Raw genomic sequence first — 140,383 nt, forward strand, 5'->3', positions numbered from 1 at the left:
TTTGTTCATAATAAACTTTGTTCTTGGATAAAATATATATAACAACAAAATTGGTGACCAACAGACAAGACAAACTGATTCAAGCAAGATAGTCAAACTAATTCATAGAGCAAGCCATTCATGATCGGTCACCGATTATTTGTGAAAATGTATTGGTCTTTGTTGTGAAAAATCCCCCTCAATATCAACCTGCAACTTCAATGGCAAAGCAAAATGAAACAGGCAAACACATGAAGACACAAACATTTACGTGGTTCGGCAGAAAGCCTATATGTGAAAGTCCAATATGAGAACTGGAGATTACAAGAGAAAATCAGTATCTCTCACCAATCCCACCTCGAAACCCTTGTACACCCTTCTTCTCCTTTTAACCTCTCAACCCTCTTCTCAAAAAACAAGAACATGAAATAAACCCAAAAACCATATAGGTCCCGAGCCGGGCCGAACTCACTTAAATAACAGGCAAGCCGAGTGGAGACGGGCTGCTTCCGGGTCGCAAACATTTCTTCAGACCTAACAGGGTTGAATTCAAGACAACCAATTCAACAGTATTATGTCGGTTGAGCAAGGAGAGCAACCCACACCACTATAAAAGCACGGTCCATTTAATCAATCCCGCCTCCATCTTCTCCACCAGTTTCTAGTCCACACAAGGAGGGGGAGAGAAGATATTGAAATCTAAGCTTAGTCCTAAAATTTAAAATACCCTTCCTCTTCAATTCTCACGATATCTCTCTACACCCTCCTCGCATGACTATCAAATTTGCTACCCCCGTGTCGAACAGGCCCACTCATGACAAATATAATGCACGTTATTAAGAGAAAAATAGTGTTGGGAACCGAGTAGAACTCGCACTTAAAGCTAGCCAATAAGAGGATATATGTACATGGTGCATGGCTACCTTTTCATGTTAGTAACCATGGGTCCCCACTATTGATAAGACATATAGTCTCCGCCCCAGGATGATGACCCTCGTTTCTAGACCATTATTTACTTGCACCAAGGTCTGAAAGTGGGACCCGCTTAAAACATTCCTTTTGCCAGACTTTCGAAGGATAGTCATGGTGATTGGAAGGGAGAATTTACATGCTGGGTGGCCGTGAAAACACTTGAAGTCTAAAAAAGTAGGTACAGCCCACTCCATATGATGATCCAAACCGTTCATCTGTTTGGGCACAACATAGATAGGTTGTGCCCCAAGAATCATTTCCATAGGATGATCCTAACCCTCCGATCAGTAGAAGATTCCATAAATGATTTTTGGGGCAGTACATATATATATATATTCAGATCAGTTCAGAGGGTTAGGATCATCCTATGGAAATGATTTTTGGGGCACAACCTATTTACGTTGTGCCAAAACAGATGAACGGTTTGGATCATCATATGGAGTGGGCCGTACCTACTTTTTTAGACTTCATGTGTTTTTATGGCCCCCATCATATAAATTCTCGATTGGAAGGAGGTTTTGGAATTATATGTATATACGATAAATAGACAGTATAACCATTATGGCATGGTATTAAATAAAATATCTCAAATACGTACGTAGGCCCTTTTCTAAGCAACAAATCTCTTAAGAAAGCAACAAATTTCTAAAAATTGAATACAAGAAGAAGATGGAAGAGGCCAAAAGCAAAGCAAAACAAGGAAAAAAAAACAAGCAAAACAGAAGAAAGAAGCAACCCATCTCTTTTAACTATAATCAGATCCATCTTCGTCAAGAAACTCTTGTTGGCAATTCGAGCAGGTAGAGGGGCTTTAGAGTAAGGCCCTGTAACATGTAACATTCTATAAGAGATAGTAATCTTACATGATTATGAATTAGATTGTCTACAAGTTCGACCTAATTGATGGTCCGCTAGGCTCCATGTTGTTGAAAGTGATGGGACCCTTACAATATCAAGGTGGGGTCTCTCGGCCTTTAATCCGATGGATTTTTTAAAAGCAAAAAATGTTTACTTTCTTAATGTATTATATTCTTAATTAGGGATTTGCTAGCATCCAAAATCTGCTGAAAAGTGAGCCTCTGTGGCTGCTGTCAGATGCAACAGACCACCCGCAAATCCCCCTTAGTTAATTTCCATAATGCATAGTTTTTTCTATTTTATTAGGATAATGCTAGATTCACAGGCGCCCTTGCAAAAAAGAAGGGGCGCCTACATTGGTGGGTTTCTATTTAAGATGGCACAGACAAGTACGATCATAACTGCCATAAATGTAAACCGACCAATGGAGGCTCCCTTCACTCCCTTTTTTGCAAGGGTGCCTTTGAATCTAGCATTCCTCTTTTTGTTATGGTATTGCATTAGAGAAAATAAGATTGTTTTGCCAATGTGCCGCCATTCCAATACAGTCTGTATTTTCGTGTGATCGACTGAAATAAAGTCACTCAAGGCAACATAGCTTATAAAAAAGCCACCCCATGAATGATATGAGCACATTGTTCATGATCCTCATAAACGTGTTGATACTCCAACTCATCTAATTTGGAATGGGAAATGATACTCCATTGTCATCTCATTTATTGTTTTGCTATCCTCTCACACTATCCATTTGCCATGTTGCTTCAACATCAACAGGGTGAGACTACACAAAGGCTAAGTCTCATCCGTATATACCCCCTATCCAACAGTGAATTCACCTCTTGAGTTTTTTATGCTCACATTGTTTAAGCCCTATGGGTAAGCCCAAATCAATCTAATGTTGAATATTTCACGTAGGATGTAAACTATTTGTAAATTTCTCCATTAACTCCTAGTAAAGGCCTCCTTTTCAAAAAAAAACTCCTAGTAAAGGCCTCACTAGCTACCTCTGAAACTTCACCACCAGTTAGCTTCTTCCGAATTGAACCAAAACCACTCCTGATTCGTTCATGTCAATTTGAAGAAATAGAGTCTTTCTTCCATCATGCACAAGACTCGTATCATACTGCCATGGTCGCCCCACAGATACACAATCATCATGCTCCTATCACATATCCAATTTCAAAGACTAATTATAATCCAATCGATGAGTCTGATAAACTTTTGTTAATGCTGATTCATAGAAGATATGTAGGTTGATATAGACATTAGATGATATCATTCAAAAAAAATATAGACATCAGATGATTTATCTACTTCCAAAGTTGTTACAGTTAATTCATGACTTGACGAACTCCTCTTAATCTAACCAGCTTTTAAGCTTTCCAACAAAGAATATTTTGAATGAAAATCTCAAATTAGAAAACAATTTTGCAATGACCTACTACTCGAATGGATGGTAATTATTAGATCAAGAAAGTGTCAGTTAGTTTATGAGGCATGTTGTCCAACCACATGAAAATCTAGTAGTCAGCTTGAACAAGACAGATATTTTCAGCTTCCTAGGATATCTATCATTCCACAAAATAATAATAATAATAATAAGAGGAAAGTGTTCCTAAGCTATAGCTTATCTAAGCTATAGGTCAAAAACACATGTGGCCCCACATTTTTTGGGGGATCCAAAGCATTCATTTGGAAGGCCCTTCCATGGATAAGGTGTGTACCAAAAATCAGCCCTTATAGGATCATCCTAACCCAATCAAAGGTGGAGTGGAAAATGGACAAACAATGTGTGTCCATGTTTCTACCCAAACAATAGGATGATCTTATAGGGCTGATTTTTGAAACACACCCTATCCATGGAATGGCCTTCCAAATGAATGCTTTGGATCCCCCAAAAAATATGGGGCCACTTGTCTTTTTGAGCTATAGCTTAGGAACACTTTCCTCTAATAATAATAATAAATAAATAAAAATCAGCTTCCTATGCTAAGTTATGAAAAGAAGCACAATCAAAGGGATTGCTTTGTCTCATATAAAGACAATATGTACATTTCCCAATTTCCCTTCCATGTGAACATAGCTTGGGCTTAACCACAAAAGTGACAAGAACTTATTCGACAGATCTTGTCTTGTGCTCATTTGCAGCCTTTACCAAAGAAAAGCTACCCTATTTTGTCATGGCTCTTCCCTTGGACCACAAAGTACTTCAACCCCCTAAAAAGTTCATTTACTTTACATTTTACACCCTAGAAAGTAGAAACCACTCCCTTTTATTCATCAATCCTACTAGGGATCCAAGTTGTGGCAAAGACTGAGTTATGACCTTTCCATGTAAGCACCAGCATATCATCTTCCCTCTTCATTCCCCAGCCACTAGCATGTTCATCCAGTAAGAACTTCACTTCCCCAACAGTTTCATCACAAAAAGGGACACTAATGAAATTTGCTTTCTTCATGCGTTGCACCAACCTAACACCAGATTCCAACCTCTCTATCCTTTGCAATCCTTCAAAACCTATTATGTTCTCAATCTTGTGCCCAACATCAGCTTCATATTCCATCCTCTGGTAACTATCCTTGGGCAAGAAAGTTTCCAATGCATCAAAAGGTATCCATAGATAATTCAAACATGAAGTAATTCTTGAAGAGAGACTCGAAGAATCCAGATCCGAATCCTCATCGACCATGACAACAATATGAGGATTAAGAGCCCTAATCATCTCTAAGAACCCATCTCTAAAAGATGGGTCTTGAGTGTTCCCTCCTTGTTCATCAGGCAAGTAACGAAGCCAATTCTGGCAATTGACAACCAACACCTCATCATCTTTGAGGTCTAGCAAAGAAGGATTCAACATTTCCATGAGCAACTCGTAGTGGTAACAAGGGGAGTCCACTGAAACATTGCGAGATTTAGGCGAAGATCCCTCTATCACGCGAAATTCGAATGGAACATCCCTCGACTTAGCGAAATTCGCCAAACATAGACCCACTTCTTCACTAGACACATTGAGGAAGGGAGGGACTTGTGGCCTAGTGGAGGGTACCGTGATTCGAAGCGCCGGAGCACCTCCCGGCCTCTTGGCTATGGCATCAATGAGGGTAGGCCATTGCATACAATGTGTGATGCTAAAATCCAAGATATGGACTCTGGGTTCCCCTTCAATTGCCTTGTAGATGGCTCCATTTGATGCACAAAATCCAAATCTATGCCAAGGCAGGAGGTCTACATACCCCGCTAGCTCCGTGGCTGTCATCGACCTAGTCCTACTCCTTTGAAGAGTGTTGGTGCCATGAAAATTCATGGCACTAGGGAAAACCCTAGAAGTCCTTGAGATGAGTGCCCTTAAGAACCATGAGGTGAGCCTTTGGTTAGGGTCACCTTGAGAAGAAGCAACGTTGTTGAGTACCCACATGACCTGTTGAGCTAGAGTCACATCGTTTCTCTCTAGGGCACTTGCACAGTGTAGAAGAAGCTTCTCTATGCAAGCTCCATCAAGGCTTCCAAGGGATCCCTTGAGTGCACCGGATAGAGAACTTTGAGGGGTGTTGAAGATGTTAGGATTTGGGAGGGAGATGGGTTTTTGGGTGCCTCTAAGTTCAGCCTTCATTTAGTTGAGAGAGAGGGAGAATTGAATTAGGGTTTTCTTTTACGTGCATGGAGGGATTGATTAAAGGGGATTGTATGTTGGTATTGGTGATGGCGGTGCTTCTTTGACACGCAGCTGATAATTATTGGAGAGATGGGGATTGAGGAGCAATGGTTTTATCTTGAGGAAGATATGGAGTTGCAGATTGTCTGTGGTGATGGGTATGAAGAATCTCTACATGACTGGAGTTTTAAATGTGAACGAGAGAGAGAGAGAGAGAGAGAGAGAGAGAGAGAGAGAGAGAGAGAGGGGTTGGGCTCTTAGTTTACTCTGTTCTAGGTGCTATATATTTATACACCAGGAAATTTCTCGTGTTATATCATATCATAATAAAAAGGCCAAAAATACAGTTGATTAGAACCTTCGGTTTATGCGGAAATGACAAGCATGCCAAGGTTTTTATTCTTGGCCTGTTTTTCTTTATTTACTTAATTTAATCACTAGGAACATGGGTAAGTTCAAGAAGGGAAACCAAAAGTAATGTTTTCTATTTCTTACAAACTCATTTTAACAAAATGATTGTTGGGATATGACAAAATGAAAGCAGATGATTAGAGCCTTCATCATCATCAAATTCTTCCTCTCTTCTTATTATTAGGGGTGCAACACGGGTCATTTTTGGGGAATTCAGGTTGAGCTTTTACCATAAAATCAGGTCGAAGGCTCGCTGATTCCGATTCATTTTTAGCAAAAGCTCAACCCGACCCTACCCAAGTTGCACCCCTACTTATTATTATTCAGTAAAATTGATATAATAGAAACCTCTGGTAAAATGCCCGCCCGTAACCTAGCTTTGGTTATTTTGGTCATTTTCTCTCTTACTTCTTATATTTCTATTTTTTTTGTAGAGTTGTAACAGTTTTCTTTGGTGAATAGAAGGTAGAGAGTAGGTTAAATGGGCTGCCCTGGCCGTCCACTCTTTTGTCGAATGCAAGCTCAAGAAATGCCATTAAATGACAAACCCAACTTGTTATTTTAACTAATTACTTTTTTTTCTTTGAGCTTAGGGATTGATGGTTACCTCTCATTGCTATGCTTTCACATACGTCACAATAGAATCAAAATATAGAAATAAATTTGGTTTCTTGTGCATGAAAATCCAGCACACGAGACAACAAGACCAGTTTCCATAAGGACACCTGATAATTCATGAAAACAAATAACTTCAGACTCATTGGAAGGTAGTGACTATATAGGATATATAAAAAGGCTACCAAATTGAAGATTTCTAATAGAATGATCCTGACCCAATTTTCACAAATGCTGTTAATTAACTTCCCATCCATAATTTCTTCCTGTTCAAACATTAATGACAAACATGGTAATAGAAATTGTTTTTAATTAAGGTGAAATTCAGTTCACCACTCAATAAGACCAGTCTCTTTCGTCCTACTAAGAGTATTGCCCAAATAGATCATGTGATCTTACATTCTATCATATACACAAGGTCTAAAATTTCAATGCTTATGGGTAATTTGGTTTCTACAAGATTTTCAACTTTCATGGACCCAAGCATCCAAAAGTTTTATGAGCACTTAATCATGATTAGTCAGGTCTTAAATGTAACCGAGTTACGCAATTACCTTGAAACTAGTCAGGATCGCATCAATTTGACTTTGGAAGGGAAATAATAAGATTAGTGGACAAAGTTTCACAACATAGATTATCCATAAATTGCAGTTTTTTCAATTTTTAACATATATTCTATCAGCCTTCACAGTTTCATCTCATTAATATAAGGTTTTGGAATAGTGAAAAAGTACAAAGTTGACTGAAGATTTTGTTTTTTCAAAAAAAAGAAAAAAAAGGCTTCATCCAAGAATATTATTGACATTAGGGTTTATTTGGATTCAGGAAAAACATCTCTTGCAGGGAAACAAAAAATCTTAGGCTCTTTTTCTTTCGACGTAAAACAAATTTTATGCCCGTTTTTTTAACGTTGTAGCTTATTCCATGTTACCCTTTTTTTTTTTTCATGTGCAATCAAATAATAGAAAGACAGGAAATTCTAGAATAAAATTTCTTTTACAAACTTTTCTTGAAAATTCCTGCAATCCAAGCAGGGCCTTGCTCTGTTTGGTTGCTTGTGGATGGGTGGGAGATTAGGAGAAGACAACGGGAGATCAAAAGAAGATCTGTCAACGGGGAGATTAGGAGAGGATGTAGGGAAGGTTGTTTGGTTGCTTAAGATTTTCTCCTCAAATTTCTACATTTTGGTAAAATTTGGGGAGCGACTTTAGAGGGCGCCACATCACCGACAACCCCGGTGGTCAAAGACCCCAAAATTGCTAAAATGGCGACCAAACAACCTTCAGCGGATAAGGAGAAGGTCATTCCCCCATATTTTTCTCAAAAATAAGTAACCAAAGTAAAGGGCTCTTTGTCATTTATATATGGTTTAGTCGTTTGTGTAGTACCACAATAAGCAATGCTACTAGGTTTTAAAAAGAGGGAAGTAATAAAAATTATAAAATATCATATGTATATTAATGACAAGGAATTACTTTTTCAACCGATGTCTCATCCGTATCCAATCATTCCTAATGGATTGAAACTAAAAATAAACACACACACAAAACACAAGAGGGCTTTTATTCTGGGTTACATTGACGTATAGGGCATATGCTTGCAAAAACTAGAGAAATAATTGAGATTAGCATAACGCAGAGGGGAAAGTGACAAGATCACAATCAAAATGAACCAATGGGAGCTCCAAGGTCCAAAGCTTGCTTATCATAGATAATTGTTTAAGATATGCATAGTAATTTTCACCCCCAACACCAGTTTGAACATTTTATAACCTTCTGTTGTCCTATATTTGGTATTAAAGTGGAAGAAAACAGACTAGTAATGTCACCACGCCACAACAAATTGTAGGAAATCGAAGTGACTTGTAATATTATTAAAATTAGACGGTATATTGATGGGAATGAAGAAGGAGACAAGGGGGATTGCTAATAACCTCATATAAGCTAAACGACTCTGACATGGTTTGGAATTGAAAAAATTCTGAATGTTCATCAAGGATTTCTCTCATTTTTGCCTTGCATAGAATGGGAAAGGATAAAAAAATCAGGAAGCTAACGGAACAAGGGTGAGTTATCAATATCAACTGATTTTAAAAAGCAACTCATAATTGACTCGGGTGACTCTCATTCCCTTTATTTTAAGTTTGAGGATGTTAGCCCTAGTCCCCCAACTGAAGTAATACAGGGACCCTTCATAGAAATACACGATAAGGAATCAAGACATTAATTTACCCGCCGATGTTATTAGATATTGTAACGACCCTTCATTTTGAATTTTGAGTCCGAAACTAATTCAAATTTGGGTTTAATTTAGTCCAACACAAGCTCAAAATTGCATTTAATTTTGGACTCAAAGCTGATTTAATTTTGAGTCCAATTATCAGTTTTGGACTCAAATCATTTCCCAAAACCCAAAAGGAACGAGGCCCAAGTAAGTGAATGCTTGTTTTAAAAGTTTTACCCCCCTAAAAAGCAACTGTAAATTACTTGGTGCAACAATGCTGAAGAGCCGTTAGTGAATTCTCTACAATCTTAGATCGAACTCTAATACAATCATAAGAACCAGATGACAGCAATGCCAATTCCCAACTGAAAATAAATTACCCACCTAAATTTCATTTCAGTGTAGTGACCCAGAAGAAAAAACTGCCCATCAGTAACCGTTGATCTGCCTGGGGCCAGCGCCCGAATAAAACTCACGGGTACCAGTCAGCCGGGAGAATCGCGCCTGATTCCGGCCGGGCAGGTTACTCTGAGTGGTAAACCGGTCTACCGCGATTCGGGTGTCCGAAATCGACCTTGAGAATGCTTGTGCAAGTTCCAGGGCAGAGGCTGCCCTGCCATGACGAGACCCAGGGGCGTCAGATGATGGGTGCAGTTTTGGCGGCTCCTCGATGGGCTTGCGCCAGCTATCAGGCTCTTGCCGCCGTTGCTGTTCCTGATGCTTCTCAGTCTCCTTACCATTTCTCCGGGGATTATCATTCCGCCGAGAAATCCTCTGCACATCTGTTTTCTCGGCGTCAGGGCGGTGATCTTTTCTCTCGGCTTCCCTTCCAATTCTCTGGTCTGGTGGGAAATTCTCAGGCCTTTCGCCCTGTCGAGCAGTTGGAATAGTGGGCTCTGCCTTTGCATCAGCCTTGGGAACATCATGTTTCACCCTACACCAAGGAATAGCTATGAGAATCGAAGAGCAAATACACTAGAGGGTCGTGGCCCGGGGAAGAAAAGGGAGCGAATATATCATTTCCTATGGAAAAGCTACATGCTTGGGTGACAGGTCTTGAGCTTAAAAATGTTCTAAATGTGAATTAGTCATGAGACGAAAACTGGAAAGATTTTAGACAAAGTTAGCAAAGTCTCTTTCCACAGATTGACAGGGATATGGAACAGTGAGTTTCCCGCACAAACATCTAGTTTCCACAAATGTACAGGACACATGAAGGCATTTGGCAGACGGATCCCTGGTGAGGCTTTTAAGTAAGCAATGGCAACAATTTGATCATTCATATTTTTCATGAAAAGTAGAGAGGTTTTGCTAATTCTAAAAGCAAATTGAGAAGAGAAGATTTAACAAGGATTGGAGTACCTGTTCGAATCAACGTTGTTGATGACAGTATCATCAACCCCACGGTCTTTCAGTACCTGCAATGAACGCAACACCACCCACGTGACGTAAAATAAGAGGCCTAGGAGAAAATGAAGCAGATAATAGCAGGAAATAAATGGATATGCCACAATTCTAAGCAAATGAACCTCAAACTCCAGAAATTAAAAAAAAAGTTACTGGACCAAAATCACCCTTGGGGAAGATGAATATCATAAACTGTCGCCAAGAATATCAGAGCTAGTTTGCTCGATTTCAAGGGAGCAGCATTTTTCATCGATTTCCGAAATGTGGGATGACCGAATTTATGTTGCCAAATGGAATAGGCATTGAAAATATCAATAATAACGAAAGGAAGAACAGTTACCAGTTCTCGTGGTCGTGCACCCCCAAACAATGTTTTCCTACAGCAACAAAAAGATGGCAGAAAACAGTTAATTAAATGATAACAGGAGAAAGAGCACATTTCTCATCAAAATACTGATAGATACGTGATAAGCGATCATAAAATCTAACACCATTTTACACATTTTAAATTCAAGAATGAATAGTCAAATGGTTGAGTAAAGTAATACATTTCTCACTATCGTAAATAGCCACAAGGTTCAATCCCAGAATGTTTTATTAGTGTTTTATGCTTCATTGTTTTACAGAAAACAAAAAATAGTGCAGCTAACAAGGGAATATCCTTACCAATCACTAGAAAGAAAAAAAAAATGTACATAAAATCTGCTTGATTTCAAAATACAAGGATCGGTTGACCTCTTCATCTAATTGATGTTGGATCTTTCTACACCCTTTCAAGTTAGACTTAGAATGAAGATCCAAATGGTTTGAATACAATCTCAATCTTTCAGCATTGTAAACATTCAGAAGGTTGATATCCAGCATGAACTAATCAAGAGATAGAGAGGAAGAAGTAGAGGAAGAAGCAAGGTAGAGAAAGAAGATAAGGTGTTCAAGTGGATGGAAAATCAAACACAGAGACTTTTACTATTTGTGCAGTTCAAGAAAACCAAGAGGACCCAAACAAACAAGTCGCACAGTTAAAGTGACTTACGGTTACTGGGAAAAGATAAAAAATACTAAACTACCTCTCCTTTATAAAACCCAAAAGTCCTTGCTATCTTGCGGCCTCATCCTATCCATTCTTTATTCTTCTATACTCCCTCAAGCTCGAGTATAGATATCACACATTTCCAACTTGTCAATAATTCATGAAGTGTAGACTTGGTAAATATATAAACCAACAGCGAAACTAGCTAAACATATGGAGGATTTCAGTTTGATTGGTGTTCCAATGTTCCGCTTAAAAATCTTTTCCCGATCTGTTCCAATGTTCCTCTTAAAAATCTTTTTCTTGATCTGTTTGCTATGGCTGTATCAAAGGACGCTTTTGTGAAGGATTACATGGAAAGAAGAGACAATAGAATGGTATGGAGACAGATTTTCAGGAGAAATTTCTGAGAGGGAGATGCCATCCATATTTAGACTTTTAGAAATGCTTGAAGAGGGATACGTGAAGAAGTCGGGGGAGGATAAAGGGATATGGATATGGAACTCGTCTGGGACTTTTCTGTGAAATCCTATTTTTTCATCTTGCTTCCAGTCCTGCTTCCTCCAGTGTAGCTAGGGATACATTAAGCAGTCTGGGAAAGATAGAAGGATATGAATAGAGTTAGTTATAGCTCAATGGAACCAAATCAATACAAACTTTCAAGAAGTAATACAACAATTATGCAATGAATTGAGTTAGTTATAGCTCATTCCTATTGAATACTCCTAATCCCTAACCTTCCAGTTAATCATCTAAATTGTGACATTTCTCCAACCATTGATTTTAGAAAGGCAACATTTCGGTCAGACCACTAATCACTCTTGGTAAAATGTAAACACCCATGGTAGAATACCTATTGCACTTTGCGTAGCCTTCACATAAGTGATCAACTTATGATCTCTATAGCATAATCATGGAACAAAGAATGGCGGAGATAGTCATACAAGCCAATGCAAGAAGAGAAAGAAACACGAAGGCCAATGAACCTAAACAATCTATCAAAGAAGTTGATGGATGCTCACAACCACCTCATTAATTAACTATCCCTTGGCTAGTGAATCCGCCCTCCCAATTGGCCTTTCTAAGAACATGTTGAAACAACACATAAAAAGAGACACACCCAAAATTTAATCAATAAGATCCTCCAACCTCAACTATAAACCAGACCGTTTGTGCTACTCACATTCAAGAACTCCCTTAATTACAAAAGGGCCTAGGAAATCGGTTACTACGATTCTAATCCTTGCTTAATGTGCACAGCTCCGTTCCAACAAATCCCTAATGCCTAAAAGATCCCAAAAGGGCAATATTACAACCCCCAAATGATCTCATGTGAAACCACAGACTTCGTCCGGCCTAGATTTCCAATAGACAAGCCATCAAAATTCAGCTAAGACAATCTTGTGTAGGACTTAGGAAGGCTTCTATCTCACCAAAACTTTATATTCGTTCTCTAGGCTCCAATAAGACTTCCTCCCAACATTGCCTAAAATCATCCCAACAGAATTGGGGAACTTCTCACTCAATAACCGTGAGATGAGAGGTGTTTTCTTATATAAAATAATAATTCTATCATTCGAAAAAAAAAAAATTCTATTACGAGTGTGTGTACAACTCAACTACAACTCAACAAATTTAACAAAAAAGGAGAGTCCATATGGCAACTCAGCTAACAATGAAACATATAATTACACATCTAAATATATAATACAAGTATACAAGTACGCTTGCCAATACCATACACTACAAATATGGTAATTTTATACTGCATGGGATTTTAATTTTAATTTTATATTAATATGCAATATGGTAATTTTATATTGCATGGGATTCTAGAAGTATAAAAGCAGGTGTACAAGAGTGCTGGTCTATTCCATATTCTACATGCAGCCTGAGAATCATCACGATCGGATGGACCTGAAGTGTCTTCAACACTAGCAATCAGCATGTAGACCAATGTAACAAAATTTATCTGCATTACAAACCAATTAAAGAAGATAGCCAAATGAAAAGAGAACACCCTTGTTGCGTTGTGAAGGGTGATACACAATGATAAGTAATATTCAGGAAGATGCACAAGCTCCTAAAGTTCACCCATCAAAGCAAGAGTTGGAAACCATTCATGCCTACGACAAAAATTTGAGCCTAAAAACAGCCCCAGAGTTCATTTTTTCTTATTTACATGGATTACACATGCATAAATGCAACTTCAACACACTGCATTTGTTGGAAATAATGTCCACATCGATCAAATCATCTATTAACCTTGAATCACAGTTGAGAGGCGTGATGAATGTGCCACTTGCTGGAGATAGGTGGAGCCCCCAACGTACATGGGATTTTGGAAACTCTACCTCCTGGATTCAACCAAGCCAGTCTAGATCTGATCTTAAGATGTGACTGCACTACCAATTTCAGACGGTTGTACTTGAGTATACTTTTTTTTTTTTTTAAGAATTAACAGTTTCATTCCCGAGCCAAAATGGCAGAAGTACTCGGAAAAAAAAAAACGATGTCCCAAAGAATGCCCAAAACACAAGTTGGAAGTCCCACAAAGGTTTAAGGTTTCAGTATGTGTTACGGTTGTGATGGAAATGGGAAAATATCGGTTTTGGATAGAAATTTCAGTGGAAATCCCATAAAACTAAAAAATGTATGAAAACGTATGCAAATATGGACATTTAAGATGAAACTTTAGAAATACAGTGTAGGCAGAGGAAGAGGTTACGGGTAGGAGGGAGGTGGTTGTGGAAGATGGGGTGGGCCGTCGGGGGCGGAGAAAAGATATGACTTCACCCAAAAAGTCATTTAAGATGAATTTTTATTGGGTGGAAATAATGTCCACCCAAAAAGTCAGAATAAAAGGAAAAAACTTACAAATCAGATGGAGAAAAGATGGCCAAAATTTACCTTGATTTCTCTGGAGAAAAGATAGCCAAAGATCACCTCGATTTCTCTGGGCTCGGCGATTTCCATAGGAGGAGAAGAAGAAGAAGCCTTGATAACCGACGGTGAAAATTTCCGGCGAGAACACCGGAGAGAGGGGTAACAAAGCAAAGAAGAAGGCTTTGAAGTTGAGGAGGGGAGTTTAAATGAAGAGGAAAAGAGGGTGTCTAATCTTAGGGCTACGACCATTGTAGCTTTTTTTTTGTCTCTGTTTGAAAAAATTCTTTGATTTGAGATTGGAAAAAGGGAAACTGAAGAGAGGACAGAGATGAAGAGGGAGTGTATGTAACATTGAGAAATGAAGAAGAGATGCCACGTGTCAGAATAGTCTATCTGTTTCACGTGGTACAGAGTACTTTGAGTCCAACTAAGTGGACTCTCACCGTCGGGGTCAATTCTAACGATCATTTTTCTGGGGTCCCACGTTATTGTAAAAATTAACGGTTTAGGTCTTCTTGTTTGAACCCTCTTTAATCTTGTGGCTAGGAGAATCGGATCAAGGTAAAATTGACGGTAATGAGCGGGGACTTATGGAGCCATATTGGGTCAAAGGACACATGAGGCCCACAAAGTGGGGCCGCATCTTTTAGCATAGTTCGGGGGAAGTGAGGCCCCCCTTTTTTTTACTCGGGACATGCCCCTTTACTGTATTTATTTAAATCTTAATGAATCATATCAATGAATTTTTCTTTGGGGGTAGGCAGAGGACGAGGTTACGGGTGGGAGGGAGGTGGTTGTGGAAGATGGGGTGGGCCGTCGGGGGTTGAGTTAGGGTTAGGTGAAGGGGAAGGGCGGAGTTAGGGTTAGGGTTAGGGTTTTGGTGAAGGGTAAGAAGGAGAAGTTAGGGTTTCGGTGAAGGGGAAGGGTGGAGGCCAATGGTGGTCCCTAGGGGTCACAACCCTAGGGCTCTGGTACCATGTTAATAGAGAGAGGAGAAGAGAATTGTGTGAGTTGGAGAGAACTCCCCCTCACTTATGTATTTATATATTGAGAGAGAACATTACACATGACCATTATGCCCTTAGGCATATACATACATCTAACAGGTTCTATACATACATCTAACAGGTTCTATACATACATCTAACATGTTCAAAGGAACACACTACCAAGGCTGCAGCCGACAGCCTTGCACACTACGTCCACCCCTTGTTTCCTTCTCTCCCTTCCCTTTCTCTCTATCCCGTATCTCCCCCACAGCTAGCAACACATGGTTGGTTTGCAGCCCCTATTCCCTTCTCTTCTTTCCTTCTCCCTTATCCCTAACCTTCCCCTCTTCTTTTGACAGTTCCTGCTGTTATAGCAGCAGTCATCTCTGCTCTTTTTTGTTTTTTTTTTGCTACAAACACTTTTGTGATCTGATTTTTTTATGAGTTGGTTTGATTGATTATGGATCTATCATATGGAACTTTGATTGGATTAATTATAATTTTGTTGGTGATTGAACTCAACAATTATGCATTTTCTATGAATGTTCCAGTTGTGAAAGATTACCATGTTGTGTTTAAATTGATTGAGAATGTATGCTTGCTGCACTTATTGAATTAGTAACATTATTGCTGATCCAAAAGTCTGCGAATCTGATTTACGAACCCTAGGTTTGCATCAATTTGGTTTTTGTGTGTGCAAAGCCTCTCATGCCTAGGCCTTAAATAGGCTTCTAAGAGGTTGAAGTTCTTCTCACTTTCTTGATGTGGGACAGAACATAAAAGTGAAAACAAAAGCCAACGTGAAATACCAAAATACCTTTGATGACACTATAGAAAACCAAACAAAAACAAAGGCATTTTGAAAGTTCTATTCTTCGCTTCTTAATTTAAAACACTTCTAATAGCAGTAACTTATGCATAGGTTTTTATCTTATTTTTATATTACCCAATCTTCGTTCTCTTATAGTTCTTAGTTTAGTAAATTCATACAACAGTTTTTTTCTCACCATTAACGCTTCTGCAAATCAAAATTGATTATTTCATATACAAAATTTCCAGTATTATAATTTCACCTAGATATGATATGATTTTTAACAATTACTTATTCAAGAATGTTGAGATCAGAGCCCACATAGCTCTTCAAAGTCAGTGAACAAAAGTTTTGTTGTCAAATTCCAAAGAAATTCCAAAAAAAGAAAACACAATTTAACAAGAAAAGAAAAGCAAAAGGTATTTGAAATAAGTAACATCCACAAAGAGTTCCCAAAAAGATTAGCAACCTTTCCCTTTGACCACTCCCGTCCATTTTGTCAATAGGCTGTGATCGGGGCTTCAAATTCAATTTGGGACGCTCCACTGCTTGATTTACTCCATCAGTACCAGTTGACCCTGGTCTTGAAGGATTCGAGTTCCCATATAATTCATTAACAATTTCAACTTGACACAATTCAGTAGGTTGATGATACCCCTAGAAAATGAAAAACAACAATCAATAAATATAAAACTTCAATATCATAAGATTCATCCATCAATAAATACAATACCTGCTTGTTGTCAATCACATGTGTTTCCGAGGGTTCCACCAGCTTTGTCCTAGGAAGAAGCTTCAACTTTGGTCTCTCTGATGCTTCTGCCGGTACCTTATATTGTGAATGCGATTGGGATTGGGATCCACTCAATTTACCTTCAGTAGAATCTGGACGATCCCCATCAGGGTAAAATGCCAAGTTCCTTTCCTTCGCTTCGGGACGAACCCCATCAGGGTAAAATGCCAAGTTCCTTTCCTTTGCTTCTGGGTACACCGGAGACCTCACCCTCTCATAAGGTGAGAACTCCTTCCCGCCACCCTGCCCCACATCTTCAACAATTCGATCCCTTTCGCCATACCTTCCCCTTGTCACATCAAAACCATGTCTATCATTCATTCGATCCACACTGTTGTAAGCATTATGATCCTTAAAATGAGCATCGCTCTCCCTCTCAGAGTATCTAATCACTTCAACATCGGGCTGATTGTAGGTTGAAGGCTTAGATTGCCATCTACCTGACTGAATCTTCTCAAGCGCGCTTGCTTGGGCAAACTTTGAGACAGCACTAGGCCCAGACCAGGTCATAGAAGAAGGCACTGGCTCAGCAACACCGACATCTTTCCTCGCCCCCCACGCATTTGGAGCTGAGCTGGCAACAGCCTGACCACTAATAGCCCCAGTAAATTGTGAACTCGCCACCGAAGGGGTAACGACCACAGGCAATTTTGTCGCTACTGCAGCACTCGATGAGTGGGATACAGGGTTAGAGGGTTTTGGATCAGGGCGACTCTGGGGCAGGGGATCTTCATTGATAAGGCGTCTAGGGATGGAAGCACCATCAAAGGGCTTGCGTTCGTCCTCGTCAAAATTACGGCCAATGTGCAGTGACTGCGAGAGGAAGGAAGACTTATCGTCGAAAGTACGCATTGATCCAGAAGATCCGGGCCGCAAACGGTGATCTGATCGACCAACAGGGTTGCCCCAAGCCATCGGATTCTGGCGATCTGAGGGCTTTACCATGCTGAAAATTGAAAATTGAAAAAATAAAATAAAATCAAGTCACAGACCTGCTGGCTGTTTGGATAGATGGATTTTATAAGCCCAGATTGTAAAATCCTGGATTTTCTGGATTTCGTAAGCTAAATCCTGGATTTTACAATCCTAATAATGTACAATCCAGTTTTTAACTTATAAAATCCAAGTTTTAGCTCATAAAATCCAGGTTCTGGCTTATAAAATCCAGGATTCTACAATCCATGATTATAAAATCCTCGTATCCTCCATTTCAAAAAAAAAAAAAATCCTCGTATCCAAGCTAGTGTTCCGAATTGCATCGAATTTATAAAAAAAAAAAAAAACAGAAAGAAAAGGAACAAAGTAGAAACTAGGGTTTCGAGTCTCTATCAGATCTAGGGTTTCATTACTCTTTTACATTTCAGTTTTTGTTTTCTAAGTGACGAAATTAAAGAAGATATTTTCCGCAGACCTAGCATTCCGATCAGCATCGCTCCAAATTCAAAAAAAAAATCTATAAAAACAGAAAGAAAAGGAACACAGTAGTTCGAATCTAATCAGATCTAGGGTTTCCTTACTCTTTGACATTTCAGTTTTTTTCTAAGTGAGAAAGTTAAATAAGATAATTTCCCTACAACTTTATTTAAGGCAAACCAAACGAGAGAAAAAATTAAAATAAAAAAGAGAAAAATAAAGAAATCAAAGAGATTTGGAAGCTTACATGCCAGGAGCTGAAGGAAGAGGGAGATCGGAAGGGATTGAGCCTCCATGAAAATCTTTCAGCGTCATGGTCGATCGGCTGAATGATTTCTTTTTCGACATTTCACTTTCTCTCGATTTTCTTTTCCTCCTTTCCCTTTTCCTTCTTTTTCTTTTGCTTTCTCTTCGTCCTCTCTCAGTTTACCGGGAGAGAGTCGGGAAAAGGAGGAGGTCGCTTAGCGTACGACAGTCCCTTTATATGAAGCTTAATGACGAAAATACCATCTTTTGAAATGACACTAGTACCCTTCATTTAAGAGCCCCGTTTTACGTAACTGCCATGGCCCACCAAGTATACACGTGGCAGTTTACAGGTGGGCTCCCATTAGCTTGAACCGTTGCCACTTGTTCGGCAATGATGGAATGATTCTACCTAATCCAATACCTAAGTATATCCTAAGCGTAAGAAACAGGACTACAAAAATGAATTTTCTTTTACGGAGTTTTTATATGATGAAAGGCCTTACAATCCATTATTTTTCAAAAAGTACCGTACGGCCCACACCATAGGATGATCCAAACCGTCCATAAGATGGGACAAAAATCATTTCCATAATGGACTACAAGGCCTTCCATTACTTTTTGAAAAATAATGGACTATAAGGCCTTTCATCATATAAATACTCTCCTTCTCCGATCATGTTAGTTGTTTCCACCATCGCCAACATGAATTTTCTTATGTTGGCGCACCTAATTAATGGTCCCCGCGGAGATGTATATATTTCCACCCCATTTACAACATTTCTATCCTCTTTTATTTGTATTTTCCTAAAAGTGGGAGCATTTAATTTCTAGGACTTTTTATACCATGTCTACCCACTTTTTTTTTAAATGATATAGTAGGGCCTACAATCTTCGATGATCCAAACCATTCATTTGTTGGGCCCCAATGTAAATAGCTTGTGCTCTGAAATAATTTTCATAGGATGATCCTAACCCCTCGTTCATTGTTCAGCAAAGGTTTCTATAAAATGTTGGAGAGGTAGGATCATCCCATGATGGTAATAAATTCATTCTAATCTCAAATTTCAAAGTACTCTAACTCATTTAGGCAATTGGACCTGGACAATATAATCTTGATGTTGTTAAATGGAGGTAGGAAAAAAGATTTCCCAAATTTTGTTATCAGATCATATTGATATCTCATATATATTTTATGTATTTAGAGAAATGTAACAGTGTGATTGAAGAGAAAAAAAAATAATGGAAGGTTATCTGCTTAGGAGGACAAAAATTTCTCCTATTCCAAAACAAAATCCTCTAAGCACTTTTGAGTAGGCGTGCAACTTGGGTCGGGCCCAAACCGATTTTGGCTTGGGTTGGGAAAAGCCAACCTGATTTAATTTCGGGTTGGGTTAGGGTTGAGGCCTTGGCAACCCGACTAGACCTGAACCCGACCTCCGTCCTCTAATTTTTTTCATGATGTTCTTAGGATTATGTTTTTCCTTATATTTTTCTGTTTGGCCCTAAATGAACCCGAACTCAACCCGTACCTAACCATCCTCAACCCGAACCCAACCCGACCCGATTTAGAAGCGGGTTGAATTAGGGTTGACCATCCTCAACTCGAGGCTCGGGTTGGGTCGGGTTAGGGTTGAGGGAATGCTATCTCGGGTTGGGTTAGGGTTGGCCTCAACCCGACCCAACCCGACCTGAATTGCACCCGTACTTTTGATTCTAACATCACTTCTTCTCTTTCTTCGTTGCAAATCTAAAAGGTTTCTACCCCTTTGTGGTTCATTGCAATGTATGGGTAGGTTTAGAGTGTGATTGGCATTGCTGAAATTTTTTTCCAAAAAAAAAAAAAAAAAAAATCATAGTTAGAGCTTGCTTGGGTCATTTTTTCAAGTTTTTTTGCGAAATTTTTTCTTTCCTAAAAAGTGGTTTTCCAAACATTGAAAAATAAATTTTACAATGAAAAAATTAAGAAAACCTTTTGAGTATTGTGCAACATGCCTGAGGACAAGATTGGCAGCCATGAAAAAACGTTCCATAGTGGGGTTAGTTGTGAAAGATGGCTGAAAGGGTGAGACCTAGGGTGGCACCGAGGGGAGCATGAAAAGCCCTTGAAAAACAGGAAAGAGAAAAATCAAAAATTTTCATTGCTTTGGACACGCGGATTTTAGAAACCAGGTTTTAGGTTGAAAACAGTGTACAAGAGCGTTTCTTGGATTTTAAGTAAGAAAACCAGGTTTTAGAAATCTCTCCCGCATCCTGAGAATTCTAAAACCTGGAAACATGGGGTGATATGCTGCTCTCTTGCTGCTGGAAAGACGGGCGAGAAATCAAAAAACGACGGTTGGTCTCTTTCTATTCTCGTCTCCTATGTACAATTTTGAGGAAATCCAGGTTTCTAAAATCCGCGTATTCAAACGGCCCCTTTTTCTCATGTTCTCTCCACGCTTGGCCTCTCAAGTGTCCTCCCCTCCCTTCTTATTCTTATCAGCGCATTTTTCACAATTGAATCCACTAATAATCGATGTAATAATTTTTCATGGTTGCCAAACATGCCCTTTGGTTCATCCTATCTCAAAGTTTGTCATGTTCTTAGATGTTTTCTTTCTTTTTCCACTCTCGGCAGTTTAATTGAAACCTAGGAAAGTGGTCATTCTCTCACTCCAGCAAATTTATCACCTTCTACAAGACCTCCATAATCACAAGATTCAATTCTTGTGAAAGTTACACATGTTTAAGCCTGTGTTCCATGCATAGCAGATACATCATTCCCCTAAGATAAATTAAACGAATAAGACAAACTCTGTTGAAAAGTGAACCTATGTGGCTTATCTCTCATGCAACAGCCAGTCCTCGAAATGCCTTATGTGGTCCCTAGAATATCCTTTTTGTGTGTTCGTGTACTATGGTAAAATTTCTATGGAACTTGAACTTAGGAACCCTTTTTTCCAATCCGACGAGGTTCAACCTGACCCGACCCGACCAGAGTTCAACCGGACCCAACCCGAGTTTTTAAGCTTTAAAAAAATAAAAAATCATAAAGACTGTCGGGTTTCACTTGGGTCGTGTTGCCTAACCCTCAGCCCGAACCTGAACCCGAACCCGACCTGACCTGACCTTTTTGGGGTTCAACCCGTCAGGTTGCACCCCTAAAACAAATGGTCTCTCTCTCTCTCTCTCTCTCTCTCTCTCTCTCTCACTAACTTTTTAGATAGAAATAGAAAACAAACTCACCTCTAAATCCCCACTCTCTTCCCAAAAATTTCCAATTCCTTGTGGTTTTCAAAGTTTAATACGGATCCTATCCATCGGTTGAATAGCTATTTCTGTCAAGATAGGAAAGTTTCTTATTTTTAATCTTTTCCCTTTTTTATTTATGTAAAAATTAAATAAAATTCTCCCTCAATGAAATTAGTCCCAATTGAGACACGCTTGCAATCTTTCAACCCTGAAGAAGGGTTATGATTTCCGGCTTCTATTTATAGCCTTTTTAAGTTTTCAACATCTCTTCCCTGCTTGATATAAATTTTCGATTGTTTGAGTCCTGTTCTTGGAGTCAGGGAGTTCAAAACTTCAAATCAGCAAATTCTTTTCGAGTTTGATTTTGTCTTATCAATAAGAAAGCAAGGCAATGGGTTTGTAGGTAACATTCAGATTATCAGATATTAGTTTTATGTTATGGGCTGAAGGTATATGACATGGGCTTGTAGGTAATATTCTATGGTCGAATTCTTTATATGAAGGTGCTTGAAAAATGTAGGGAAAATAGGAACAAAACCCAATAATTCTGGCTTGCCTTTGTGCTGTATTTATAGAGAATGTTACAAGTGGTTTTCATGAAACACATGAAAAACATGTGCATAGCTACCTAAACTACTAGTCTTTCAAATTCAAAATACAACAGTGGGGTTTTTTTATCATTAAAAAAAAAAAACCTTTTCTTAATGGCAATATAACTGATGATAACTAAAAAACAACTTTTAAGTAGCCTAATCTATCACACATGATCAAAAAGATCTGATCTAATACATTCTAACTCTTTCCAATGTATGAATGTTTCTGTTGTTCTTTGTTACTGCCCTGAATTGCCATTGAACCCCATCAACTGACTGAAATTCAGTACAACATGTTAGAAATTGATTTTTGATCTTCTTAAGATATAGACTGATCTGTATCTATCTGCAACACCTATAAATTTGTTTGGTCTGATTCGATTTTCAGATCACTCTGTGTTTTACTAGACACCTATAATATGGATGCGCTGATTCCATTTTTATTGTGTTATAGTCAGGGGAAGAAACAGCACAATGGATTTGGCAGACAGGGCAGTCGGGCTCTTGCTATCTTTTATTAGCTTATCAATATTCGCTTATTACACCATTTGGGTCATCATTTTGGTGAGTTCCTTGATTCGTTGTTTCTTTTAGAGGTTATATTCCAATTATTCTCTTGTAGTTCAAGTCATTCACTATTAATTTTTTTGTGATAATACAGTCATTTGTGGACAGTGATCACTTATACATAGCTACTTCCTGCCCCAAGAATTTGATATCATAATACCGGTTTTTGCTGGTGTTGGGCTTCTTAGTCTATTGTGCATGTTTATTGGGTATGTGATGCTCAAATCGAAAAAGAAATCTGCTTGAAGCAAGTTTGTAATATCTTCTACAATGATAATCAATGAGTTACAGGTAGTCCAGTTGTTACTCTTTCTAAAACATTATATGGTCTGGAATCAGCTCACTTTAGTCGTCATACTGCACCGCAGTAGTATTTTCCATTTACTTTGTTTGTTATGTTAATTTTGTGGGTTTCCTTAATTTAAAACAAGAAACGACAACTCAAAGAATCCCATGTGAAGAAAGGCTCCGGCTCCATGGTGCAGAGTAAAACTTTAAATAAAGTAGGTTAGATGATCAAGGTTCACAACTTCCTTGTTAACATAAACTTGCGAGGATTTGACAAACCATTTGTAATCCCTAATCATTTTTTCACTTTATGGATGATATGATCTACACAAAGTTGTTTCTCCAAACAGTTGCATGTAAGGTTAAATTATTCTGTCATGCCATTGCCAGCCTTTAGAGATGAATTTCTTTCGAGTTCACAAGCTATATCTTTTCTATGCTAGTTTGCCAAGCAATTTTAGTAATAGAGTCCTCAACATGGGTTTGTAGGTTATCCTGCAAAGTGGATTCTTGAACCCACGCTAGGAAAACATTGCTCAATAAAAAGTTTCCAACCTTGTGATACCATGGTTACTCCTAATTGCATTACCCTTGAGTGAATTCTCTATTTAGGCTGCACATATTACTTTTGACTTCTCGATTACTAGATGCTTTGGATCCTAAGGTTGCTTATTTTCTTCCTTCTATTGTTGTTCTTACTTCTGCATCTGCTGCTTTGCTTTGTGACTATGCTCTAGAGATTCCTTTGTCAAAACTAGATTAGATCATTGGTATAATTGGAACTTCAATATCTTTGTTGGAACTGAATAAGATTTTTTGTTTTCATACGCAAATAATGACTTCAGTTAACATGATCCTCGATTTTCAGTGCAAATTGTGGTTCTTAATCCAACCACGATTCTATTGTTTGTGTGTTGGATATGACAACTCCTTTTGCAGACACATTTATTTGTTTGTTTGAGGTTTTCGTAGAGCACATGCTTGAGTTGATAGTAATTCTCTATGCAACTGGTCCATGGGCTTATGTTTTTTCCTTTTAGTATGTGTATTTTCAATTTAGAATGTCCTATGAGGATCCAACAACCAAAGGATGCTCTGGTGTAAGCATTTTAAAGCATCCCAATACCATATGTTGTGTTGGTGGTAGCAACAGATGCTATTGTATTCTTTAAAGACTCGTACCCTCCCACCACAACAACCAAAAAAGAAAGAAGAGAGAGGGGGGGGGGGGGGGGGGGGGGGGGGGAGCTTTGCTTGGAATGTAGGTCTGGATAAAATTCTCACAGTGGATCACCTTTAGAATCGGCAGGGAAGAGAAATAATAGACCACATGTTCCTCCACTGCGGAACAACATGGTATGTGGGGCAAAATTCTATGTAGATTGGCATAGTGTGGGTGTTTCCGTCCAAGCTCTCTGGTTTGGATAATTGGTCATATTCTCCCTGGTGGAATCGAGGTAAAATCCTTTGGAATGTATCTTTCACTACAATATAGGTGCTATAATGCTATGGAAAGAGGGAAATACTAGGGTGTTCTGGGGGTTAGTAAAGTCTCCTCATTTTCTCCTCACCAGGTGCTTGCACTGACCTTCACATGGGTTAGGGCGCTTTCTAGCTTCAGATTCATCTTAGTGGAGGATTTATGGCGGGGATGGAAAGATGTTTGCTTCAGCAGTTAGCAGAGGCAGTGGCTCGGGCTTGGGACTCGCCTATGAAAGGTTTTTTCAAGCTAAACTTTGATGGCTCTAGCTTGGGTAACCGTAGGAGTAGGAGTAGGCGGTCTACTTCATGACCATAGAGGTTATACATGTTGAGCTTTCTCAAGTCCCATTGGGACAGCAAACTGCAATGAGACTGAGATTAGGGTTGTTCATCAAGTAATAAGGTTGATTGATCACAGCATCCTCAATCCGGTCATTGTGGAAGGGGATTCGTTCGATGTGAGAAAATGGTTGGAGGGGACTCTCCCTCATCCTTCTTGGTTTGCTCATTGGATAGACGAAATTTTGAAGAGAGTGGAAAGAAAAAATAAATTAGGCATTGTATGCCTAGTTTATGATGATGGGTCTAGAGGTGACTTTCTCTGCTTAAACGACATATTTTTTGGGATTGAACTTCCTCAGGGTTGAATATCATATGATCTTATCCTGACTAATGAAAACGATCGAGTGGAATATGGACTCGGTGATCCAGACCGTTGATTTGATAGGTCATCTTAGGGTAACCACCAACACTGTAATTCTATGGGGCTCGGAGGGCATGTTCGTAATATAGAGAGAAAACAAGTCTATGTTTTTCACTGTTGTCCCTGCTCTAAAAACTGCACGAAGCGCTCTCTTGCTTCTCCAGAAACGGAAATGTTTCTGCTCACCGAAAACTGCAACTGTAAATTATGTGTACGTAAACACGTGTACTCTTCTTATTACGCCTTTTGAAGCGCCGCTTAATCATTTGCAGCGATTGTCGTGCACGCGTTACGTATACCATACCATACCATACTACGTAGCTCTACGTTTAGTTTTGGGAGCACCAGTCACAATTAAACACGTACCAACCATAAGTAGAAAGAATAATTCAGAGCCACGCCACCAAAAGCAAAACTGATGTCGTTGTCTTACAGTTTCAGTTTGAGGGGAAAAAACAAAAGAAGCAAAAGGGGTGGAATTACTGAGAAATGGGGTGAAGATATATTATTTCACAAGATCTGTATCATTCATCTTGTGGGAGTGGGAGTGGGAGTGGGACCCTTAATAATCTGAAATTACTCCGTTTAAAAGTATGAAGGCTGCTGATATGGGAGCGGATCATAGATTATTTCTCCTAAGCTATTGATTGACGGTTGAGAATATTTTCCTCAAATGGACGGTCATCATTTCATCCTGTTAGTTATAAAGATAGTCTCCTTGTCTCTTCTTCCTCATTTTTAAAATAATAAATGACGAGAATTAAAAGAAGACGCAAAAAACTGTTTCTCAATTCAATTTTTCTCCCTTTCCATTCCATTCACCTTTTCAAATTCGAACGACCAAGATCAGAAAATGAAATATAAAAAAAGAAAACACACATAAAACTGAACAAACCTATTTCCACTCTCTAATCTGCTCATCACTACAACAACACACTCTCGTAAGCTCTTACACTGTTTCCCTAATCACATTAAAACCAAGAAACCTAATCTGCTCATCCCTACGTATAACAACATCACATAAGCAAAGAAAATAAAACCCGGCACCTGTACTGTGTATGAAGCAAAATCTCTCTCCCTATCTCTCACATGAAACCCTAACCTTCAAGAAGAAAGAGCAAAAAATCCAATTAGCCTTTCAAGAACAGAAGATCAATCAGCCAAAAAGTTTATTCTGCTGCACCAAAACATTCCTCTCCGCCATATTCTTCAACTCAAAAACCTGCTCTGCCGAGAAAACGCAAAACCCTTTCGAATAAAGCTGGTCTTGCACCACCGGAGAATTCACCATCACTTGAAGAAGCTGCTGCCTGTTGAGTTTCTCTAACCCTAAGAAATTCACATCAAGATGAGAAAAGAGATTGGACGACGATGATGATGATGATGATGATGATGCGAAGGAGATATTTGAATTGCACGGCATAGATCGAAGCGCGCTAACTTGCGCGTGAAGGAACTTGATGTATTTGTACGCCTCCTCGAGCATCAGAGCAGTATCCATCTTCCTATCCCACGGCATGAGTTTTTCTAAAGAACGCATTCGATCGCTGATCTTCTTGCGCCTTTGACGTGCTAACTTGTTCCGAAGTGCTGCAGCGGGAAGGAATGGTGGATCTGGAGTTTTAAGAGCGTGAGAGAATAAGGATCCGGATAAGCTCAGATCTGGAGTCGGAGGAGAAAATCGCTTTGAACTGGTCGCCGGAAAATTAGCGCCGGAGAAAGGCGGATGGAGAAGAGCGTGAAAAGCAGGAATGCTTTTGAGAGGCGGTTCTTCCACTAGTTCCGGCAAGGTTTCGAGACATCGGAGATCTGGTAAACGAAAATATCCGGTAGAACAGAGATTTAGGCTTGGATCTTTGATGTGTAATGGTTGAGTCGGAGAGACTTCATCCCGTTCATTGACGCTGATGAAATGCTCCTTGTCGACTGGTTCAGGTTTTGGAAGCTTGAGCATTTCGGAACGTTGATCTACGTTGTTTGTTCCTTGAATCATCTTTCCCGGAAAAATGGCCGTGAGATCGTCGGGGAAGTATCCGAATCTGGCAAGATCTGCCGGATGTCCGAGCTGAGAACTTCCGGCATCGGAAATCTGTCCATAATGCAACGTTTTCAGGAGATTCCCGGTCGGAAACGGCGGAAAACTCGCCGTTGAGAACATCGTCGGAAAATCTTGCTCCATTTCAACTTTTCACAAGTAGAAGAAAACCCTAACTGCCAAAGCTGAGAAAACCCTACCCGTAGAAGCAGAAAGAAAAAAGAAGAGTGAGAAGATATGTCTGTTTAGGGTAAGGCGGCGATTATATAACAAACGAGATGCTCTTCTACAATCGACCGAAACGTGGCGTTTAATTACCGGCTAAACAGGTAGAGGTTTTAAAAGCAGGAGTGGGGGGTTACGGAAAGGCGGCTGGAAGCTGTTGAGATGATTTGATCGTACGGAACACCAACAGGTGCCGGTTACTAGACCGCCCGTTTCCTACGATCTGCTCACGTGACCACAATGGTAGGCTCATTGCGATTCTCTCTGCCACATTAAACTGAGAAAACTATATGGAAGAGTTTTTATAAAACTGGCGTAATCTAGACCGTTCGATTTAAGAAATATAATAGTAGCACTTTAACTCATTGTTTCCCCCTAAATTATGGAAATAAAAGGATTTCGTGTGGAAAATACGACACCCTAAGTTTCTCTACGCATGAGCTTTCACCCGCGATCATGTCGGAAAGGGAAACCGACACTTTCTGCGGATTTGTTTTTCCGCGAATGATGAGAAAGAAGAAAAAAAAGGAGGGGGGTGGAAATACGAAAAAAGATGAGACAGAGAGCATAACGGAAGCAGTAGCAGCAGTACCCATTTTCAGGTTTTTGCGTTTTTCACGACGCGTGCGCTTTTCCACACACGATTGGGCAGGCCGTGCAAATGTCATGGAAATAACGGAAATACCCTCATGTGCGACAAAGCTACTCAGCTCTTTCATATTCTAAAAAGCTACTGATACGGCTCTACCATGTTTTGATAATTGCACTAACTCACCTTCTCTTTTATTATTGTTCGTGTATTTAGTTGATAATAAAGCTAATGTGTAGTTACTTGATTTGAGACTTCGTTTGTATTAGAGGTGACCATCTTCAGGGTTCATCGCGTTTCTTATGTAGGCTTTGAGCTCTACTTGTACTCTTCGTCCTTATCCTTTGGATTTATCTAATAAAATCATCGGGTCCATCCTGGGGCTTCAGTGTAAAATTCCGAGCTAAAAAAGTGGCATATCAGTATATCACAGCATGCACATGTGATTTTCTATGTATATACTAATAAAAATTATATGTTAAATTTTAATATATTAAACAATGAATAAACAAAGATATGTGATCAGTAAACTGAGTTTAATGTGTAGATGGATGAATTCGTAAGCATTTCATTCATGAAATCATTTCTATTATCCAAAATCAGATCGATTGGAACCAAAAAAGAAAATGTAGGGATATGTCCACATGCTCGGATGTTCCTACCACTCTCTTTTGCGAGGATGGGCCAAAGCCACGAGGGGTCTCTTTGAATGGCCGTAGAATTGAAGTCTCGTATTTTTCCTGCCCTCCAAAGGTAGCAGCTTTGCGTCAAAACAATGCTACTATAAATGCTACTTGTCTCGCAAGTCATTTGATTCGATTGGTCCCACCCAAGCATGGGTTTGGGTGGAGATGTGGGCCCGCTGCATCAAATCGTGAGGCGTAAAATAGTGGCCCCCACCAATTCATAGCATGAATTGGAAAATAGTGGGCCCCACAATATGAATGGCTTTTGGTAGAGGTGGTGGGCCAACTAGATTAAGGGTAAAACGGTGCCCCATCCATGCTATGCTTGAGTATAAACTGTTTGTGTCCCATCTAGAGGTGTAAATGGATATTCGAAAATTCGATTACCGTCCGCATCCGAATCCGTTTAAAGCGAATATTATCCGAATCTGTTTCAAGCGGATATTATCCGAATCCGTTTCAAGCGGATATTATCTGAATCCGTTTAGGAGATATCCGGTTCTTAACGATCCGAATCTGGTAAATGGTGCATCCGATCCGTTTAACATCCGAATCCGACAAGTACATCCGTGTATCCCGGATATCCGGATTCGCATGCAAATTCGGATATCCGGTTACGGATGTGGACATTCGCATTCGAATTCAACTTCAATTAGATAATTTTGGATATTTAACCAGTTAATTTAAAGTTATAGACATGAATCGAATTCGGACATTCGGATATGATTTATTCGAATTTGGATATTCGGATATGATTTGAATCTGGATAAACGGATACGGATAATCTCCGAATTCAAATAATATCCGTCGGATGCGAATTCGGTAACGAATAATAATTATCCGTCGGATACGGATACGGATATTGAATATTGTAATTGAATTCGAATTTGGATATAGCACTATCCGATTCGAATTCAATCCGTTTACACCCCTAGTCCCATCCTATCAAAACAAAACATGAGGTTTAGGGCGCGTCTAGCTGCCGGGAAATGTTTTTCCTGACAAGTTGCCATCTCCAAGTGGAGATTAGGGTGAAGGCTTCATTGAGAAGTTGCTAAAAAGCAGGAAATGATTGATTCGGTTTTGAGTAGAGATTGCAATTACTGGATTTTTTGCATCTTCCCTTCACTCGAGACGTCGTCTCCGGGATTTTTTTTTTCCTGATTTCTCTCCAATTTACACTTGGAGATGACGATTTGTCAGGAAAAAAATTTCCTGTCGACCGACCAGACGTGCCCTCAAAGGAAGGTTTTTCTAATAATTTTTTTTTCTAGAAAATAGAGCAAATGACCAGAAAGAGACATGCTGAGTTATATTATATAGAAGATTACAGATAGATGGATACTTTATACATAGATAGACGGCTATATTTATAAAAAGATTAATTAACGCCTTCTCCAATAGCTTAAGCTTTTGGAGTAATTGGTAGTTTCATACGGTATCGGAGCAAATGAGAAGCCTTAAAAAAAGGGGCTCACGTGAGGGGGAGTTTTAAAGTGTAAAAGATTAAATAACGTCTTCTCCAATAGCTTAAGCTTATGGGGTAACTGGTAGTTTCACAATATTATAGGCTAATTTTTTGCCATCTTAAGCCTTGATCCAATCCAATTGGCATCTCCCGCAAATTAGAAATGTTGGTAGTTGAATAATTGAGCCAGTAGACGTCGCCATGATGACTCATTGTGAAAGACCGAGCACATTCGGACAAACTGAATAAGGTTTTATGTCATGGGAAAAAAATTATAGTACCTCATGGGCCCACTGCCATGTGTGTCATTCATGGATGGTCTTGCCTTCCTTCACTACCATATTTCAATTCTTTCTTCGGTATCCCCGTCAAAAACAGTGGGCACCCATTCTTCTGTATGCGCGTTTTGCTGAAATGACTGTAATGCCCTCTGTAGACTTGTTCAGTGCTTTCTTTCTATATGAATCTACTTCTTATTTTTATATAAAATTTATTTTTTCTCATTTTTCAGGCTACTGATATTGGAACTACCATGTGTTGATAATGGGACAAACTCACCTTGTTTTTTTATTATTTAACCACCTCTCAAAAGCTATTACAAATTTACAATTCCCAAAATCCTCTCGGCAGCCATTTAAAAGAGACAGGACAAGGTGAGTTCGTCCCATTATCAAAACAGGTAGTGCAAATATCCTATGAATAAATTAAAATATACAACTTTTATGTACAAGACTTTTAAACTGTCAACAATTACAGTGGGCCTACATTATTAGGTGATCTAAACCTTTCATTTGTTGGGCCCTAACATAGAAGTCGTGCACATACAAAAAATCTTCCCCATAGGATGATCGTAACTCTACAATTTGTGGAGTTTTAAAATGGACGGCATGGTATAGAAACTCTACAAATCGGAGGGCTCCTATGGAGACGATTTTCAAGCAGAATAGGTCTATGTGGGAGCCCAACAAAAAATTTACAATGCGGCGACCCACATTATTGGGTCATCTAAAACTGTCATTTGTTGGGCCCAACATTGTATACAAATACAATTTGTGGAATGTGGCTTGTACTAAGTTATGAGACATGCACGACAGTACATGTCACTAGGTGATCGATTTTATTAAACTATTATGGATTTCTAATGTGTATTTGTGCTTATTATAACATTTTCTAAAGTTTCGTCTTAAAATTTCTATCATTCGTGCCATTCTAGAAAAAAAAATTCTATCACAATTGGATTGGCCCTCTAGGCACAGGTGGGCCCTCTTTTGGGTTGGCCCTCTCGGGACCTTTGCTCCGTTACCATGTGAAACAACTTGGGACCATGTTATTTAATCTTTTATACCTTAACGGCTTAACATGCAGACATAAGGCTTCTTACAGTGATTGATACCTGAAAAAGGGAATGATACGATGATAAGCTCTTAATATAAGAAGCACATACTTGCCACTAGGGCTGCAACTCGGGTCGGGCGGGTCGGGTTTTGGAGAACCCAACCCTACCCGAGAAATATCTCGGGTCGGGTCGGGTCGGGTTTTTTTTCGGAAAACCCATGATTCCCAAACCCGGCCCTACCCATGATAAATCTCGGGTCGGTTCGGGTCGGGTCGGGTTTTTTCACGTTGACGCAATTTTTTAAGGAAAATTCTTGTTTGGCAAGGCAACTCAACTCATAGAAGCAGAAATTACACTCACACTACACTTGAATCAAACAATGATGTAATTACACTCACATCACACTTGAATCAAACAATGCTGTAATCAAACAATGCTGTAATTACAATCAAACAATGCTGAATCAACTCAACTCATAGAAGCAGAAATTACACTCACATACAGTAACAGTGGGTGCGTGGGTTTTCACTTTTAACTTTGGGATAATTACATTTACACCCCCTCTAGTTTCTGACACATTCACTTCCAACCCTATAGTTTAAAACGTGACAAATACACCCCTGTAGTTTCAATTTGTTTAAGGTTTGCCCCCTCAGCTGAAGGTTCGTCCATAGATTGAAGGGTTAGGATGATCCGATGGAGCTGATTTTTTGGGCACACCATATCTATGTCAGGACCCATCAAATGAACGCTTTGGATCATCCAAATAATGTGGGCCCCTACCCGAATCCAAACACTACCAAAAAATCATCCAAATAATGTGGGCCCACATTGTTTGGATGATCCAAAGCGTTCATTTGATGGGTTCTGACATAGTTAGGGTGTGCCCAAAAAATCAGCTCCATCGGATCATCCTAACCCTTCAATCTATGGACGAACCTTCAGCTAAGGGGGCCTACCTTAAACAAATTGAAACTACAAGGGTGTATTTGTCACGTTTTAAACTATAGGGGTGGAAGTGGATGTGTCAGAAACTAGAGGGGGTGTAAATGTAATTATCCCTTTAACTTTTAACTAACAATAGAAAAAAATATACATACTATAACTTATGTAACTCGGGTCGGGTCGGGTCAGGCCCCTTCAAACCCGGCTCGACCCGAGATTCATGCGGGCTTTTGAATGCTGAACCCGGCTCGACCCGAAACCCATGAAACCTAAACCCGACCCAGGCTATTTCGGGTCGGGTCGATGCGGGTCGGGTTTTACCCGGCTCGAGTTGCAGCCCTACTTGCCACTCACATGATACACATGCGGACCCTAACTTGTAGGTGGCATAACACCAAATCACTTATTGTGGGCATCTCTAGAGCTCCGTTTGTTTTGGATTTTGAGAATCAACTGAACAAAATTGATTATTAGACTTACAATTGGACTTAATTTTGAGATTCAAATGCAAAATTGATTATTAATTTTGAGTCCAATAATCGGTTTTGGACTCAAAATCAATTCTTAAAATCCAAAACAAATTGGGCATAAACATTCAATCGTAGAACTTAAATGTGGATCTTCACTTAAATATGCTCATGCTGGGTGGGTAACTCGAACCTTATCCTCTATGAAGTCTGTTAAGCCAATTGGAATTGAATTTGCACTCATGTAAATAATGGACATGCTCGGTACAAGGATAGCTTTAACACCAGCCATCTCCTGTTCATTGATTGGTTCTTGGGTCGTAGAGGGAAAGGAAGGTAAGAGAAGGGAAATAAAAATCTTTAAGTTTTGAAATGTTGGGACCCGAGTGTGCATCGGGGTTATCGAGATCTTCCCCGAGGGACTTTCCTTCCTCGGAGGCACACCGAGATAACCACGCCCCGGCTCTTGTTGGGGGACCCGAGTAGAACTCACCCCTGCTAAAATGTTAAGGAGAGGGTGCCCAAGCCCATATAAGCCCATCCACATCCATTGACATTTCCGATGTCGGATTTTTGCTTTCACGTGGAACCCCCAACATGAAAACGGAAGAGAGGAGAAGAGTAGAGATGAGGAGGACAACTGGCGGAGAGACATGAAGGGAAGAGGGATTTTGAAATCCCAATTGTGAGTTAAGATTTCAAAATAAGGAACTGTAAACTTCTCTTTCTTTGGTAAATTGAAAGAGAAATAAACAATCTGAGAGAGAGAGAGAGAGAGAGAGAGAGAGAGAGAGAGAGAGAGAGAGAGAGAGAGAGAGAGAGAGAGAGAGAGAGAGAGAGAGAGAGAGTTACTTTGCAAAAACCAGAAGAAAAGAGATAAAAAATTCTTTTTGCTTCAGATAGCAAAAACCGTGAAACACACTCTGAAATTTCATTCACACGTCCAAATAGTTATATACATCTAGTAGTTTGATTGCATCAACCACTAAGTACCCTAGAGATACTAGATAGATAGACCCACTTTTACCTTATCCCTTTAACTAGATAGAAACGAACACTTATAGCTAAACTATAGAGCTAAACTATCTCCCAACTCAACATTCCCCATGCCTAATCAAGTGTTTCCAACATGCTAATAATTTGTTGGTAGGTCCTAATCAGGCTTCTCATACTCGTCTCATTCTAAGGCTTCTCATATTATCATCCCCTTTGTCTTAACTAGCAGTTCATACCCGCCTAAAATAGAAATCGACCAAGGTCATTTTCGTCACGTCGTAAAATCTGGGGCATTTTGGTAAACTCCATGAGGCGCGTTTTTATTTCACGAATTTAAAAGCGTTAAAAAGTCTACTGTCTACCGCAATTCAAGTTATAAGGGGTGCGAATTATCCTTAGTGGGTGCGAATTTACCATTGCCTTTCTTTTTTGTTTAATTTTTCTTCCTGCGAAACATCAGACACATTCTGATGTTATTGTTGAGCACCTTCATTCTCCCTTTTCTTCTCTCGGTCTCACGTCTTAAACACGATTTCACGAATTTCTCTGCAAATCCTATCATGTCATTTCTAAACCCTAACTTCTCCACGATCCATGATCTGTTGAATAGGTATCCGATTTTCTCTCTCAGTTTCCAGTAATTCTACTTTGTTTTTATTCCCGATTCTACTCAGATTAGATAGATCGGTTTGAGTATTATAGCTTGATCCGGAAGTTTCTAGTAACGGATTAGGGTTTTAGATTTATGAGATTTTTTAATTATTTTTGTGTGTGACTTTTTTTGAACTTGATCTGATTTTCTCCTATGGAGTAACGGATTTTTGTGCGTTCCATTTGTTTGATCTTGGATATGTAGAACGGAAGCGTTCAATTTGTTTGTTCTTGGATATGTGATATTATTTTGAGGATTTTATGTTTTTGTTCATATTTGAGTCAAAGGTTAAGATGAAAAGTGTTCTGATTAGTAGATGTAACTATCTGCTAATGGGTTAAAATAAGGTTTAGAACTTTAACAGAACGTTGTTTATTTCTAATTTTTCCTGTTCCATTTTTCGAACTCGGAAAGCTTCTAATTTGGAACCTATAATCATTATTCTTCTTTGCCTTTACTGTTCTGTTACCTCTTGAAAAGAAAGTTTCTTTTTTTAAAATGACTATAAGAGGGATAACACGGTCTGCTCTAATGGCTTCTGAAATTCTTGTAAGTTTTAATGCTAGAAGCTAGTTTAATGTTAGCAATTTATTTTCTTTTGCAACATGGAGCTTTGCTTATATATATTGTGGCGTTTAATAATTTTATACCAAAAATTCCCATCTCTGGGTGTAAAAATGTCTTCTTTGTTTTAAAATTTTAGATATTCTTCAATTTAGAGATTCTCAATTGTCTCAATTGCGTTTCAACTTTGCATATTGTTATGAATTTTTATTTAGCTAACATTTCAATCTTTTGTAGCAATCAAGTTTATTAACTGCTGATAAAAGAGAGAAAATCATGGTTGTGCACAAATTAAATTTGCTTGAAATTTGTCTTTTGCAGGTGTATTCATGGGCGCATACTTGAGTAGACTATAATCATATTGTTCTGGAGGATGAAAGGCGTGTCTTGGGGTTTGATAGTTGGAATTTCCATTGGGGTAATAATTGGAGTGCTTTTGGCTATTTCTGCTCTATTTTGCATTAGGTTTCGCAAGAGACGTGCACAGATAGGGAGTAGCAGTTCACAGAGGGCTGCAACCATCCCGATCCGTACCAATGGTGCTGATTCTTGTACGATATTGTCAGACTCAACCATTGGTCAGGACTCCCCAAAACAATCTGAAGCGAATGGCATGTCCTTATGGCTTGAAGGATCTAAGAGGAAGACTGTTGTCTCAGTATCTGGAATACCTAAATATTCTTACAAGTATGTTTATTTATGAGCTTGTTACTCATAATTACTTATGAATGCTGATGGCTGTTGATTTTCCCTATTTGTTTTTGAATACTTTTGTTATATTTCATCTGATTCCCTAGCAGTATCAGTCTGTTGGCATGGGTTTGTCTAGCTTTTTACTAATTTGAGGTTGCTCCACTGGCTTTCGATTTTCCACATTATGCCTGCTATATATAGATCTGACATGCTGGAGGTTTACACTAGGCTTTTGTGAGGAAAGTTTCATCCCTTTTATCTTTGCAAGAAGGTGATTCTGAACTTAGCATTTTTTGGAGTCAAATTTAAGTAGGATTGCTGAATGGAAATATGAAACAACTATTTTGGACAACAATGCTAGAACTCTTAAAACTAGAAGGCTGATTATTTGGAGGTTCCTGATGGTAATTGTTCTGAAGGGTGAAAATACATGATTTCATTCTCCTTGTTTAGAAACTCTTTAAGAGATAGATAGGGGACCAAGGATAGCCCTCCATTGTTGTAAACTTGTAATGGATACAAAATCTTCAGTGGGCCAAAATCAATCCTTTGGGAAAATAGGGATCAAGAATCAAAGGCGAAGGAGAGATTTCCATCAGAAGAAGGTAACAGAATTGGCTAAGGCCACCTCATAGTCATGAGTATTCTAACTATAACAGGCTAAGGCCACCTCATAGTCATGAGTATACAAAATCTCCAAAAGCTTAAGCTTTTGGAGAAAGGGGTTATTTATCTTTTATACTTTAACACTCCCCGCACGTATGGCCCATTTGGCAAACACGTGGCACATGTGGTCCCGCTTTGGGTCGACCATCACATGTGGATTCTTTCTATCCGGGAGGTTTGAACTCGAGACCTTTGGCTTTGATACCATGTTAACTTACCAACTTCTCCAAAAGCTTAGGATTTTGAAGAAAGGTGTTATTTATCTTTTATACTTTAACACCAATGATCAGTTTTTGACTTTTGACAATCATACGATTCTAGAAAATGACCCAGAATTGGGTTAATCACGTTATTAGAAGCAAACAATAGAATGATTATAGAACTAACCAAAACTCATCTTATGTATGATGATTGTTGCCCCTGCTGATGTACCTCATTGTTAGGCTGTACCTTTCTCAAGTGTCAAGTGTGATCAATATTCACATTAGAATATTTAGTGTTTGAAGTATCATGCAGAAAGCAAGGTGCATAATTCTGTCATTGACCCAGAAAACGGCTTATTAGGGTAATCATGCTTTAGATTACCACAGCGCTTGGCTTAAGGCAGCTGGGACAAACGGAAAGAGGACTACAATCAAGGGGAATACTTCTCCCTTTATATTGCTTTAAATGACTGGGTCCTGCAATTGTGCGGTCACTTATTTAGCCTTTTCAGCTCGACCTCTGTCTTCATTTTGTTGACATGTGATGGTTGCATTTGAAGGGAAAGTCTGGAAGCCAGATAACAGAAAGGAAATTATATAAGAGGTATTGGGACAAGTTGATGTTCATTTCATCATGGTATTCATTGAAAAGAACAATTTTAAGTCGTAACTCTTCAAATTTGGGGTTGTTATTGTGAAGAACATGAGTGTATGTCCATGCTACTCCTTCAACTAAGGATTTGAAGTTATGTGAGCTATAAATAAAAGTGCCCCTGTAGCTTTCCCCTATAGGTGCCAAAAAATGGATAAGTGCGTCGAAGTGAAGTGCCCATGTGACATGAGTCGGAAGGAAAGAACAATCACATCTTTTTAGAGTTTAGAGGTATCAAAAAACGAGCCAAATCGTCTGGGGTTGTTTTGCATTTTTTTGTTGAGATAAATTTTGCTTATCTAGCTTTTTGATTGTGAAGCAATCCCAATCTCAAGCATGTTTAATCATTAAGGGTTTCTTGTGTTTTTCTTTTTGGTCATGATTAAGGGTGTCTTTGCCTGTGAAATAATTGTCAATTTTAGCTTTTTATTGCTGCATTCATTAACAAATGAGCTGCTTTGTTATTTATCGAGATTGTTTGATGGATCCTTCTTTTAACAGATTCTCTCTTTTTGGCATTTTACTTTAGACTTTAGACTTTAGGTAATACTTTGAGCTTTCACTATATTTTCCACGTGATTTCTTAGGTTTGGATTAGATTTTTCTAACACAGCCATTCATACATTAAAAGAGCAGTTGACAATTTCAGAAATAAAACTGTACCTCATACATTTTAGGCTTTCAATAATTGATTTGTTGAAGATTGTGCTAATGATTTCAAGCTTTGTCTGCAATCATTGGATGCCATTATGGTTCCCTGACCATTTGAAATGGAGAATACAAGCTTTATACACTCAGGACCTAGAGCTGTTAACTGTTTTATTTGAATAGTTGAAAGTAGTGCCACACTTTGATTTCCCTATGCAAGTAGGTAAATTGCTTAATTGGGGAACATCCTCATGACACTCAAATTATCTTCTCCTTTTTTCTTATTTCTTTGAACAGGTGGCGAGGCACTAAAAAATTGTATATATAATGGTTAGTATTGTTATTTAAACTGCTAAATACAACTAGTGTCGGGATTAGACGTAGTCAATTTGAGCCAGGTAGATCCTTTCACCTTCTTCATGAAAATTTTCTTAAGGATTCATTAGCCGACCCCAACTAGTTTGGGACAAAGGCTTAGTTGAGTTGAGCTGAGTTGAGTAATGTTATTTAAAACTGCTAAATACAATTGGAAAAAGAGAGATGAGAGATGAGACAATTTCTCTTACTTTTGATGCTAATAGTAGAATTAAAATATCCCTCAAATCTTTTATCTCAATGAAATCAAGGAAATTTCCTATTTAGGGCTTAAGCATGTGGTGTATTGGTGGTCTCATTCGTTTTGTAATCCTGTCATTTTCCGTCAGTTGATATGAAAACACATGCTTATTACCATACTTTTTGTTTCCCTTTTTAACTTCCACTAACCTCTTAGCCCTTTTGTTCAACTGCAGCTTTCTTTTTCCCTAACCTTTTTTTGTGATGACGTATTCACAGAGATCTGCAAAAGGCAACTTACAATTTTTCCACAGTGATAGGTCAAGGGGCATTTGGTCCCGTCTACAAAGCTCAAATGTCAACTGGTGAGACAGTTGCTGTTAAAGTGCTTGGTACTGATTCTAAGCAAGGAGAGAGGGAGTTCCAAGCAGAGGTAATGCTACTCAATATCCTAGGAATTTGAGTTTTCAGCTTTGATTAACTGTTGACTTTCTTTCTTTTTGATTGCAGGTTCTACTGCTTGGGAGATTACATCACAGAAACCTTGTGAATTTGGTGGGATATTGTGCAGAAAAAGGCCAGCACATTCTTGTATATGTTTACATGACTCATGGCAGCCTTGCTTCTCATTTGTACAGTAAGTTCATCATCTTATTTTTTGTTATGCAAGCAGAAAAGGCTAGACATTATTAGTATTAGTTTCTCTTAGCCATTTCAAACTTCATTTGATAAATAATGAATTGTTAATGGAACTCAATGTACCATTCTAGTCCTTGAGATGCTTCTCATAAATATGGAATGACTTTGTTCTGCACTGGATGGAGCATCTAATCAATGTGAGTGGAAAAATATCACTGCCTGCTTCTTGTAGGGTCAAACATTTTGTAATGAGCACATTACTTTAGGGGGATTTAGACTCACTTTTTCTGCTTTAGGTAATACATGCGTAGGGTAGACTTATGGAGATGGGGTGTTTCTTACTGGTCAGATGGAGATTTGATGCAGCTTTATCCATATATAAATTATGTAATAATTTAGGACTCACACCTCAGAAAGCTTCTTGAGTCTTATGATACTTGCATGACCATGTTCTGAATGCCTCTAGTATCAAGCATGTTAGTTGAGTCTGTTCAAGTGTTTTGCATAATCATGTGGCAGTGTGTGTAGTTAGTAAGTAGTGGTGTTAGTTGTATGAGAAAGTGGAGTTGTGTTGAGTGGTGTAATGTAAGTCAGTTCTGGTGGTTATTAGCATTTATTGAAGTGGTAGTTAGTTAGGGTGGTTTCTGCAGTAGTGTGCCAAGTGGCTTGTTTTTGTATATAAAATACTATTATCTAATGAAATGGAGGGAGAAGAGAATTTTACAGCAAAGGAAACTTTGTAGGAGAGTCATGGTTCCTCTCGATTTGAACCAATAGGAGGTCCGGTTGCCTTGAATCAACCATTCCCTCATCTCTTTCTATCTTTTTTCTTTGTTTAATTCTGTTACATGCCTGATACAAGAGGCCTTCAGAACATGGTCATGCACGTATCATCTTATCTCATATTCTCATTCCACAAGTACGCACTTATTAGGGTTGCAACTCATATTGTGAATATGACGTTGCTCACGACATGCATGCTTGTTTATTAACACATTAACATGCTGTTTCCTTCAATGATTGGATGTGTAGGTGAAAAGCATGAACCATTGAGCTGGGATTTGAGGGTTTATATAGCTTTAGATGTCGCAAGGGGTTTGGAGTATCTTCATGACGGCGTAAGTTCTCATCTTACTTTGAGGAACATATCATAATCGGTTACATAATTTTTTAAGGGAATTCTGATTAGCTGACGTCTGTGCCTTTTTCATTATTACTGCAGGCTGTTCCACCTGTAGTCCATCGGGACATCAAATCTTCCAACATACTATTGGATCGGTCCATGAGAGCTAGAGTATGGAATTCTTCCATTGCTCCTAATTTCTAGAATTTTTTTTTTTTTTTGAAATGATGATGATTTATTAATTAGAAAAAGAAAGGTACACAACCAAGGGGGTTGAGAGCACAAGCATAGCAAAAAATACAAAAATACAACAGAAGTCAGGGAAGCAACGAATCGAATAACTCCAACATCGATCTGTCAACTCCGCCCCGAGCAAGCCTATCTGTCTCCCTATTAGCCGACCTTCGAGTAAGCTGGAATCGGACTAAGCGACCCTCCACAAAATCGAATATCTCGTCTATTATCTCTAAAAATCTCCATGGGGGGAGTTTGCAAATTGCAACCCATCTAACCACCTGATTATGTTAAGTGAATCACCCTCCACAATAATGTTATCCATGGCTCCTCTAGTCAATAGTCTGATGCCTTGGAGAGCAGCCCTCATTTCCGCTTCATTGGAATCCTTGGTGCCAATAGGCCCAGAGTATGCCCACTTGATATCATCAGTCTCATCTCTGATGAGGCCTCTGCCGAAGGATGCAGCTGGTCCGAACATTTAAATGTTTAGTTTTTTTACGTGTAATATATACTTTTTTTTTTATACTGTAAAAGAGAGTTATTCTCGAATCATTCAAAAAAAAAGAAGAGAGAGTTATTCTTGATAATAAATGTGCTCTGTTGTGTTGTGCAGGTTGCTGATTTTGGGCTTTCAAGGGAAGAAATGGTCAACCCGCATGCATCAAATGTCAGGGGAACTTTTGGTTATCTTGATCCTGAGTACATATCAACGAGGGCCTTCACTAAGAAAAGCGATGTTTACAGCTTTGGAGTCTTGCTTTTTGAACTGATTGCAGGAAGGAATCCTCAACAGGGTCTTATGGAATATGTTGAGCTTGTAAGATTTCTGTCCTCATAATTTCCTCTTCATCAAATTCTACATAAGATTACGAATTGTTTTAAATGGCAATTATACTGCTCCACAACATCACTAAGTATTTGACTATTTTCTGATTTTTCTTCAAAGACATTTCATCACAGCTTGGATATCTGCAAAACGATTCATCACGAAATTCCAGTATCCTTTCTTCTTGTGTAGTTTCAACTGTTTAGACAATGTACAATAAACTATAAATTACCATACCCTATTCCGTGCATGATACCCACAAGTTTATGTAGGCTATAGTGCTATACATACTTCATGGAAGAACTAAATAATACTTACGCATAAATCCTAGTACTTGAGGAGAATGATCTGGTCCTGAAACACCCTAAGGGGATATCTGCTATGTATCAAGGTTTTAAATTTCGGTTTCGGAACCAATTTCGGTCTGGGCCGAAATTGTTTTACATTAGTATGTGATTGTTTTTATATTATTTTCCCATGAATAGGCAGCGATGAGTACAGAAGGGAAAGTTGGGTGGGAGGAAATTGTTGATTCCCGTCTTGATGGGAATTACAACTTGCTAGAACTCAATGAAATGGCAGCCCTCGCATACAAATGTATAAATCACAGCTCGAAAAAACGGGCCTCCATGAGAGATATTGTTCAAGCTCTCTCTCGGATCATGAAGTTGTGCCACAGTAGAAAGCATCATAAGCAAAGCTTACCTGTTACACCGGAGGAAGTTTCTGTCGACATAGATCGATGGGACATTCAGATTCCAATCACTGTGCTTCGGAGGAAAGAATCCGTTGATATAGATCAACTGGATGGTCAGATTCCGAACACTGTACATCGGAGGGAGGAATCAACAGATAGCACAAGTGATTTACCCGAAGTATGATAAAGGTTTTCCCATTTGATTCTTTGGTTCTTTTTTCTTTTTCATTTTGGTTTGATATCTGCATTTTAATTTTTTGAAAAATGAATGTCTGCATTTTAATGTAAAGTAACTAGAGGTTTTGAGAGCAAGTTGCAATGCTTTTCATGCTCTCATAGATTTTAATCTCATTGAAGTATAGCCATTTTTGTATAACTATATTTTATCTACACGATGGGAAATGAAAATTGGTGTTCTATTGTTCTTGCATAGTGTTTCTTTTTTGTAAGAGGATCTGAAGAGATTTATGATTATATTATCATTATTATTATTTTTTATGTAGTTAGGGTGTCAAAGATCTTACTTTATTTCTGATGCCCTGGTTTGTATTGTTATTAATAGAAAATAGCATAGGATTATTGGCACCATGCAAAACTTGGACAAAGTTTAAAACGCAGATGCGGGTCAAAATGCGGCCGAGAAAAATCCCGGTTGACTCAGCGCAGACGCAGCCAAGAACGTGGCTGAGTACTCAGTTAACTCGGTCCTAACTCGGGAGAGTCAATGGAGTTTTTAGTGACTCAGGAAAAACGTGGAATATGGCCAAAGGAAAAGGTAGTCATCTGAGGGAGTCCATGATGACGCAGAGTTGTTTTACAATCATACTCGGACTTGACCGAATCTAAGGTTGCCAATGACTTTTAATTTGTTGGCCCCTTTAAGACCCAAGGAGAGATAAATCCAAATTCGGTCTATTATCAGAACATTGAGGAAAATGTTTAGAACGAGTTTTAAACGTATTAAACATATTTTTTGGCCATCTTTTCAATTTTACTGCACTGTATTTTGTAAATAACATAAATTTAAATATATTAACTACGGTTAAAATCCATCTACCTCTAAGCGCACGACATGTGGCCCGGTGCGACCTTGGGGAACCAAACCTAATAATTATAAGGCAAGAACAAAGAAGGTTTTTCACACTCCCTTGAGTAGCAATTCCGCTCAATTAGAAAAGTGCCTAAAAGGGAACTCTGAGCCCTACATGGAAACTTCCCTAGAAGCAACGATATGTTTAGAACTACGTTTCAGAAGGAAACTTGAGTATCATAAGAATAAAAATGGAAACTGATTCCATGGGAAAGCCGGCCAATTGGAAAGACCGTAAAAAGGCAAGCTTCCTAAGGTGCTTAGGACTCCAACTACATAAAAGGACCTCACCCTCCAGGTAAGCACCAAGCTCTCACACTCCCCAATACTCTTCTCCTCTGTTACCCTGTTTCTCCTGTTGTGCCGATTTGTGGTGTCGAGGGTCATCCCGAAGTCCAGACTTCAGGACCTCTAACGTTGTGTTATTTGAGTGCTGGACGAGCACGATCCAAAGCACATCCGAAGTTCTCTTGATCAGATATGATTTTGGCACCAACAATATTAAATGCATTTTTTTCGTTTTCTGTTTATTTGAGTGTATTTTACTACATTTTTTTAACCAATACCGTATTAAACTAAAATTTTTCCGTCCCCTTTTTTTCTGCCTATTCGTATTTTGCTGATAAAAAAGGGTGGCCCAGTGCACGAGGCTCCCGGCATTGCGAGGTCTGGGGAGGGCTAGATGTAAGCTCCTGCCATCGTGTTTTGCTGACTACAAGCGGAAAAAGCATGGCTCCATAAATTCCTCCATTTATTCCGCCGCCATTTTAATTCTATCCCCATATTCGGTAAGCAAATGTCTGAATAGGGCGGAATCGGATTAGGATGCAGATTCCAATTCTAGATTTCACCAATCCAAACACACCCTGGACCCCACTGGAACAAATAAATCCAAGATCCAATGTGGGCCCCCACTTCACTACATTACAATTCATTGGATCAAATAAAGCTGGCCAATTGTAATGACTCCAAAAAGGCAAGCTTCCTAAGGTGCTTAGGAGTTAGGACTCTACATAAAAGGTTCTCACCCTCAAGGTATGCATCTAACTTCTCACACTCCTACCAATACTCTTGTCCATTGTTACCCAGTTTCTCTTGTTGTGCCGATTTCTGACTTAGTGTCGAGGGTCTTTCCGAAGTCCAGACTCCAGGAGCTCTAACGTTGTGTTTTCTGAGTGCAGGACGATCCGAAGCACATCCGTAGTTCTCTTGATCAAAGAGGATTTTGGCACCAACAATATTAAATGCATTGATTTTGCTTTCTGTTTATTTGAGTGTACTTTACTACATTTTTTTTGAACCAATACCGTATTAAATTTGAATTTTCCATCCCGTTTTTTCCCTACCAAATCATGTTTTGCTGACTAAAAAAGGGTGGCCCAATGCATGAGGCTCCCGCCATTGCGGGTTCTGGGGAGGGCTAGATGTACGCTCCCGCCATCGTGTTTTGCTGACTACGAGCGGGAAAAGCTTGGCGCCATAAATTCCTCCATTTATTCTGCTGCCATTTTAATTCTGTCCCCATATTTGGTAAGCAAATGTCCGAATAGGGTGGAATCGGATTAGGATGCAGATTCCGATTCTAGATTTCGCCAGTCCAAACACACCCTGGATGCCGAGTTCCACCCCACCGGATCAAATAAATCCAAGATCCAATGTGGGCCCCATTTACTACGTTACAATTCATTAGATCACTCTTCTATCAATTCTATTAGACTTGATATTGGGACTGCAATGTTTTGATGATAAGCCAAACCCACCTTGTCCTTTTTTTTATATTAGGAATTGCAATCATAGTTTTAAAACTCCCCTGCATCATTGTGGACTCGTAGGATCCTTTTTACATTGGCTGCATTCCAGATTTTCTTGCCGCTTTCTGCATTTTGCCCTGTAGAGTCGATAAAAACCTTTTGACTTTCCCGAATTATGACGGCGTCAATCGAGTACTTGACCGCGTTGTGCCGACTCGACTAGGATTTTCATCCGCATTTTTAAATACCGATTGTAATAGCTTTTGAGAGCTGGTTAATTAATAAAAGACAAGGTTAGTCCGGCCAATTATCAAAACATGGCAGTGCCAATATCAATAGCCATTTATCATTATACAATGAATTGGGCACAAAACCGTTGGGTGGGCTCCAGGGTCAGTTGCCAACCAGAGAGCGTCTGATGAGTCACCCTTGTGTCCGACAATACCATTCCATTTCAAAATCAACCAAACCAAACCTTTATGTAAAGGAACCACGATCGGAACGTCAATTTCATCTAAATCGAACGGTCATAATCCTCGATCCGCGTGATATAACGCGATTGGTGAATTATGAAACCGAAAACAGTATATATACATCCACAACAAACGTCAAATTCACTCATATCTGTCTTTCTTCCCTTTTCCTTCTCTGAATCTCTCTTCCTCTTCTCTTCTTTCTCTGAATCTCTCTTCCTCTTCTCTTCTTTCTCTGTTCTATTAATTATTATTATGGCAGGAAGGGGGAAAACTCTGGGATCGGGTTCTTCAAAGAAGGCCACGTCGAGGAGTAGTAAGGCCGGTCTACAATTCCCGGTCGGAAGAATCGCCCGGTTCTTGAAAGCCGGCAAATATGCCGAGCGTGTTGGTGCCGGAGCTCCGGTCTATCTCGCTGCTGTTCTCGAGTATCTCGCCGCAGAGGTAATCTACGGTTTTTATTTTATTTTTAATTTATTCCCTTTTCTTTTATTATTTCTAATTTTTCTTTGTGATTTCTTCTTGCAATTTGTTTTTCTAGAATTATTTTTTAGGGATCTGTGATTAGTTTCTTCTTCTTCTGTTGTTCCTTTTGTCGTGGATCTGCTATTTTTTTTTTTTTTTTCTCTTCTAGGGTTTTTTATGCGTTGATTTATATTATTTGGGAAAATTGCCAAAAGAATGACCCGATTTTTCATATGTAGAAGAACCCTTTCCTGATTCATATCATAGAGATTTGTTGAGGCATGATTACATCTGGGTTTTGTAAAGGTCGTTCCACTACCCTTTTTTGTTTTAAAGTTGTTTTCTTTCTTTCTTTCTATTTGGTTTAGGAAAAATTGGGGTGTTTTCTAATTTATTAATTCACCGGTGTATGCCCACAAGGATATTTTGGTCAATCCAAAAGAGATGGATTTTGTTCCAGATGATCCTGGCCATCCTTTCATGTGGGCCTACAATGAATTTTGACCGAGAAAAAAAAATAGTCCTTAATAAAATGAGATCCAGTCCGTCGATGGGATGGACTGTATGAATAAAAGAAATGATGATCTGGTGGGCCACGTGGATTGCATGATGGGTGAGTTGTGGATGAATAAAACTCAGGTATTGGAATTAGCGGGAAACGCTGCGAGGGACAACAAGAAGAGTCGGATCGTGCCACGACATATTCAATTGGCGGTGAGAAATGATGAGGAGTTGGGGAAATTGCTGGGGACTGTTACTATTGCCAATGGAGGGGTGATGCCCAACATTCACTCTCTTCTCCTTCCCAAGAAGGCCGCTGGCTCCGCGCCCAAGCCTCCTGCCGATGATTAGATCCTTGGATTCTGAAATTCATGCTACTTTCGCTTTAATTTTGGTTTTATTGTGAATATTGTCGAATCCGGAATGTGTAACCACCTTTCTTACTTACTTTGATACATAAATGTTGAAATTTCATTTTGTTTTTCTTTTTACTCGAATAGCAAGATGTTGATTTTGTGTTGTCATGCTCGTAGAAACACTGCTAAACTACAACTCTGTTGAGTGGGAGAGGCGATAGCTGTACTATGAGATTTTCCATATCCCTGTCCTCCACTAATCTAATACCTTGCCGTCTTAGGTCTATGACCTCCTCACTGTCTCTTCTAGAGCAAATTTCCTTTCAGCATCGTCTGAATACAAAGTGAAATTAGGGAGAACTTTAGTCCAGGTAAGGATTAAAGATATATAATCTTAGCATAGGAATAGGATGCACTTCTTGCTTGAAAGTGTGGGTATTCCTTTCTTTTCAAAGCACCCAGATAAAGGTCAACAGAGCGAGCTTGCATAGAATCCTTTCCTTGCTAGGTTACGGAACAAAAAACCAATTATGTAGGAGATCTTTGATAGGAGCTGGGAAAACCCTTGGAATCCCAAAAAGATCCTAAACTTTTGCCCATACCTCTAGCGTATCTGCAATGGATAAATAAATGGTCTACTAACTCGTCCTCTGCCACACATAGGGCACAATGATTGAATATGAGCATTCTTTATCCTGTCCACATTAACGGAATAATGTTTCTTATTACTTATCTAGTATGTTGTTACTTATAGTTTGTACTTTGAACACCATCAATATTCGTTCATATATACTTGCAAGTTGCAACATTACCTAAGAGTGCGCTCTCATGTTATGTTACCTTTTTTGTATTAAGTAGAACGAACAACTGATCATACAAATTACCGACGTAGAAATAATGTTTGTTTATGTTAAATCTTATATCACTGAATATATATCAAGTATTAGAAACTAGAGTATAAATTATCAACATAGAAACCGTGGTAGTTCCCAGTTTGAGCAATACGATATAAGAGAAAAAAAATTACAAACTACTGAAGCATTAATTATTAAAGAGCCAACATGATTAATGTATAAAACTATATCAAGAGAGATAGTACTGGAAGTCTTTTTTAGTGGCTTTTGGTAGACATATAACTTGGGTCGGGTCGGGTTGAGCTTTTGCTAAAAATGAATTGAAATCAATCCAAATCTGAGCTGATGTTATGGTAAAGGCTCAATATGAATTCCTAAAATTCGACCTGAGTTACATCCCTAACTGATTGTTTTTTAGAGTTACGCCCCTAGCATTTAGAGTGAATTTATGTTGATATTTTAGAATAGAGTGTCGCTCTGTACAATTGTGTTCCACCCGCCCTTAAAACCCCCAAACAAAAAGCATTTGAAGGCAACCTAAATTGTACATGCATTTCATACCCTTTCTTTCCCTAAGAGGCTAAGGCCACGTTTGAATACCAGCAAGATATAGATTTGGATTTGGATTTAGTTGATATTTTGAACTAGATCAGATCCTTAGAATTTCCAAATCAGTTACAATAGTGCAAAAAAATCTGATTTTCAAATCTTTTCTGTGAGACATTATTTGGAAAACAACGTTTGTGGCAACTTCCGTCACCATCGATGCTCCTCAACGTTGCTCCAGCAGCAGCGAGACATCCCTCCGTCCCTTACTCTCTCTCTCTCTCTCTCTCTCTCTCTTAAAACATGATCATGACGATGGTTGATGTGTTTTGTATCCAAAACTCAGATCCAAATCAAAATACAAATGAAAATGGAATGAAAACAATAGAATGAACTTTTTTTTTTACTATATATAGAGAGAGATCGACCCACACACACCATTACTGTTAAGAGAGAGACCTTTACATAAAATGTCATGTACAACTCAATCTAAACAAAATACAAAAAATAAATCTCTCGAGTGATGGATCGTGAGAAGAAAGTTTATTGAGCAAGAGAGGGAAAAAGAAAGGGTTTGAAAGATGTTTTTTCATAAAATTGTGTGATTATGTATGGTGCTTTTTTTTTTTTTTTTCAGATTTTCTTGTTTTATTTAGTACGATGTGTGTATGAATTTTGTTGTAAAATTGCAACACTCTATAGAGAATATTTGCTAATATCCCACTTGAGACAATCATTTATTTCCTTATATGGTTGAGGCTCTAATAGTTAACGGATTAATATGATTGGTGGCGACATTTTATCTAAGGTATTAGAGAGTATTAATTATGAAAAATAAAAATCAACCATAAATAATAGGTGCTTCATAAATCAATTGTCTTAATCATGGCCAGTGCTTGACTAAATATGACCGTGTGACACATTGTTGGTCTAAGTTCTCTTCGAGTTGCTTTAAGGCCTGAAGGAGTGTCAACTGTTAGTTAATATTGGTTGGTGCACTATTATAATTCTTAATTCATTTAAAGAAGCAAATCTGGTCAGGATGGCCGAGTGGTCTAAGGCGCCAGACTCAAGTTCTGGTCTTCGAGAGAGGGCGTGGGTTCAAATCCCACTTCTGACAAAATTTTAAGTTCCTTTTTCTAACATTATTGCGGTAATTGAGTTTCTGTACGCTGATCCCACAGGACATGAAAATATATTTTTTAAAAATATAGTGGGGCTACATGGTTCGATTATCCTAATCATTTATTTGTTTGCCCACCACTTAGATATCTCCAAAAGATGATCCTAACACTCCAATATCTGGAGAGGTTATAGAAATCTCTACAGATCGGAGGTTAGGATCATCCTATGGGAAAAATTATTTGAGCATGGCCTATCTAAGTTGGGACCCAACAAACCATATTTAACTTTGGGTCTCCCTATGCTTTTTTGGAATTTGCTAGGGAGACCATCGTAGAAGGTATTTCGCGGAGCGTCTGTTGCATGAGAGAGCAGCCACCTCAGATGAATTAAATGAATAAGATAAAATCTGAGCCCATGTGGGTGCTCTCTCATGCAACAGATGCTCTGGAAATGCCTTGTGTGATGGTCCCTAGCAAATCTCATTAATACTTAAAAGAGCGATACACTAGTTTTGAGAAACCACAGTTGGACAGTAGAGAAAAAAAATTCAAAAGAAAAACTATTGTCCTCACAATCTATCCTATCTGTTCGCTCCTGAGGAAGATCCCTCTGCCTGCAGATAAAATTTCATTTGGGTGATGCTAGCTAGTATCATCCGCGTTTGTGAAAGACATGCTTGCAGCCGTTCGATAATTAACGGGGCCCACTTGTGGAGTGATTATAACCACTAGAGGTGATATGGATCCCATCATCTACACCCTTCTTCCATAGACTTCCATAGAAATTGCTAAAAAGCAAGTCAATTTTCTGCTCCCCAATTCTGCATTGTTTGTTTGATCAGATCCATTGATCCCAACGGCAGCCATAATCTGGTCCAAATGCCGTCTAGAACACCTGGATCGGATGATCTAAGCCCTCAATCCATCACGCCACCTTATTTAGGAATCCACCAAGAAAAGCTTTAACCATTGATTTTTGTTAGGAAATAGGAAGATTTGGCTAATTTTACTCATGATTAATGGAAGAAAAGTTCATCCTGGGATCAACTTAAAGAAACAAACAACGCACATTTACATTCACATGGAGATGCCAATAGCATTCTAGGAACATTCAAGATCTCAAGGCAAGCACTTTAAATGCTAAAAATCACTAAATTTTCTCTAAACTAAGCAATGACTGAAAGTGAAATCATATGTAGGTATCAAAAGCACCTAATTGCTTTCCCTTTTGTTTCAAATGAATGAACAAAAAAAAAATAATTTCTAATTTTTTCATGCACAGGCTGGGGCATAGTCTATATTTCAAACGTAGTTCTAGCGGCTATTTGTCTCTCCATGTCCTTCATCTGATGGTAATGTTGAAAGCACTTTTCAGTTCAGCATTTTCTGTTCTTTCTGATTTCCAAACCGTTGATAAGCATGTAGTTTTGATCAAAAGATGCATATACAAATGGCGTCATTCCACCCAAACAGGCGAAATAATTAATTTTCCCCTACGAGAAACGGCGTCTACAGAAGACAAGGATGGGATTCAAAATTCAGCTTTCCTCCACCCGGACTTCGATTCACTAACATGTCTCTAAAGTCACCTGAACAAATGCCATGAGGTTTACGATCAATATACATGCAATAGAACAGACAAATTAGAGTTGATTGATTCTCTAAAGGAATCGGATTATTGCATACTTGTTGACAGACCCAATCTAAGCAAATTTTACAATTCCAAAGGCACCCAAAAAGAAAACCAGAACATGTAATTCAAAGCAAGTCAGCCATGTTGTGATCATGGTTTAAAAACTTCCTGCTCCAATCATCGACTCGCCTGAGTCACCTATCCTTTACTTGGCCGAGTTCTCGTCCGAGTCCGAGTTTTGCCCTATCAAGTCATTCGGAACTCCTTTGACTTTCCGGAATTAAGGAAAAGTTGACCGCATCAATCATTGAGTTGATTGAGTCGACACCCATTTGTCTTGGCTAAGTTCTCATTCGAGTTTTCGTCCGAGCCTTGAGTTTTGAAACACTGGTTGTGATTGAAACCGAGGCACACTTAAATCCACATCCTATTAGTAAGCAGAACATGAGTAGAGCAGTAAAGATGGACTCTGGTGATTTTCGATAACGATTGTGACGGTTGTAATGGGTCTTGAGCATTCAACAACTAATTGGAAGAATTATAATGGAGTTGGAAATTGGGATATCTAGGTGCAACAGGTTAATTTTTTTGGATGTAGCAACTAATAAAGTACCAAGTTTTAGAGTGGAGCCACGCTGGTCTCCTCACTTACCTAATTATATAAAGCTGGATTTTAATGGAAACTCTATGGGGCAATCCAGGTTGGCTGGGATCTTGGAAGTGGGGGGATTATGCCTAGGGTCATGGATACCAGTGAGTGCCCTTGTAGAAATGTATGGCATCGATCAGATTATCTATGTCCTGCCATATTTGAAGATCAGCCAATGATATGGTGGCTAGAAGAGTGGAACAAGTATCCCTGGTGATTGGAGATACGATAACTTTGTAATTGTTGGTGGTCTCTCAATCATCAGTGGGGCAATTCAATAGGTCAGCCAATGATATGGCATCGATCAGATTATCTATGTCCTGCCATATTTGAAGATCAGCCAATGATATGGCGGCTAGAAGAGTGGAACAAGCATCCCTAGCGATTGGAGATACGTTAACTTTGTATGGTGCCTTGTTTTTCCCTTCTTGAGTTTATGTTATGTTGTTCCATGCAGTAAACCTTGTATTAGACTGTTCATTTTTTTTTTTGAAACGTAACAAAAATTTTATTAGAAACTGTTATGTTCTTTCTTTTATTTCTTTGAAAGAGTAGATGTATTTTCTTATGTAGATCCTATGTAGCAACTGGGATAGCCCGTCCCATACTGTTGTATAGTTGTTATCATAAATTTATTAACAATAACACTAAAAACAATAAAAGAATGTTCTTCCACTAAGATGATATACTGTCTTTGAGTCACTTATAACCAGGAGACATGCTACTGTTTTCTTTTCCTGTAGCTTTGTTCATCACTTTGTCCATGTGGAAATGTAACGTGAGGGTAGTTTGATGATTTTTAGAAAGAATTTATTGATCACCTAAAAATATTCAAGAGAATACATTCATTTTTTTCTAATTAGAGAGCAACTGACCTTCCTGTAGTAACTTCTCCCTACCAATCACCATTCATGAAAAGGAAGAGTTGACTTCCAAAGCCAAGAAAAAAAATCGTACCTTTCCAAAGGATAGCTAAGGAGATTGGCTCTCCTCATCTGAACTGGAACTATCCATCCGCCGCTCCCTGATTGTTGGAAAAAGCAGCTGGCGTGGGTCTGGAAGCGGCACAGCTGGAGCTTCACTATTTTTCGGCGTCTTTGGTACCTTCTTTGTTGATTCTCTCACCTCTTTGCATGCCTTATCCACGATGCCCAAAAAATCCCGTACAATCACAAACAAACGTAATCCCTCATCCTTACTCGCATTCCCATGGAAATAATCAGTGGTACTCTTCACCAAAGACCTTATTCTTTTTTCTTCCTCCAGCAACCAAGTAACATCTATCTCCGCATGCCCTACAAAACTCTTGAGTGCGCGGTGAAAACCACTTTCCTCTTCCACACTCCTCATCTTCGAGTTTAGAAACTCTTTCGCTTTCACCAGCCCATGCCCAAAGTTAGCCACTGTTCCCTTTAAGTCATCGGCATCCAAAACTGCTGCCTTCTTAACATTCTTGAGCTCACCACTTAAACCCGAAACCACATGAAGACCAAGGCTACAATAATGGTCTCTTGTTTCATGGGGAGAATTGTCAACAAAATCTACTGAATTTATGCTAGAGATGCTCCCACTCTCTCTGGATGCACGTACAGCACGCATTCCTTCAGAACGAATTATCTCTTGAACGACAAAGTGCAAGAGTGTGGTCTTTCCATCGGTTCCTTTGACATCTGCTAACTTCAAGAGCGTGTCAAGCTTGAATGCCTGTGCACCTCCGCGGAAGGTACCATCATTCATGCGGTTTCCAGTCTTGAGAACAGCTTCTAAAAGTTTCAAGAAGAGTCGGCTACTTCTGAGTTCCTTGCATGCTACCTGTTACGCAGAAATGTGAAAGATAGGAATCAGAGGGTTAATCAACTTGAGAAATATGTTATTAATTAACAAAACTTCGGAAATACTGCCACCAGATATATAAAGGAAAGACATACACCAAACACATTGAAATATCCATGCAACAAAAAACAGGATTAATGTGTGTAGCTGCATAAATGCATTCGAACCACTATGACACCAAACACATTGAAATCTCCATGCAACAAAAAACAGGGTCAATATGTGTAGCTGCATAAATGCATTCGAACCACTATGACACCAAACACATTGAAATCTCCATGCAACAAAAAACAGGATTAATATGTGTAGCTGCATAAATGCATTCGAACCACTATGACTTCTTCTTCTTCTTTTTTTTTGCAAAATTGATGCACTCAAATATACAACTACTATGAATCGACCAAAAGTAGATATCTTTCTAGAGAAAGGAATTGTATTGCCTTGATTTATCTCCTAGTGATGTTTGGAATTTATGCCGTCAGACCCTCGATGATGAAACTCACACCTATATAAAACAACTCAGGTTATGCGGCTTATTATGAGGCGAGATCAAATGGGAGCGCTTAAAGTTCGAGAGCAGAGTTGTTGGAGTGGCTATATAGCCTTGACGGGTGGTCAGTATTAGTTTATTTCTTTTTCAATTGTCATGTCAATTACTTTTGCTAAACTCTTTTAAGTTTGATGTTGGCATTTTGCTTGCTTACTCCTTAACTTGTAAAAAGAAAAACAAATTTATGGTATGTTATGCTATATGATTTCTGTCTCTTGTTAACTGTCCGAGTTTAGGGCTTTCCGAAAATCCAAGTTGTTACACCTTTAATTTTCTTCTGTGATTTGTGTGCGCGTTCGAGTGTAAGATTTGGGAGGGAAAATTTTGGTTGTAATGGCAAGCCGAAAAGCAAGGCAATGAATTTATATTCACATGCAGTTGTATAACGAAATGGAACCAATATGAAATAATATGCCAGGGCAATAGGTCAGACCAATAGATTATGTGAGTAATGTGGTTTCCATACCTTTCTACGCCTTATAGATATTTGGTTGGGGATTGCATTCCCAATAAACTATCCACAGTCAGCATTTTCTATACAGCGTCAACTATTATGTTTGAAATTCATGGTGATGCCATTAGGAAAAAATGTTTTCCCCATTTGACCTCTTTACCAAATGTTAAATTTGTGTGCAAGAGAACGGCAGAAACGACTGTAAGCATGAAAAGCTGCAAAATCAAATAAGAAATTGAGAGACCAGGACTTGCCTCTAAAGTTGCAAAAGACTCCTTAATTCCCGAGACTTCCTCCTGAAGAGAACACATGAAAAGCAATGCATCCATCCGTTTGAAAGCAAAAGGAATATCAACCAATGTCTTTAGGAACCGCTCTGCAGGGCCCAGCTGGGACATCTCACCACTATATAGTCTAAGCTTCAGTTCTTCTTCTGTAGTTGGTGCCATTTTCAACAACATTTGGAGGAGCTCTGTAGGGATTTCATTTCCTGTTTAGACAAAGATTATTAGGACATGAGGCTGACAATTAAAACCTTAAGTACCAATCAGACTTTCAATCGTAGTATTAACCATGAATTCGAAAAATAGATATACTAGTATATGTGCATATTGTGATACAATACTTCTATCCCTACCATTTTGTTTCTTTTTTGTACATGATAATCACATAATATTGGCCTTCAATGTCAGCTATTTCCATGAGAAAGAGAAAGAAAAAAATCTTACCCTCCAGAAGTGCATCACAGACTTCTTCTATTGTCACATTCAATGCCTTCAAAAGAATTGCTAAATTCTGTGATTTCTTGGGATCAAGAATCTGAATATATTGGTTTGAAGGATCATGGGAAGAAGCTTCTTTCCTGCGCTCATTTTTTGTTTTATCAGCCGAGTTGTACCCAAAGAGACTCTCTATCATCTCTTCATTGAACCTATAAATTCAGAATCAATCGTTTTAGTGTCCTAGGTGGCCAATCATAATTCACTGTTTATGAGACAATGTTAAACAGAAAAAAATGAGATGCATAGAGGTCTTACTGAAATGATCCTGAACTAATCTGATGCCAGACCATTGAATGATCAGGGCTTGCAAGAACTTTATCCCAGAAGAATGGCTTCAGCTTAGTTTTGGGGGCCTCAGCTCCAACCTTCGCTCCAGATTGCTGTCCAGAAGGTATTTTTCCTGGATTATTTGGTCCAAGAGGTGAAGGAGGAGTCATTTTTGAAGACGAATTTATTTGTGGTGAATGAGGAGGAAAAACACCCTTTGGCGGTGCAGGTGGACGAGGGCCGGACTTGATTCCAGTAGGTATGGGTGGTGGAGGCGGCGGACTGGGAGGCGGAGGGAGACCGGGAGGCGGAGGCGGACCTGAAGTGGGAAGGGTGGCTCTGATTGGAGAAGACTTCATTCCTGGAGGAAGTGGAAGCGGTACAGGGGTATTGCTAGAAACAACAGATGGCTCTCCTGAAAGTGCTCCTGACGATGGAGGTTCAGCCAAGGAAAACTTGGCAGAATCAGAGTCTATGGGTATAGAGTTGAACTCTAAATATGAACCTTTCCCATCTAGACTTGGGTTAGTTTTAAAAGAAGAAGTTCTAAGTTTCTCTTTGTTAATCGAGTTTCCTAATGCAAAAGACTTCTGGGAAGAACCTGAAAGTTCAAAATTTACACAAATCAGAACCATCACTAGAGAAGTATATAATAACATAATTAGACCAGGAAGTATCCCATACCAACAGAAAAATCACTCATGCTTAAGGTGAGAAGGGGCTTCTCATCCTTTTGTCCATCTCCCAAGCTGTTGTTTTTATGACATCTATGATAGCAATAGAAGAGAAATGCAGCAAAAAGAAATGTTCCCGCTGCAGTTACAACAACGGCAACAGCAACTACATGTGTGTTATTACTACTATACTTCTCCGACGGTAGAAATGGAGAAATTTCTGGACTTGCCATTGAATACTCATCATCTGAAGGTTGCATACGTGAACGATGTGGGTCTGTAGGGTAAAATAACTGTTCCGGGGCCTCAACAGGGAATGGAGCCTGAGAGCTGGATGGTGCTGTATCGGGTGATGGCACTGGACTGTAGCTTGGCGGTTCAGCTGCAGAGGCAGAGATAGGGGAAGGGGTAGGGATAGGGGTAGAGGCAGGGCTAGGGCCCGCGGCCGGGACAGGGGCAGGGGCAGGGGCTGGTTCTATGCTCTGAACTGATTGATCGGCCAAATGCCTTCTAGTGGTAGGTTGCCAACCAAAAAGGGCTTCAAGATACACATCATACCAATTTCTTGATCCACCCTCTTCTCCTGAAACAGGAATGGGGAAATTCTGCTTGCTTAGACAGTCCAAAAGGTCGTGCTTCATTTGGGGAGGCAGGGAAGAGATTTCTTTCTGAAGGCTGTGTTTTGTTATTGACCTTGCTTTCAAATTAATCTCAGTAGAATCTGAAGCCACATCCTCATGAAGGAAAATATCTGAATTTTTCAAAGTTTCCTTGATCTTCATCAAATCTATCCTACAATAAATCCACAATTGCTCTGCCTGCAGTCATAAGATTTCACCATTTTTTGGTGATTAAAAAGAGGTTAAACAACAATAAAACATTGAAATTCCAGGATATCACAACTTTTGCATGAACACAAATGTAGTCTCAACATGTAACTATTTAAAACATTTTCTAACTTCACAGATGATTTGTAGCAAAATGGATGCAAATGGATCTGGTTTACTAAATGGATTGCTAAAGATCCTTTATCACATTTATGGTATATAAATGATTTAACACAGCTTTTAATCTATTATTCTAATGGAGCAATAGATAACCCATGGTTTTGATCGATGCAGAAAGAAATGGTGTCCCATAAAAATCAGAATGGCATATGTCCATGACCACTATACATTGAAGAAATGACACATATACTGATTAAGTTAGCTCCCTTTGCTATATATATGGACAAAGTTATGATTATAAGAAAATGAATGTACGCAAACCATACATAGCATGAGTTGTGCCAAATCTGAAACCAATACTCCACAAAAGTAATTGGAATTGCAACGAAGAGAAAAATAAAAAATAAAAAAAATCAACGGGAAACTCAAAAAGATTGAATTGGAGAGAGAAAAAAACATTAAAATTGAATTAAACCATCAATGTTTGAGCTTAACTTCACAATCCAAGCAAAAAAAGCAAAAAAATCTACAATAACCCAGCCACCTCCCACACCTCACCAAAGAAACTACCTAAACTGAACTAAACCTTACTTCTAATCACAATCCTTAATTCCATCTAATCAGAGACCTTTGTTCAACCTGAGTTTGGTGTAGCCAGAGTCTATTTACTCCAAAGCTGGAAAGATGCTTGCTATGACAATGCCAAGGGTAAAAGGGGTATGCTATCCTTTCCAATTTCACAGGGAATTGTCTCAAAAAAAAAGGGCCCTGAGATGCATTCACTTAGTTGCAAGGCAAAAGAAACATTAAAACATTTTCCTTCGGTGTCCTACAAGCAATGATACATGGACACCAGTATGGGGTCAATATATTCTGTCCTATATGATTTTATATAAATACTTGTATTGAACACTTCATGGATACTTCTACTTGTCAGATCCACCATCATGCCTCGAATATATGAAACTCTCATTGAATTAACTATCATGTTTCTTGTTTGCCAGTACTGTAAAATTGCAATTTAAATTTTGAGCATGTGAGTCTTGTAGATACTACGATCAATATGATCTTAATTCCTTTTCAAAGATAGAAGTAATTAAGTATTTTTTAACTTTTAACATAGATATGTCTTGCATCTTATCTTGTGTATAATAACAATATCCATATTTGTGTCATGGAATTAAAAAACCGAGCCAAAATTTTGTTTATGTTCATGATTGTATCCACATCCATGTCTGGGTACCAAAGTTCATAAAGCAGGTGTAGAGTTCCTCTCTACAAACTTTACTGATGCTAGTGCTAGCACTGATTGGTGACTTTTTGTGTCATTAGACACTCGGACTTGGACCTAATATAGTTTAGGGGATCCTTTGGCCACTTTGGTCCGTGGCAATCTTTGGGCTGGAAAGGGTGTAGCTAGAGAAATCAATAGAAGATTCAAGGCAAATGTTTGCGGTGACAGATAATAGATAGCCAATGGAATATCTTTTCACCGCATTCTTGGGAATGAGAACAATGCTGCTGCCCCAGTGGTCAAGGAAGAGATCTTGAATCTTGAGGTCTTCTTTGTCCCAAACTAGTTGGCGTCGGCTAAATGAATCATTCAGAAAAATTTCATGAAGAAGGTGAAAAGAATCTAGCCGGCCCTATACTGACTCTAGTTGGGTTCTTCAAAGCGGATCATTTTCTTCCGTTCTATCCTATCCAAGGTCATGTTCTCTGTTATGTTCCTAGCTATCAAGTCTTTCGTCACTGTTTCTACCCAAGTTGTTTTCAGTGGGCCCGTACGAATCAATATAATAGCATTAAAAAAATTAAAAAGAAGGCATCAAAGAAACAGAGGAAATGAAAAAATGAAAAATGAAAACGGAGGAAAGAGGGAAGGAGGAAGAAAATGGCCTAACCGTGACTTCATCTATATCTAGAGAAGAGAGGATCTGAGAATCCGATGACAATCTCCCTGCTTTCTGCCTTCCCGCCGAACCATTTGTCAATAGAACACAAAATAAAATGGCGAAAACAAGAACGAGACCGGTTCTCCATGCGTCCATCGATTCTCAAATCAATCTTCCAAACGCACATTACACTTATCATTTCATCGAGAAAACCCTAAACATCAAATCTGTCAGCTCAAAAACGAATTTAGTTTCTTAATTCAGGATTTCTCTCGGATTCCTTAAAAAAAAGCCCTATAAATCCGCAACCTCTATTATAGGTTACCAAATTTGTAGATGCTCGTACAAAGATGCAGACTCGAACAAAAACTCATCAAAACCTGCATAAACAGAACTGCATTTCGATAATCTGAATCCGATACCTCTAAAAAAATAATCTTTTTTTTCCAGAAACCCTAAAACGATCAGTTCTTTCTATTTTTTTCCAATCCCTCGTTGTTTGACCGTCTCTCTCTCTCTCTCTCTCTCTGCCTCGCGAACAAAACGAAACCTAGAATTAGAATTAGATTTCTATTTCGACTTTATCTGCCAAATGCTGGCTCTTGTAGTTTCTTTCATTAAAGATAGAGAGTTCGTCGTACAGCACTTTTCGCTTTTCAAACTTATCATTATCATTTATTAAACCTGTCTTTCTTGCACTTGTTCGTATCTGATGAGAAAAAGGAGGACATATGATATGGGCGGGGCCGCGGGGATTGGGGATTGATTTCAATCCTAACGATCGACTTTTGGGGTCACACATGCATTGTAAATTTGTAATAGCCATTCATCTTATAGACCTTCATGACGCCATCTCATAACTTCCAAAAATCAATATTAAAGAAGGCTTCATAGATCAAGGGTCTAGGATCATCTAGTCAAGGTGGGGTCATGACAATGGTGCCAGTTGCGGGGGTCCAAAGAGTCGCACTTGTTCTAGTCTTTTCTGCAATTATCACATTGAAAACAACTAGGCGACAAACCCCCGGATCAATGGTGACAAATCAATTCTAGGATCCCACATCGGGCCATGTATAAGCAGTTAAGACCGTTGACCATGCACTCGTATCGAATTGACATCCCCTGGCTAAGCCAGAGGACTACAAAAATCAAGGTGTTATCCAAGCCTTTTGGTTCGGTGGTTCGGTTCTGGGTCCCATGTTTGGGAACCGTAGGAATTCGGGTTCGGTTCTAGATTTGGGATCCTGGAACCGAAAACCGAACCGAACGGTATGACCCCACCCCAACGGTTTTTGTGAGAATGCTTGAGGATAAATTCACCCCCTTTAATGTGTTTCTTTACCTTTTAAACTTAATATAGCATTAAACTTTCATGGGCCATTGTTGAGCTTCATTTCTATAATATAGACTATGTAGAGCATTAGTGCATCACTAGCATGATGACTGAGCCCATGCATTCCATTAATTCATCCAAAAAATGAAAAATAATAATAAAAAAAAGGTTGGGTAAACTCAAAACCGAACCGAACCGATCAAGTTTGGTTCTGGTTCGGTTCCAATGGTCAGTGGTTCGGTTTTGGTTCCCAATTCTGGGAACCGATAGGGATTGGTTCAGTTCTGGGGTAGAACCGACATGAACCATGTCCACCCTTAATTTTCACCCCTTCTTTATTTTCAGAACAGGATCCCATTTTAGAAGTGTTCTGATGTTTTCCTTCATTCAATATCCCTTTTCAGCAGTTAATTTCTAGTCCTCTTGGAAATTCCCCCCAACAATGTTGCTTTTGTAAGATCTTATGGGGCAACTAGATCTACACATTATCAAGTGATCAATAATAGGCATAAGGGTAGTCCGTAGTCCGTGCATCTTATCCTATTCAGACGTTGATGTTTAATGTAGTCCTAAAGTTTAACTAAATTTAATTAAATTGTCACAGTTCTATTATTCTTGGGATACTAACAATTGTTTTTCTATATATCGAGGTTGGTCCCTACTGCCATGTAATTGTTCAAAATTAGAGAGTCAATAGAAGATTCAGCCCAGATTGATCATCCGCAGTCGCGGATTGAGGACACAACATCTTTTCTCTGTTTACGATTGTATTCTAGATATTTGCATGGTTTTAGTCCCATGGTTGGCGTGTGGATGATTAAACTTTTAGTCCCGTATTGGAAACTAGAAAATTTGGAGAGGGGTTAATATACTCCCTCCCACTTATTTTATTTGTTTTGTTGCACAAATGGGTTTGGTGGACCCATGGAATGCATTGTCGGTGCACGCGTGCTATCTACGGAGGTTTTGCCAACCATAAGCAAATTTAAGATTTTGTTTTAATCAAATACGATTATGTTTTTCACTACGATTATGTTTTAATCAAATATTAATGTTTTTCACCATAGTGAATAAACCGATGTGGGTGCAAATGTATAATTTTAAGTTAATAGCCTCTCCTGTCGATGTGTTCAAACGTGTTGGTCCATCACCAGTAGGGGTTTTTAACCTGCTCATTGTATGAATACCCCAAACCAATTATTGGACTCTGAATGATGTTTGATTTTGAGTCCAATAATCAGTTTGGGGCTCACAATCAAACGAAGAGGGCCTTAGGACCTTAGACTATGACAGCCGACTGTGAGCCAAAAAACAAATTATTGGGCTAGAATTAAAGGTAAATGTAATTGAGTCCAATAATTGGTTTTGGACTCACAATCAGTTGTCGTAATCGTTGACAGTTTTATACACCAACCAATTTAGCGTATCCCATAGGGAGAGGAATCAATTGTGACAATCCTAAAAAGTGTGTTCGTATCCTTGATAAGTGGACAGAGGATATGAAGTATATAATGGGTGTAGAAATGATTGATAAGTTGCCTCAGGGATTGGCTACCCTGCTTGGATAGGTTTATCTTGAATAACCCTCAAGAATTGGCCACCCTGCTGCCCCTATCCAACGGGGCTTGCTTTCAACATGAACGGAAAGCCTACCCAAGGATACAATAAGCCGGTTTACTGTCCCCAAAGACATGAGGGTAGCCAATCCCATGAACACCATATCCAAAGATATCCATCCTCTTGGAGAACAACCCCGATGATTGTTTTTCATGATGATAGCAAGCAAGGGTTTATTTTTTCCTTGGATAGGCTTGCTTTCTTCCGTTGACCCCAAAAACAACTTCGATGGGTTAGGTGTACTATAGGAGGGTGGCCAATCCTTGTGGTTAATTAAGATTTTTTTTAAAAAAAATTGCAAAGAATTATATTAATAGAGAAAAGAAACGCGGCCGATCAAGAATATCGAACCAATATAACAAACAAAGGAAACGAAACAAATACAATACAAATACCCATCAAGGGGAGATCAAAGAAATTGAAGATTTCCAACTCCACCCTAGATTATGATGAAATGCGATGGATGTTCTTGCCACTCGATCCGAGACCTAATCAATCCACTGTACAGATCACTAAGGATGTGATGAACTTTCCTTCAACCATTTTATGAATCACCTTCCATTATAAACTTGTCAAGGATATCATGGTCAGACATTCTAATTCGACCCCTCTAATCTCCGCCCCGTTGGAGCCAGCAATCCCATTGGGGTCTAAGAAAGACCATATCGTATTGTCACTCTCATTTTTTAGAAGACCACCTATTTTGGCCTGTACGGCATTCCCAGGCTTGAACTGTCAAAGTCCAGCTTTAGGTATCCACTGCATGGAGGCTCCGAAGCCTGTGAGTTGACTCACCTCAGCTCACTGTTGTTATATAAACTCTGTCTCTTATTGCCGTATAGATCATACCGTAAGACAAATCTAAACTGAGGCAGCACTCTAACCCAAGGGATGGTTAGTGCTATTACTTTTATGAAAAGGAAATGAGGGGACTTCAATATGTCTCTCAGCACCCTAGCATTTCTCTCTTCCATAACACTCCAATGGGGGTTAATAGTATAACATTACATAGTATTTTACCTCTTTTGAGCTACGGAACCGAAGACCAACTTTCCAATAGCTCTGAAATCTTGAATTGGAACACCAATGATATACCAAACTTACTTAGAAGTTAGGACTTTACTCTATACGTACTTGCCAGTTTTGTAGTAGAGGAACATGTGAACAACTGTCTCTCCCGCCTCCACACATAGCTCACAATGATCTATGATCCACATGTGTCGATTATGTAGATAATCTTGTCTAAAGCCGCTGTCCAAGCAAAGGCACATCTGCACAGGATAGCCAATCCCAGAAACTTGTTATCCAAGGTTTTCCCAATTAGAATAGCCCTAATAGGAATAGGAAGGAACCCTCGGCAGGGGAAAGAACCAAAGGGTCCATTTTGCAGTGAAAAAGGAAAAAAGTAGGAGAAAGGGACTGGTCACTTCATTTCTCTTGAAGTTATTAGTTAAGAATAATATTGCAGACGTCACCATTTGTAGTGAGGCTAAGAATATTAGCAGTCAGGTTGTAGATGCACTAAGATTTTCTGTTTTGGATTAATTTGCTTATTCTTCACCTCTTTATGTTCTCTTCACCTTTTCTAATCCTAGATGAAATAGAGTAGGTGGGTGTTGAGATTTTATTTTATTTTCATTTTAAAAGGTTTTTCTGATTTCAATTTTACCAGCAAAATAGGGAATTGCACATTAAATTGCTCTGTTTTTTAATTTTCTTTTCATTTCTTTCTTTTTTCTCAATATATTTATTTGATTGCCTGTAGGTGCACTTAGGACAACCTTCTCTAAATCTACAACCCACGTTGCTTATTAGTCGACAGTTTAACTATTTAATTCAAGGCCTGAAAGGAATGTTTAAAAATAAATAAAAAAAAACTACTTACAACGTCTATTTTCAGACAATTTCCAGGGTTTGAATGTTTTGAAGTGTGCACCACAGATAAAGACCTCGCCAAAGGGTTCACAAAATGCCAAAAGCTCTTTATCAGTGTTGAAAGGGCAGTGATAAATTCACTCCATTGAAAGGAGAATACACCCTTTCTAACAGAAATCGTTAAGTTTTAAAGACCAGAAATTGTTAAGCATCAACTCCAGAAGCATTAAAACTCAGTGATTTCTGTTAAAGGTGTTGTAGTACTGTATTCTTCTTTCCAGGGGGGTGTATTTATCACTGCCCTCGTTACCATTTTGTGTCTTTATTTGAATGTTTCCGTGAGACATGATGCTGACTTGAATTTCATATGGTGGTACTTGCATATTGGATGGTCCAAAACATTCATTTATATCTGAAGAAAGGACTTCCACTACATTGATGTTAGTGTTATAAACTCTCTTTTACACCCTCTTTTCTTAGCCAAAAATATCAAAATTATATTACCCTTAACCCTAAATCGCAATAAGTGGCGTATGTGTAGATGTCACTGATATGATTATGACTAATTTAGAGGCATATCTTCATAAATTGTGGGGCGCTCTAAATAAAAAATTGGGTAGAGTTGCTGCAAGTTATCTTTTTTGGGAATTTTAGGAATATTTTTCCTTTTTTCCAAACATTTTCCAAGAAATTCATTCAATCAAAACAGGTCCTCAGAAGAAAAGCAACCTGAAAATAAAACTTTCTTTCTGATGCTAAATCATGACCAGAATACAAGAAATGTGCTCAACATATATACACTCACCCACATGACATAAGCCCGTTCATTCAGTGGGTCTTATACCATGAATATTCCATACCCCAAAGATCATTCCGATTTGACACAACAGACCATATAATTGGACGACTGAAAGTGTCAACCACTGCATTATTCTTTTAACCATTCATGTTGGAGGACCTTTCCCCAACGAGCATGTGTCATTCTTTTAACCATTCATTTACGGGTGAATGGTTTGGATTGTTCAATCAGAGTTGGTTTTGAGCAATTATATCACCATACTAGGGTATCCATCATGTTGACATCCTGTGGGTGGGCCCAATCACTGGCACAACATAGTAAATTTTACATAAGTGCACCTCACTGTACCGTGCACCTTTTATGAATTGTTAGAAAATTTGAAAAAAAATAATCAAACTTCATTTTCCATTAACGGCAACAACAAAAATATTCCATTCATTCCTCAGATTTAAATACAACCCAATTTGGCTATACTACTGCTGAAGGTTAATTACAACCGTATACTCATCTACCCTAATATTTTCTTTCACCTCCTGCACTTAGAATAAAATGTCCTCTACTTTCTTTCTGATTTTATTTCTCTTCCTTCACTCCACCATGCATCACTCTGTTGTTTCTTCCCATATCAAAGTCCTCCTTGTACTCTCTCTTTTTTCATCCTTCATCTTCTCCCCAACACCCATTCATATAAGCTTCTTATATTTCCAAACCCCTACTCTTTCTCAAATTCTGGATTATGGTAGAATCATACAACACTCCCCTCTTGCTGTTCTCAACCCAAAGACACCCCAAGACATTTCTCTTTTGCTAAGATCCATATCTTCTTCTACAAAGTACAACTATCTAACAGTAGCAGCTAGGGGTGCAGGGCATTCAACCCATGGCCAAGCACAAGCGCTCGATGGTATTGTCATAGACATGACTAACTTGCCTCGCTCCATTCGAATTGGTAAAACCGATTTGGGTGGCAATGGAAAGGACTACTTTTTTGTGGATGCAGACGGTGGCGCTCTTTGGGTGGAGGTGTTGGAAGAGACATTGAAACATGGTCTTACTCCAAGATCATGGACTGATTATTTGTATCTTAGTGTGGGCGGGACACTTTCGGTCGGCGGTGTTAGTGGGCAAGCATTTAAATATGGGCCTCAGATATGTAATGTTCTTGAAATGGATGTTGTAACAGGTAATTATGTGCTACTTATTGGATAAACTGCATTTAATTTTCACTTTTGATTTGAATTTTAATCATTTAATGATTGCAGGGAGAGGGGAGATTGTGACTTGCTCAGAAGATGAAAATTCGGAGCTCTTTTATGGAGTTTTAGGAGGATTGGGACAGTTTGGGATTATAACAAGAGCCAGGATCATATTAAAGATTGCTCCTCGAATGGTGGGTAACTAAAGAATAAAACTAATTATGTGATTAAGTTTTATGTCTAGCTCTTAAGAGAAAAAGAGAATGCTTCATTTGAGAAGGTTATGCAAAGTGTAGGAAGCAAATTTGACCCTAGCATTTCTCTCTTCCATAACACTCAAAAGGTTATGCAAAGCTCTTTTCTAAAATGAATATGGTTTCTTTGAAATGGACAATTGCATGGATAAGGAATGGAATTTGAAGTTCTTTATCTATGTGCAGGTGAAATGGGTCAGACTATTTTATAATGATTTTAGCAGGTTTATTGAAGATGAGGAGCTTCTAATTTCAATGGGGGAGGTCGATTATGTAGAAGGTTTTATAAGGTTAAACAATAATGATGTAAAAAGTGAAGTGAAAAGCATGCCCTACCGTCTGAGCATCGATGAAGATCACAAATTTGAAAGAAAGATCACTTTCTATTCAATTGAAATGGCAATCTATTATGATGAAGAAGTAGCTGTTCAGCAGGTAAATTCAAGTTGTATAAACAACTCATGTATGCAACTAACAGAAACTGCAATTGCAGGCACCCAGTTTTGAACTGCCTACATTACATGAATTTTTTTTGTTTTTTAACTAGTTGGTTTCAAAGAAAATAAATGTCTAGTTTCTAGAGTGGGAATTGAGTGCGAGAAGCAATGCAGGAAGTGAAAGTTGGAAGTGAGAGGTTTAGAAAAGAGAAAATGCGGGAAACGAAAAGCTCAAAATAAAATAAAGAGAAAATGTGTGGGAAGCATAATTGAAAGTGAACATGAAGCATGCAATCAATAAGCCCCATTGGAAGCGACCAAGAAGTACATATAAAGAGTAAGATTGTGGTAGGTTAGCGAGGAATGGTGAATATAGTTAAGGATTACAAGTAGAAAATAAGACTTCGTGATTAATTAGAATTAAAAATTTTAGGAATTTATTGTTTCAGTCACATGTTTTAGTCATGTATATTTAATTTTAAGTTTTTGGAAAAAAAATCCAAACAAAAAAGTATTTGAAACTAAAGATTTATCCATTATTGTTTCTCGTGTGTCCCAGGAAAGTCAGGATGAGTTTTCAATGTACTCTTTTTTTTATATGCCCTTCAATATTATCAAAAGGAGAAAATATTCTTTTAGTAAGAAACAATCACCTAAATAGGAAGTGTCCTTTTAATTAAGAGGAAACATGTAGAAAGCGTCTCGAAAGCGTGTTTACCCTAAATTTGAAAAGCGAGAAGAGTTTAGCTTCTGAGGCGAGTTTTTGGGGAAGTGAACTTCCCATCCAACGAGGAAGTTTCCGGTAATTATGTGTCTAATAGATTACTCTCTCACACGCCGTCACACTCGCGCGTGCTCACACATAAGAAAGTAGCACGCAGTAGCCGCCAACATGACTTTTATGCACAAAAACATATATGCTTTTATAACTTTTTGTTTGTTATGGACCCAAGGCCAAAAATTACCCTTCGTTTTGCTTTATTTTGTTACATTTTGTAGTCATTAACAAATAGAAATGTCTATATATAAATGTACATTTATGGGGGACTTAATTAAATATCCGTAGATGATTTACCTGGTCAAATTGAAAACCGTAAAAATATAAAGTCTCTTTTAACCACTCAATATCTTATAAATGTAAATTTCTACATAAATATTAAATACCTTATGCATATAGATTCCTTTATTGCTATTAAATTTATACTTTGTAAATGTACATTTCTTTAGAGCTACTGATTAAACACCTTACAGTACGCCCAAGCAGTGCTCGCGATCATTATTCATGCCAAAAAATACGTGCTTTTTTGAGCAACTATGATTGGCAATACAATGTTTTGGTAATTTCACAAATTCACCTTGTTTTTTATTATTTAACCAGCTGTCAAAACTTATTACAATTCCTAAAAAGCTGTCCAATGAGTTTGTGCAATTTTCAAATCAAACATAGTGGTAACATTAATAGCCAATCCAGGAATGGCAGGAGTAGGGGGGTTATGTAGAAACCACAAAGGGGAAGTCCTCTGGGCCTACTCGGGGCCTATCAGAGTGGCAGACTCAAACGAGGCAGAGGTCCGAGCCGTTCATAGCGGGCTTCTCTCGATGCCTCGTCTAGAGTGCGACAAAATTATCGTCGAAGGGGATTCCTTAAATGTTATTCGCTGGCTTTCGGGTAACGCTTCTCCCCCTTGGCGATTTTTGCCTCTCTTAGAGGAAATAGAGGACAGAGCTAAGGGCTCCTCAATAGTTTTTCGCCATGTCAGGAGATCAGCCAATGCGGAAGCAGACACCCTTGCCAAGAAAGGAGTCTTTCGGGCCGCGTTTGAGTGCTTTGACTATCTACCTCCTTGAATTATTGTACTGCTATCTTTGTATTATCTTTGTTCCTTCAGGACCACCTCGGTTCTGTTTTTACATATATATATATATATATATATATATATATATATATATATATATATATATATATATATATATATATATTCTGTTGCCCTTTTAAAAAAAAAACACTAATAGCCAATTTTTATTAGGTTTTAATGTAAGGTAATCAATAGATATAAAGAAATTTACATTTATAAAGTATTTAATAGCGATGAAAAATTATGTCTAAGATATTTAATATTTATTATAAATTTACATTTAAAAGGTATTTAAAACATCTATATATTTATATATGTATATGTATGCAAATATATATATATATATATCAGAGTAGAGTACATTGTTTGTATTGTTTTGAACCATTTTCATGCCTTAAAAGTTCACTGCTTTGAAATTTTATTTGCAGATATTGGATCGAACGCTCTCCCGATTAAGCTTCATTCCATCGATGCTGAATAGCCTTGATGTCCCGTACTTTGATTTCCTCAACCGTGTAAGGCAAGAGGAGCTAAAACTTCGAAGTAGAGGACTCTGGGATGTGCCCCATCCATGGCTAAATGTATTTGTACCAAGATTTCGTATAAAACAATTCAAAGACCTCCTCCTCGATACAATCTCTTCAACTCCTGTTGATGGCCCAATACTCATCTACCCATTCCTAAGACATAAGTATGTTAATTATATTAATCTCTCTCTATCTCTCTCAACCTTTGATAATGAAGTAAGTTCAGATATAAAAGATACTAACAAAAGAGCTAATTTTTCAGATGGAATCCAAAAATGTCAGTGGTGTTGCCAACAGATGAGATGGAGGAAGACATATTTTATACAGTGAGTCTGCTTCGATCAGCAGTTCCATCATGCAGCATTGGCTCTTCATGTCTACAAACCTTTCTGCAGCAAAATCAGAAGATTATAGACATAGGTACATCAAAAGCTGGAAGTGACTCTGAAATTGATAATTCCAGGGCTACTGAGAATGGAAACATGATGGGTCTGAATGGTCCTGTCTGTATTGATGAGAAGAAGTGGGGAGAGAGAGAGATGGGGATGATGAATTGTTGGGATGGCATGGGAGCAAAGCAATACATACCCTATTACAATGAGGAGAGAGAATGGAGGGTTCATTTTGGTGAAGAGTGGAAGAGATTTGAGGCTCTCAAATCCAAGTTTGACCCTTTAAATGTTTTGACTCCCGGTCAACGGATTTTCAAAAGGAGAGATAAGGGAGCTTGACAGGGGCTCTTTGCTTCTCTTTACAACATGTTTGCATGTTTGATATAGAGAGACCCATTAATGGCCCATTATAATTTGGCCCACTTACATGTTACCAGCTATATATTCTCGTGTGTTTTTTTTTGTTCTATTGTTTTGAGTCCAAGCAAGCTACTATATTAAGTCACTTAGGCTCCTCCCCGAAAGGCAACTATTGGGCCCCACTTTTGCCCATTTATAATCGGAAGGATGACCATAAATCCGGCCAAATGTTCTCGCAGAACTGTTATGTACTTATGTTGTGGGTTAGTTTTAATGTAGTAGTTATGTAGATAATGGTATGTAGTTTAGGGTGGTGAGGTTAGTTATTTGTGATGTGTCTTGTTAGTGGGTAAGTGTGCTTGTGATGTGACACTCTCTCTTGCTTGTATTTATGTAGTTGTAATCCAATGAAATGAAAGTAGAGAAGATTTTTACAACAACAAAGGAGACTTTGTTTTGGAGATTCATGGCTCCTCTCAATTTGAGCCATTAGGGGGTCCGGTTGCCTCGAATCAACCTCTCTCCCCCTCTTTTTCTATTTTCTGTTTGTTTGTTTGTGTTGCGGCCAATTAGGCACGTAACAAGAACACCTTATTCAAATGTTCTTGTGCAGGTTTCGGTCAAGACAAACTAAACTATTGATTTTTTGTATATCATTTATCTTAAACATGGGATGTCCATTTCCGGAATGTACCAAGACCATGTGGGTCATCTTCTGATATTCTAAGAGATCAAGGGTCTTGCTTTTAAACCTCGCCCATACCAGGCTGGGTCGTACCTGGTCTCATATCTAGGCAAGCCCCCACTTAGGACAATATATAACATCCCACCACACTTTCGCATCCGTCATCCGGGACAGCCCACTCTAAGGTAATTAACTTAACGCTGACAGCTTTAACTCTGGCTTGACGCGGTGTTTGCTATGATTCCAAATGTTTGGTACCTAATCAATACATCAAAAGCTCCATGACTGATGGACTAAGGCCTTTAAACCTATCTCATACCAGGCTGAGTCCCACGTAATTCCATAGCTACGCAAGCCCCGTGATCACAGTTTCTGCGACTCCATGTTAGATGGGTTGAATGCCTTTTTCTGCTGTATCTAATTCTTCATCTTTCTCTAGTTGATTTTGACCTTCTTTGGTACTTTTTAGTAAGAGACGAGTTGGTTTTCATGCATGACAATGAGAGGTACTTGTCATGTTGGGCTGCAATTTGTGATCGAGGGCCCTGGGTGGGTAACTTGAACGGTCTTTAAGGCCCTGTTCGTTTAAGAATTTTGAGTCCAATAATTGGTATTGGACTCACAATGGTTAATCTTAAATTCCTGTTCGTTTTAGCCAATTGGCAGCCCCAAACCAATTCTTGGAGTCAAACTTAGGTTTTGGACTGACAAGCGACTGTCGTAATCTAAAATGAACAGGGCCTAAGAGAAAGTGATTAAAATGCAGGCCACAAACAGCAACAATACTAGCAACTGTGGGCATTCGACAGTGGACAATCAAGGCAATGGATCGTAGGGTTAGACCTCGGGGGTGTTTCAATGATCCTCCTATGTCTTGGTCACGACCTTTTTGGATCCCTTATCAATCTGATTCTTTCTGGAGTGCTTTTCAGATCTTACTTCCTCTGTCTAGGTCATGTCAAATCGGACCCTCCATCGGAGTTTCATAGGACTTATTTATATTTTATACATTTAGGGCTTAGGCCTAGGGAAGATAAGAGGGAAGAAACTCAAGAGGAGAATTGTTGTCAAGGCAAATAGTGGAAAAAATGAAATATTGCCTGTGGTTTTGAGTATGGTTTTTTATTGTTACAACTTGGGAAAATAACCCATCAAACAAAAAAACTCAAGGATAAAACTAAAATTTTAAAAATAATAGAAAGCAGAATTCAATGAAGAACTGCCGACGTTTTGGAAAATAAGATTTCAAATCATAACTTTTTCAATAATACATAATTTTTAGTGACTAATTGAAAAATATTGCACTAACAGGGGACTTGTTGGGAAAAATATAAAACTGCCTAAACCCAATTAGGGTTTATGCCATTCTCCCAAAATGAACAGGCCATGGTGCAAAATCCACGCCCAGTTTTAACCCTCTAACTTACAGATAGTAAATGGTCGGTGAAAAAAAAAATAACTAAATGTTTGTGTTCATCCATAAAGCCTAGAATCCACTACTATTTGTATCATTTAGCAAGTGGTCCACTACTACTTTTGCCCCGTCCAAAGAGATGTGAATCCAAGTGTGTGCAAGTGTGCAGGGAATAAAAGCTCGACTCTAACCCAACATCAATTCCAATGTTAAAAGTGTTTTCAAAAGTCAAAAGCTTCTGCATCTCTCTAATAATGCAAGCAAAAAAATGCTTTATAGTTAACACAAAGCAAATGATGCTGGGTTAGAGTAACTTAAAGATATAAGGCCATGTTTGGCAGCCACGAAATTTTTTTTCCCCAAGGAATATTAGGCCCTGTTTGGGTAGCAGGAATTTTTTGAAAAAGTTAGGAAAGGGAAAATAGTTTGTAAAATTTCCTGTTTTTTTACACATGAAAAAAAGATAACTTGAACCAACCCAGTTTAATTTGTACTTAGAGGGACCTTCAATTTAGTATAATATCCATCTAAATTAACCATATAATTTCCCTCTGAATAGTGAAAAGAAATTATTTTCCTACGAATAAAATTTCCATCATAAATATTTTTCTTGCAATCCAAACAAGGCCTAGTTTATTCAGTGGTGGGTGAGGGGGCAAGGAGGGTGGGAGAGGGAGAGAATTGAGTGGGCGAGAGTGAGGAGAGGAGATGTTGAGAAGAGGCTGAAAAAAGGTGGACAAAAAATTTACTCACAATAGAGTTTTCTCCCCCTATTTTTCAGTCACTTTGGACCATCTCGTCACTGCTGCCCTTTCAATTCCCTCCCTTTCCCACTCTCCACACCCCTCTCACACTGTTGGGTAAACTAATATTTGATGGAAAAAATTTTCATGGTTGTCAAACATGGCCTTAATACCGATGGCTAGATGTGAAAAGGTCCAATGGCTACGGATCATACACACCATGGTGCATCCCTAAAACTGAATTCAGTGAAAAATAGATGTTTGTAGTCTTGCACATCTGTGGGTCTTGTCTGCAGGTGTGCGGCGCTGTCATGTGCCTGACCATGGGCTCAGTCCTCCCTTGTGCCACATGCTTATATTTCGACGTCTAAATCCCATGTCCATGAATTGCATTTCAACTTTACCAGTTGAAAGCTCTATAAAAGAAATATTGTCCCGTCGTTTCTAATCCTCCAAAAATTCCAGAGGAATAATCTTTCCAATGCTTTCCTTAAAAGCCAGCCTCAACTCTATAAGAAGCACAAACAACAGACTTTCTTTGACAATATTCCTGATGTCAAACCGGCAAGCGCTAGATGTTCGATCAGAAGATCGAACGCCGCAGAAATGGTGTGTATCACTCAGGGAAGATGTGTTTAATTCTTTCATTTCTCAGGGAGGAAACACTGTACATAGGGTTTTTGGCGAGGGTTCATTGTTCAGCCCATTGTTGTTTGGGAAATTCTTCGACCCCTCTGATGCCTTTCCTCTGTGGGATTTTGAGTCAGCGATTCTGTTGTCAGGCCTCCGAAGCTCCACGGGAAGTAGAGTCGATTGGTTCACAACAGATACTGAACATGTACTGAGAGCAGAACTGCCAGGTAACTGTAACGTGAAAAGTTTTTTATCTCCTTGTGTTTTAGATCCTAGCTAAGGCTTGGGTGTTCAGTAAGTCTTATTCATGCTTCAAAAACACTAAAATTCTTGTTTAGATTTTGTATCTGGTAAGTGAAAGGGTTTTTCAATTTGCAAACACAACAAAATTGAGTCTTTTTTAGCTGACCCAGATGTTCAGGAGTTTAGAACATCTCTTATCCATGCTTCAAAAATAGTAAAATGACTTGTTTAGATTTTGTATTTGGTAAGTGAAAGGGTTAATGTTTTTTATGTTGCACCCACAACACAATTGAGTCTCTTCTAGTTGGCTCAGAGGCTCAGGAGTTTGTCCTCAATTCCTGGTGAATCAACAGCTCAAGTAAAGGGAGCCATGTCCACGACTTTATCCCCTTTGACAAACTTTTTTTTTAGAAGGTAAAAAAAATTTGGACCATTTCTCGATTTGTGCATGTCATCCTTGTGCCGGGGCCATGCTAATCTTCTCTGTATCATTCCCTTGGACAAACTTGAAGGTCTGCAACAGTGATGGCATGGGGTCATTCTTACTTAGAAAGAGGTTTTAAAACATCTCTTAACAATACCTGATTTGATGAAACAGGTTTAGTGCAAATATATGTGGATGATGGGAAGGTGGTGGAGATAAGTGGGCAATGGAAACAAACAGAATCCGACTCAAAAGACTGGAGAACCGAGCGCTGGTGGGAACACGGCCATGTCAGGCGGCTTGAGCTTGCAGAAAATGCTAATTGGAGAAAAATAGAGGCGTACATCGATGATGAGCGCTTTCTCGAGATAAGGATTCCAAAGAATATATCAGACTTCAATAATACCCAAGAAAAGGAGATGGAGCCCGAAGAATCTGAATTTGTATGAGTGATGGCTTAGAATAAATTCATCTTGATAAAGAAAAGATGGAATCAATAACGCCACTAGCACTTGATTATTGCAGTGTTGTATAGAAAATATATGTAAATTTAAACGAAGCCGCAAAACTATGTATGAAAAGAATTCCCTTTCTCTGGTTAACGCTGGATAGTTAATAAATCATGTTTTAGATATTACCATTCCAAAGACTACACTACAAGTTTCTCAGCGCTGAAATGGATAGTCAGAAAGGTCCTATGAATGATGATGAATATTTTGTACTATAACCTGTATTTGAAGTCACCATTAATCTTCACAAATATAATTCCCACCAGAAATATAACCTTGTTTCGTTATCTCCCTTCAATAATTCATCTAATCTTCTATACATTTCTTTGTGTTGAGCATACACTCTATCTCCAAAATTAAATACATGAGGCTCTTTCTTGATTTCAATCCAAATACATGCAGGAATCCCTTCCAGCTCCCAAAACTGCTCTATATATTTAAAAGAACAGGATAATTGCTTAGCTTTTCAGATCTCATTCCATAAAGCCTTTCTGCTACAAATTTTCCAAGAACTAAATTCTTAAAAATCCTACAAGCCATTATCAAGGCTGCCCACATGTTTTCTGTGGGCTTAAAGGGAGCATCTCTTACAACAACAAAAGCTTCATCTAAAAGCCCATTTCGGCCTAACAACTCGAAGGTACAACTAACAACTCAAATCATATGTGCAAATTACAACACCCAGGGCTTCTTCTCGTGATCTCGAATCATTGACTCAAAAATCTCCCATCCTTGATCTGATAATCCTAAAGAATGGACATTTTTATGTGGCATCTTATCAAACACTTTCTGTGCATCTTCAACCCTACCCCATTCGCTATAGAAATCCACCAATGTTGCGTTAGCTACTATGTCCTAACCCAAACCCATGAATGACCAAACCTCCATGCGCCTGCTTAGCATGTTCAAGGGAAGCTAATTGAGAGCAAATTCTAATAATTATTTAATTAACAAAGTGATCCATATTCACACCAGAAAGATGCATATCAAATTTCAGATCCAGAGCTCCTTCACTTACCCATGAAGTGCATAGCTGGCTATGATCGAATTCCATCCAACCACTATCTTCTCTTAAGTCTCTTCTCTATCTATTCCCATCTTTTTTTCGAAATAAAAAAGATCTCTATCTATATATTCCCACCTTCAAAACACTAGAATTCAATTGTCCACCAAAAAATACTAGTCCCAAACCAGCAGAAGTCCAGCATCAGATAAAGTCTGCCACATAAGCAAGAATGTTACGGTCTTGAGTGGGGGCCCACCTAAGTATGAGACTGGGTGGGACCTAGCTTGGTATGGGACAGGTTTAAAGGGCCTTGCCTAATGCGCTCCATCAGTAATGGAGATTTCGGCTTATTGGTAAGATACCCAACATTTGGTATTAGAGCAACCATCACATCCCGTGTTTGAGTCACAGAAGGGTTGACCTGTGGAAATGGGCTACCTAGAAAAAGCCAGCGTGAAAGCCATCCCAGAGTGGGGCGTCGAGGACGTCAGATGCGGAAGCGTGGTGGAATATTACAGTCCTGAGTGAGACCCCACCTAGGTATGGGGCTGGGTAGGACCTAGCCTGGTATGGGACAGGTTTAATAGGGCTTGCCTAACGTGTTTCACTAGCTCTGGAGATTTTGGCATGTTGGTAAGGTGCCTAACAAAGAACAACCAGTGTTTCAAAATGCAGATGCAGGTCAAAACTTGGCCAAAGCAAATCCTACTTGACTTGGCGCGATGCGGCCGACTGCTCCATTGATGCGGTTGATTAATTGGTTAACAAGAATGAGTATTTCGTTGATGCGGTCGAGTACTCAAGCAAGTCAAAGGAGTTTTGATCGACTTTGTAGGTCAAAATGAGGAGTCAAACAAGAATGCGGCCAAGGTAAAAAGGAGTCGACTCGGGCGAGTCAACGGTGATGATGAGTTTTGAAACTATGAGAATAACTGAAAATGCGTTCTGTAACTGGCCAAATAAATGAGTCCGCCTACTATGCTGTTCCAACAAACTGAATCTCTCTCTGGCATTTCTTCATATAAGGAATGAGCGTCAATCATTATCCTATATTTCATATGCGATAATGAAATTCTGTTCATAATATACTGATATGGTGTAAACCCACTTAAAATCATGTAATCAGAGACCCTGTTTTGACTCGTCTAATCAATCTCAACCTACTACACGCATCCAAAAGAGTGCTTTGCAACTGAAGATTATGGAAGTTTTTTGAAGCGCTTCAATGAAAATGCAACATGCAACTCTATGTATACATATGGGAGGGATTAAAGATAACTAGCAAAACAAGAATATCTTTAAAAGAATAGAACCAATGGGAGATGCATGAGGAGAATGGATTTTTACCAATGCGGGATCAAAAGCCATATTGCCTACAAGCTGAGATCAGGTTCTGGTGTTCTTCTCCCTTGTAAGTTGTAAGAGGAAGGGGTGTTCAAAAGGGGTTTTCTTAGACACGTGTGAGAGGATGACTCTCTTTAGATGAGGATGGGATGATTAAATGATGAGATTGTAGTATTGTATGATCAAATTGTTACAGTGAGTGGGGTCCAGCCTAGGTATTGGACTTGGTGGGTCCCCACTCAAGTAGCATTACAATGTTATTTAAGAGAAAAATAACGAATGATTTGAAAAGAACTCCATCTATGTGATTAAATGACATGAGTTCCAATAGAAACCACATAACCATATCATACATCACAACTTCAATCATATGATCGACTTGAATTGTAATGTCTTTATAAAAATACCATATAAGAAGCCATACTTTCAAAACTTCCACTGGGCCACGGTTGATATGCTCGAGTCAACGCCTTTTTATGCTGGCTGTGATTTGTACGAGTCCGCATGCTACGCAACAAAGTCGAGAAAAACTCCTTTGACTCTCTCGAGTACTCCATGGTGCCAACCAAGTACTCGGCCGTGTCACGCTGAGTCGACTAGGATTTGCTTTGGCTGGGTATTGGCCCGCATCTGTCTTTTGAAACATTTGCAAAAAACACATGAACAAATGAGTTACACTACTATATTTATTGTCATACCCCAGTATAATGTGTATACTAGCTCGAAAGTCAAACTATTAGTATATAATTTGTATAAATTAAGCTGAAAGATAAAAAATAAAAATAAAGTAACTGGTCTCGTCTACCTTTTGCACATCGTTCATGGTCATAAAACAACATTGTTTATGTAGGTAACTTGAACGTGAGATCTTTCAGAAGAAAAGTTGATGTAACAACCGGGGCCACCTTGGATCGGGGTTGCAAGTGCATCTTAGCTGATCGAGGGTTGGATGATTCATCTTGGTTATCGTATCAGATTCATCGGATTGTTTAAATCAAAGTTCGACCAGAACCGTTCAGAACCATCAAATCAACGACAAGATGTTTCAAATTGGTAATTGGACTGCTCAGGTTCTTCATATCAACAGTTGAAAATATCAAAGTTTATGATTGGACCGTTGAAATCTCTTGGAAAAATCAAGTCATTTAATTTTTTAGATCATTGATTGAGCTGCTCAAGACCCTCGGATCGGTGATCAGGCAGTACAGCTTGGCAATTGGGCCGAGAAAATTACTTTGGATTTTTTTAATTATGAGACTGCTCATCTAAGACTGTCAGTCATTCTAAGCACCGTCAAGATCGACGGCCCTTGTCGATTTCATCTTCTGTTAATTATTTAGATATTTTCTTTAATTGCTTTTTATAGGATTTTTATTTTGTTTATAATGGGAATAGAAAGTTTTTGGAAGTGTCTTAGGTTTGGCTAGAGGAGTTAGCTTATTTGAAATATATGTAGGAAGGAGAGGGTGTTTTTATGTGAGTACGCCTAATATTAAGGATTAGGACTATTGTTGGGTTTCAGAAGAGCTTGCCAAACTAATAGGGAGATTGGAATTTCAAGTCTAAGGTGAGTGAAGCCAAACGATTTGTACGTGAGGGTAGATGGGCTTTCTTTTGGAAGCTGCCCACATGGAAAAAAGACCCGGTGAGTCTTTGTTTATTTTGATTCGAGTCTTTGATTATTTTGATTCTTTGAGTCTTTGTTCATTCTGATTCAAGTCTTTGTTTATTTTAATTCTTTCATGAGTTTCCAAGTGGCTTGATCTTTAAAAAGTTTAATTCAATTGTTTTGTAGGATTTTAGTCAATTTGGGAGCTTGGAAATTAGGAGTTGGTGACATTTTTTTAGGAAGCTTACGCTATGGCTGTGAGGAGTGTTTAAAATCTCGTTGACTCGACTCGGAACTCGTCCGAGTTGACTTCCTTTTACCTTGGCCGTGTTCCGCATTTTGCCCTACAGAGTAAATAAAACTTCTTTGACTCTTCTGAGTTATGACCGCATCAACCGTGTTCTTGGCAGCGCCTGCTCCAAGTTAATGATTTTTCTTGGCTGCGTTCTGTGTCATATCTGCACTGGCTGCGAGAGAGTTTTTTGGGGTTCAATCTTTGAGAAGTGTTTTAATCGATTTCATGGAGAAAAATCATTTGAGAAGGTGTTTTAATCGATCTCGTGGAGAAGATTGAGTTTAAAAACATTGAGATAGATTTGTAGGAGATGATTTTGGAAAAAAAAAAAAAAATTTCTTCACAGTTGTGTTTGACAATTCACCCCTTTATCATTTTTCTTTGCCTTTAAAACCTAACGAATCATTTCCCGTTAGTTTTTGGTCAATAGGATTTTAATTCTATTATTGTGTGCTTGAATGGAAAGGTGGACGTGTGAGAGAGAGGTTTTAGGAGTTAGTTTAGATAGAAGAGTTGGGATTTCTTGGAGTGTATTTGGACGGTTGGGGATCAATAACAAATTTGTAACTTTGGTATTAGTATGGAGAGTTTATCCTACTTAGCATTGAATTTTCATTATATGATGAGCGGAATTTGGGTTTCCTTCCTGTATCAAATTCAACTTGCTTTGGTGTTTCCTTCATAATTTTCTTGTTGCATGAAGATGTATAAAAAGAGACAGCTCTTGGACTCGGGAAAATGAATTTCCTTCTTTTGGGTACTAATCATTCCAAGAGCACAGCAATTTTTGTATTTGAATTTTGACGACTAAATTCGATTACTGTGTGTGCTATTTGTTTCAGGCAAGCTTGTGAGTAGTGTGGTAGTTCAAGGCGTGGTCCACTACGCACTCGTACTCTGAGTCTAGTCATGTGTGATTATAGAAAGGTGCTGGTTCAAGGCTAAGTCCACCATGTACTTACCATATAATTCAGATAATCTATTTGGAAATTCAAGTCTTCGGATACTTTCATTATGCGCAATGTGACTAGAGCTTTCTAAGTTTGTGAATGATTTGAAACTTATGGGGGATGGTTGGATTTTTTATTAAAAAAATCTAAGTTTCAAATATTCCATAATTGGGCTGAGGCTTTAAGGTGGCATTCCATATTCCTTGGTACTCCAAAAGTCATGTACAAAAGGACAAAAGAGTGGGCCTTTCTTGGTGACTCTTTGTATTCCATTTATGGTGACTTTTTGGTTTTCTCATTTTAGTTGAATGCCTTTAGTTCTCTCATTAAGGGTGATTCCATAAAATGAAGAGACTCTTGGCTAGCTTCTAATAAGAGAGAAAAGAGAAAAGAAAAAGGCTCTACATCATTGTTTTTTTTTGAAATGGTAAATTATATATTGAAGGAAGAGAAACCGAGATGGTTCTCAATGATTACATTAAAAGATAAACAACAAAATAAAATGACTCAAGGCTCTACACCATTGTTGTGGTGTGTGAAAGGAAAGCCAACCAAGGGTGTGTCCCATATTTTGGTGTGAGATTAAGATCTTCACAAGAAACCTCAAAGTGTTTTGTAGAGCCCGATTTGCTTAACAAGAGAGACTCGAAGCTTTGCCTTCAAAGTGTTTGGTAGGTGCACACCAACACTTAGTTGCTATTCCTGAGACGGTTCGGGCGTCAGATCCTTGCACCAGAATAGGGCCGAATAAAGTCTTAAGCCAAGCGTTCGAGGACGTACAACAGCTCTACAGATATTGAGGATTATCTATTCTCTATTTGGCATTTCCATCTTTCTCTAAGATCATACTATTGCAGTTTTCATTTTATAATTTTCCTATTTGCACCAACATTTTCATTATATGATGAGCGGAATTTGGGTTTCCTTCCGGTATCAAATTCAACTTGCTTTGGTGTTTCCTTCATAATTTTCATGTTGCATGAAGATGTATAAAAAGAGACAGCTCTTGGACTTAGGAAAATGAATTTCCTTCTTTTGGGTACTAATCATTCCAAGAGCGAAGCAATTTTTGTATTTGAATTTTGAGGACTAAATTCGATTAAGGGGTGAAGGATGTAAGATTTGGCCCTTGGATCGGTGATATAAGTGCATCTTAGCCGATCTAAGATATATTATTCATCTTGGTAATCGGATCGATTCCCCAGATTGTTTAAATCAAAGGTCAAATGGTATAGATCAGAATGATCAGAACCGAGAACCGTTCAGAACTAACGAATCTATGACAAGATGTTTCAAATTGGTAATTGGACTACTCGAGTTCTTCAGATCAACAGTCTAAAATATCAGTTTATGATTGGACTGTTGAAATCTCTTAGATCAAAGATTAGGTGGTTTAAATTTTCAGATCATTGATCGAACTGCTCTAGACCCTCGGATTGACGATCAGACATTTGGCCGAGGCTGCTCATCTAGCACTATCGACAGCCCTTCTCACATGTATATTGTCAATATCTACTAGCAATTTGAGAAAAAAAAAACTCTAAAAGTAGGGACAGTTACATTTAAGAATTCCCTTTGCTCATTTTAGTCGTCGTCTTGACATATATATATTGTCCATTTCTCTTCCCAATTCAAGAAGGGGAGGGAGAAAGAAGTAAAGCTCACATGGATCCCAAATTATACAAAGCAGCAACACTAGGAGATGTGAAGCTTTTGAAAGAAATTGCACAAGAGAATTCCCAAGATCCCCTCCTCTCAGTAACCCCTTACAAGAACACCATCCTACACATCACGGTAAGATTAGGCCATGAAAATTTTGCCAGAGAATCTCTCCAGCTCTGCAGGTCCCTCTACCATCAGGCCAATGCAAGAGGAGACACCCCACTTCACATTGCCGCGAGGGCAGGCCACTTTGGCCTCGTCAAACTACTCACGGATTGGTATAAGAAGAATTCTCATGTTGGGTACGGAGAAAATTTTCGGGTGAGAGATTTAGAGGCAGGGGGTGAAAGTGAGGATTGGTGGATGTGGAATTTGGAGAAGAGTAGTCCTCTTCACGAAGCGCTGAGGAACAAACATCAGCACGCGGCGTTGCATCTTTTGGAGTTTGAGCCTAGACAGGCTTGCTTTGTGAATAACGCAGGCGAGAGCCCTCTTTATTTGGCTGCTAGACTCGGGTTGCTTCCGGTATTACAGAGGATCGTCCAGTTATCTTCGAATTTCAGCCAGCATGGCCCAGACGGGAAGACCCCTTTGCACGCCGCGGTTATATGGAGACGCTTTAGTAAGACCTCTATCCACCGGGATCAATTTGCTAGGGACCATTGGAAAAGGCATTTCACATATGATCTGTCGCAGACAAGGCACGAAGACTTCTCAGCAGATTTTGTCATCATTCACGAGCTGGCTGCTCTGACATGCGACAAACCATCTGCGACATGCCTTCTGTGATGGTCCCTAGCAAATCCCATTTTGATAATAGCATTCCTTTCTTCATTTTACACCATTTTAACCAATCCTCAAAGGTTGTTACAATTCCCAAAAGCTCTAAGTAGCACCATTCAGGAAAGTTTAAAATGATTAGTAGTCCCCATATCAGCCTCCTATTTTAGTATTATTATAATAGGGGATTTGCTAGTGACCATAGCACAAAGGCATTTCACAGCTGGCTGCTGCATGTGAGAGAGGTCACATAGGCTCACTTTTCAGCAGATTTTGTCTTATTCATTTAATTCTTCTGAGGTGTCTGCTCTCACATGTTATAGCAAAATCCCTTGTCGATCATCGCATAAGTCATTTCGAGTTTGGGCTGTTGCATGTGAGAGCAGCCACCTCAGACGGATTAAATGAATAAGACAAAATCTGAGACTGTGGCTGTTCTCACAAGCAATTGCCCAGCAAATCCCTTTTCGCATGGTTGTAAAATAGTCTTAAATTTGTTGCTGTGGTCGTGGCGAGATGATATGTTTGCCACCTCTATCTCAACGGTTTAAAGACTATGTTCTTCCACCTTGAGGTCGGACTATCGGAGGTTCAATCCCAGGTGATTTATTTGCCACTCCCCTCTAGTTATGACAACTCTTTTACACTAGAACGGATGTCGTGTAAAATAGTTTTCTTTTTTCTAATGGCAAGCAGGGGTGCAACTTGGGTTGGGCTCAACACGAACCGACAGGTTCAACCCGATTTTGGCTTGGGTTGGGTTGGCATTTCCTCGGGTTGGGTTGGGAAAAGCCAACCCGATTTAACTTTGGGTTGGGTTAGGGTTGAGGCCTTGGCAACCCGAACTCGACCTCCGTCTTATAATTTTAGCTTGATTTTCTTTGGGTTATGTTTTTTTCATGTATTTTCTGTTTGGCCATATGTGAACCTGAACCGAACCCCACTCAACCCAACCCGATTTGGAAATAACAGGTTAGATGGGGGTTGAGAGATTTAGAGGCGGGTTAGGGTTGACCATCCTTGACCTGAGGCTCGGGTTGGGTTGGGTCGGGTTAGGGTTGACTATCCTCGACCTGAGGCTTGGGTTGGGTTGGGCTAGGGTTGAGTGAATACTATCTCCCTACCCGAGTTCCACACAACAAGCCCACACCAAAATAGTTAATTACATGTATTCAAGGTTTGAAGTTTCCGTATTTTACTTGGAAAAGATACCAATAATTTAGGTAGGTGTACTACTTTCTTTGGAGGTTAGGAATGCTAGCCACATAAATAAATACAGAATAATGAACCTCTTAGTCTTACCTACAGAGAAATAGTGGGGAAATGTAAAGCTGCAGATGTAAAATGCACCTATATAAGAAAAGACAAACAAAAACTGGTGGAAATATCATTTTCAAACTTTTAAAAATGTTTATTTGGCTTTGACTTTTTTATTTGGCCTTGACTTTTTTATTTAGCTTTGACTTTTTTATTTCCTAGTAGTATTACATATTTTTTTCAAAAAAGAGCTGTACACAAGTGTTCATCTAACCGAACCCGTCTAACTTGATTTTCAACCGAATTTTTAAGTCTGGTAGGGTTGAATCAGATTGGCCATGGCATTAACATAAAACCAACAAAAAAAAATACCATAGCCCTAAGATTTTGAAAATCGCGATAAAAATAGGAGGATGGGGTTGGATTGGCTTGCCCAAGGCCTCAACCCTAAACCAATCTGAAATTAAATTGGATTGGCTTTTTCTAGCCCTAAACCAACCCAATCCGTAGGGGTACAACTTGGGCCAACTTTTGGGAATTCGGGTTGAACTTTTTCCATAAAATTGGGTTGGGTTTGGGTTGATTCCAATGCTTTTTTTTAGCAAAAGGTAAACCCGGCCTGACTCGATTGAATTGCAGCCCTGCCAATCCAAGCCAAAAACGGATTAAACTCATTGGGCTCGAGTTGAGCCCGGCCCAAGTTGCACCCGTACCCATAAGAGCATCAAGACATATGGCCCACCAAGTCAAGGTCCTTTGAGAAGCCATGGGTCCCAGATCATATCCTACTTTCCACTAACAAATTGAAGGTTAAATTGAAGGAAGCGTGCAGGTGCTGCTCCAACAACTCCCCCAGCTTGTCCAAGAATTCGATGACTCCGGAAAAACCGCTCTCCACTACGCAGCTGCTAAAGGTTTTCTTCATATAGTTCGTTTGATATTACAAACAGACTCTTCAGTTGCATATAAGGCAGACAAGGAAGGCCAGCTGCCTTTACTAATGGCCGCTGGTTCGGGCCGTCTGCTCACAGTTGAAGTCATGCTCGAGTTTTGTCAAGACCCGGTCGACATGGTTAACACTAGTGGCCGCAATGCAGTTCACCTTGCTGTGGAAAACAACAAGTCCCAAATTGTTCGGGCCCTGCTGAACAGACCCGAGCACAAGAAGCTCATCAATGAACCTGACCATGAAGGGAACACCCCTCTGCATTTGGCCACTAAACTCCGTTTTTATAACATTGTGAAGCTTCTCTTAGCAGCTGATGATGTCGACTTGACGGCCACCAACAAAGATGGCCTCACTGCTCTTGATATTTCCGTGTCCGATCGACGACTTGTTTTCCGACAGGTATGTTATCCTTGTGTACATTTAGTTCAAGACCTAAGCACCCAAGATCATAGTTATGAAATTCTCTGGACTCCCCCGAGTCAACTCCCTTTTACCTTTGCCACATCCTCGTTTGAGTCCGTGTTTTGCCCTCCAAAGTCAATCAAAACTCCTTTGACTCTCCCAAGTTATGACCGCATCAATCGAGTAGTCACCAGTGTCAATCGACTATTTGACCGCGTGGTGCCAACTTGACTAGGATTTTCTTAATTTAGCCACATTTTGACCCGCATTTGCGTTTTGAAACATTGTTTGAGAGGGTGGGAGCGATAGGAGAGACCGAAGATCTAATGAAAAACTGAAAAAAGGCCAAGTTTGAAATAGAGTATAAATTTTGGGAAATGAAAAATGCTCCCCTTTTCAGCACTTGGGACACCCAGCAGCGGTGTATCGAATAATTACTGCAAGGGGCTCATGTTAGAAGGATTCAACAGATTTGATTGCCACGTACACTACAGTTGGGTGTTCCATGTGATGAAAAGGGGTGCATTTATCATTTCCCTAAATTTTAACTGTTTGTCAGATTTCTCATCCTCTCTCCACTTGTGCACTCTCAAGTCTCTCCTCCACCCTCCTCAGCTCCCCTTTTACAATTGGGCCCACAAATATTCCATGGAATAATTTTTCAAATTTTCATGGTTGGCAAACTTGCCCTAAACTTCTGTTTTGTAATCCATGAAGGGGTCATGAGATAACTTGTAATTGGACTCACCCTCGTTATCATGTCTATTACTTGGGGGATGTCATATTCTAAAAAGTACAGTTATGAGATTTTTTTTTTTGGAATGGCAATGAATAATATAAATAGAAAGAAAGAACAGGAAATACCTGACCATCGAGTTGATCAATACAAAGCAAAAAAGAAAAAGAAAAAGAGGGCAACATAAACAAAAACCACATCAAGGGGGGAGGAAATCAAAGATTTCCATCTCCTCCCTAGATGAGCCCTCACTAGCTAACCTGTCGGCCTCGCTATTAGCTGATCTTCCCACATGAGCAAATGAGATCGACGATCCCTCCACCCAATCCAACATCTCCATATTGCAAACCACCAAGGATGGGACTCACTGCCCCTCAACCATCTAGTCATCTTATCACATATGCATCTATCCATTACTCCTTCATGTACAGCTCTAATCTCCGCCTCATTGGAGTCCGCAGTCCCAATAGGTCCTGATCGAAAACGCCCAAACCGTATCTTCATTTGGATGTTACACTCATGAGATGATTCTAGCCCCCAAAATGAAGGAAATGAATGTGGTGGTCTGCTCTCAATTGGGTAGGAGGGTCTACTCACAATATTATCTAAACATGTTAAAGTTTAAAAGATTAAAAACGCCTTCCTCCAACAGCTTAAGCTTTTGGAGTAATTGGTAATGAAGGCTTCAAAACTTGCATCTGTGATTTGAATTAAACTTTCATATAAATCTATGTGATGGCAGATCTTCATTCGGAGAACCCTGATGCGCCATGGTGCAGCCCGCCTAGGAGGAGATCATGGACTGGAGAGGGTGCCTGTTATTCTAAGCCCGTTAGACCACCCAGATGTGGACTTAAAATCTATGTCCAACACTCTGTCACTAGTTGCCACCCTCTTGGCAACCGTAACCTTTGCCGCAGCATTCACGATGCCCGGCGGCCTCAAGATTGAAGGCCCCGATGAGGGAATGGCCGTCTTTGCGAGGAAGGTGGCCCTCAAGGTTTTCGTCCTATCTGATACAGTCGCCATGTGCAGCTCTATAACAGTGGCATTCCTCCTTGTCTGGGGAATGTTGGGCGATCCCGGATTCTTGCGGGGGATCGTTGGTTGTTGTATGAAGTTACTCATGATGGCGCTGTTAGCAACTATGATCACCTTCATGACAGGGGTGTATCTGGTTATATCCAAGGAGAGCCTTTGGGTGGCCATTGTTGTCTGTGTTATGAGTTGCATGGTACCCTTCCTTGTTTACTATTTGTTCAATGCCTACTCCACTTCTACACCTCACATGATCAAATCCCCCAAAAAGATCAGATTACGGAGGCCCAAGTCAAATAAAAAATCCAGCCACCGGATTGAATCCAGAGAAAGAATGTCTTAGAGTGTAACCATTGATCGCTTTCCACCTCAAATCTCATGGGCCAAGTGATTAGGGACTGCCCGTGGAGAGTCGCCAACCTCAAGGATGAAATTAAAGATAGGTGTTTACGTGGTGGTTTTTAGCTTTTAGTGCCAATGATTTGACAAATAATCTCGTCAAATTAGGAGCTTCTAGGAGATCTTTTTATATGATGACAATCTTTATTTACGAAGTGCATTTGTAATCCATTATTATTTAATAAAAGGGAAATGATTTTAGCGCTATGAGTGAGCGTTTAGTATTTGAAGGGCTGTCATGAAGAATATTAGGGTTCTATAAAGCTCTTACAGGCCTTTAAATACTAAACGATAATAGTGTAAACATTGACTGCAGTTTGAAATTATTCTACTTGTTTGTATTTAACATATGATGTTATTTTCTTATTGAAATGTACTAGTTATTTAGTTATTTGAAAATCATTATGGATTAGAGGAGAAGTCCAACTGATCAGATTATGTTGTGAAATTGTGAGTTTTGAGGACAAAATTCTTTGAAGGGGAGAATGATGTAACACCCTGCCCCACCTTGGATGGGGGATTCATCTTAGGGTAGGACGATTTGTCTTGGTAATTGGATTGGATTCCTCGAATTGTTTAAATCAAAGGTCGAATGCTACAGATCTAATTGATCAGAACCGTTCATAACCATCAACTGACGAGAAGATGTTTCAAATTGGTAATTGGACTACTCGGGTTCTTCAGATCAACACTCAAAAATATCAAAGTCTATGATTGGACTGTTGAAATCTCTTAATTCAGAGATGGGGTCATTTAAATTTTCAGATCAATGATCGAACTGCTAAGAACCTCGTATCAGGCGATCGGGCCGGGAATATTACTTAAGATTTTTTTATTATCACGAGGCTGCTCATCTAAGACCATCAATCAATCTAAGAAACATCAAGATCAACGGGCCTTGTCATATATATATATATATATATATATATATATATATATATATATATATATATAGAGAGAGAGAGAGAGAGAGAGAGAGAGAGAGAGAGAGAGAGAGAAAACGGTTCCTACACATATGTGTAGAGAGTTCTCTACACACTAGCTTAAAATACAGTGGGGGCCCACATTGTTTGGGTGATCCAAGCCATCCATTTTAAAGGCCCTCACATAGATAGGGTGTCTACAAAAAATCAGATCCATAGGATCATCCCAACCCTACGATTTGTGGAGGTAAAATGGATGTCTTTAAACCTTCACAAATTAGTCCATTTTTTGCCTCCACAGTTCGAAGAGTTAGGATGATCCTACGGATCTGATTTTTTATGGACACCCTATCTATGTGAGGGCCTTAAAAATGAATGGTTTGGATCACCCAAATAATGTGGTCCCCACTGTATTTTAATCTAGTGTGTAGATAACTTATCTACACATATGTGTAGGAACCGTTTTCTCATATATATATATATATATATATATATATATATATATATATATATATATGAGAGAACATTTCCTACACACTTGTGTAGGTAAGTTACCTACACACTAGCTTAAAATACGGTGGGGGCCCACATTGTTTGGGTGATCCAAACAATTCATTTGAATGCTCCTCACATAGATAGGGTGTCCACAAAAAATCAGATCCATAGGATCATCCCAACCCTACGATTTGTGGAGGTAAAATGGACGTGTATAAACCTTCACAAATTAGTCCATTTTTTGCCTCCATAGTTTGAATGGTTAAGATGATCCTATGGATCTGATTTTTTGTGGACACCCTATCTATGTGAGGATCATTCAAATGAATTGTTTGGATCACCCAAACAATGTGGGCCCCCACTGTATTTTAAGCTAGTGTGTAGGTAACTTACCTACACAAGTGTGTAGGAAATGTTCTCTCTCTCTCTCTCTCTATATATATATATATATATATATATATATATTATCTCTTCCCAATTTGAAGGAAAAATCATGTAAAAGCAGGGACAATTTAGACATTTAAGAGGTCCTTCTCCCCCAGTTAGTCGTCTCTCTTGTCATATCTACATTGTCCATTTGCTCTTCCCAATTCAAGTGAAGGAGGTAGAAGAAATGGATCCGAGATTATACAGGGCAGCAACACTAGGAGATGTGAAGCTTTTGAAAGAAATTGCACTGGAGAATTCCCAACACCCCCTCCTCTCTCTAACCCCATATAAAAACACCATCCTCCACATCACAGTTAGATTAGGCCACGAAAATTTCGCAAGAGAATCTCTCCAACTCTGCCCTTCCCTCTACGATCTGCCCAACGCAAATAGGGACACCCCACTTCACATCGCAGCAAGGGCAGGCCACTTCGGCCTCGTAAAACTACTCACAGATTGGTATAGGGAGAATTCTAAGGGAGATTTAGAAGCGGGGGGCGAAAGTGTGGATTCGGGGGTGTGGAATTTGGAGAAGAATAGTCCTCTTCACGAAGCGCTGAGGAACAAACATCAGCACGCGGCTTTGCATCTTTTGGAGTTTGAGCCTAGACAGGCTTGTTTTGTGAATAACGTTGGCGAGAGCCCTCTTTATTTGGCTGCTAGGCTTGGGTTGCTTCCGGTGTTACAGAGGATCGTTAAGTTATCTTCCAATTTCAGTCAACAGGGTCCCGACGGGAAGACTCCTTTGCACGCCGCGGTCATCTGGAAACGCTTGAGTAACACCTTTACTCTCCCCATTTTTTAACTATTTCCTTATAGACACCCCTCTGCACTCAACGTGGTTTGACGTCAAAAAGCGTTAAAGTTGCCCACTGTTCACGTTCCAAGGGGGCGAATGCGTACTGCAGAGGGGTGAAAATATCAGCTCCCTTTTGCTAACTACCAAAACATGGGGACTGATAATTTTGGGAGTTGTCCTTTCTTTCTTTGGAGGAAAGGAATGCGAGCCACATAAATAAAGAAAAATGAGCTTCTTACCCACACAGAAATAAATAGAAGGGGGAGATGTTAGTTGCAAATGCTTATTTGACTTTGGCCTTTGAGTGTCCGTCTCTATCTCATCTCACTACATTAGGCGCCCTCAAATTATTTTCCTTGTAGTATCGGATCATCATGTCAAAGAAAAGCAACTCAGCCGGGTTGGATCGGTTGAGTCAACCCAAGACTCGGGTCGGTTAGGGTCAACCAAAAAAAATAAAAACCCCTGGTCTTTTGAAAGTTCCAATAAAATCCCTGGTCTTTTGAAAGTTGCAATAAAATTAGCAGGACGGGCCAGATTTGGGTTGGATCAGCTTAAAAAAACCTTGGCTCCGGATTGGAGGAACTTCCACCAAACACTTGCTAATAGCTCTAATAGCAAGGGTGTGGAAATATCAATTCCTTCTAAAACCAAAAAGTAAGCATGGAATTGATATTTCTACACCCCTTGCTATTAGAGGGGTTGGAGGAAGTTCCTCCGAACTGATCTTGAGCCAAGTTTTGTTCGATCAGCTTGCTCAAGGCCTTAACCGTAGCCCAACCCACCTCTAAATCTCTCTACCCTAACCCAACCCGAGTAAACTGAATTTTCAAATCTGGTTGGGTTACATCAAATTGGCCTGAGGCAAAATCTTACCAAAAAAAACACACATCGCCCTAGATTTTGACATTTTCCATAAACTTAGGATATGGGATTGATCGGATCAGCTGGCCCAACGCCTCAACCCTAACCCAAGCTGAAATTAAATTAGGTTGGCTTTTAATTTCTAATCCTAAACCAAGCTAATCCTAGCCAAAAATGGGTTAAACCTGTTGGGCTAGGGCTGAGAGCGGCCCAAGTTGCACCCTACCAATAACTGCAACAAGACATAATTAAGGCCCCACCAAGTCAAATCCTTTGTGAAGCCATAGGCACCAGATCACATCATACTGTGCACTAACAAATGGAAGGTTAATTAAATTGCAGGAAGTGTGGAAGTGCTGCTCCACCATCTCCCCCACCTCGCCCAACACTCCGACACCTTCGGAAAAACCGCTCTCCATTACGCAGCTTCTAAAGGTTTTCTTCGTATTGTTCGTTTGATACTACAAACAGACCCTTCGGTTGCATATATAACAGACAATGAAGGCCAGCTGCCTTTACTAATGGCCGCTGGTTCGGGCCGCCTGCTCACGATTGAAGTCATGCTTGAGTTCTGTCAAGACCCAGTCGATATGCTCAACACTAGTGGTCGTAACGCACTTCACCTTGCAGTGGAAAACAACAAGGCCCAAATTGTTCGAGCACTGCTAAACAGACCCGAGCACAAGAAGCTCATCAATGAACCTGACCATGAAGGAAATACCCCTCTGCATTTGGCCACCCAACACCGTTTTTATAACATTGTGAAGCTTCTCTTAGCAGCTGATGGTGTGGACTTGACGGCCACCAACAAAGATGGCCTCACTGCTCTCGATATTTCCGAGTCCGATCGACGACTTGTATTCCGACAGGTATGTGACTCTTGCTTGCAACCATAAAAATATATTCCATGAAATATTAGTGGGGCATGTTGTGAGAGATGGGCCTTAGAGGGAGAGACTTGAAAGGATTGGATCATTGGACCTAGAAGAAAATGACGAGCTTATGAGAAACTGAGAAGTAAAAGACCCAGATTGAAGTAGAGTATAAATTTTCACTGTTTGTTAGAGATTTCATGCTCTTTCCACTTGTGACCTGATGACGCCCAAAATCTGACTGCACGAACTAGCTTCGCAGAACCTGTAATCCTGCGCTCACAGAAAAAGCGTCAGTGGGCCCGGAGTTGTGGCTCCGGACGGCCACTTCGACACTCAAGTCAGGGATGGGCAATCACAGACAATGGACGGGGAATGGGAGAGGGCTAAGTCAAGTTACCAGACCAAAAGAGGAGAGGGAGAATTGAATGCCTTTGCTTAAGTGTGCAGACATTTTTATAGGGGAGGAGATTCGCTATCATGGAGATATCAGTTAGGCCTTTAATTTAGCGTACGTGGAGCGTGATGGATGAAGAATGAGATTGTGGAGATATGAATTCCTGCGATTCCGGACGGAGATCGTGGGTGGTGATTTAGGCGGGATGTTTTGAATTCAAAGGCCGCGCCTTATTTCAAACGGTTGTCCGGATTAGTCGTTTGAGGGCAAGATCCCCGCGATTGTGTTTGATTTCCCTGGTAGCTTGGTACCGGTCAAGGGAGAAGTATTAAGGAGGTCCAACCAATGTTCGTTGATGAGTGTTGTTGCGGGGGTTGTATTGACCCAATTGAGTGGTAGAGAAGGGGTTTGAGGGTCGGTACCGGATATACTGATTTTACCCCTAACATGACCTCTCGAGTCTCTCCCCCTCCTTCTCAGCTCCTCTTTTACATTTGAGCTCACAAATATATTTTACCAACCCAAATCAGTTCCCAACATGATTGATCTTGATTGATCTTCTTGGAGGGAAGATCAACCTCTTGACCTACTTCGAAATAAGGGTAAGTTCTCTTTGTGTGCAAAGACACAATTTTGTGGAATAAATTTCTACATTGAATTGTAAAGAAGCTAATGAATGCTTATATAAAACACTCAGTGGATAAACATAGAAAGGTATAGAAAGATCTCGTGATAAGAATGAAAATAACTAAATAGAGATTACCAAATCTTGACTAGTATACAAATCAATCCTAGAGTTGCCTAATCTGCAATACCTGCCAAATCTACCATCCTAGTAATCTAATGATCAAATCATAGAAGATCTGATATATTCCACTTTAGTGGGACCTATCTAGGCACGTAACATTCCACTCACCTTGAAATCAGCCTTGTTCTTATGGTTAGAGATTAAACCTTGACCAATTGTTAAGGAGTTTGAGGAGATCTTTTTGTGCTAGACTTCTCTAAATTCTTCTCTGTTCTTTTTTCTTCCTCCTCCCTTTCTTCCTCCCTTCATCTTGTATTAGTCACCATTTTGCAAGTCGTCATCAAGAGTTGAGGCAGATCCATATTTAAGCTGATCTCATTGTCTTGTTTATCAAAGCTCTTGTTGTGTTTTTTTTTATATTATTAATGATTGAAATTTTGACGTAATGGTGGTTGTGTATGAGGATCTTCTCGATGACGTTGGATAGGTTGAGAAGAATGACATAGTTTACGGTGACGACCTTGTCGAACTCGACAATGCTAAAAATCATCGGTGCCTTTCTTTTTGTGTTTTTCATTTCTTCAATTTCTTTCATTTCTCTCTTCTTTTATTCTCTTTATCTGTTTTGTCGCTTCTTTTTTATTGTGCGAGCCTTCTCGATGATACTCTTACTTAACTCTTCTCTTAGCTTTTGCAGACATGGATGTTCTTCTATCTTCATCCCAATGCCATCTTGTTGAACTTGACATTCATAGAAGCTAGGTGTCTTTTGATCTCTCTCATTTTCTCCTCCCAATGATTCATTGTTCCTTTGATTTGCTTTTTGACCTGGCTGGATCGTGCTGCTCCGATACAATTGTTAGGAACATTCCAAATTAGTTCGCAATGTGATTGATCTTCTTAGAGGGAAGATCAACTTGTTGACCCATATCGATGGAAGGTTCACTCTTCCTTCGTGTGTGAAGACAATTTTCGGGATAAATTTCTTCATTGAATTACAAAGAATCTAATTAGTGTTTGTATAAAATACTCTTAAGAGATAAACATAGAGAGATCTTATGATAAGAATGAAAGTAACTAAAAAAAGATTAACATAATCTTAACTAGTATCCAAATCAGTCCTAGTTGCCTAATCTTATCTACATGCTTAATCTACATTCCAACCAATCCAATTATTAGATTAGATCTTAGAAGATTTGATATATTGCACTCTAGTGGGATCCATCTAGGCACATAACAAAATAATTTTTCATGGTTGCCAAACATGCCCTAAATTTATGTCCAGTAATCCATGAAAGGCTGGTGAGATAACTGTAACTGGGGTCACCCTTGTTATCATGATCCGGACTATAACTTGGGGATGCCATATTCTAAAAATCACACTTATGAGATGATTCCCTTCCAATGGAGGTTCTGAAATGTGGATGGTCTGCTCACAATTGAGTAAGAGGGTCTACTCACAATATTAGCTAAAAGCTTCATAACTTGCACCTAGGATTTAAATTAACCTTCCATAAGTCTCTATAATGGCAGATCGTCATTCGAAGAACCCTGATGCGCCATGGTGCAGCACGCCTACGAGGAGATCACCGAGAGAGGGTGCCTTTTATTCTAAACCCATTAGACCACCCAAATGTGGACTTGAAATCTATGGCCAACACTCTATCACTGGTTGCCACCCTCTTAGCAACAGTGACATTCGCCGCCGCATTCACGATGCCCGGCGGTTACAAGAATGATGGCCCCGACGAGGGAATGGCCGTCTTTGTAAGGAGTGTGGCCCTCAAGGTTTTCGTCCTCTCCGATACCGTCGCCATGTGCAGCTCTATCACAGTGGCCTTCCTCCTTGTTTGGGGAATGTTGGGTGATCCCGGATTCTTGCGGGGAATCGTTGGTTGTTGTGTGAAGTTACTTTGGATGGCGCTGTTTGGAACTATGATCACCTTCATGACAGGGGTGTATCTGGTTATATCCAAGGATAGCCTTTGGGTGGCCATTGTTGTCTGTGTTATGAGTTGCATGGTACCCTTCCTTGTTTACTATTTGTTCGATGCCTACTCCACTTCTACACCTCGCATGAACAAATCGCACCAAAACATCAGATTACGAAAGCGCAAGTTAACTGAACAATCCAGTGACCCAATTTGATTGAGAATCCAAAGGAAGAATGTCTAACAGTGTAACCATTGATCGCTTTCCACCTCCAATCTCGTTGGCCAAAGGGATTAGTAACAGCCGGTGAAGAATTCTATGGATGAGATTAAAGATATTTGTTTGTATGGTGGTACTTCATTTTCTCTCATTCCTAGAAGCACCAACAAATTGGCAGATAGACTTGTTAAATCAGGAGCTTCTAGCATATCTTCATATACAAGGGCAATCTTTACCCATGAAGTGCATTTGTAATCCGTTCTTATTTAATGGAATTATATATCTCTTTATCAAAAAACAAAGTAGTGTAAACATTGAATGCTATTTTAAATTATTCTAGTTGTCGGTGTTCTCCACCACGAATCAAAGGATAAGTAGGGGTGGCAAAATTGGCCGAACCGAACCGGAACCGAGCCGAAACCAAACTGAAAATTGGGTTTCGGTTTGGTTAAACCAAACCGATTCAAATTTTGGTTCGGTTCGGTTTGGGGATCAAACCGAACTGAAACCGAATATTTCCAAAAATTATGAGTAAGGGGTGGCAAAATTAGCGGAAACGAACCGAGAATTCAGTTTCGGTTCAGTTTGGGGGTCGAACTAAACCGAAACCGAACCATCGACACCCCTAAGGATAAGCGACATTCTGTGGAGACTCTCCAATCTCATGAATGAGATTAAAGATGCATGTTTGTATGGTGGTGGTTGGTTTTCTCTTATTTTTATAGAATTGCCAACTATTTGAGAGCGTTTTGAGGGTGGGGGCGTGAATGTGTGTGGGGTCGGGGTGGGGGGAAACATTGATTGAGGGTTGAAATTATTCTAGTTTGGCCTTCTCCAGGCGTGGTTAGTTTTTGGGAATTTGGGTTGAGCTATTAGCATAAAATCGATTGGGTTTGGATTGCTTCTAGTTCCCTTATTAGCAGGAGCTCAACCCGACCGGACCCAAATTGCATCTCTAGTCTTCTCCACTAAAAATTAGATTTATTGTTTCCCATTTTTTTTGCCACTTCTCACCTCATCACACATACCCTCTGAAATCTCTCTTTCCCCACTCTCGCGTTCGCTCTCTCATCTCTTGATAAATTAATATTCCATAGAAAAAAGGCAGTGATAGATCGACTCCCAAATATCTTAAATCGACCCCCCCATGTGTCTCTTTCCTCTTTCTCTCTCTAACCCAGAGGAGACAGAAAGACACATGGGGAGTCGATTTAAGATATATGGGGGTTGATTTATCACTACCCCAAAAAAATCATGGTTGCCAACTACAAGCTATATGTTTTCTATTTACATGAAATTTCCGACATTCAATTGTAAATACCTATAGTTAATATGAGGAATGATAAACTAAAGAGCACCCTTGCAAAAACCAGCTACAAGGGTGTCCCGGTGGTCCATTTATAAGGGCACAAAAAAATATGAAAACGGAGTGTACAAATATAAAATTAAATGAACAAAAAATGCGCTCACTTATATACTAAAGAGCACCATTGAAAAAACTAGCTACAAGGGAGCCACCAATGGTCCATCTCAACAAAGTTTATTTATAAGGGCACAAAAAAAATATGAAAATGGTGCAGACAAATATAAAATTAAATGAAACAAAAATGCACTTTGTTGAGGACCAGTAGCACTTTGGAGATGGTTTTTTTTTTTTTTTTTTTTTGCAAGGGTGCCCTTCAGTTCATCATTCCTCAATTAATATTACTTTCATCATTTTACATTCCATATCCTTAAATTTTATCTTCAGTTTAACCACTTCTTCTAACATTCTCAATGGATTTGAAACTACGACAAAAACTAGTTGCATATATAATAAGCAAGAATATAAATAAAATGTTTGATGTTACAAAGAGATACAATTTTCATGTCCTTAGCCAATCTTGGAGAGGACGGCATTCAGAGCGGACACCGTCTCGGCATAGTATTTTTCAGCTTGTGGACTGCTCTTCTTCTTCGCCGCATAATCCAGCTGGTCAACAAACAAATGTCACAAATCAAAGGCTTAGGATCTCCGCCTAAAAATATGTGCATGCATCATACAAAAACTCTACGACTTAAAAGTTCGCAATCTAAGGAAAAATGTTATATGTTTATATGATTATGAGGAAGGATTATATGGTGTTTGCCCATATTGTTCACTGTTTCAAACTGCGTTCTTCGGCAGATAAACATGAGCGTAATCAGGGTGTTGCATGCACTCTATATTTAATCGAACTGGAGCAGACTTTATAAGAGGCTGCGGTTGGATCAAATATCCAAGGGTGGCAACTATGTCAGTTCCTCATTACATGCCGCTACACAATAGAATGAATTTCGCCCTTATTTACAAGTCTCTAATCAAAACAAGGGAGTATGAATGTTATTCTCCTTTAAAATGGTTGATACTATTAGATGAGATTAATTTTTTAACTAATGGTGGCAGGTAATTGCTAGCGTGCAATGCAAAAGGCATGTCGCAGATGGGCTATTGCATGTGAGAGCAGCCACCTCGTGAATGAAGACAAAATCTGCTGAAAAGTGAGCCTCTATGGCTGCTCTCACATGCAACAGCCCATCCGCAATATGCCTTCTGCGATGGACGCTACCAATTCCCTTGGTAAATAAGTGCTTAAAGAGGATCAATTTAGCACATTCCAGTATGAACTCCTACAACGGTCAGATCATGATCTGACGATTATTAAATTTATTTACAAATTTTTTTTTGGTGTAAACAAATATACTGGGCATTCTTAATGCAGCTTAAAATTTTACTCACATTGTCAATAGTGGCGAAGAGCTTTCCGGTAAGTTCTTTGAGGGGTTTCTTCTCCTCCTTAGACTTGGAGGCGATAACGGTGTTCAGATCATAGCGGAGGTATCCGGCCTGAAGACGAAGATCATTCATGACGTACGGCCATGCCTTCTTGTCTATAAATTCCTTCACATTTATAATTTCTTTCGCAGATTCTTTCGCCCTTATTGCGGCCTGTGCCGGAGTCAATGGCTGAATGAAGAAACGCTCTTTCAAGGGCAGATCAAGGTCCCTTGGCTCGTCCGAATTTAGTGTTCCCGCTGTGGATATGTAAAAATATTTCATTCATCCTTATTTTTTTGAAGATAAAGTGAACTTTTAAGGATAGAAATCAGAGGATAATGTGTAACGACCGGTTACTCAAATACCTTGAGCTGTTAGTTAGAGTTGGAGTTTGTGTGTTTTTTGGCTTAGCATTTGGGTGGCACGTCAGCAAAACTCCTTGTTTGGTTGTCAATATAACATTGAAACCTATTAGGGTGAATGTCTCTTGTCAATCATTGCATGTCTGGTGATGTGTCACCCTTACCCTCTCCCTATGAAATCCAAGCCAAAAACCCCGACAATGGTGGAATTTTGCTTGGATCTCTCTCTCTCTTTCTTTCTTGGGAATGATGCTCTCTCTCTCTCTCTCTCCGAGGTTAACAACCGAGCACTACTTACCACTATTCTACGAAGTAAGTTCCAGGTAAATCCAATGCTTGTCTCCTCCCTACTAACTACTCACATCACTAATCTATGAGGTAAATAGGCGTAATGAAACAGAGTAAATCTCTTTTGAATAGGATTGCATGGATTTTTAATATCAAGGAGTTGTTGGGTTTAGAACTAGGACATGCCGTGAGACAATAGCTCTGAAACAACCAATTACTCCCAAAGCTTAACCCAAATTGAGGTAATTGGAGCATAATTGGTTCTTCCACAGATAACCCAAATTTTTTTTTTTTTTTGAAATACAAAGACTAATCGTTAATTAGGAGAAAATTCCCAATTGTATTTTTTCATGATTTCTATAGTACAGATTTATGATTGCCGGGAAAGGGTCGGAAACTTACGCAATCCACCGGAGGGCAGTGGAGGTGGGCCCACCTTAATCGGCTTAGCCTCGGCTAGCACGGCCTTAACGAAAGAGCCGCCGGCTAACCCAGCTGCTACGAGTCCGAGGACAGCTCGGCGGCTGCTCTGAGCCACGGCTTCGCCCTCAACCGGCTGCTGCTGAGCTCTAATCTTAGCCAAACCCGGTCGGCTCAGCAGTGTTCGGCTGCTTCCGGCTCCGTTCAATCGGCTTGAGCCGCTAATCTGGAGGCTGCCTTCTAAAACAGCTTGGCTTGAGCCGCGTAGACCAGTCATTGAAGCCATAGCTTGTGCCATTTCTCGCTCTCTCTTACTCTGTTTTGATGTGTTCACTCCCCAGAGAAACGAGTCGACTTTAATTGGTTTCTGTGTATCTTTAGTGCCTTATCTGCCTTGTATAGATTGGATAAGATAAGTTGTTGATCAACCATTTAGAGTTTGACACGTGGTGATCGTGAAGCCTTTCTATTGGACACGAAGGGTTAGGTTTTGCTTTCGCTAATGAGATAATACACGTGGACTTTGATGAGATTAGAATTTGAGGCACGTTCTCTATCCTCATTCCTCATTCCTCATTCCTCATTCCTCATATATAATGGGGAAAATTACAGGAAAAAAAGCCAATGGCAGAGATCCGTTAATCTGATCATTGTTTGATATTTGATGACACGATGATGGAATCATGGAAATGGGCTCCACTTGGGCGCAACTCTAGTCCAGAGCATGGTTTTAAATTTCGACCGAAATCGGCGGACACCGAAACCACACAAAACTGAAATGGTCATTTATTTCGGCCGAAATTTCGGAATTTCAAAAATTTGACACAAAAAATCTGTTTTTTTAAAATATTAATTTAATAGTTCACCGAAATTTAATAATGAATAAAATATTTTTATTTTTTTTTGGTACTAGATTTCGACCGAAATTTCGAAATTTCAAGGTCCGAAACCCGTACCGAAACCGAAATTTTAAACCTTGGTCCAGAGTCTCTGGTAGGGGCTGAGGAGAGGAAGAGAGTCCAAGGACTAGAGACAGCATAAAAAATTCTTAAAAATTAGTAAAATGATAATTCCTATTTAGAATGGGAATTGGGAAATGATAAATTCGCCTCATTTTCTTTACATGGGATAGCCAACTTCATTGTACGTGGCGAGAAAGTTTTAAATTTTGGGTTTCGGTCGAGATTGAAACCGAAATTGATAATACCCAAAACGTTCATTTATTTCGGCCGAATTTCATTTATCCCGAAAATTCGGCCAAAATTGAAGTGATTTCACCCAAAAAAACTCGATTTTTGATAATTATTTAATATTATCCCGAAATTTCAGCCGAAATTAATTATCGAAATTTTGGTCGAAATTATATAGGAGAAAAAATAACCATTCATTTGATTTCGGCTGAATTTTCAAAATTTCAGCCAAAATTTCGGTTTCAGTGAGGACCGAAACACATTCCAAAACCGAAATTTTAAATCTTGTGTGGCAATAAGGGCCGTTGAGTCCTTCCCACGTGAAGTAAATCAGCCCCTCTGCAGTCATAGATACTGGAGTTACCTGTTGATACATATATAGTTAGTATAGCCCAATCGACTACATCAACTAGGTGTGTATAATGTATAGTTGGTTAAACATATTAAGCCAATTAAAGTTCTTAAAGTTCTATCCCCTCTGTACTCATAGATACTGGAGTTACCTGTTGATACATATATGGTTAGTATAGCCCAATCAGTGTGTATAATGTATAGTTGGTTAAACATATTAAGCCAATTAAAGTTCTATCACGGGGTGAAACTCCGAGAGGTATTTCTCTGCTGTCCTCTAACCTGACTAAAGAAGATTCAGCCCAGTCGATCACCACCATGGTTGATCAAGATAAGTTATAATCCCTCTTTTATATTTTAGAAATTTGCATCATTAGATCAATTTAGATTTATGGATATTTAGTGTTTTGATTAAATCTTCTGCATGTCATCATGGCGTATTCTGTATGTATGGTTGAATACCATGATCCTAGGTTTTACACATCTATAATGCCATGCTTCATTCAAAATCTGCCAACTAAAACCGACTAAAAACTCAATGCTTAAACTGAAAAGTAAACTTCATTTAGATTGCATCAAGTATATAGAACACATATTACAATGAGACTCGTCAACTAAAGTAGTTTGCTTGAGAGTCTTGTGAATGTTTGCATGAAGATGTCAATGCCATGTTGTTCCATACATTCTCCTTCCAAGATCACTCATAGTCTCCGTGGTATATTTGTTCCTTCGTCCACAACTGAATTAAGCATCTGAGCAGCTTTTCTTGTTTGTTTATGCAAACCCTTATCATCAAATTCCTTTTCTTTGTGCTAGGAGCAACCCCCTCACCCCTTCTACCAATAGTGCTTGCGCACCTATACTCTGTCGTTCTTTTGCATCTTACTTAAATCACACGCCTTTAGTATGAAGTGGAAGTTGATTCTTATAACATTATATCTTAGGCTCGAGGTATAAGCGTTAGGCCTAGGAGATTAGCTAAGTTCTTAGATGAGATCGGTATTACGCATAACAGTGTTTTTTTTTTGTTCATATTCCCCAGAACGCAAATGATCTTGTGGATCGGTTGGCCAAATTAGGGCCTCGATGGACCTTTTTAAAAAAAAATTCTGGCCCTCCTTTCCCACCAACATGCACTGATAATACCTTTGCTTCGCTTAATATTAATGTTTTGATTGAAAGAAAAATTAAATTACACACTTTCACATCAAATTTGCGCTAATCAGCTGCAAGCCATTGAAGTTTATTAGATTTAGGGCTGGCAACGGGGCGGGTCGGGGCCGGATGTTGGGGTCCCCTAACCCTTCCCCTCTGCGGGGAATTTTCCCCCTCCCCTTCCCCTTCCCCTTTGCGGGGATGGTGGGGAATCCCCCTCCCCTCCCCGCGGGGAATATCTAATCCCCTTCCCCTTCCCCTTCCCCTCCCCACATCCTTCGGGGGCAAAATCCCCTCCCCGCCCCGCCCCGCCCCGCATCCTTCGGAAACAAAGGGAATTCTCCTGAAAGACTGTTATTGTTAAGCCTCATGATGTTTCAACTTTCAAATCAAATATCCAATTCAGAATCAGGCCAAGAACACAATTGCAAATACAAAATCATCTATGTTTTTACTTGTCAATTCAGAGAAAGAAGTCAAAGAACTTGAAATAATTCAATGGTTCAAAAAATTGATATATTTTTCTTTATGGGTTTCTGTTCAAGAACTAAAACAATCGAACTTCAGAAGCACTTTTCTCTTCATCAACAAGGTACTTACAAGTATTCAAGGCTTTTCAGGTGGCTTAAAGAAGAGGGAATTTCGCCAGTGAAGAAATTGTTAGACATATCAAGTGTATGAAGTCTTGAAGGGTTAGGATGATCCGATGGAGCTGGTTTTTTGGGCACACCCTATCTATGTCAGGACCTATCAAATGAACGCTTTGGATCATCCAAATAATGTGGGCCCATACCCGAATCCAAACACTACCAAAAAATCATCCAAATAATGTGGGCCCACATTGTTTGGATGATCCAAAGCGTTCATTTGATGGGCCCTGACATAGATAGGGTGTGCCCAAAAAATCAGCTCCATCGGATCATCCTAACCCTTAAATCTTTGGACGAACCTTCAGCAGTTCAGCTGAGGGGGCCTACCTTAAACAAATTGAAACTACAGGGGTGTATTTGTCACATTTTAAACTATAGGGGTGGAAGTGGATGTGTCAGAAACTAGAGGGGGTGTAAATGTAATTATCCCTATTATTTTAGTGTCCATTTGATATTCTATGTGTTGTGTCTCTCAGTCTCTGTGAAGGCCGTTCAATACCATAGTCATACCATCTAATTACTGATTTACTGGGGAGTGGGGAAATGATACATCTCAATCTAATTACTGGGGAAATGATAGAACCATCTAATTTGGGATGATTTTTGGCCGTTCAATACCATACCAAATTAGGGACTAGCAAATGAACAATCCAGATCATCCGAAGCGAGTCATGTTCTGGGTTGTTGTTTTTTGTGATCTAATGTAGTAATGTGGTACGTGGCACACACGCAAGGTGATCCGAGCTGTTGGTATGGTTTGGCAATTGGCACTTTGGGCCTTTGGCCACCGCCTGCTAGATTTGAGATTAGCTGATCCACAACTAGGGGGCGAAAAATCATCTCCCACAAATAAATTGTACATTTTTATTGTGGGGCTAGGATCGTTCAGATCAGTTTTAAGCCGTTTCTTTCGTGGGAAGGAATTAAGGAAACCCTAACTCCCTAAGTCCCTAACCAAAATAAAAATGCAATTTATTATTTTATTTTCGCCACCGATATTGGGCCTGTTGGCACTACGATTTTTTGATAATTGCATACACTCAGCGTCTCAGCTTGTCTTTATTATTTCAACATCTGTGAAAAGGTTGTTATAGTTCCCAAAATGCTCTCAGAAGCTAATTAAAAGGAAAAGACAAGCTAAGTTTATGTTTGGGGGAATCTTGTAGCCGATCCACAGAGTTTCTAGTAGTTTTCCTTAAAAAAAAAACTTAAAAATTTACAAAAAAAAAAATGGCATTGATTATTTGATTAGCGGGGCGGGCGGGGCGGGGCGGGGACAACTCCATCCCCTTCCCCTTCCCGCACCGGGGAATTTTTATATTCCCCTTCCCCTCTCAAATCGGGGAATCCCCTCCCCAAACGGGGCGGGGCGGATCCCCGCTTTTACACGCCGTGCGAGCGTGAAGTCCAATATTTTTCAAAATGATCTTGTGGATCGGTTGGCCAAATTCAGGCCATTTTATTTTAACTGTATGGCCACACACCACAGTCTGGACAAAAAAATTGGAAGAAACTATTGTAATTAGTAAATTGTAGGGCTTTACCCTTGATTAGAGGGAGCCCTTCCAGAAATTCTCGAAGGCCCAGGGCAAGCCTAGGCCTAAGAGGGGGTTTGGAAATAGTTTTCAACCAGCAATTGACGCGCCTCGGTTATAACCTCACTAGCTGCGTCATTGCCCCAAGCGCAAAGATACTTCTGGTACTCCAACTCACCTTTATTTTATACAAACCATCTCCTCTCCCATTTTCGCTCGCAACCGATGTGGGACTATAAACCCCTTCTCTAACTTTCATATATCCACACGAGAGAAAATCCGCCTCTTCTAATCACATGAGATTTTCCATCTTCATCTTATTACAGACTTGGTAGGTCCTACTTTTACATGGTCCCTTCCACCGCTTGAGAATAAGAATCATGGTGGGGCTCTTCTATAACGGAAAATATGCTTGATGGTGGTATTTTAATTTTTCCCACATCTTCTTCATGAATGGCTCTTATTCTCAATTTCTCAAACCCCACATCAAAATCCACCCTCAAAACCTCCCTTTTCTCCTCCAAATCAACTCCTCTTTCTACACCCAATTCACAAGACATGCTTTCAATGGCCCTCTTACTTCTCTACAATGTGGAGCTCTCTTACAGAAACTCACTAACCTTAAGTCCATCAAAATGGGTAAGCAGCTTCATGGTTACATGATTTCTAGCTCAATTATTCTCAACAACACCTATTTAAACACCAAACTTTCTGCAATGTATGCAATTTGTGGAAACATGGATGATGCCCGTCTTGTTTTCGATGCAATTTTGCTTAAAAACTCCTTCTTGTGGAATGTCATGATCAGGGGTTATGCTTGTAATGGGTTTTCATTGAATTCCCTTGTCTTGTATCGCGAAATGTTGTGTTTTGGCAATACAGCGGATAATTTCACTTACCCTTTTGTTCTTAAGGCCTGTGGTGATTTGTTGCTTGTAGAAATTGGTAGGAAGGTCCACTGTGAGATTGTGATTTGCGGGTTGGAGTCAGATATCTATGTGGGTAATTCCCTTCTCGCGATGTATATGAAATTTGGTGATGTAAGGACTGCAAGGAAACTATTTGATAAAATGCCTGTGTGTGATTTAACTTCTTGGAACACAATGATTTCAGGTTATGTGAAGAATGGTGAACTAAGAGAGGCTTTATCGGTTTTTGATCTAATGGGAAAGGTTAGAGTAAGACCAGATTATGTGACTTTTCTCAGCGTGCTGCCTGCTTGTGCCGATTTAGCAGCATTGAAGCAAGGGAAGGAGATTCATGGTTATGTAATACGAAATAGCACTGAATTTGATGGTTCTGTCATAAATGCTCTTATTGATGTGTACTGTAGTTCTAGTTATATTGCGGGTGGGAGGCAATTGTTTGAGGAGATTGTAGTGAAAGATATAATCTCGTGGAATTCTATGATTTCGGGTTATACTAGGAGGGGAGATGTGGCTGAAAGTCTAGGACTCTTTAGTCGAATGAAATTAGAAGAAAGTGTAGTACCCGATCGAGTTACAATGATGACTGTGCTTGGAGCTTGTGGTCAGATAGCAGCGTTGCAATTTGGTATGTGTGCCCATGCTTATATTGCCAGAAATGGGTTTGCTAGAGACATTATGGTGGGGACTTCACTTGTAGATATGTATACTAAATGTGGGAGTTTAGGTTGTTCACGTCAAGTTTTTGATGAAATGTCGGAGAGGAATTTGGTATCTTGGAGTGTTATGATTGCGGGATATGGGCTTCATGGGAGAGGACGCGAGGCAGTCGCGTCTTTTAAGGAAATGAAGGGGGAGGGTATTCTACCAGACGAGGTTACATTCACTTCAGTTTTGTCAGCATGTAGCCATGCGGGATTACTCGATGAGGGTCGGGAAATTTTCTTGCAAATGCGGACTGAATACACTTTAAGCCCCAAGGTTGAACACTATTCCTGTATGGTAGATCTTCTCGGCCGAGCTGGGCTTATAGACGAGGCATATGAGCTCCTAAGAAATATGGAAGTAGAACCTAATGCTGATGTCTGGGCAGCACTTCTATCTGCTTGTCGAGTCCATCACAATGTTAAGCTATCAGAAATTGCTGCCCAAAATGCTTTTGTTTTGAGGCCAGAAGGTATTGGTCTTTACATTTCCCTTTCCAACATTTATGCCATGGAAAAAAGATGGGATGATGTGGAAATGGTAAGAGCGATAGTGAGACGTAAGGGGCTGAAGAAAGAACCAGGGTGCAGTTTTATTGAATTTAACAAGTCAATTCATCGGTTTCTAGTTGGAGACAAGTCACACTGTCAAACAGAGGATATATATGCTAAATTGGAAGAATTGAGTGTACAACTAAAAGAAGCTGGTTATATACCAGATACTAGTTCAGTATTTTATGATGTTGAGGAGGATGTGAAGGAAAAGATGCTCTGGCATCACAGCGAGAGGCTGGCCATTGCTTTTGCACTTCTCAACTTGCCCTCGGGGATGACCATCAGGATCACAAAGAACCTCAGGTTTTGTGGTGATTGCCACACCGTCACTAAACTCATCTCGAAGCTTGTTAGTCGGGAAATCATCGTGAGGGATGCCCGCCGGTTTCACCACTTCAATGATGGATCTTGTTCTTGTGGCGACTATTGGTAAGTGTTATCATTTGCCAATGATAAATCAATTCTGTGAGTAAGTCTCCGTTTCTTTTGACGTAAAATTTGTTTTGTGTTGTAAAATTGAACACAAAACAAAATTTACGTCCATTTTTACGTCGAAAGACAAGGAGCCTAATAGGATGAGTTCAATTCTTTAATCTGTCAGGTTCTTTCTTGTATCCATATTACAACATGCTCCTAACATAAAATGGGCTGCAATTGAATATTAGTGAATTAATTTTATTAATTTTGCAAATGAAGTGTATTGTATGATAATGACAGTGATTTTACTCATTAATAATTCATGAGAGAGTTGCAGAAAAAATTGCTATGTGCTCCAAATCTGCTAGCACTGTTCTCTTTATTTGTTTAGCCTTTTCTGAATTGAGTGTATGAATTTTGTCTAATAAATACCACATCTTATAATTAACATAATTGATTTACTCGTTGTAAGAGATGGGATAGTTGCTGAAAGTTATTTGGTATGCTCTTCAAATCTGCATCTGGGTTTCCTTATTTATCTCCTTCACTACCCTTAGATATTGTTTTCCTTATATATAGGCTTACGAAACCCTTCAAAGAAATCCTAAAACAACTTCTATGACCCAAAGACAATTGTACAAAAATAGACTCCCAAATGCGTAAGGAAACATCAATGAAACATAAGGCCCTGTTTGTTTTCGATTTTGAGAACCAATTGTGAGTCCAAATGGCATGACTGAAACTATTTGTATACGAAACGGGGACTAAAAATAGAGATATGGAGTCATATGGTTTTCATTTGCAAATCAAGTCTGAAACTACTGAACTTCAAAACTTGTAGCATTCATGTTTGAGAACAATACAGGACATTCTTGCCATTTATTTATATGAGAGTTACCCTCATCACCATCGGTGAGGGAGGGTGCGATCCCATCCGAGCCAAGGAGTCGGCTCCGTTGGCGAGGGAAGGTGATCGTTTTTGAAGGGAGAAAAAATGCCCTTTCTGAATCCAAAACGAATGCACTGCTACTTTTTTGGTGCATCCACATGTTAAATTTTCAGCTCTGCTTTAGGTCCCTCCATATATGAATTTTTTTAGCTCTTCTAAATTATTTCGTTGACAATGAATAGAAGATCATTCTTGTAACTAAGAGCGGTTGAAAATCCCCCAAGCAGGATGTGCGTATGAAATATTTACATCAATTGGTATCCAAATCCTCAAAGCATCCAAATGACATTGAAAGCCATTTGTGATTAATTCACAGTGAACTTGCAGGCACGTCACAGCTAAGAGATCAAATCCTATACTCCCTTGTTCACAAATATACACCTGGTGCTCTCTCTCTCTCTCTCTCTCTCTCTCTCTCTCTCTCTCTCTCTCTCTCTCTCTCTCTCTCTCTCTCTCTCTCTACCTTTCTATTTTTAAGCCAGTTCACCTACCAAAAAATAAACATTCTGTACCCAGCATTTTACATTGCCATCCATTCTTTAAGTAATTCCTCCATGTCCTGGAATATTTACACCAAAATCCTGTAATAATTGAAGAAAGATATGGTTAAAAGTCTAATTTATCAAGCATATTTCTATCAATACAGCTTCAGTTCAGCAATCAATGAGGAAGAATCTAACTTCTATAACTAGTATTAAAAAAAAAGCCTACAAAAGGTGCTATAATGGATGTGAATAGAACATTCCTTATGTTTTACTACAGAAGGTTTTATCTGCACAACAATCGCAAAAATAACTATATCCAATTAGTTTGGACTCACAATCGGTTCTCAAATTCGAAGACAAAAAAAAGGGTCTTATAGGGAATTTAACCGGACAGAACTCACCCCTAAAAGCTGGCCTTTAAGGGAGGGTGCCAAATCCGTTATAACCCATCCACATCCACATCACTTTTCCGATGTGGGATTAATTGCTTTTGCGTGGAACCCCAGCAGGTCTAAGAAAAAAACTAAAACTAAGCTTGTTAAGAACAATTTTATTTTGGGTGATGATTTTGTCGCCCTTGTAGAATTATGCGCCCCCCTTTTAATGTGATTTGACGTAAAAAAGCGTTAAAATCTGCCACAATTCATTTTACAAAGGGGGTGCGTAATCCTACATGGGGGCGAAAAAAATCATCTCCCTTTTTTTTTGAAATGTTTAGAATTTTATTAGTAGAATGGGAAAGTGTCACATGCGATTGAACTTGCTAAGAACACTTCTGCCGTTGTGAACTTGCTAAGAACACTTCTGCCGTTGTTGTTCCTTGCTATAGAGAAAGACGGCTTTCGCAACACCGGAAAATCTTCTTCTCAAATAGTGAAACCAAAGTTTACACTAGCTCAAGATCAACAACCAAAGTAGAAGAAGAACAATGCCAAAATAAGATGTGCTTTAATTATATGAGAGAAGAATAAAACATACAAGACTAAGAACAAAAAAAGAGAGAAGAAAGCTTCAAGAAGAAAACTTCAATACATATATAAAATATGGGCAAGTTGGCTCTCTTCTTCTATCACAAGCTTGCACAGAAGAACTTTAATGGAGGTCTTGCTACTGGAGAATCTCTACAAAATGAAGTAATGAGAATAGGCTTAGTCAATGGAAAGTAAAAAGAAAATAGCTTAGGAAAGAGGTAGTTGGTATGGGAAAGTGGAGTCTTTAATGCTTAGGAAAGTGGTGGGTTTGGAGTTTCAAGTAAGGTTTGAATTTGAAATAGGAGGCAGTGGGAAAATATGGAGCTAACATGTGTGGCTCACACATGTGCAAGTTAGGGATAATGACCAACATGCCCAAGGACACAAAAATACATATTTGCCCTCACTACATCTCTCAAAATAAAATAAAATAAACTAAGATAAACAAAATGGGGTTCCAAAAAATACACTTTAAAATTTAACACTCTCTGCCTATCAATCTACAACTGAATTTTTAAATAGATGGTCCAAATATTTCTTGACATTATAAAATTGGGCAGTGATAAATTGACCCCCAAATATCTTAAATCGACCCCATATGTGTCTTTCTCTCTCCTCTAGGTTAGAGAGAGAGAGAGAGGGAGAGAGAAGGACACATAGGGGGTTGATTTATCACTCCCCCATAAAATTTTGTACAATTTAGGATTTACAGTGTGCTTTCGGTCCTCTACTAATAGAATATAGCATATGTTCCTAATTTTTACTATTACGTTGTATTTTTGGGCAAAGTAGACAGGCGGCAAATAGTGGTGCTGATGAGTTTTTTTTTTTATGTTCTTCTTGTATGCCAAAAATAACACTCCTGTTTAACGTATTAGGCGCTGTTTGTTTCAGATTGTACAACCGATGGATAGCCCCGGAACCGATTATTGAACTCAAAATTACAATAATTTTGAGTCCAATAATCGGTTTGGAGGCAAACACTCAGTTGCCACAATCTGAAACAAACAGGGCCTTAGTATAAAAAAATATGAAGGGTATTATTTACCATAAAAAAATATGTTTAGTTTCAAGACATTCTTATTGTCTGCACCTCATCTAATTAATCAAGGCCCCGTTCGTTTAAGAATATGACAACCGATTGTGGGCGCCAAACCGATCCCATCTTATTAATATTACTTTTAAATTTGAGTCCAATAATCAGTTTAGCATTCACAATCAGTTGACACAATCTTAAATGAAAATGGTCTAAGGGTTGTGTTTATATCTCAGCGTGAGACACCCCAAGGGGCTCACATCGTCTATCTCTGTCGCACCTATTTAGAGTTTGGATCAAAGGGATCCGTCGGACCCTTGACCGGTCCACAAGCGAGTATGTATTTTCTAGGAATGCCTGGCTAAATGGGAACTGACAAGGAAGGGAAAGAAGCTCCTGTCGGTGGTAGCGGGTAAACAAGTTAGAGCTCTTGGATGAACGATGAGCCCTTGGATGAATGATCTGGATCATGCTAACTGTTAAAAGTATTAAAAATTAAATAACACCTTCTCCAACAGCTTAAGCTTTTGGAATAACTGGTCGTGTTCACATGGTATGAGAGCAAATGCCTGGGTTCAAACCTCCTTGTTGTAAAAAATCCACATGCAATGGCAAAACCTAAAAGAGGGGCCACATGTACCACGTGTAGGCCAACCCTAAAAGAGGGGTCACACGTGAGGTAAGTGGGAACTGAATAAGTAGAGCCTAATAACACATTAGCAATCTTTCCCTTGACTTCTGGCTTTTTTTCTGGCAAAACTACCGTCCCATGCCATGTGCCATATGGGGATTTGTTATGTTACACTCTCGGTGCCACTCTATCTCCATGGCATCACTCTATAGATTTTTTTTATAAATCCCTCTCAACAAGCCCCCCAACTATGCTAAGGGAATGTCACCTAAATTAATCTCTCTCTCTTAAAAAAACACTACGGCCCCACTTCATTGGATGATCCAAACTGTTCATTTGTTGGGCCAGGTTGAACTAGGTAAATCATATCCATAGGATGATCCTAACCCTCTAATCTATAATGAGATTGCCTGTTAGATTGGAGTGTCATGATGATCCTATGAAGATGATTTACACGGTGCGGAACATGAAGTGTAAATAGTGAGCCTGCTGCATTGAAATATGAGATGTATGCATGGTTCAGGGAAGATGGTGGGCCCCACCTATCAATACATGGAGTGAAAAATGGTGGGCCCCAACATGCTATAACAACCATTTTTGCGCACCCCCCCCCCCACACACCAAGTTCCTCCTCTGAGGGGGAGTGTTAAAGTATAAAAAATTAAATAACACCTTCTCCAATAGCTTAAGCTTTTGGAGTAACTGTTTCACACTAACATCATGTGGATGAGTCCAGGTCAAGAATATCATGTCTCCTCATACCAATTGATATATTTTCCTCTCAGGGATTACCTGTCTTATTTTCTCTTGCTAAAACTAATGAACTCTATTCAAGAGGAAATGGCGCCCACACAAGAGGAAACTAATGAGCTCTATGGGAAGATGACCACACCTACTTTAAGAACAAACTATCAAAAGATGAGGAACAGCCACAGAAACAGAAAGCTAGGTCACAAGAGGATAGCTCTCATCCCATCGAGGGCAAACTACTAGAAACTGAGCATTGTTTATGAGAACAAACCACTGAGAACAAACCACCAGAAATTGAGTCAGAAGATGATAGACATTTTGGAACATTAGGGGCATAAAGTTCACTCAAGCTGTCTACCCACATTGGCATTTCCATGCTAACTATAGCCATGCAGAATGGGTGTATCTGTCTCCTTTGGGATTCAAAGGTAACCCGCGTCAAAATTATTCATGAAGGAGAGCAGGAAGTTGACCTCGATGAGCTTGAAATCTATTTTCTTCGCCATCGGTTTGCTTATACGCCTCTAGTATTTTTGGATTATTTGAATGTAATCATCTTTCTTTTCATTTAATAAATAGGTAGGGGTCCACGCCAAACCCCAGCTTAAAAAAAGGGCGGCCCAGTGCACGAGGCTCCCACCATTGCGTACATCTAGCCCTCCCAAACCCCAGCTTACCTACCCAAAAAAAAAAAAAAAAGAAGAAGAAAACGAGTCATCATTATGAGTCTCAATCTTTGAAAGAGAAAAATAAAATAAAATAAAACCTTGACGTGGTCAAAGCAGATAATGCAGAGAGAGCAAACGACTTCCAAAGAATGATATTCGAAAAAAATGTTTTCATTCCGAGCAATAGTGAATTTTGAGCTGAATGTGAATGAATCATTGTATGTTTTTAAAGCCTCTTTAAAGATAGAAAGTGACTTCCAATCTGACATTCCCATTAGATAATTTACAAATAACATATAAAAGTTCTACAGTCAATCGGGAAAAGTCATTTCGGACAGAATTTTGATGACACCATAGCTTTTTTATTTTGAAATATTTACAATAGCAGCCTTTGGATGAACTAACTTGATCAAGTTTGCAAGTGGGTGGGTGATTATAAAGAAAGAATCATTCATTTCTTACCACCATGGCAATTGGCAAATGTTCAATGGATTTATTATTCTTTTTAGTAAGGTGGGGCCCAACAAATTAAACTGTACCATGACAGGTTAGACTTAGACATTTTAATTTTTAAAGCTCATCATCATCATCATCCAATATGGTAAAAGTCCATCTCTGCCTTTAAAACTTTCCCCAGAAGATACGAATAAGACCGTTTGTCTACTCTTTTTTTCTGGCTAGATCAAACTGAATTTGACAGGAGGTTTAAAACTTTAAATAAAACCCATCCTCATCAGGTAGCGGTGCCCTCATTAGCAATTCTGCTGCAAATTTTTTGTTCCATTCAGTTAAAACTCTGCCTCTGAACATCTTCCTTGCTCTCGGTAGATTTGGCTTTTGGGCGCCACACTTGCTGTGGTTTATTTTCTTTTGGCTGTTCTCTTTTTGGGCAAGCCTCAGTACTATTACTGGAAAAAACTTTACCGTGTATTTGATCAAATTCTCAATTTCTCAGTGCATTATATGAAGAGCAGCTCTTAACTGTATTGCTTAGAAAGAAGCTATGCACATTATATTTTCAAAAATCGTGGTTTTCCTCGTCGTGCTACCTCACCTTCCACTCTTCATTAGCGCTGATCTGATAGACACTGTTAACAATTTCAACTGTTCAGGTGATGATTATGCACAGAACAGTACCTTTCAGACTAACCTCAAAATCCTCTTTTCCACCCTAATCTCCAATGCCCCCTCCTCCCTCTTCTTCAATGCCACGGCCGGAGATGGCCCTAATCTTGTCTACGGCCTCGCCCTCTGCAGAGGTGACATAACCGTAAATCAATGTCGCACTTGCATCGAAACTGCAAGTACTCAAATTGTATCCATTTGCCCCTACAAGACAGAAAGTATTGTGTGGTATATATACTGCCAATTACGCTACTCAGATCAAAATTTTGTTGGTAAAGTAGACAGTGATGGGTTCGCCTCGTTGAAACTCATATACAACCCTCAATCAGCTAAAGCAGTAGAGTTGATTACAACACTTGTGAAAGAAGCACCGAGTAAGCCTTCCATGTTTGCAACAGCCGCATCAACCCCTGCGAATGTGTATGGTCTAGTGCAGTGTACCAAGGACCTCAGTAACAATGGTTGTGCTGAATGCTTGGCCCAATTGATGCAGAAACTCAATGACAGCACAGTTTATGAAAGGTGGGCTTATTATGCTTGCAGTTGCAACCTCAGGCTGGAGTCTTACCCTTTCTTCAATGGATCCAAACAGCATGATGATCTTCTCACATACAATTGTTCATTTAATTCTCCCCTTGAGAGTAAAGAGTTTAATACAAGTCTCAATCAACTTCTTTCATCTCTAATCTCTAACGCTCCTCAGAATTCCGGCTTCTACAATGACACCATAGGTGAAATCGAAAATAACAATCGTGTCTATGGCATCGCTCTGTGCAGACTCGACCTTAGCCCTGATACCTGCCAGAACTGCCTCGAAACTGCAAGCAATGATATAATACAAAATTGTCCCAGCCTCGCTGAAGGTATTGTATACTATGATCTCTGCCTCTTGCACTACTCGGATGAGTTTATCTTTGGAATCCCGGACACTCAAGGATTTAGCATGCGGAATGATGAGAATCCAGATAGTCCTGATTGCGACGCACTAAGCATGATTAACACATTGGTGGGAAGGGCTTCAACCCAGATGCTGATGTTTGCAGCTGGCTCAGAAACTTTTGGGAATTTCAACACCCGATATGCTGTTGTGCAGTGTACCAGGGATCTTAGTAGTATGGACTGTGGAAACTGCTTGGCTATACTAACTAGTGATCTAATGGATTGTTGCAACGGGATGAAGGGGTGGCGTTATTTCGCCCCTAGTTGCACTATCAGGTATGAGGCTTATCCTTTCTACAACAACTCAATGTTGCAGATGCTCGCACCTGAGCCAATTCCCTCTCTGACTCAGCCTAACCAAGGTATGCAATCTTACAACATGTAACAGTGATTTTCTGTTTTCGGTTTGAATCATAAGGTCTTGGGGACCACCGGACCAGTCCTAATTTCCTCCCAATCTTTCAGGGTAAATTATAATCTTATATTCTTATTAGTTGAACTCTTATGCTGCAAACATTGCATTTGGAACAAGAGATGGTTTACTTATAAATGCAGGGAAGAGAGGGAAGCTGTTAATGGTTTCAATCCCCGTTGGCATATCAGCATTTTTAGGATTGGTTGTATTGGGTTCTTGTATATATATACAAAAAGGTATAATGAATGAGATTATAGGCACTAGAAAATATTCCTGCTGAGATCTACAATCACTTATTCTGCTTTTCCTTTCTAGGGAAGAAGAAACTAAAAAGCCAGAGAGTTCTTTTAGATGAGTTGGGGCCTCTGAATGACAGAGACTTCCCAAATGGAGATATGAATGGGGGAAATCAGGTGACGCCTCAAGAGCTGCCGTTGGTTGATTTAGCTACTGTACTAGCAGCGACAAACAACTTTTGTAGTTCAAATAAGCTTGGTGAAGGTGGATTTGGCCCTGTTTATAAGGTAAAAGCATTTTCCTAAAGTAGAAAAATTAATTTATAACTCATGGCATTCTATATGTATATTTGTAATAGTTGAGTCATTAAGGAATATAATTTGTTTCAGGGGATGCTAAATGGAAAGGAAGTAGCAGTCAAACGGCTTTCGAGGACCTCTGGGCAAGGTCTCGTCGAGTTTAAGAACGAAATTATATTGATTGCCAAACTTCAACACAAGAATCTAGTCAGGCTCTTATGTTTTTGCATAGAGAGAGAAGAAAAGCTACTCATCTACGAATTCATGCCCAACACCAGCCTTGATGTTTTTCTCTTTGGTTTGGTCCTTTTTCCTTATTACTCTGTCCCTAAATTTCACATACAATAATCTAGTCAGGCCTTGTGCTGTTTCCTCTTTGGATGCCTGAAGTTATTAATCTATGATCGTATATGCAACTGGTTTTGAAGTTAAGTACGATTGCTATTTTTTTTTTTGAAGAAAGCAACAGAATATATATTTATATATATGAATAAGCAGAACCGAGATGGTCCTGTCGGAACAATGAGCAAATAAAATAGCAAGACAATGACTCAAGGGGGGAGATAGTCAAAACACTCCAATTCGGCCCGGGAAACACCACTCTTAGCCAGAGAGTCGGCTGCCACATTGGCCGATCTCCGGACATGCTGAAAGACCATGGAGTAGCCCTTTCCTCTATCCTCTATCTCCTCAAAGAAGTGCACAAATCTCCAAGGGGGAGAAGCGTCTCCCGAAAGCCAGCTAATAACATTTACGGAATCGCCTTCGACAATCAGACTGTCGCACTCCAAGCGAGGCATGGAAAGAATCCCACTGTGAATGGCTCGAACCTCCGCCTCAGACGAGTCGGCATATCCAAGAGGTCCCGAGTCGGCATATCCTAGTACGATTGCTATTTTCAAAGAACATTTCTAATATTTTTTGAAATGATATAGTATATACCAATTAATTGTATGACATAAGTAAGCAGTTCTTATTGTATCGGCCCCAAAACCTCGCTAATTGATCTTTACGGTGCTTCCTCTATCAATTAGATCCTTTCTTTATATGATTCCAAAAGGCATTAACTTAGTGTGGAATTATGTAATGCATTAGCATGCATTTTGTGATTAGGAATGCATATACGATAATTCTGCTGCTTGTATATGATCGGCGCTACCATGTTTTGATAATTGCACTAACTCAGCTTTTCTTTTATTATTTAACCAGCTGTCAAAGTTTATTCAATTCTAAAAAACTCTCTGCAATCCAATTAAAAAAAGAAACACACGGTCAGTTAGTAAAATTATCAAACATGGTAGTGCCGATATCAATAGCCATAATCTATCCTTCCATTAATCATTTTACACATTTATGTAAAATGATAATTATATTTGAAAAATAGCACAATAGTTCTTGAGGAATGATATGATGCATCAGGATGCTTATGATTTTACTCGTGGACCAATCTTTTGGAATGGAGGATTGGTCAACTTTTTCCTATCGAATGTGGACCATTGGTCATATTTTTTTAGTTCAACATTTTTGCATGAGACAACTTACTTGTCTAAGATAATCCTTTGAAGGATATCTTCCAGGCATGGTCGTCCACCAAATGAACTGTCTAAATCATCGAGCCATCAGTTTTTGGGCAGCCAATAGGGCTGAAATTTGACCCCCACATGGGTTTAGGTAGAAAACTGGTTAAGCTTTTTGAATCAATTGGCAATTTATGGCTAGTTTGCTTGTGCAATCTAATTGATTTTGTGTGCAGTTTGTATTTAAATTTGCAGTCTAATTAGATAGCTCGTATTATTGAATAATAAAGTAAGAGGGACAGATCAATTATTCACTCTTTAAAGAAAAAAAGATGGAAAGGGGAGTTATATGGTGGCTCACTTTCCAGTTATATGGTGTCTGCTCATCGAAAACCTTACCAAACAATCCAAACTGTCCATTTCATCAGTGGCTCACATCAAAATGCATGTAGGCCCTTCTATCGAAATGATCTTTACACATGGCACATCCAGAGAGTAGCCTACCCCTCTATTGCTTCCAATAATGTCTATATGGTGGAGAGTAGGGAAGCCACAATTGGAGAGTTCCCACAGCCACCTGCCTTTTTCCGGACCTCAATTGCATTTGTCACATATTACATTTCTTGCTTCTATCTTGTTTGATGTTCAACATTTGGCAATCTGCTTGTTAATTCCCTTTTGTGGTGGCCAGATCCGAGCAAGAGTGTACAGCTAGATTGGGAAAAACGTGTAAACATTATCAATGGAATAGCACGGGGACTTTTGTATCTTCATGAAGACTCTCGACTCAAAATCATTCATAGGGACTTGAAAGCTAGCAATGTATTGTTGGACCTTGAGATGAACCCAAAGATATCTGATTTTGGCATGGCAAGGATTTTTGGTGGAAACCAAAATCAAGCTAACACAAACAGAGTGGTTGGAACTTAGTAAGTTAACTCTTCTTTTACCATTACCACATCACCGTGTCATTTGCCCTAAAACACAGCATATGAGAAGGTCGGCCTATGAAAAGGCTGACCGACTTGCAAAGGATGGGGTCAATCTGCCTTCCGTGGCGGTGGTGCTTAATACCCATCTTGATGGTGTCGGACAGCCTCTTGATTTTTGAATGATAATACCTTGGGTTTTTTAGGCTCTATGTATCCTAGGCTTTTGGTATTTTACTCGTATTTTGATCGCAGGCGATCATGTTCTATTTTCTTTTGGGGATGGCTTGTCCCCTCCGAGTTGTAACTTGATCTTTCTGGTGAATGGAATGTTTACTGTTGTCTTTCAAACAAAAATAAGGCTAAGGCATTTCCTAATTTTATTAGAGTAGTGCTAGCCAACTTCGCGGGTCGTATTGCACATGGAAGCTTTCAACTCACTGGCCATAAAATTGTTGCCTACTTTCTATGTGACTTATTAGTATGTTTCAGATTTTAATCTTTGTATTCCTGCTTTCATTGTTTTGTTTTCGAACAGCGGATACATGGCTCCGGAGTATGCTATGCAAGGGCTGTTTTCTGTGAAATCCGATGTTTTTAGCTTTGGAGTTCTCTTGCTAGAGATTATAAGCGGGAAAAAGAACACTGGCTTCCTTCACTCGGAACTTGCTCAAAGCCTTCTGGAATATGTAAAAATTTTAGTCTAACTTGAATGCTAACTCTTTATTCACTTGTTAAATGGGTTGGGGCTGAAATTTTTTCTAAATGGAACTCTATGTAATGTAACATTACAGGCATGGCAATTATGGTGTGAAGACAAAGTGTGGGAGTTGGTGGACCCAATAATAGCAGAGTCATGCCCTCCTGGTGAATCATTCAAATGCATTCATATTGGGTTGCTGTGTGTCCAGCAAGATGCAGCAGACAGACCCCCCATGTCCTCTGTAGTTGTGATGTTGGTAAGCGACTCTATGACTCTGCCCCGGCCTACGCAGCCTGCATTTTCTGTAGGGAGAAAACCCATTGAATCTGAAAAATCTAAAACAAGTGATAAAGCTTGTTCTATCAATGAGGTAACGATGTCTAATGTTGAACCCCGGTAGGAAATGTTGTAAATGGGTGGCATCCAGCATTCTGCTCTTGCAAGGCAGCAGACGAAGGTTTCAGTGTTGAGGTCGTGGATTCAAAAGTCAATACGCATTTGCGCTACAAATGAATCAAAAATTAAATATGATTCACACTTAATTTATCTTTGACCCCTGATTAAATGTTTAGGGAAGATAACCAATTTGAATAGCAGAAAATCTTAGAAAATATCAAGGATTGCAAGTTTTTCTGAAAAACTCGTTCTTGTGGAATGTCATGACCAGAGGCTATGCCTACAATGGGTTTTCATTGAATTCCCTTGTCTTGTATTGTGAAATGTCTGCTTCGGTATAGGGCGGATAATTTTACTTACGTTTTGTGCTCAAGGCCTGTGGAGATTTGTTGTTAGTAGAAATTGGCAGGAAGGTCCACTGAGAGATTGTGCTTAAGGTCTGTCGACACTTAATTTTTTATTTTTTTAAAATGAAGCTTCTTTGTTCTCTTTATCATATATTCTACTGACTTTTTCTCTTCGCCGCTCGACAACTCCAACTCTTTTGAGGGGGTTATGTAGTGCACGCCTCACTTTGATCAACTCTTCAAGAGTACGAGGACTCTAGACATAATTTTCGAAGGTAATAAATTGATATAACCATTCAACAGAATTAAATAGTCATGTTAGGGCCATCATCCAACTTCCTGTCGTCAACACTATAATCTTTGCCTATCTTCTTGCAGGGACCCCAAAAATTGTGAAACCAGAAAAACCTGTTGATAATGAGCTAATTTTCTTGAATTTATGTGATTGAATTTTTACTCTGTTTACCACATTTATGATATTGGGGAGGGTTACTGCATACCAGATGGGTAGAAGAATTCGTTCTCGTACAAGATACTATCGTTATCTCCATCTAATTAATTAAGGGTTGTGTTTATGTCTCACATGAGACACTCCAGGCACCCACATCATCTGTCTCTGTCCTACCTATTTAGAGTCGGATCAAAAGGATCCAGCCGACCCTCTCAGTCCGTTGACAGGCCTACATCTGAACACGTTAGAGCCCTTGATGAACTATGAGTCCATGGATGAACGAGCTGGATCATGCTAACATCATGTGGATGAGCCCAGGGCAAGATTATCATGCCTCCTCAGACCAGCATTTCCCTCCCAATATTTACCTGTCTTACTTTTCTCGTGCTAAAACTAATGAGCTCTATTCAAGAGAAAATGGTCCCCACACATGTCATGAGTGTTAATCTTTGAAAGAGAACTAGCTGTTGAGATAATTTAAAGAAGTTAAAAAAAGAAGTGAAAGAAAGCCTTTACTTGTTCAAAGCGGCTAATGCAAAGAGAGCAGACGACTTTCCGAGAAATATATAAGGAAAATATCCCTTGTCCTATTTCTCCAAGCAATATTGGATTTTGAGTTGAATGTGAACGAAGACTGCTGCTGTGGAGACCGAGAGTGGAACCTAGACTATAGCCTAACAAATCCCCACATGCCACATGGCATGGGAGGGGTAGTTTTGCCATTTTCATGAGGAAAAAAGCCAAAAATAAGGTAAAGATTTCAATGTGTTAAGAGACTATTTGTTCGGTTCCACCCTTAGTCCCCAAATCGGTTATCATATCATAATTCTGTGAGTGAATTGTATTTCAGTTTTTTAAGCCTATTCATAGATAGAAAGTGACTTCCAATCCGACTCTCCCAATAGATAATTTACAAATATACTAAAAAACTTTACATTCAATAGCCAAAGTCTCGAGTCTCGAGTCAAATGTGGATCATTCATAGCTTTCTGGTCGTATAATACCACAATAGCAGGTGGGGTCAATGTGTGACAAAAACTAGACCTGGCAAACGGGTGGGTCGGGCCGGGTCAATCCGCGGGTGATGCGGGTGCGGGTCCACGGGTCGGATGAGAAAATGACCCGCATTTTGGCGGGTCAAAATTTACATGACCCGCGCGGCCGCGGGTGGGCCGGGTCAACCCGCGGGTCACCAGCAAATATGCCGCAAATATGGGATTGTAGTAATTATTTTGATTTGACAGCCTCTATTTGCCCGTAATTGTCATAACCTCCAATACGTGATTTGGTATTTTTTTCGTAATTTTAAAATTTTATAACCGTAATTTTTCATTCAAAACTTTATAATTTAGCTAATTTACTTTTTGTGGTGTAATGATTACTTTTTTACATTTTCTAGAAACATTTTAGAAACATTTGGATGCGCGCATCTTTGCATACACAAAGGCCACTTGCCGAGAAATTGCCAAAGGAGAAGCTTGATAGCAAATTCTAATAAAATAAAAACCACATTTAAATGTTATCAACACTACTGGGCACTCTCACTTTATGTATGGCCCACACCATAGGATGATCCAAACCGTCCATTAGTTGGGCCATAGCCTAAATAGGTTATGCTCCAAAAATCATTTCCATAGGATGATCCTATCCCTCCAATCTGAATGTTAGAGGGTTGATCCTAACCCTCTATAGATCGGAGGGTTAGAATCAACCGATGGAAATAATTTTGGGGCATAACCTATTTAGGGTATGGCCCATCTAATGGACGGTTTGAAACTTTGGATAATCCTACGGTGCAGGAAATACCGTACTTTTTATAAAGTGAGGAGTTACTCATAAAAAACAAACAGCAGTGATGATAACATTCTCAAAAAGATTAAAAAATACTGTAAAAATGCGGGTGCCCGCGGGTTGACCCGACCTGACCCGTGTTTTTGCGGGTTGGGTCACCCGCGGGTTGGTTTTTGACGGGTCACGGAAACTTAGACCCGTGCCCGCAAATTTGCGGGTGGGCCGGGTCGACCCGAGGGCACGTGTCACTTTTGCCAGGTCTAATAAAACCGAAAGGATGAACATTCGTTTCTTCCCACCAGAGCAAATGTTGAAAGGATTTTTTTATTTCTTTTGTCTCTCGGGATCTTAAATCTCGTAGGGACTTCACAGATTATGGGTCACTCAACATAGGAAGTTTGTGGGGCCTCAATTGTGGGACCAGATAAATAATATTGTGGGTCCTACTAAAATGAGGTCGTCGTATGTCAAGTCCTAAAAGGTTTAAAATTTCAATTTTTACTATTATCCCAAGAAGTTTGTGGGCTTAGTTGTGGGTCCAAATAAACAGAGCTGTAGGTCCAATTAAACAAAGGGAAAATGACCAAATAGAAGGGGTTTCTACTGACTATGACATTTCAAGAGGGGTGTTTTCTAAATCACCAATCAAGAGTGCATATGACTAAAATGCCCTTGACTCTCTTTCTCTCTCTCCCCCTATCAAATCACCTTTTTGAAATGATTACATTTAGAGAAAAACAAATCCCAAAACCCACCTTTTTCCCTCTTCTTCTTCTTCCTCCCACCTACCAAAAAAACATACGTATGAAAAACCCAAAAACCTCCATTTTTGAAACCCAAAAACCTCCATTGTTAGATGCCAAAAGCTCCATTTTATTGCTGAAAACCTCATTTTTAGATGTGAAAGCCTTCCTAACCCTTCATTGCATTGCACAACGCCTCCATTTTCAACAAATATTGGAAAAAAACGTTATTGGATTTGGAAATCTTAAAAATCTTCACTAGAAACCACCATTCCATTGCAGAAAGCTTCCATTTAATGGAAATGTGTGTATTTTTACCCCTCTCCCATCTATTTTCATTATAAGGCATGTTTATAAACTTGAATGAAAGTTTTCCATGTTAAACTACTGTCTTCCATTGCAGAAAACCTTGAATCATTATTTAATCTTATTTAAATTACTTTAAACACTTTATAATCATTGTTATTTTTCTGTAAACCACTAATTTCTTAAGTTTAACCAGTCTTTCACTACCATAAACCGGTACTGAAGTGGGTGTTTATAAGTGGTTTATATAGCTTCTTTGGTTAAGAATCCTCCGTAGTGGTTTATAATCGTAATTAGTGGTTTATTAAGGCTTACCAGTGGTTTAGAGTGTTTATAATTGGTTTATAAGGATTTATAAATGATTTATACAGGGTGAGCAGTAGTTTATAGTGTTTATAAGTGGTTTATATAGGCTTATAAGTGGTTTAGAGTGTTTACAACTGGTTTATATAGGGTAAACAGTGGTTTATATAAGCCTATCAGTGATTTAGAGTGTTTATAAGTGGTTTATGTAGGCTTATCAGTGGTTTAGAGTGTTTATCATTGGTTTATACAGGGTAAGAAGTAGTTTATAGTGTTTATAAGTGGTTTATATAAGCTTATCAGTGGTTTAGAGTGTTTACAACTGGTTTATATAGGGTAAACAGTGGCTTATATAAGCCTATCAGTGGTTTAGACTGTTTATAAGTGATTTATGTAGGCTTATCAGTGGTTTAGAGTGTTTATACATGGTTTATACAGGGTAAGAAGTAGTTTATAGTGTTTGTAAGTGGTTTATATAGGTTTATCAGTGGTTTAGAGTTTTTACAACTGGTTTATAGGGTAAACAGTGGTTTATATAAGCCTATCAATGATTTAGACTGTTTATAAGTGGTTTATGTAGGCTTATCAGTGGTTTAAAGTGTTTATACATGGTTTATACAGGGTAAGAAGTGGTTTATATAGACTTACCAGTGGTTTTAGAGTGGCTTATCAGTGGTTTATAGTGTTTATAAGTGGTTTATATAACCCTATCAGTGGTTTAGAGTGTTTATAAGTGGTTTATATAGACTTACCAGTGGTTTTAGAGTGTTTATAAGTTGTTTATTTAGGATTACCAATGATTTAGAGTGTTTATAAGTAGTTTATATTGGCTTAATAGTGGTTTATAGAATTTATAAGTGGTTTATATAGGATAATCAGTGGTTCATATTTCCTTGTCATGACTTAGTAGTGGTCTAGAGTGTTTAAAAGTGGCCAGAATTGTCTTAGTAGTGGTTTATGTTGTTTTATGGAGATTTAGTAGTGGTTGAAGTTGTGCATAATTCTAAAATGGCTGCTTTGTTAATTGGAATGATTTTTTTTCAATTGGTTATTTTGACAATGGTTTAATTTTGTGTAAACAGAAGAACGGTAGAACGAAGAGCTTCTTTTATCTTACACGTCGACGGCTTTGTAAAGGATGCGGTATCATTTGAATACATCGGCGGGAAGAAGTTGCCCGTAATTGTTGGTCGAAAAAAAATTGTGAAAAAGTTGGAAGCAATTAGGGGTTTAAACCAAACTTTAGGGCTCTAAACCATACAATTCTAAGAAATTAGGAGTTCAAACAAAACTTTACGACTTTAAACCATATATTTCTAAAAAACATAACCAAACTTTAGGGCTTTAAACCATAGATTTCTAAAAAAAATTAGGGATTTAGTTGCTGATTTTCCAAACTGAAAGAGAGAGAGAGTACCAACCCTAACTTATTGGTTTAAGTCTAAACTGATTTGGGAAAATTATAGAGTTTTCTAAACTGATTTTTCCAAAATATACGGTTTTCTCAACTAATTTGGGAAAATATAGGGTTTTCTAAACTAAATTTCTAAACCAAACTTGGAGGTTTAAACCAATAATCTGTGAAAAATTTGGGGAAAATTAGGGGTTTAAACCAAACTTTAAGGCTTTAAACCATAGATTTCTAAAAAAATTAGGGGTTTAAACAACTGAAAGGGAGAGACTACCAACCTGTGAGAGGAGGTTCACTCAGAATAAGAGGATACCAGAGAGAGGTGCACGAACCTGAGGGGCATTGTGACCCTCTAATGGACGGTTGGGATCATCCCATGAGAGAAAGAGGGCATTGTGGCCTTCTAATGGACGGTTGGGATCATCCCATGAGAGAGAGAGGGGCATTGTGACCCTCTAATAGACGGTTGGGATCATCCCATGAGAGAGAGGGGGGCATTGTGGCCCTTTAATGGACGGTTGGGATCATCCCATGAGAGAGAGGGGGGCATTGGGGCCCTCTAATGGACGGTTGGGATCATCCCACGAGAGAGAGAGAGAGAGAGAGAGAGAGAGAGAGAGAGAGAGGGCATTGTGGCCCTCTAATGGACTGCTGGGATCATCCCATGAGAGAGAAAGAGAGAGGAATTGTGGCCCTCTAATAGACGGTTGGGATCATCCCATGAGAGAGAGGGGGCATTGTGGCCCTTTAATGGACGGTTGGGATCATCCCATGAGAGAGAGGGGGGCATTGGGGCCCTCTAATGGACGGTTGGGATCATCCCACGAGAGAGAGAGAGAGAGAGAGAGAGAGAGAGAGAGAGAGAGAGAGAGAGAGAGCCCTCTAATGGACTGTTGGGATCGTCCCATGAGAGAGAAAGAGAGAGGAATTGTGACCCTCTAATTGATGGTTGAGATCATCCCATGAGAGAGAGAGAGAGAGAGAGAGAGAGAGGTGACGGTATTTTAAAAATGAGGGTATTTTTGTCCTAAACCCTTGCAAACCAGTCACCATCACTATAGATTGGTTATTTCCAAGTCTCCCCTCTTCATATGTCATAGTCAGTAGAAAGTCCTTTCATTTGGTCATTTTCCCTTAAACAAATGTTTTGGCTCTGCGTACGACGGAAATGATTGGATTTGATCATGCAAATAAGGGTATTTTAGTTATTTTCTATGAGATGTGGGGATTTTGTTCATTTTATGATATAAGGATTTTGGTAATTTTTCATAAAAAAAAGAAGGTTATTTTTAGTATTTTCCATGAGATATGGGCATTTTGGTTACTTTTTATGGCATGAGGGTATTTTATTTATTTCTTTCTTGGATTTTATTTTGGGATTTGCTAGGGACCATCGCCGAGGTGGCTGCTCCCACATGCTATACATCCAGCCGCAAAATGTTGATCATTTTTATGAGATAAAGGTATTTTTATCATTTCTCATGATATAGGATTTTTTTTCTATTCTCTCATTTTCTATGACATAAGTCTTTTGGTCATTTTCCATTAGATAATCATATTTTGATCATTTTTCATATGATATAGGAGTATTTTAGATTTTTTTTTCTATTTTAGGAATTTTTTCTCATTTTTCCATTAGATATCCTTTTCCATGATATATTGGTACTTCATGTTTTTTTTTTTTTTTTTTCCAATTTTGTGGATTTTAAAAAGTTTAAATAATTTTCTAACCTCCCATTTTCTCACTTTCAATGAGATAAGTGTATTTTGGTCATTTTTATAATATAATAGTATTTTAGGATTGTTTCCTTTTTAACGAATTGTTTCTATTTTTAAATTTTTTTTTATCATTTTCATGAGATAAGAGTATTGTGGTAATATTTTCGGGACCTTTTCATTTCTAGAAAATTTTCATTTTTTCTGTTCTTTCCTCATTTTTATGAGATAAGGGTATATTGGTCATTTTCATGAAAGAGGAAGAGCTGCCAATTGGAACTTTGAAGTCCTACCTGTTTGAAAAGGATTCTTAGGTGAGCATTTTGACAAGAGAATGAGATTTTGGTGGAATTTATGGGCTAAGTTTCGGACTTCCCTACTAACCTGTTTCTTAAGTGTGAAAGCTAAATGTCAGGTGGAACTAATGCATTGCTCTTCAATTCTTCCGGACTTCCCCAAGTCCAACGTGACTAACCCCTTTAACAAGCATGAATAGATGGGATTTTTCTATTAGCAACCATGAATGAATGTAAGGGATATATCATTTAGATCCAGGATGCTCTATCGGATTTTGTGGCTGCGTCCTGGTCACCATCCAAAGTCATTTTGAAACTTGGGGTACTAATCTAATGGACACATTTTGGATCCAATTGGGAACCATCAGTCCACCGATGACCCTATGAAAGAAAATTCAGTTTTTTCCACCATTGCAGAAGTCAGAAGGAATTCCAAGGACATCTTTAAGTTCACATGCCGTCTAGGAGAAGGACCAAACGTAACCACACAGATAACCTTCAAGGGTTCCACTAATTGGGAAGCTGAACCCTCACGTCTCTGTGATTTTAGGTCATGTTTGGCAATCATGATTTTTTTTCCTATGGAATATTTGTTTAACAAGTGGTGAGAGAGGGCTAGGAGTGTAAATGGATATTTGAAAATCCGATTACCGTCCGCATCCGAATCTGTTTAAAGCGGATATAATCCGGATCCGTTTTAAGCAGATATTATCCGAATCCGTTTATGAGATATCCGGTTCTTAGCAGATGCGAATCTGGTAAATGGTATATCCGATCCTTTTAACATCCGAATCCGAGAAGTAAATCCTTTTTATTTATTATTAATAATATCATTAATATTTATTTTTAGTAATGAGTCTAATGACACACTATCTTTTGTTTCTAAAAGAAAAGTGAAATTTCTTTTTAGAAAAAAACAAAAACAAAAAGTGTTTTGAGTAGGAAATGAAGTAATCTCTCATTTTAAGGGCATTCTTGGAGTTTGACATGGCTTCTTTATGAAGCAACAAATGTGGGCTGTAGGATGAAGTAGGCAAATGGATGATAGTGATTGAAAGATCTCATAGTTTCTAGAGAATTCTAGAGCAAAAAGGCCATAGTCATTAATGGTGAATGGACGGCTCAGATCAATTTTTCAACTTAGGGTTATATAAAAACCCAAAATGCAATTAAAAGAGGGGACTTCTAAGGTTTGCAAGGAGAAGTAAGAGAGAGGAGAAAGGAGGAGGCCGAGACACCATCTTCGGCATTCCTTGGTGCCTCCAACCCCACCAAAATCCACCGCCGCCCCTCTCCATCTTCTCACAGCCACCTCCATCACCGCCAGTCACCTCCATCTTTAACCCAATTCTCATCTCCATCCCCACTTCTCTTCATCTTCCACAATCAGCACTCCCACATCCCCTGTTCAAAATAGCCCAAACCCATTCCATCATATAAATAAAAAAAGAAAGAAAAAACCCAAAGACCACTACCACTACCAACACCATCATCCATCCCCACAGCCTCTCTCTCTGCCTTTGTTTTAAAAGGAAGAAGAGGATCTCATATATTTTATTGTGAAGAGAAGGTAGATGTATGCTTTTAGGGTTTGGAAAATTTATTCGAGGAGTAAGAAGAAGAAGAAAGATAAAGTGCTGCAATAAAATGTTCGAATTTACTGGATAAACGGATACGGATAATATCTGAATTCGAACAATATCCGACGGATACGAATTCGGTAATAGATATTAAATATCCGTTAAATCCGAATCCGAATCCGAATTCGGATAGTGTATACTGTAATCGAATTCGGATATAGCCATATCCGATTCGAATTCGATCCGTTTACACCCTGCGTCCTGGTCACCATCCAAAGTCATTTTGAAACTTGGGGTACTAATCTAATGGACACATTTTGGATCCAATTGGGATCCATCAGTCCACCGATGACCCTATGAAAGAAAATTCAGTTTTTTCCACCATTGCAGAAGTCAGAAGGAATTCCAAGGACATCTTTAAGTTCACATGCCGTCTAGGAGAAGGACCAAACGTAACCACACAGATAACCTTCAAGGGTTCCACTAATTGGGAAGCTGAACCCTCACGTCTCTGTGATTTTAGGTCATGTTTGGCAATCATGATTTTTTTTCCCTATGGAATATTTGTTTAACAAGTGGTGAGAGAGGGCTAGGGAGAGTGGGATATGAAGAGTAAGAAGTGACTAAAAAGGGGTTGAGCCTCTAGCTCGATTGGTCAATGACTTTGTTCTTTGGCCTTGAGGTTGGAGGTTCAATCCCAAGTTACCTACAGAAAAAAAAAAGTAACTGGCTAAAAAGCAGGGTAAAAATATATTGTATCTTAGTAAATGAATAAAACTTTAACCCAAGAATAAAAGCACTCTTAGTAAATGAATTAACATAGAAAATTAATTTTTTAGGAAAAGTTTTTTCTAATAAAATAGAATCCATACCTCACAAGACCCAACAACTACAACAGCCGGCCAAACAGAGAGAATGGTAAAAGTCCATCTGTGGCCTTAAAACTTACACAAAATATAGGAAAAAGGCCCTTCTTCTGATAGTCTTCTTTCTGTGTGAATCAAACTGAATGTTGACAGAGCCTCTATATCAAACCCATCGTCAGCAGGTTGCAGTGGCCTCATTCGCAATTCTGCTTCAAATTTTCTTGTTCGATTCAGCTTCAGTTTGGGTCAAGAGTTGAACTCTGCTGCTGAACATTTAGCTACTCTTAAAACCCTCCTCACAACAGATAAGATATCCTCAGGCCTCCATATATGGATCCAAATTCACTCTACTTTTATGGTGATCTCTATTAGCAAAACATAAGATTTTGTTGTTCAATTTATAATTTTACTGTTCTTTGAATAAATCCTTATTTACCTAGCAAAAAAATGTCCTCTTTCTGGCAGCTGCAAGTCCTTCTCTCAACCGAAGAATTAAGGAAGAACTTCTTTTGAAAAAATATCACAAATTAAATTCAGGAAGAAGTTTCCATGTATTTGATCAATTTCTCAATTTCTCATTCCATCACATGAAGAACACCTCCAAATCCTTATTCTTTAGAAAGAAGCTATGCACATCATAGATACAAAATTCTTGGTTTTCCTCCTCCTGATACCTCACCTTCCACTCTTCATTAACGCTGATGTGATAAACACTGTTAACAATTTCAACTGTTCAGGTGATGATTATGCACAGAACAGCACCTTTCAGACTAACCTCAACCTTCTCTTTTCTAGCCTAATCTCCACTGCCCCCTCCTCCCTCTTTTCCAATGCCACGGCCGGAGAAGGCGCTAATCGTGTCTACGGCCTCGTCCTCTGCAGAGGTGACATCACCTCTGATCAATGTCGGACTTGCGTCCAAATTGCAAGCACTCAAATTGTATCCATTTGTCCTTACAAGACAGAAGGTATTGTGTGGTACTTATACTGCCAATTACGTTACTCAGAACAAAATTTCGTTGGTAAAGTAGATAGCAATGGGTTCGCCTCGATCAAACTCATTCCCAACCCTGAATCAGCTAAAGCAGTAGAGTTGATGACAACACTTGTGAAAGAAGCACCAAGTAGGCCTTCGATGTTTGCAACAGCCGCATCAACGCCTGAAAATGTGTATGGTCTAGTGCAGTGTACAAAGGATGTTAGTAACACTGATTGTGCGGATTGCTTGTCTCAATTGATGGAGAAACTCAAAGACAGCACAGTTTATAAAAGGTGGGCTTATTATGCTCGCAGTTGCAACCTCAGGCTGGAGTCTTACCCTTTCTTCAATGGATCGAAACCACATGATGACCTTCTCAGATTCAATTGTTCATTTAATGCCCCCACTGTGAGTGGAGCGTTTAATGCTAGCCTCGATCAACTTCTCATATCTCTAACCTCTAACGCTCCGCAGAATTATGGCTTCTACAATGATACCACAGGTGACATCGAAAATAACGATCGTGTCTATGGGATCGCTCTGTGTAGGGTCGACCTTAGCCCCGACACTTGCCAGAATTGTCTCCAAATTGCAAGGGATGAAATAAAAGAAAATTGTGCTAACCAGACTGAAGGTATTGTATACTATGATAACTGCCTATTGCGCTACTCAAACGAGATTATCTTTGGAATCTCGAATACTCAAGGATTCAATATGCTCAATGAAGAGAATCCAGATGGTGCCGATACCAACGCACTAAGCCTGATTCATGGATTGGTGGCAACTGCTTCAACCCAGATGCTGATGTTTGCAGCAGGGTCAGAAACTTTTGGCAATTCTGACACACGATATGCTGCTGTGCAGTGCACTAGGGATCTTAGTAGTACAGAATGTGGAGACTGCTTGGCTAGACTGACTAGGGAGCTCATGCTTTGTTGTGAAGGGAAGAAGGGATGGCGTTATTTAGCTCCTAGTTGCACAATCAGGTATGAGGCGTATCCTTTCTACAACAACTCAAGGTTGCAGACGATTGCTCCTCAACCAATTCCCTCAGTGACTCCCCCTCCACCTAACCAAGGTATGTAATCTTACATAATGTAACAGTGATTTTCTGTTTTCTATTCATATAGAGGAAAACTGTTACTTTTTTCCTCTAGTATTTCTACATGAGAAAATACTTAGTCCTAGGCTTATGAACTCATAAATTATCCCAAGTCCCATGGATTAAAGTTGCACCAGGAAGCATGTGAGGACCGGCATTTCCAGTGTAAATTATAAGGTCATGATGACCACCAGACCGATCCTATTTCTATAATCTCGAGATTTGCCCCCAATTTGTCATGGTGAATTGAAATCTTATATTCTTATTAGTTGAACTCTTATGTTGCAAGCATTGCAGTTGGAACAGGAGATGGAAACAGAGGGGAGCTGTTAAGGGTTTCAATCCCGGTTAGCATATCAGCATTTTTAGGATTGGTTGTCTTGGCTTCTTGTATATATATACAAAAAGGTATAATACATAAGATTGCAGACACTAGAAAATATTCCTATTTAGAACTACAATCACTTATTCTGCTTTTCCTTTTCAGGGAAGAAGAAACGAAAACGCCAAAAGGTTCTTTTAGATGAGTTGGGGGCTCTGAATGACAGAGACTTCCCAAATGGAGATATGAATGGGGGAGATCAGGTGGCACCTCAAGAACTGCCGCTGGTCGATTTAGCTACAGTATTAGCTGCAACAAACAACTTCTCTAGTGCAAATAAGCTTGGTGAAGGTGGATTTGGCCCTGTTTATAAGGTAAAACCATTTTCCTAATGTAGAAAAATTAATTTATCCGTCATGGCATTCTATACGTAGATTTGTAATAGTTGAGAAATTAAAGAACATAATTTGTTCCAGGGCACACTAAATGGAAAGGAAGTAGCAGTCAAAAGGCTTTCGAGGACTTCTGGGCAAGGGCTTGTCGAGTTTAAGAATGAAATTATATTGATTGCCAAACTTCAACACAAGAATCTAGTGAGACTCCTGTGTTGCTGCATAGAAAGAGAAGAAAAGCTACTCATCTACGAATTCATGCCCAACACTAGCCTTGATGGTTTTCTCTTTGGTTTGGCCCTTTTCCCTTATTACTCTGTCCCTACATTTCACACACAATAATCTAGCCAGGCTATTGTTCTGTTTCCCCTTTGGATGCCTAAATTTATTCATCTATGATTTTGTATGCAAATGGTTTTGAAGTTAAGTATGACTATTATTTGCAAATAACAGTTATAATAGTTTTTGAAACGACATAGTATGTATCAAATAATCGTATATGATTCCAAAGAGGGCCTGCCATAGTATGAAATTATGTAATTCATTAGCAAGCATTATATAATTTGGAATGTATAAATGATTATTGCGCTATTTGTATATAATCTATTATGATATTTATCATTTTAGTATTTTACACAGTTAACATGTAAAGTGATGATTATATTTGACAAATAGCATAATAGGCCTTGTCTCAACGAGTAAATATATATTGCATCAGGATGAATATGATTTTGCTCGAGCATCAATCTCCTAGAATGGAGGATTGGTGATCTTTTTCCTGTCGAATGTGGACCCAAAATTGGGCCCATCATGGATTTGGGCAGAAAGCTCACTCGTTGAGCTTTCTGAATCCTTTGGCAATTTTGGGCCCATCATGGATTTGGGCAGAAAGCTCACTCGTTGAGCTTTCTGAATCCTTTGGCAATTTTGGGCTAGTTTGCTTCTGCAGTCTAATTGAATATTTGGTACAATTTGTATAAATTTGCAGTCTAATTCGATTCCTCATAGTATTGAACAATGAAGTAAGAAGGGCCAATCAATTATTCACTTGTTAAATTAAAAAAGATGAAAAAGAGAACTTATATGGTGGCTTGCTTTCCCAGTTATGGTTCGACCCAGTGTCTGCTCCACATTTTCACATCTTAGAAAAAAGGTGGTCAAGATTTGGACTCCCCCAGATGTACCATGCTTCAAAAATCTCACTTACTAGACTATCCAAAGTCCACAGTCCATTTGGTTAATGGCTCACATCAAAATGCAAGTAGGCCCTTATATCAATGTTATTCTATCGGCATGATGTTTACACTTGGCAATTGGCACATCAAGACAGTGGCCTACCCCTCGACTGGATCCTGTAATATCTATTTTGTGAAGAGTAGGGCAGGCCACAATTAGAGAGTTCCCACAGCCACTTGCCTTTTCCGGATGATCACAGTGTTCAACAATGTGGATGCGTGTCAAAATACGTCCAAGAAAAATCCTTGTTGACTCAGCGCGGACTCGGCCAAGAACACAGTTGACGCGGCCGAGTACTCGGTTGACATGGTCATAACTTGGGAGAGTCAAAATGCAGAATGCGGCAAGGGAAAAGTGAGTCGACTCGGGGGAGATGCGGGGGAGTTTTTAAAACTATGGGATGATGTAATTGTTTGAGGACATCTTGGGCTATAATAAAAAGTTTTAAACAGGAATGATCTTGTCACATATTACATGTCTTGCTTCTATCTTGTCTATATTTAACATTTCACAATCTGCTTGCTAATTTTCTCGTGGTGGCCAGATCCGAGCAAGAGTGTACAGCTAGATTGGGAAAGACGCGTGAACATTATCAATGGAATAGCACGGGGACTTTTGTATCTTCACGAAGACTCTCGACTCAAAATCATACACAGGGACTTGAAGGCTAGCAATGTATTGTTGGACCATGAGATGAATCCAAAGATATCTGACTTTGGCATGGCAAGGATTTTTGGCGGGAACCAAAATCAAGCTAACACAAATAGAGTGGTCGGAACTTAGTAAGTTAAACTCTTTTTTATCATTTTCATATTCTTCTCTTGGAAAGACTAATGCATTTCCTATTTTTATTAGAGAAGTGCTAGCCAATTTCGAACACTTAAAATTCAATTCATATGGTCATTTTGCTCATCGAAGCTTTTAATCTTTGTTTCAGATTTTAATTTTTGTATTCCTGCTTTTGTTGTTTTGTTTTCGAACAGCGGATACATGGCTCCGGAGTATGCTATGCAGGGGCTGTTTTCAGTGAAATCTGATGTTTTTAGCTTTGGAGTTCTCTTGCTAGAGATTATAAGCGGGAAAAAGAACACTGGCTTCTTTCACTCGGAACTTGCTCAAAGCCTCCTAGAATATGTAAAAAATTTAACTTGAAAGTTAGTCTCTTTATTCACTTTTGTTAGATGGGTTTTGGTTAACTTTTCTTAATGGAACTCCATGAAATGTAACATTGCAGGCATGGAAATTATGGTGTGAAGACAAAGTGTTGGACTTGGTGGACCCAATAATAGCAGAGTCATGCCCTCCTAGCGAAGCATCCAAATGCATTCATATTGGGTTGCTGTGTGTTCAGCAAGATGCAGCAGACAGACCCCCCATGTCCTCTGTACTTGTGATGTTGGTAAGCGACGCGATGACTCTGCCCCGCCCTACGCAGCCTGCCTTTTCTGTGGGGAGAAAAGCCACCGAATCTGAACCATCTACAACAAGTGATAAAGCTTGTTCTGTCAATGAGGTAACGATGTCTGATATTGAACCACGGTAAGAAAGGTTGTAAATAGGTGGCATCAAGCATTCGGCTATTGCAGGGCAGCACACAAAGGTTTCAATGTTAAGATTGTGGATTCATTACATGTTTGGACTACAAATTTAGCAAAAATTGTATATGATGAACCTTTTCATTTAGTTCAGGCCTTTGTTTAAATCTTTAGGGAAGATAATCAATCTGATTAGAAGGAAAGCTTATAAAATATCAAGGATTGCATCTACTACCATGTGTTTGGACACAATAACTAGAAGATCCTAACTATCCAGATGGTGGGTTTTGGATATTGAATGTTTGATCCGTTTTCATTTCTCCTGAAGTTCTCTGTCATACGTTCACTGGTAGATCTAAGAAATTCCTGCCTCCTATGATCTTCTTCAGAAGCATAAACATTTGAAAAATAGTTGTTGCGAAAGGCTCGCTGTCATTCCATCAACAATGTTTAGAAAAATTAATTTTTTGTAGACATTTCAGAGATAAAATAAAAATTGTAGTCATGAAGATTATGGTGCAAGGGTAAAGGAGTGAAGCTTCTTTCGTTTTGGCTGGTCAGTAACTACTAATGGCAACTGTTGGCTGGTGTGATGGATTTAATAGAGGTATTTTCCGTTATGCATAAGTTGTATAGTTTCTATGTTTGGTTGAGACCTATGTATTGGGAATATGATTTGGATTTTATATGAGGCTTTGGATCTAGATTGTACCATGTAATTTGTGATCCCTGCATTTAGTAGAAGCTCTTTTATCACATTCGTCTGTGGATGTAGTCAAATAACATTACGAGGATCACATAATCTCTTGTGTTCTTGATTGGTGTTTGTTTTTGTTTCATTTCTCCATTTATTTGGGTTTCTATAGAACCTTAGATCGATGATTTTCATAACAAGAATCATCAAAGAGATGAAGCAATGGATGTCTTCTGGGCAATGAAACTGAAGGAATTTCTCACTCATCAAATCTTCTGGGCCAAAGACTGCAAGCTAAAGGAATTTCTCACACCAATGATGAAAATCTATGCCTTCAGCAATGAAAAAGGGCAAGAGACATCCACACACAAACACACACACAAACGCACGCACGCACATATAGATATAGGTGTGTTTGTGTGTGATGCTTTAGGATAACAAACTGTTTTAAGACGTGCACAATGAAAAAGGGCGGGAGACAACAATTCAGGGGATTTTGCTTCTAGAGTAGGTACTTTCAATTACCAAGCAAACAAAATATTGTAATCTTAAGGAAACGGAAAATTCAAAATAAAAATGAAACTGGTCGGAACATTAGATCTCATGTCTTTAGCAGGAATTGAGCCCCTTAAACAATGGTTAGGGCGTAAGCCTTGCAAGTTGCAATGTTGATTGTAAGTTCGATCCTAGTTTCCACTAATTTGTTTGCAGAGTTTAATATCAAGTAGATGAAACACGTACCCCCTTTGTTTACTAGGAACATGATGCAAGGGTTCCTCATCTTTTCTTTCAATTTCATGCATGGTGGGCCGGCCAATCTAAGGGCTGAGAAAGAAATTGCTTTGAAAAGGAGCCAAGAACACTGCTGCAAGGGTTTGTTAGCCACTAATAAGTGTCATTGCACACGAACACTTAGGCTAAGAGTCATTTCCTTTAGATTGGTCATTCATTGTGTTTCATTTGTAACAAGGGAGGCATATAAGTAGCTTTCCCTCCGTCTTTTCATTTAAGTTTTTTTTTTTTTTTTTTAATCTTTACATTTGAATTAGGGAGGGAATTTTGGGGAAAACTGGTTTATGGAAAATTTCGTGTAAGCAGGGAGATTGTAGCTTGTTTTCCCAAACATTCTCTTGTTATTCATCAAGGCGATCCTTGTTTCCAAGGAGCTCTCTGCATTAGAGCAATCAGGCGTCTCCTCGCTTGATTCAACAAGCATTATTTTATAAAATTCCAGAAGACAACACTCTTTACTGTCTTAATTGTTGTTCGTGTGATTATCTCTTCATAGATGCTGTTTTTCGTTTAAATTTGTAAATCAAATGATCATCCAATGTTGCATATTTGAATTGATGATGGAAATTTGGTCAAGGAGCTGAATAGAACCTCTGCCATATCGATATGGAACTTGTTTCAGACACTTTGGAAAATAAAATTCTACAAGGAGTAGGTGCTGATCCCGACTTCTTTCACTGCTGCCTGGAGATGGTTCCTATGCGAATTTGCCTTGGAAGTTCTTTCATTTGCTACTATCTGGAATGAAAATTCTTTGAATTTGTGTTGGAAATTCAGAGAGAAATGGTGATCTGTCCATAGTTGCGGTTGTAGATTGCAATGAATTGATTCTTTTGAAATAATTTCACTCAAATTTGTTGGATGTCCATGCCTGTAAAGAGATTTCACTGTTTCCTTCGATATAAAATGGGCATAAATGTGCATCTATCATTACCATTCAGTTGGTGTTGATTTCGTTTGTCTTTTGGCCTATCTAATCCAAGAGTGATCGACCAGTTGAATGGTTCAAATTTGTATAGGCTCCATTTCTTTTCACGTAAAAATAAGAGTAAAACAAATATTACGCCCATTTTGCACTTAAAAATAAGAGAGCCATTTTATGTTGAAAGAATCAGAGCCATATTGTCTGCACATAGCTGCCTGCATTTTAAAAATTTCTTGAGTTGCCCACCTTTTTCGAAGATCCAAACCATTCATTTGTTGGGCCCCAACGGAAATAGGTTTTGTCCCCAAAATCATCTCAATAGGATGCTCCTAACCCTTCCATCTATAGAGATCTTTAGATGTTTCTATATGGTGCCTTTCGTCAACAGATTAGAGAGTAAAGATCATCCTATGGAAATGATTTGTGGGACAAGATCTATTTCCACAAGGGCCTAGAAAAATGTATGGTTTGGATTTTCCAACAATGTGTGCCCTCCAATCAATGGTCACCTAAACCAACATTACAGAAAGTCCAAGGCTATTTTAAACCCAATCCTATCACTAGGGGTGTCCCCAGACAGTCCGATGGCTCCAAAAGATATAAGTTTAATGGACAGGATTTGGGTACCCTAGATGGATTGGAATGTGTCCACTGGATCCGTATTGTAAAGTTCGGAAAGTATTTTTAGAGGGTGACTCAGAAGACAGCCATAAAATCCAATGGTCTGTCCTTAGATTTAAATGGAGGCCCTTATTTCAACTGACTCTGCTTTCCAATATAAACAATCAGTACGGTTTACATGCAGAAAATACTCCAAAGGGTACGCGTATATAACTCATGGCATCAGAGTACAGAGAAAATTTACTACCAAAATTTTGTTTTTTGGTAATCAAGTTGTAAATAAGCCATTGACCCCCCTGCGACCATGAAAGCTATAACTGAAATAGCCTCTCTATCTCACGCCTACCACTCTCTTTCTCTCCAAACTCCACATGCGTGATTTTCTCAAGGAAATTGATTGATGGCTGGGAGCCAAACTTGGAGCAGGGCGCAAGAAGAACACATTGTTGGGTTGGTGAGGCGGTGTGTAGACACACGACAATTGAAGCAAATCCACAGTCACCTTATAGTGAGTGCACAATCCCAGAACAATTTCTTGATTGCCAAGCTAGTGCGAACTTTCGCAGCTTTAGGCAGCCTCAAGCACGCCCGTTCTCTGACCGACAATGTCAATCACCCCAATGCCTTCCTCTGGACCGCTATTATCAGAGCCTACTCGCAACAACAATCCCCATGTTGCACGGAGGCCTTGGTCCTATATGCTCAGATGCACCGCCAATATTGTCTCATAAAAATTCATGATGATGATGATGATACTAAAAAGATTAGCAGTCCCAATTCACCTCTAGCATTCACCTTGTCATCTGTATTGAAGGCTTGTGCTAGTCTCTTAGCCTCGAATCAAGGATTGCAAATCCACACCCATGTCCTCAAATACGGATTTAACTCCGAGACATGTGTCCAGACTGCACTTTTGAATGTCTATGCCATGTGCGGGCGCATGGCAGAGGCACGGCGTATTTTTGATAGAATACCTTTTTCTGACAGAGATGTTCAAGCTTGGAACACTATGATTGCAGGCTATGCTAATTATGGTGGTGACATGAGACTTGCATTCTGCTTATTTCAACAGATGCGAGAGAGGAATCTCTTCACATGGGTGGAGATGATTAATGGGTATGCGAATTCCGGTCAGATGGATAGTGCTCGTAGGCTTCTAGATGAGGAGGGGGTGTTATTGCTATTGCGTAGAGATCGCAGAAATAAGAATGCCATTATTATCTACACGGCCTTGATAATGGGCTATGCCAACTGCGGTGATATCTCGGCCGCACGCATCGTGTTCGATGAAATACCAGAGTCAGAGAGGGACGTGGCCTCATGGAATGCAATTATCACTGCCTATTCTCGAACAGGACTCTTTGATGAGGTTATTCATCTCTTCCGTCTCATGACAGAAAGAGGAGGCCAAGTCCAGCCCAATTCTACCACCATGGCAATTGTTGTTTCCACATGCGCCCAATTAGGGTCCTCTCGGCTCACACAATGGGTCATAGACTACTTGGAGAGTCGTTGCTGGGAGCTCGCGAATGGACGACACATTGTGACTGCTCTCATTGACATGTATGCCAAATGTGGGGACCTAAACAAGGCCTACGAGGTGTTCCAAAGATGTGAGGATAAAGACGTGGTTTGCTATAGCTCTATGATAGCAGGGTTCGCCATCCATGGACGTGGTGTGGAAGCCCTAGAGGTCTTCTCTCAGCTTAAAAAAGAGGGCTTAGAGCCTGATGGCATTTGCTTTATCAGTGTCTTAATTGCTTGTAGCCACGCAGGGTTAGTGATGGAAGGGTACCACCATTTTGAGTCTATGAGGAATGATTACTCTATCCCTCCAACTGCAGATCATTATATGTGCATGGTTGACCTGCTCGGGCGTGCTGGGCTCATAGACGAAGCCTACAAAATCATAACCAAGGTGATGCCTCCGGTCCAACCTCATGCTGGCATATGGGGGTCTCTACTAAGTGCTTGTAGACTCCATTCTAATGTCGAGTTGGGGGAAGAAGCTGGACGCCACCTACTAGACTTAGAACCCGAAAACAGTGGCAATTATGTTTTGCTTTCCAACATGTACTCTAAGGCTCGGAGGTGGAACGATGTCGCCAAGGTGAGGGCCCTTATGAGGGCTCGTGGGATGAGGAAGCCACCAGGTTGCAGTTGGATTGAAGTGGATTCCAGGACCCACAAATTTTTGACAGGGGATGTGTGGGATTGTCGATTGGAGAAGATGATACAAGTCTTGGGTTGGGACTTGATGTCCCAGGTCTACCCTGACAGCATAGACCATGAATATGTTAATATTTAGGAGAAATGAGAAATATTCTTGGAACTCTGCATGAATTGTTTCTGGAATCATGTGTATAAGTTCGAATGGAACTGCGAAAGACATGGATACCGTACATAGTTGTATGCATGTGTGATTCAGAATGAAGTGGCCATTCAGAATGAAGTGGCTGGGATTTTGGGGTTTGTGCTCATGTGATTTCATTATGAGATTTCTTGTTTTAGGCATTCATTGTTTAGAAAATCAGAACTTGAGTGTATGTTAGCATTTGAAAGCTATTTTATGTCTCAATTGAAGTTGTCCATGACAATAGATAAACATTTGAGTTAAATTTTTTAGTAAAAAAAAAAAAAAAAAAAAAAAAACAGCAGTAGAAGTTTTAAGTTACAATCTCAATTTTATTTGGAGATTTGAGATTGAAGATGTTCAGGGATAACGGCATACCAGATCAATGGCTGATGGCCAACAGACACGTCACATTTACAGTGAGCTTGGCGATAAGAAAATGATCTTATGAACATCCTTAAGAATCCTCTATGGCAGGAGATATTCTCTTAAAAGTGATTAAATAACTCCAGCTGATTTCACCATTATAGTGTGATCATTTCACTCAAGTTTTAAGTTACGGAATAAAAATCAACTATAAGTACCCATGCTTCGATTCTCAGAAAACTTTCAGCAAGGTAGTCTGAATCCCAAGTGTTGCCAAATATCCATTGCTCCAAAACTTGTAGTTAGAACTGTGCTGAAGGCCATCACTGAGCCGACAGAGAATACAATGACAGAGTAATTAGGATCGTAGATGGGGGTGCAACTCGGGTCGGGTTGAACCTGGAAAAAAGTCGGGTCAGGTTGGGTCGGGTTTGGGTTTGGGTTGAGTTCGGGTTGGGTTCAGGTTGAGGGTTTGGCTTGCTGACCTGACTGAAACCTGACATTTTTTATCAATTTTTTTTGTAAGCTTAAAAACTCTAGTTGAACTTGGGTCAGGTCGGGTTTGGGTTGGAAAAAAGTGTTCCTTGGGTCTGGTTCGGTTGAACCTCGTCGGGTTAGAAATCGGGTTCGGGTTGGAAAAAGGGTTCCTCGGGCCGGGTTGGCCTCAGCCCGACCCAACCCGAGTTGCACCCCTAGGCAGGGCTGAACTCAGGGGCCTCGTAGGGGTTATTTTATTGTTCGTAGGAACATTTTAGAGATTTTTAGCTTTATTAGGGCTATTTTGGTCTTTTATTGATTTTAGAGACATGTTAGTCTTTTTTTATTTATTGTTGATGCCTACATATAGGCCCGCTATAGACTTTATAGTCACTCTATGTAGTCTATAGCTTCTGAGACATGATAATTATTGATTGAGTTTCAGCTTCTGAGATTTCTCCTGCCTGTGGTTCTCCTCTATTCTTCCTCTTCTATTCTTCTCCTTCTCTCTTCTTATCTCCGTAGCTTGCATCACAGAGCCCTGCCATATTTTGTATGGCTCTATGTATTATAAACAACCCAAGTAAGTGAACCAATGAAGCGACCGACAGTGAGAACCAATGCATAATTCAGGCGCTTCATGGTCAACATCAAGTACTGAACCGAAGACATTGAAGAGGAGAACACCATGAAACAAGTAGTAGCAGCGTATCTGCATCTCAAGAAAGACTAAGAAAAGAACATAATCTAGTCATTAAGAAAACCAATATATATCCCTTTTCAAAAAAAAAAAAAAAAAAACCAATATATATATATATATATATATATATATATATATATATATATATATATATATATATATATATATATAGGGAAATGTTATAAGCACTACTGTATTTTGATGAGGGCACTCCTCACTTTATTAAAAGTACGGTATGGCCCGCACCATTAGATGATCCAAACGGTCCATTAGATGGGCCACAGCTTAAATAGGTTGTGCCCGAAAAATCATTTCCATAGGTTGACCTTAACCCTCTGATCTATAGAGGGTTAGGATCAACCTATCGAAATGATTTTT

At 39.2% G+C, this 140,383-nt stretch overlaps 14 protein-coding genes, 3 non-coding genes and 2 pseudogenes across 23 annotated transcripts; 12 read left to right on the plus strand and 7 right to left on the minus strand.

Annotated features, from left to right (window-relative positions):
* Positions 1-3,803: 3,803 nt before the first annotated feature.
* Positions 3,804-5,729, minus strand: LOC143854469 (scarecrow-like protein 32 pseudogene; annotated as a pseudogene).
* A 3,190-nt stretch (positions 5,730-8,919) lies between these two features.
* Positions 8,920-18,511, minus strand: LOC143854268 (uncharacterized). Its single transcript, XM_077364144.1, has 6 exons — positions 18,288-18,511; positions 16,568-17,573; positions 16,304-16,491; positions 10,459-10,495; positions 10,074-10,129; positions 8,920-9,645 (listed from the first exon to the last, which is right to left on the minus strand). The coding sequence occupies exons 1-6, from the start codon at positions 18,386-18,388 to the stop codon at positions 9,141-9,143; spliced, it is 1,893 nt and encodes a 630-aa protein (XP_077220259.1). The 5' UTR covers positions 18,389-18,511; the 3' UTR covers positions 8,920-9,140.
* A 4,076-nt stretch (positions 18,512-22,587) lies between these two features.
* On the plus strand, positions 22,588-22,926 carry LOC143853732 (dolichol-phosphate mannose synthase subunit 2-like; annotated as a pseudogene).
* A 3,018-nt stretch (positions 22,927-25,944) lies between these two features.
* LOC143855072 (basic helix-loop-helix (bHLH) DNA-binding superfamily protein) lies at positions 25,945-27,421 on the minus strand. The gene has a single exon (XM_077365235.1). The coding sequence runs from the start codon at positions 27,330-27,332 to the stop codon at positions 26,310-26,312; it is 1,023 nt and encodes a 340-aa protein (XP_077221350.1). The 5' UTR covers positions 27,333-27,421; the 3' UTR covers positions 25,945-26,309.
* A 6,885-nt stretch (positions 27,422-34,306) lies between these two features.
* On the plus strand, positions 34,307-42,485 carry LOC143854512 (calcium/calmodulin-regulated receptor-like kinase 1). Of its 3 annotated transcripts, none has more exons than XM_077364514.1 (8): positions 34,307-34,510; positions 35,438-35,803; positions 38,813-38,966; positions 39,044-39,170; positions 40,205-40,290; positions 40,395-40,466; positions 41,146-41,349; positions 41,844-42,485. In XM_077364514.1, exons 2-8 carry the CDS (start codon positions 35,490-35,492, stop codon positions 42,237-42,239), a joined length of 1,353 nt encoding a protein of 450 aa, XP_077220629.1. In that variant the 5' UTR covers positions 34,307-34,510; positions 35,438-35,489; the 3' UTR covers positions 42,240-42,485. The 3 variants fall into 3 exon arrangements, with proteins under 3 accessions (XP_077220629.1, XP_077220630.1, XP_077220631.1); XM_077364515.1 differs by lacking the exon at positions 34,307-34,510 and adding an exon at positions 38,276-38,308 and having other exon boundaries at positions 35,521-35,803; positions 38,848-38,966; XM_077364516.1 differs by lacking the exon at positions 34,307-34,510 and having other exon boundaries at positions 35,521-35,803; positions 38,848-38,966.
* A 3,046-nt stretch (positions 42,486-45,531) lies between these two features.
* Positions 45,532-46,826, plus strand: LOC143855240 (histone H2A.6-like). The gene is made up of 2 exons (XM_077365481.1): positions 45,532-45,813; positions 46,474-46,826. The coding sequence occupies exons 1-2, from the start codon at positions 45,625-45,627 to the stop codon at positions 46,684-46,686; spliced, it is 402 nt and encodes a 133-aa protein (XP_077221596.1). The 5' UTR covers positions 45,532-45,624; the 3' UTR covers positions 46,687-46,826.
* Positions 46,827-49,127: 2,301 nt separating this feature from the next.
* On the plus strand, positions 49,128-49,211 carry TRNAL-CAA (transfer RNA leucine (anticodon CAA)). The gene has a single exon. It is a non-coding gene; the product is annotated as a tRNA-Leu (tRNA).
* A 459-nt stretch (positions 49,212-49,670) lies between these two features.
* Positions 49,671-59,554, minus strand: LOC143855239 (formin-like protein 3). Of its 2 annotated transcripts, none has more exons than XM_077365479.1 (7): positions 58,909-59,554; positions 56,068-56,875; positions 55,372-55,984; positions 55,063-55,265; positions 54,589-54,824; positions 52,455-53,309; positions 49,671-50,149 (listed from the first exon to the last, which is right to left on the minus strand). In XM_077365479.1, exons 1-6 carry the CDS (start codon positions 59,053-59,055, stop codon positions 52,470-52,472), a joined length of 2,847 nt encoding a protein of 948 aa, XP_077221594.1. In that variant the 5' UTR covers positions 59,056-59,554; the 3' UTR covers positions 49,671-50,149; positions 52,455-52,469. The 2 variants fall into 2 exon arrangements, with proteins under 2 accessions (XP_077221594.1, XP_077221593.1); XM_077365478.1 differs by lacking the exon at positions 49,671-50,149 and adding an exon at positions 50,335-50,804 and having other exon boundaries at positions 58,909-59,553.
* A 5,566-nt stretch (positions 59,555-65,120) lies between these two features.
* Positions 65,121-69,825, plus strand: LOC143855137 (cytokinin dehydrogenase 3-like). The gene is made up of 5 exons (XM_077365349.1): positions 65,121-65,706; positions 65,786-65,913; positions 66,160-66,408; positions 68,695-68,957; positions 69,056-69,825. The coding sequence occupies exons 1-5, from the start codon at positions 65,121-65,123 to the stop codon at positions 69,522-69,524; spliced, it is 1,695 nt and encodes a 564-aa protein (XP_077221464.1). The 3' UTR covers positions 69,525-69,825.
* A 2,847-nt stretch (positions 69,826-72,672) lies between these two features.
* Positions 72,673-74,327, plus strand: LOC143855138 (21.7 kDa class VI heat shock protein-like). Its single transcript, XM_077365350.1, has 2 exons — positions 72,673-73,247; positions 73,862-74,327. Exons 1-2 carry the CDS (start codon positions 72,869-72,871, stop codon positions 74,134-74,136), a joined length of 654 nt encoding a protein of 217 aa, XP_077221465.1. The 5' UTR covers positions 72,673-72,868; the 3' UTR covers positions 74,137-74,327.
* LOC143855362 (U6 spliceosomal RNA) lies at positions 73,683-73,780 on the minus strand. The gene has a single exon (XR_013237854.1). It is a non-coding gene; the product is annotated as a U6 spliceosomal RNA (small nuclear RNA).
* Positions 74,328-81,049: 6,722 nt separating the features above from the next.
* Positions 81,050-86,804, plus strand: LOC143854978 (protein ACCELERATED CELL DEATH 6-like). Its single transcript, XM_077365131.1, has 3 exons — positions 81,050-81,684; positions 83,921-84,447; positions 85,929-86,804. The coding sequence occupies exons 1-3, from the start codon at positions 81,066-81,068 to the stop codon at positions 86,565-86,567; spliced, it is 1,785 nt and encodes a 594-aa protein (XP_077221246.1). The 5' UTR covers positions 81,050-81,065; the 3' UTR covers positions 86,568-86,804.
* A 1,734-nt stretch (positions 86,805-88,538) lies between these two features.
* On the plus strand, positions 88,539-94,640 carry LOC143854307 (protein ACCELERATED CELL DEATH 6-like). Its single transcript, XM_077364190.1, has 3 exons — positions 88,539-89,246; positions 90,476-91,002; positions 93,684-94,640. Exons 1-3 carry the CDS (start codon positions 88,655-88,657, stop codon positions 94,296-94,298), a joined length of 1,734 nt encoding a protein of 577 aa, XP_077220305.1. The 5' UTR covers positions 88,539-88,654; the 3' UTR covers positions 94,299-94,640.
* Positions 94,641-96,090: 1,450 nt separating this feature from the next.
* PSBQ-2 (photosystem II subunit Q-2) lies at positions 96,091-98,537 on the minus strand. Its single transcript, XM_077364084.1, has 3 exons — positions 98,151-98,537; positions 97,060-97,355; positions 96,091-96,273 (listed from the first exon to the last, which is right to left on the minus strand). Exons 1-3 carry the CDS (start codon positions 98,464-98,466, stop codon positions 96,175-96,177), a joined length of 711 nt encoding a protein of 236 aa, XP_077220199.1. The 5' UTR covers positions 98,467-98,537; the 3' UTR covers positions 96,091-96,174.
* A 4,513-nt stretch (positions 98,538-103,050) lies between these two features.
* LOC143855353 (U4 spliceosomal RNA) lies at positions 103,051-103,206 on the minus strand. Its single transcript, XR_013237847.1, has one exon. It is a non-coding gene; the product is annotated as a U4 spliceosomal RNA (small nuclear RNA).
* A 1-nt stretch (position 103,207) lies between these two features.
* Positions 103,208-106,104, plus strand: LOC143854261 (pentatricopeptide repeat-containing protein At3g26782, mitochondrial-like). 4 transcript variants are annotated; one of them, XM_077364138.1, is made up of 3 exons: positions 103,211-103,688; positions 103,989-104,051; positions 104,163-106,104. In XM_077364138.1, exons 1-3 carry the CDS (start codon positions 103,499-103,501, stop codon positions 105,665-105,667), a joined length of 1,758 nt encoding a protein of 585 aa, XP_077220253.1. In that variant the 5' UTR covers positions 103,211-103,498; the 3' UTR covers positions 105,668-106,104. The 4 variants fall into 4 exon arrangements, with proteins under 4 accessions (XP_077220249.1, XP_077220250.1, XP_077220253.1 ...); XM_077364135.1 differs by having other exon boundaries at positions 103,209-104,051; XM_077364137.1 differs by having other exon boundaries at positions 103,989-106,104.
* A 5,803-nt stretch (positions 106,105-111,907) lies between these two features.
* LOC143853673 (cysteine-rich receptor-like protein kinase 7) lies at positions 111,908-118,119 on the plus strand. The gene is made up of 7 exons (XM_077363387.1): positions 111,908-113,567; positions 113,761-113,856; positions 113,936-114,144; positions 114,247-114,454; positions 116,365-116,602; positions 117,141-117,291; positions 117,397-118,119. The coding sequence occupies exons 1-7, from the start codon at positions 112,145-112,147 to the stop codon at positions 117,703-117,705; spliced, it is 2,634 nt and encodes an 877-aa protein (XP_077219502.1). The 5' UTR covers positions 111,908-112,144; the 3' UTR covers positions 117,706-118,119.
* Positions 118,120-127,546: 9,427 nt separating this feature from the next.
* On the plus strand, positions 127,547-133,308 carry LOC143853672 (cysteine-rich receptor-like protein kinase 7). The gene is made up of 7 exons (XM_077363386.1): positions 127,547-129,568; positions 129,890-130,000; positions 130,080-130,288; positions 130,391-130,598; positions 132,087-132,324; positions 132,526-132,676; positions 132,777-133,308. The coding sequence occupies exons 1-7, from the start codon at positions 128,140-128,142 to the stop codon at positions 133,083-133,085; spliced, it is 2,655 nt and encodes an 884-aa protein (XP_077219501.1). The 5' UTR covers positions 127,547-128,139; the 3' UTR covers positions 133,086-133,308.
* A 2,891-nt stretch (positions 133,309-136,199) lies between these two features.
* Positions 136,200-138,663, plus strand: LOC143854366 (pentatricopeptide repeat-containing protein At5g56310-like). The gene has a single exon (XM_077364269.1). It carries the CDS (start codon positions 136,510-136,512, stop codon positions 138,415-138,417), a length of 1,908 nt encoding a protein of 635 aa, XP_077220384.1. The 5' UTR covers positions 136,200-136,509; the 3' UTR covers positions 138,418-138,663.
* The last annotated feature ends 1,720 nt before the right edge of the window (positions 138,664-140,383 follow it).

The sequence above is a fragment of the Tasmannia lanceolata genome, unplaced genomic scaffold (genome assembly GCF_043159265.1).
Source record: "Tasmannia lanceolata isolate RefF3 unplaced genomic scaffold, GAP_Taslan_0.1 ptg000020l, whole genome shotgun sequence".
NCBI lineage: Eukaryota > Viridiplantae > Streptophyta > Magnoliopsida > Canellales > Winteraceae > Tasmannia > Tasmannia lanceolata.

Coding starts and splice junctions, on each gene's coding strand:
- LOC143854268 (XM_077364144.1), bottom strand. CDS start 18,388: ATGTCGAAAAAGAAATCATTCAGCCGATCGACCATGACGCTGAAAGAT. Junction 10,496..16,303: donor GGGAGTGGTCAAAGGGAAAG/GTTGCTAATCTT, acceptor TTGTTGCTGTAG/GAAAACATTGTTTGGGGGTG. Junction 9,646..10,073: donor AACAACGTTGATTCGAACAG/GTACTCCAATCC, acceptor TCCTTGGTGTAG/GGTGAAACATGATGTTCCCA.
- LOC143855072 (XM_077365235.1), bottom strand. CDS start 27,332: ATGGAGCAAGATTTTCCGACGATGTTCTCAACGGCGAGTTTTCCGCCG.
- LOC143854512 (XM_077364514.1), top strand. CDS start 35,490: ATGAAAGGCGTGTCTTGGGGTTTGATAGTTGGAATTTCCATTGGGGTA. Junction 35,804..38,812: donor ATACCTAAATATTCTTACAA/GTATGTTTATTT, acceptor ACGTATTCACAG/AGATCTGCAAAAGGCAACTT. Junction 41,350..41,843: donor TTATGGAATATGTTGAGCTT/GTAAGATTTCTG, acceptor TCCCATGAATAG/GCAGCGATGAGTACAGAAGG.
- LOC143855240 (XM_077365481.1), top strand. CDS start 45,625: ATGGCAGGAAGGGGGAAAACTCTGGGATCGGGTTCTTCAAAGAAGGCC. Junction 45,814..46,473: donor TCGAGTATCTCGCCGCAGAG/GTAATCTACGGT, acceptor AATAAAACTCAG/GTATTGGAATTAGCGGGAAA.
- LOC143855239 (XM_077365479.1), bottom strand. CDS start 59,055: ATGGACGCATGGAGAACCGGTCTCGTTCTTGTTTTCGCCATTTTATTT. Junction 55,266..55,371: donor ATTAGTTCAGGATCATTTCA/GTAAGACCTCTA, acceptor CTGAATTTATAG/GTTCAATGAAGAGATGATAG. Junction 54,825..55,062: donor CTGTGATGCACTTCTGGAGG/GTAAGATTTTTT, acceptor TTGTCTAAACAG/GAAATGAAATCCCTACAGAG.
- LOC143855137 (XM_077365349.1), top strand. CDS start 65,121: ATGCATCACTCTGTTGTTTCTTCCCATATCAAAGTCCTCCTTGTACTC. Junction 65,707..65,785: donor TGAAATGGATGTTGTAACAG/GTAATTATGTGC, acceptor TAATGATTGCAG/GGAGAGGGGAGATTGTGACT. Junction 65,914..66,159: donor TAAAGATTGCTCCTCGAATG/GTGGGTAACTAA, acceptor ATCTATGTGCAG/GTGAAATGGGTCAGACTATT.
- LOC143855138 (XM_077365350.1), top strand. CDS start 72,869: ATGCTTTCCTTAAAAGCCAGCCTCAACTCTATAAGAAGCACAAACAAC. Junction 73,248..73,861: donor ACTGAGAGCAGAACTGCCAG/GTAACTGTAACG, acceptor TTGATGAAACAG/GTTTAGTGCAAATATATGTG.
- LOC143854978 (XM_077365131.1), top strand. CDS start 81,066: ATGGATCCCAAATTATACAAAGCAGCAACACTAGGAGATGTGAAGCTT. Junction 81,685..83,920: donor GGTTATATGGAGACGCTTTA/GTAAGACCTCTA, acceptor GTTAAATTGAAG/GAAGCGTGCAGGTGCTGCTC. Junction 84,448..85,928: donor GACGACTTGTTTTCCGACAG/GTATGTTATCCT, acceptor ATGTGATGGCAG/ATCTTCATTCGGAGAACCCT.
- LOC143854307 (XM_077364190.1), top strand. CDS start 88,655: ATGGATCCGAGATTATACAGGGCAGCAACACTAGGAGATGTGAAGCTT. Junction 89,247..90,475: donor GGTCATCTGGAAACGCTTGA/GTAACACCTTTA, acceptor ATTAAATTGCAG/GAAGTGTGGAAGTGCTGCTC. Junction 91,003..93,683: donor GACGACTTGTATTCCGACAG/GTATGTGACTCT, acceptor CTATAATGGCAG/ATCGTCATTCGAAGAACCCT.
- PSBQ-2 (XM_077364084.1), bottom strand. CDS start 98,466: ATGGCACAAGCTATGGCTTCAATGACTGGTCTACGCGGCTCAAGCCAA. Junction 97,356..98,150: donor ACTGCCCTCCGGTGGATTGC/GTAAGTTTCCGA, acceptor ACATATCCACAG/CGGGAACACTAAATTCGGAC. Junction 96,274..97,059: donor TCTTCGCCACTATTGACAAT/GTGAGTAAAATT, acceptor TTTGTTGACCAG/CTGGATTATGCGGCGAAGAA.
- LOC143854261 (XM_077364134.1), top strand. CDS start 103,499: ATGAATGGCTCTTATTCTCAATTTCTCAAACCCCACATCAAAATCCAC.
- LOC143853673 (XM_077363387.1), top strand. CDS start 112,145: ATGCACATTATATTTTCAAAAATCGTGGTTTTCCTCGTCGTGCTACCT. Junction 113,857..113,935: donor TTGTATATATATACAAAAAG/GTATAATGAATG, acceptor TTTCCTTTCTAG/GGAAGAAGAAACTAAAAAGC. Junction 114,455..116,364: donor CCTTGATGTTTTTCTCTTTG/GTTTGGTCCTTT, acceptor TGTGGTGGCCAG/ATCCGAGCAAGAGTGTACAG.
- LOC143853672 (XM_077363386.1), top strand. CDS start 128,140: ATGCACATCATAGATACAAAATTCTTGGTTTTCCTCCTCCTGATACCT. Junction 130,001..130,079: donor TTGTATATATATACAAAAAG/GTATAATACATA, acceptor TTTCCTTTTCAG/GGAAGAAGAAACGAAAACGC. Junction 132,325..132,525: donor AATAGAGTGGTCGGAACTTA/GTAAGTTAAACT, acceptor GTTTTCGAACAG/CGGATACATGGCTCCGGAGT.
- LOC143854366 (XM_077364269.1), top strand. CDS start 136,510: ATGGCTGGGAGCCAAACTTGGAGCAGGGCGCAAGAAGAACACATTGTT.